The sequence below is a fragment of the Eubalaena glacialis genome, chromosome X (assembly GCF_028564815.1).
Source record: "Eubalaena glacialis isolate mEubGla1 chromosome X, mEubGla1.1.hap2.+ XY, whole genome shotgun sequence".
NCBI lineage: Eukaryota > Metazoa > Chordata > Mammalia > Artiodactyla > Balaenidae > Eubalaena > Eubalaena glacialis.
This window is the reverse complement of record NC_083736.1, coordinates 5624554-5768732: the sequence shown is the minus strand read 5'-3', so window position 1 is coordinate 5768732 and position 144179 is coordinate 5624554. Positions and strand designations below refer to the sequence as shown.

Genomic DNA, 144179 nt, shown 5'->3' with positions numbered 1-144179 from the left:
TAAGGCAACACTCTCAGGGACATTTTGTCACCTGTAGCTTGAATATAATTATTTTATGTAATTATACTTTACACAGTGTTTATGGGCATCACATGAGAACACAAAGAGGAAAACCTCTGCACAAAGCTGGCTGCTTACTTTTTTAAAAAAGTCAGATTAATAATAATGTTGTTTATGTAATACTTATCACTATGATTTTCTACAAATAGTTGCCTTTCTCTAATCTCTTCTATGCTTATTGACTGGACCCATCAATACCCAAAACAGTTATACCTTTCTCATAAAATGAATGAAGTGTTTGCCTTTAAGATATTTTTGCCCCCATTAAATTTGGTTTAAAAACCTTAATAACATCCACATTGGATTTAAGCACCTGTGTGCCTAAAAATACAGAAAATTTGATTGTGCATATTCCTCGATGGGCTATTTCAGGGCTACGCACGTCTAAAGGTATGCAGTATGAACTGTAAAAGTGCCGGTAAAAAGCCAAGAAGATCTCCACAATTAAAGAGTCGTTGGGAGGCTTCCCTGGTGGCGCAGTGGTTGAGAATCTGCCTGCCTATGCAGGGGACACGGGTTCGAGCCCTGGTCTGGGAAGATCCCACATGCCGCGGAGCAACTAGGCCCGTGAGCCACAACTACTGAGCCTGCGCGTCTGAAGCCTGTGCTCCGCAACAAGAGAGGCCGGCGCACCGCGATGAAGAGTGGCCCCCACTTGCCGCAACTAGAGAGAGCCCTCGCACAGAAACGAAGACCCAACACAGCCATAAATAAATAAATAAATAAATAATTCCCATTAAAAAAAAAAAAAGAGTCGTTGGTAGGAGAGAGATGCTGATATTTGATGAAGTTTCCTCCGGTATACACAGCTTAGCTATGTTAATTCAATGAACCAATTCATTAATGCATATTCTTTGGACATCCACTAGATTCAAGGTACCATCACAGATAAGCTATGAGGGTACACTGCAGTAGGAGACACAGAGCCGCCCTCAAATATTTTACAAGAAGCCTCTTTCCAGAGATGCCCTATGCACAGTCACTCACAATGAACACCGTGTGGGGTAGGGATCTGTGTGCTGTGCTGGGGAGGACTGGGGCAGTCAGAGCTCCCACTCCACACACACACACACACACACACACACACATATGCTCTGGCAGGCCCACAGGGAGCTTCAGCTGGCAGTTGGGACAGAGGCTGGAGCTAGAAGCAGAAAGGAAGACTAGTTGGAAGAAGCTGGATCATTCCTGGCACAGAGAACCAGAGAAGGAATGGAGAAAGAATGGCAGGAAGGTGGGACAAAGGGAGGCCTCTCGACGGAAATAAGATAACTTTGCATGCTTAGTCCATTGGACTGATGGAAAGGGGATTAACTAAATAGTATTTGCAGGAGTTTAGAGATCTCTGCAGTCTGAGAGAGAGAGAGAGAGACAAACAGACAGACAGACAGAAGAGAGAGGAGAGGTTTCGCATTAACTCCAGGATCTGAGAGCCACTGGACTCAGGAGAAAGCACTTGAGTAGTTATTGACTCTTCACCGTGAACTTGTTTGCCAAAGCTTGCTCTGCTGAGAGAGCTAACCTGTACACAAGTCCCCAGAGCTGCATTTGGTTTGATTTGAGACATGACTTGAGAATCTAGGCTCAGCATCCCTGAAGTCTCACGCCCTGAAGTCACTCTTCTGAGGCACATATGAGATTTCTATCATAGTAAGAAAAGTGACCTATGTTGCACAGAAGAGTTCCAAGTTCCAGATGTCTGCTCTAAGTTAGGTATCACTGTCAACCACTGCTTTCAAGGAGAGTCACAAGCGAAGGTCAGGGGCAGCAGGCCATCCTTTCGTGAAAATTCTCTGGGGCACCAGGACTTTGAGAGGGTGTGGTGGAGACAGTGCCTGTGTCACAGCAAATAAGAAGATGGGTTAGAGGGCTTGGGATCTTTTTGTTTTCTAATAAGCAAAAAGGTTTGAACATAATAGAAGAGGTTAAGAAGAACTCAGAAAGGAATATTTTGCCTATTAAATCTATGCCACAGCCAATTTCACATATTTAATTACCTCACTTCAGTATAATGTGAATGTATTTGTCACCTCCCCAATCGAGCATCTACATTCGCTACATTTGACAGGATGTTTGCAAAAAGTCTTTGTATGTATCCAACTCTTCACAGAGTTTCTAATCAATGGTTCATACCTTGCCGTCCCCAAAGATTCAGGCAACTGTGGTTCATCCCTTCTTGGTTACAAACAGATGGTTTTCACTAGCTCAGAGCTTTGCTATCTCTAGAATGGTTTTTGAAAAGTACAAATCTGTTTCTTACAGGGAAGACACCCAGGAATGATTTCAATATCCATAAGAAGTGTGTTGGTAAAAGGGGATGAAAAATTGAACACAAATTTCTTTTCCTTTGCTGTAAACATTGAGCAAGCCCAGAATATTTTCTATAAAAACAGACATTTTATTTAAGAGGCAGTATAATGAATCCCATTTTCTTACCCATAAAATATTGCTTCCAATCACGGTTTAGGGGAGGAAAATATTTGATAATTTGCATTCAACTTAGTCCTATGCCCTAAAGTTTAAACAAATCATCAGCATCTTGGACAAAGGCAAGATGACAGTAGTGAGATTTTTTAAATCTCCATAAATCCTTTTGCAAAAATAGAAAGAGCAACTGAAAACAGAAATGGATACTGTATTGATTTCCTACTGCTGTTGCATCAACTGGTCAACACATTTCATGGCTTAAAACAACCCAAGTTTATTATCCTATAATTCTGGGGATCCAAAGTCTGAAAAGATCTTATTGTCCTAAAATCAAAGTGCTGGCAGGGCTGTATTTCTTTCCAGAGGCTTTAGGGGAGGGTCATTTCCTTCACTCCCTTTAAAGTCTGATCATTTTGTTAGAATACATCTTTATGTTTATCACTTGGGGATTGGTTTTCCTAGCTATCGAGTGTACCTTTCCAATGTGGAGATTCAAACCATCCTTTATTTCAAGAAAATATCCTTGAATTATTCTTTTTAGTATTGTTCCATTCTATCGCCACATGTTTTATCTCTTGAAGATTATCATGAAGGGTATGCAATGCCCTCAGCAATGGTTTCATCTCTTGAAGATGAAATACATGGCAACAGAAAGGAATTAATAGTAAAAATTATTACAGTAGTAGGCTAAAAGAAAAATGAATTAATAAATAATAATAATAAGCCATGTACAAATAGCTAAATCAGGTTAAAATCCAAGCAGATGCTAATTATTGGAGATGACCTGGTGGCCCTCAGTTGTCAGGGACAAGGAAGCCCTGAGGGTCAGATGTCTTACGGTGGAGGCTCAACGAGAAGAGGCCCTTGGAACTGACCTCTATCTCACCTGTGCGGATTTCATCTGCATCTTACGCATGTGAAAGTCGTTATTCCAGGGCTACTCAACATGTTTTTCATTACTACTGACACAAGAACATAATCAAGGCAGGAGCTTCCTAACCTAAGAACACCCCAGCCAGGGCACCTTGTACATGTGGACACCCAGCTTGAGCTGAGCCAGAGAAAAGCAATGACAGAGGTCAGAGCGGTTCTGCTGCATGTCCTATTACAGATCCTTCTGTCTCCAGACGAGCCCACGGACTACGCCAGATGTTCAAGCCTCACAAGGCCTTCTACCTCACTCTCCCCAGGGCCAGGCCGGATGGCAGTGAGATGCTATCGCTCCATCTTTCTTTCTCATTCACTTGTCAAGTGTAAGCGTTTTGCATGTTGGTCCCCAAGTAACTGAGAGCAGGAAGGTGGCCAGGTGTGGCCCATCCTCTATGGCTCCCTCCCAACTAAGAAATGAGACGCTCTGTAGGTGTCCACGGCAAACACCTGGCAGGGCACTGGGGGCTACAAGTTTGGCAGAGGGAGGAAACTGCTAAGAATACTCTGTCCCTCAAATCTCTTTGTGTTCTCCCTGGATGCCGGCCCACACCACCTCCTGAAAGCTCCCCAGAGAGGCCCTGTCACACGGGAAAGCTCCGCTAAGCCAGAGTACGTTTTTGGTACACCTGGAGTTGACAGGCCTCTCTGTCTGAAAGGCCAGCGGGAGGCTCTCTCCCTCTCGGCACCAGCTTCCTCATTTCGGACGCTGCAAAGGCATCTGAGAAAAAAGAGCACTCTCCCATGCCGGCCCATGTGTCTTCACTGCAGCTCTTTCTCCTACACACGTGCCTGGGGAGTGTGGGCTCTCAGTGCAGGTCACCCTGCTCCTCTGTCTCTCATTCTCATACCTAAAGGCATGCTAGAGAGATTATTTTTCAATTTTGTTTCGTATTTATTTATTTATTTTGGCTGAGCTGGGTCTTAGTTGCGGCACATGGGATCTTTCGTTGTGGCACGCGGGCTTCTTCAGTTGCGGCATGCGTACTCTTAGTTGCGGCATGCATGCGGGATCTAGTTCCCCAACCAGGGACGGAACCCGGGCCCCCTGCATTGGGAGTGCGGAGTCTTACCCACTGGGCCACCAGGGGAGTCCCTAGAGAGATGACTGTGAGTGCAGTGTCTGCCAATCTATTGTTCTAGTGACTGACAACAGAAATCTAATTGGAATCCAAATAAAACCTACTGGCGTTCTGCTCTCCCAACGTTTCATCATGGGAGTCGCTGCACACCCTGAATAATAACCCTCAGTGTATTTGCAATCCAAGAAATACTGCACTTGTCACAGTGCTCCATGACTTCTTTGTTAAAAGTGTAGCCATGGACGTTCTCAAGAGCGTACTTTGCGATTTGAGCAAACTGCCTTTACACAATCACACTGGGGTTTATTTGCGTGAACCCCTTTGCTCTCGGTGCCTCTCCCTACCCCGCAATGGTAGGTGGGTTTCACTGCCCTCCCTTTCTCACCAAGAACCGCCCGGCGGGCCCTATTCAGGGCTGCCCTGACCCACCGAGCCTTGCCTACCCTCCTCCTCTCACTCTCTCTGCCTGGCCTCTGGCACCAGCAGCCCCTCCTATGATCCCATTTCTCCACACCCTGCCCCCTCAGAGGTTACCTCGTGAATTCTAGGGCAAGAGGACCACACTAGCTCTCGGACACCCTTCCTGCCCCTGGCGCCAGTGTCCTGGGGAATAAGCTCTGTGGCCACGATGAAACTGAGGCAGAAAGGAGTTTGTCTTCACGCTCTCAGCCAACTTATGGAGGGCTTCCTGGTTCCGAGTGGTCAAAGGATCGCTGAGGGTTGATACGAAGGAAAGATGTTACGGAAGAAAGAAGTCCTGCTGGATCCTTTACGAGCGGACAAGGAACTTAGGAAATGTCACGAACTGATGTGCCCTATCCTCTGGTTTTGGTCTCTGTAAACGGGTAAAGTTGAAATAGTGAGATTTTCTTTTGAGTAACAACATTGTTCACCCCAACTTTCAAAATGTTTCCAGAAGAGCTAAGCCTTATAGGCACGTGGGTATGGGGCCAACCAGCCTCTCTTTCTACCACTAAACAACCAGCTATCACCAGATTCCATGGGGCCAGAGCAAATGTCTATGCTGGTGATACTGGGTGAGTGAAAAGGGGCAATCTCCATGCTGCCTTGTTCCTTGGTCAATGTGCAAAACATACACTTTTACTGCATATTATAAAAATATGCATAATTATAAATGGTAGTTTGACTTCCAAATACAGAATATTTAAATCAAACAAATGCAGTTGAATTATTTACTACTTCCATGTGTATTATGGTTTACATACATTTTTACAAACTGACCAGGAACACAACTTCTATTTATAATTTGCATCCAAAAGAACCACAAAATTACAAATTAATTTCTAAGTAGACTTAGAAATTAATTAATTAATACAGCTTCTTTGTAAGCTAGTTTTTATTAACTTTCTTTCATTTGCAGTATTTCTCCTATAAAGCAGGAGGAGAGGAGGGGAAGGGGGAGGGGAAGAAGAAAAGGAAGAAGAAAAAGCAGCAGCAGAATTCTTCCAGCATTGTGCTGAATGGCTTGAGGAGATATTCAGATAACCTGAGCTGTCTGTCTCCATAACAACACCAAGAACAGCATCCCAGTAATGATAACGATGACTGACTAACGTGCTAATGTGCATGCATACCAGTCTTCTGGGCAGAAAGGTATCCTTGTGAGGGCTGTTAAAGCACTTGAGTCTACACCCCTCTGAATGCCGACAAAACCAACACACCATGTTTAGAATAATGATGTTCAAAGGCCCTTTAAAGAGGAGGCGGATGAGAGGACTGAAATCTGACTGATCATCTGATTGATCTTATGGCACGCGTGGTCAGACCTAAAGTAAATCCACCCCCTGCTGGAATCCAACTGGATCAAGTTTCTGAAACTTCAAAGCTAAGGACGAAACCCTGGACTTCTAGGACTCACCGAAGTCAGTTGTACTCCATGAGGCCTTTGGGGACCAACCAGCTGGCCATCCCCAGCTGGCCATCCACCAGCTGGCCATCCCCCTAGTGACACCTGACATCCAAACATCATCCCCATGAGCCCAATTGAGCCCTGCTGTTCTGTGTGCTTGGACTGCTACGAGCTGTGTGCCTACCTTAATAAAGGGAGGTCAAGAACTAAAAGATACCCAGCAAGAGAAAGGATGCTGTAGTAACATCTAGGTTAATTATCCAAATCTCCTGGGATCTACAAATCCCAAAATGCTTCTGTATTAGTTTGCTGCCAAAACAAAGCACCACAGACTGGAGGGCTTAAACAACAGAAATGGATTTCACAGCTCTGGAGGCTGGAAGTCTTAGATCAAGGTCTCCGCAGGTTGGCTACTCCCAAGGCCTCTCTCCTTGGCGTGTAGATGGCCGTCTTCTCCCTGTGTCCTCACACGGTCGTCCCTCTGTGTGTGCCTGTATCCTAATCTCTTCTTATAAGGACTTGGGTCAGAATGAATTAGGGCCCAACTTAATGACCTCATTTTACCTTAATTACCTCCTTAAAGCCCTATCTCCAAATGCGGTCACATTCTGAGCTCCTAAGTGTTAGGACTTCAATATATGAATTTTGGGGGTGACACAATTCAGCCTAGAACAGCTTCCCAGAAAAATATCTATATTTCAAGAAACTATAATCATTATATGTGATGGTATGGTCACTTTATTTTTCATTTGACATAGTAAAAGAAATTAATAAAGCTAGCCTCCATATTATAATCAGAGTAGAGAATATTCCTAATGTACATTCACATACTTCACTGAATGGAATACTGAAATCCTTGTCAGATTTCCTCTTGTCCTTCAGTGCAATGCAGATTTGCATTGGGGTTTAAGAAAAATAATAAGTTTCCCTTACACATTCTCCAAACTGCCAAAACTTCAACAATATGAAATTCCAAATATCATGTTTTTGGACAAATTAAATTTAGGTAAGAACTACCTTTCAGGATATTTTACTATGAAAATTCCATAAAGCTCTTCCTACAAACACTGTTCTTGACAAACCAATTTACTGCCTATGTTTTAAGTGTCAGCTCATTTCAAGAAAGAGAGAGAGAGACAGTGAAGGAGAGAGAGAGACAGAGAGGGGGGAGAGAGAGGGAGAAAGGAGAAAGTGTCAGTTTATAAACAGTACATTGACAAAGAACACTAATATTTAAAGATTTAAGATTAAAGATTCTAGAAGTTAGAAAAAAGAGGAAGATAGGTATTAATTTTTCAAGCGTATAATAAATGCAAATTTTATCAGTATGTATTACCAAATATTCTTGCTAAAGAATGTATGAGCATTAATGACAAACGAAGATTAGACAAAAAGTCATAAAATCATTCCATAGTACAGGCTCAATGAAAAACATGTGAGTTTGGGTCTTTAGTTCCTTTATAATATACCTTAGGTGCCCATAATATACTGTAACATCTTAATTCAACAAAGAATCATCAAGCACCTGTTATTTCCAAAGCAGTGGGGCTGCTTTGATTTTGAGTGATATAGGGGGTTAAGGAATGGACTATATTCTCAAATAACTGCCAGTTGTGAAAGGAGATAAACAATGAATATCCATACTGAGGTAGCTGAGGAGAAAATGCATGAAATATGAAACTCCCGTTTCTTCTACAAGTCAGCTCCTACAAGGACTACTTTCTCTCCTTCTCTTCCTCCTGCCCCATATGTCACCTACTCTCCACCCCACTGCCTCGGCTGTGAGGTCACCTTGCCCCTTGCCACACACCACCATACTGAGTCACTTTCTGTGTCCCCCGTAGAGTCCCTAGGGCCACCTGGGTCCCCAGGTGGTCCCCTCCGTGCCAGTGCGGAGCAGAGGCAGGCTCCCCAGTGGGAAGGGCAACCCATCTCCTCACCAACAACGCCTGCCTTTCTACTCAGCCAAGCATCCCCTCCCCTCCTGTTCACATGGGGCGACCTCTAAAGCTGCTGTGCTGTGTTCCAGAACCTCCAGCTGGAAGCAGGGCAAACACCCCTGTGCCTTTGGCTTCCTTTCCTATCAACCTTTGTGCTGCCCTGTCCCACTGCGGGTAACTCCAAAGGAGGGTCAAGATGTACTACTGCACCATTCAAGCAGCTGTTTCCTTTCTTGCCTCCTACGCCTACCTAAAGTTTTTATGGGGAGACAACCTTCACTGAAGTCAGGGGTCTCCAAACTAGCCCAGGGAGGACCAAATCCAGGCCCGGCCCTGCTTTTTCATGGCCCAAGAGATAAAGAATTTTTTTTTAATCTTTTTTTTAATGGTTGAAGAAAATCAAAAGCAGATTTGGTGACACGCGAAAATTATTTAAATTCAAATTTCAGTCCTAAACAACGTTTCGCTGGCACACAGACACACTCAAGGGTTTATGCATTAGTCTGTGGAAGCTTTTGCGCCAGAATACAGAGCGGAGCGGTTGCAAAGCCCAAAATATCTACTATCTGACACATTACAGAAAAGGTCTGCTGATCCCTGCCTTAAGTCTGACTCTCTACTCTCCCTCGTCTAGGACTTAAGTAAGACTCGATGTGCGGGCCGCCCAGCCTCGCTTTTGATATGTAAAGCTGGCTATAAATCCCCCTTCTCCCCAGAAAGCCTGCCTTTCAAGATCGGCTGCTTCACCTCAGGTTCTCAAAAAAAAAAAAGAAAAGCGGGCTCTGGGAGTTGGGGGTGAACAATGACCTCATTATTTCTTCTTTCCACTCCTGCTTTAGAAGTCCTTATCGGCATTTTAGATAATGGATGATTCTGGTTCCTTGGAGGGGGGACGCTGTGCCCAAGGACAAGCAAGAGCACAAGACTATTTTTCAAAAACCATCGCCTTCGGTGCAAATACAAATTACACGAGGGAGGGTAGGCAGGGACAGGCACCATAAGGGAAGAAGGAGATGGGAATAACTGAGGGACTGAATGAGACCTTGAGGGCTGAGGAGGATGGTGGGGAGTGGAGACAGGAGGGAAGGGCACAGCCCGAGAAAACAATGCAAGCAAAAGCCTCAGAACCGGGGCGCTCGGGCCATTCCTCCAGGAGCCTGGCAGTATTTGCAGACAAGGAGATACTGGAAAGGAGGGAAACACAGTGACGTCCTAAAAGGCAAACGATTACAGTCGCTCGTGTTCTGAGGCAGATGAACCAATGTTGCAACGACTCCAGATACGTATGGTCAATGTGCGAAAGGGGACGCAATACACCTCGCAACCAAGATGCTCGGATTTAACTGCCTGCAGGCAGAACGTGGGAGAAACCAAGAGACCATATTCACATGAATTATACCCTATCTCGTGAACACAAAGGAGGACACAAATGAAAAGGACAATGAATACGCAGCTCAGGGAAAGGGGAATCCGAGCATTTTTACAGTCTCTTCCTGTCTCATTTTCCCCACATGCTTCACAGCCTGCTCCTTCCAAGTTAGATGCTCTGTGACTCGTGTCTATCAGCCTTGTTTACTTTGGCAGCCCCCTCTAATTCCTGCTTAGTAATATTAGGTATTCGATAAACATCACTGAAATGAACATTCCAAGATATGCAATTCCCAACAAGAAATCTCAAAGGAATGAAAAACGAGTCCATAAATGGTCATGACGGTCATGTGACCAAATAAAATAGGAAATCCTAGTGAGTCTAGTTTATCCTAATTTATAGAGCAGATGTGTTCCTGAGCTATTGAGTGAAAATAAGTTATATAATGCCTTCACAGAATTCCTTTATAGAACTACACGCATACTCTTGTAGAATACATCTGAGCACCATGACAGAAAGATGGGATTTAAGTTCAAGAAAATATCAGGTGTTTTTCTTATTAAATGATCAAATACAAGATGCTGACTTTTCTCATTGAACATGTTTCATAGCCAGGTCCAGTCGTACGGGGGAATGGCACAGCACAGACTCAAGGGCACTGGATCGAGAGTAAAAAATGGACTTAAATCACTTGATGTGTTTGGATTTCAGCTGATGGAGTTCAGGACACACTACTCCAAAATAGGGTACCTTGGTGTAGGGAGTATTTCCAGCTGAAGGAATCTGAGGAATGGCACTCGCAGAAAACCCTCACTGGACGGTCAGTTCCCTATGGCCAGAAGAAAGGAGCATCTTTACCTGGGACGACAAAGGCACACATAGAGGAATCCGCAGGCACAGGGTTTGCAAAGGTTCCCCCAGTTCACTACACTCAGCTCACCTCTCTTCTATCATCTCTTCCACCATTTTCCAGTCTTCATCAAACTTGGCATAAAAACACTCAGGTTTAACCGTTTCTTCGGGTCTTCATTTCCTTATGAAGGCTACCACGTCAGGGAAACCTTACACTAAATAAATGTGTATGCTTTTCTCTTGTTAGTCTGTCTCTTGTTACTTGGGTCCCAGTCGATAACTTAAAAGGAAAGAGGAAAACGATTAGTTTCCTCCCCTACATGGCACTTCATCTGCCGAATTTGAAGAGGATGTTTGAAGAGGATGACAGCTAAAATATCTTCTAGTTTTAGAGCCCATGAAATTATTCCATCGGATTCTTAAATATTTAACCCAATCTGTTGAGTGGCCATTACGCAAAACATCATGCCAAGCATGTGACTGGATGCAAGAAGAAATGGTGGAAAGAAATGAAGAGTGGTCCCGCCCAGCCTCAGGAAGCTTCCATGCTCTTCGCCCTTGGGCAACAATCCATGGGACGAGGAAGTGCTGTTCAGTTCTCTAAACAATGTCCCTAGATCTGGATTTAAGTGAATTATGCCTTTTAATTGCTTTCTTCAGCTTTTGCCTAGATGATTCCATCCTTTCTAGTTGTAACACCCCTAGTAATTTGTGTTTTAATGAAGAGAGTCACACAGAGCCATGAGATTTATTTGCAACGTTTTTTGTTTTTTTGTTTGTTTGTTTGTTTGTTTGGCTGCATTGGGTTTTCGTTGCTGCGTGCGGTATTTCTCTAGTTGTGGCGAGCAGGGGCTACTCTTTGTTGCGGTGTGCGGGCTTCTCATTGCGGTGGCTTCTCTTGTTGCGGAGCATGGGCTCTAGGCGCGCAGGCTTCAGTAGTTGTGGCTCGAGGGCTCTAGAGCGCAGGCTCAGTAGTTGTGGCGCACAGGCTTAGTTGCTCCACGGCATGTGGGATCTTCCCGGACCAGGGCTTGAACTCATGTCCCCTTCAGCAGCAGGCGGATTCTTAACCACTGTACCATCAGGGAAGTCCCCTGCAACATTTTTATTTCCATAAACGTTATGTTTCCACCATCACATGGCCTGCATTGGTACGGCTCTGTAGTCATCTCCATCAAAGCCACCTCTAGCAAGTGCAGTATCTGTCTCCCGACTGGCCTCCTTCACTTCACTTGGGTCACAAAGCTTCTAACTCAGATACTATGTGAAGCTACACAGTGCTATTCTAACTGGCCTTATTGATTTGCAGGCACTATAATTTCACTCTGTGGAACACGTGTCTTCTTGGATTGGCCATGGCCTCTTTCTTGCTTGTCACTGAGCAAAATCTCAAAGTCACATGTTCTTAAGAATAGCGTGGCAAGTAATTCCAGTCCCACCTTCCTCTGACTCTAACTTGTACAGGATTTAGCAATGTTCTCTAGCTGGCAGGTTAATTGATGATGGAGTTATTAAATTTATACTTTTAACCCCTCCAGGAAATTCATTACATCCCACTGAACTTTGCCTCTGCTCCTTTCAGCTTTTATGATGCACCCAGGAAAGACAGTTCTAATTTATTATGCATTGCAATATCAAAAAATTTTGGATCTAGAAATATAGTATACTGGAAGTACAAAATCCTCGTATCTTCTTAAAGACCTCCTTGTCTCATTTATCAAATTATCAATTGATAAAAGTTCAAGTGAATACAAGTGTGACTAAAATTACATAATGCATCACATAGGCACTCTCCTCACTATGCATTATGTCGTGCCTTGTATTCCGCTTATTTATCTATTTCTTCCTCAGTACTAACAGTAAGAGCCGTTTCTACACCCCAAATTGGATCTGGGAAAATCTCCAGCGGGAGGAGATGTAAAGCGCTGGTGGAGCTGGTAGAGCTGAATTCTGAAACGTACCCACTGGTGGCGGTGGAGTTGTGGAGATGTTCAGTGCATCTTCTTAGTTTCCATATTTGCTCCTCGTGCACTTGGATGCTCCTAAGATATTTCTTAAGTTATATTTGAAACAGAGGTTAGTTATCAGCTTTCAACGCAGCGTCAGTGTAAGCAGCAAGTAACACTACGATTAGCAGCGCGTATTATGTTCTGATCATCAGAATGTTCTCATTATTCTGCATGCCTTAACCCTGGCCACCAAGAGATGTACCATCAGACATTCTGATCTTACCCTCCATCTACCTCATCCACCTTCACATGCACATATGTGCACCATTTTGGATTGATAACCTTTTCAGAAGCTTGTATTAGTTAACCACCTCTCACAAGTTATTTATCCGCTTGCAAAGTAGAAGGAGAGAAGTACAAGAGGAAGGGAAAGGCTTGTATTCTGCGTGTCTACTTCCCACCTAACCTGTTAGGTATTTTACACACGTTTTCTGTCATTAGCTCACATTTATGGCTTAACATTCAAGAGTTATGAAAAATAAAACACATAAATTCTGCATAATTAAATGTGATTCCTGAGTGAAATATGCTTTATCTTCTGAAACTGGCAGCCCAGCTTTGTTCCAGGGATGCACTCCAGTTGTGATTTGCAGGATATATGCTTTCTGGCTGATCGACAAGCTTGGAGATCAGCCGGGCGGCAAATCTGAAAACAAACCAAGAGTGGGTATTTGCCAGTGACTTCTTGGAAGGCAGACATCACAGCCCTGAGGTTAATTCGGACACCACAGGCTTAAGTAAAAGTTCTGCCAAAACTAGAGTCAAGCAGAGAATCACAGCGTTGGAAGGAAAACCCAAAGGAATCATTTCCAGGAAGAACAAATTCTAAGGTGGTCCAGGATGCCTGGCAATGCTTTTTACTGTTTTTGAGACAACGTCTTTATTTTTAATCTGATGGGTGTAAACTCCTGGCCAGGAGAATCTGTGTGATGTTAGAGCAATCCAGCCCTCTCACAGGATTTCTAATTCTCCCACCATGTCTCTGAGCACGTACCAGCAATACGACATGCTTTTCTTTCTCCCTCCCTTCCTTCCTTTCCTTTCCTTTCTTCCTTCCTTCCTTCCTCCCTCCCTCCCTCCTTCTCTCCCTCCCTCCCTCCCTCCCTCCCTTCCTTCCTCCCTCCCTCCCTCCTTCCCTTCCTTCCTTCCTTCTTCTTCTTTTTTGGCCACATGGCAGCATGCGGGACTTCCCCGACCAGGGATCGAACCCGCACCCCCTGCAGTGGAAGCATGGAGTCTTAACCACTGGACCGCCAGGGAAGTCCCACAACATGCTTTTCTTTTCCATCCTTTTTGAGAAGCCATTGAGAATACTGAATGGTTTAGGAGGAACATTCTCATCCAGATGATATTTCTACTTTATTTTCCCTTTAAGCTTTGTGGTTGAAGACACCAGGTCTACTTATTGGCTTATGGTTGGTTCCCCAGTAACCTACAGTGTTACTAGCATGGAGTGGAGTCTCTCTGCATGTGCATCATTAATTAACCAAGGTTTGTGTTAGGACAAGCTATCATCAAGGAATCAAGACTGCATCTAGAAATGGGGATCCGATACAGAATGAAGGCACAGAGGCCGACCAGAGAGGAGAAGGAAGCAGCGATGCCATCATTCCTCTCTCCCCCTCACCTCAGTCCCTCGTAAGATACAGGCAGCGGTGGAGAGAATACAGGCCAGGTATGTGCAGATTATCCCTGTCATTTCTCCCTGGGTCTTCTAATAACCCACATTTTATCCAGGAAAAAAAAGACATATCATGTGGGATGATTTCAGCTCTAAGTCAGGAAGTCTTAACTCCAAAGTGCTTTTATAATGAGGGAAATTATTATTTCATATAACAGGAAATGGAACTGTGGCAGTTCCAAGACTCCCTTCGCCCTTCGGGGCACAGGAGAAGCTACTGCAGCTCTCCAGGCCTCACGAGGACTGGCTTACATCCAGGAGAAGACGGTGTACTGCTTTCTAGTAGTCTTCTGCTTTCCCAGAAGTAGCTCTTTGATCTCTTACTGAGTTCTGCTTCCAAGCACCCTCACATGTCATCGGGACGGTGGATGAACCTGGAACATGCCTGCCCTGGCAACATTCTCACCGGGGCGCTGAAGGCTTCCTCCCTTTATTACGACCGAGCGTGACCTCAGTGGCCACGCCAGCCACTTTTGGGATCTGGCTCGTAAAGCTGTCTCAGTCCCTCCCTCCCCATCCTATCCCAACCCCACCCCTGCCTACAGTCCACCAGACAGTTATCTGTGTGTAGCAAATGTTGGCCCTGTTTTGAGGTTCCTGTCCTGTCTCTGGTGTTCCTACCGCCCCAAATAAATCAGCTCATTCAAGTGAAATCGCGGTGTGTAGAGAGGGCAGAGCTTTTACCAAGCTTCACCAGAAAGTTCCATTGTATTCTCATTTTGAGCCCCATCAAAACTCCAGTTCTATAATACTTTCTAGATATTCTGCACACTACAGACACTCATTCAGTGTTGCTTACCTTGTGTCTTTCTAAAACAGAATCCTTCCCTAAATATCATTCTGTGAGTTGCAAAAGAGCTATTCAATGATTTTTTTAGGAAATAGCTCAGAAAGTTGGGATAAGAAAAGCCAACTGAATGCTACACTGACTGCAATATCTTTTTATTATTCAAGGACAAATTTAATCATTTTTTAAAAGAGTTCTAATCTTCATTATCTATTAAACCTATGAAAGCCTTAAACACTATTGTCTTGCTATCAAATGGCATATACAGGAAGAGAAATTACACTTAGTTTTACTACTCAAGGAATTAGAATTACTATTCAAGTAATAGAATTGCTATTACTATTCATATTAATTTCTTATGAATAAAGTTCTAAAAGAAAAATGTATATATATATATTGCTATTTAAAGCAAGGACCATATACTTTTATGACATCTCTAAATTCACACTGAACTCTGCAGCTGGCTACATTCTTTTACACACACTAGCTCTCTGTGAGGCTCTTGCAGTAACACAATGGAAGCATTGCTATTAGCGGTACCTCTTTATGGATGATTTAGCTGAAAGTCCTGTGTGACAATGAACTGACTGAGGATGAAGAGTCTGAAGTTCAACCCAAAACCCAAGACTTCTAATTCAAAATCTCATGCCCTTTCACATAGTATTTTTAAATTAATTTTTAAAGAATTTCTCTTGTGCAAAATATGTGAAAGCAAATTATCTCTGTCATTGGAAATACTGTTTTGTAACTTTCAGGCTCATAAAAAGCCTATTTGGACGAACGATAAAGCATGATGGCTAGTTCACTTACATTCTAACGTTCAAAGTACAATGATGTAGCGTAATCATTTTGCATTTGATTTTATTTCCAATCTACTTTACAACCAGTTACCAGTTTTTCCATCCTTGCTATCTGGGTCTTTAAAATCTAGGCTGATATCACCATGCTTGTGTAACTGAAGATACACACGAGGCAAGAGAGAGGAAGGTGAGATAGGGAGGTTGTCAGGATAGTATTGTGTGTCCCCTGAGGATAAAACATCCAGCTGACAGAGACCGGCTATTCTGCTATTTCAGGATCCACCACGTTTTCTGTGTTGCCCCAGTGGGACCGGTGGACATAGCATGTTCTCGCATGACCCACGTGAGAAAGCAGCTTGCAGATCCTATTTTGAAGTTCTGTCTCAATAGAATGGCCAGGGCCTAAAGGCAAAGGAATGAAACGAAGGAGCTTGTTTTAAATTCCATTCTAGCATCATGCTTGAGGATCTGTCATAATGTCATGGAATCCATAACCAGAGACTTGAAAGTCCCTGCGCACCAACGCTGGAAATGACTGCGGCCCTTCCCCTGCAGCGTGCCCTCACTCACGCCATCTGTTACTCCTGAGTGCTGCTTCTAAAGCATCACGCACAGGGGATCTTCATGTTGCATTTAGGCACACTGATCTGTTCCTCTTGACGTTTCCTGGCTGGCTCTTATAGTAGCTTTCAACCAGCCCATCTTTCTTGGACTGGAGTGTATTTGCAATGCCAAGTTCCATTGGAGAGCTGGAATACCCAGTTCGGACTTTTGGACACTGCATTAAGAATTCTGACCCCAAGAAAGATGGCAAAGAATCCACAAAAAGTCATGAAAATACAGACTTTGTTCATTTATCAGAGCATTATTCTGACACGTGCCCTGATCTTCTTTGGTCATAAAAATTATGAAGAAATGAAGCAGTGGTACCTGCATGGACAGTAGGAATTCAGGCTCCAGGTTACCCTCCGTGAGGCCATTTCCAAAATGAAGCTAGCTCCTCAGCCTGGCCCAGTTTGTTCCCATCTCTCCGCCTTTGCCCTGAATGCCAGACACTAAGATCCACGACTGCCTCGCAGCTAAACCCATGAATAGTGTCACTGAAAGGGACACGGAACCTCACTTCTCTCAATGTCTGTCCTTCGTCGGCCATCAAATGCCACCTTATGTGCATTCCACATCCTGAGAGCACGCCAATCTTTCTTTTCTTTTCATTTCCACCCAGATCATCCCAGGAGCATTTTGAAAAGTGTTTTTCTCAGTGAATACAAATTTTTCTTTCTGTTTTTTTTTTTTTTGGATAACAAGAAAGTTTAGAAACTGCTGAGCCACAGAAGGCTTATAGCTAAGCCTTCCTGTTGACCTGTGCTTTAATTTCTGCTTTCCAACTCAGTCCCCTATTGGTAATAGGCTGTACACCCAAATTCCAAGCTGGATGGTTTGGACAATGACCCGCAGGGACTGTTCCTGCTAAGCATTTCCCTCCGTCTCACAGATGGACTCAGTTTCTGCTTTCTCTTGCCTGAATCTTTATGGATTCCCCTAACCTTCAATGGCAACTACTGAAGCTATCAAAAAGCCCTTGTTCCCCATGGCCCTATATCCTAGGTTTATACTCTGTCCTGTCCTAGAATCAGCTGGAAATGGGTGTGATGATGGGGACTCCTCTGGCCTTCTGCCCTTCAGCTCTTCCTCACCTCTACACAGATCCCACTGCCAGCTATATTAGTTATGTGGCAGCCTAACTATGCATTTCTATTACTCATGTATGTACGTATACACACACGTAGGTATGATGGATATGTATGTATGTGGGTGTGTACACGTGCAGACATATATAGCTATGTATATATTTGTGTATGTGTGTATGTATGTATATTTCCCACCTCCTTGCTAGGGAGCAAATAAATTTTTAAAGTTGTCTACTTTATTAAGTGCCCTTAGAGAAGGATTAGATAAGCAGATATGGTTTGAAATGAGAGAAAAAAATGTCATCAGTGAACTGGTAAACTCTAGAACCACTGCTCTTTCCAGTCAGCTATCAATATTTCAAATGCCCCTATTTTTGCAATATCACTTTATTTTCCAAACAAACATCTACAAAGATCTGTTGATTTTATTTTCAAAACAAATGTTATGAAAGACCTAAACACCAGAAACTGACTCACAAGGACACGTGTCCTATCAAATAGACACGAAAACCTTTTTAAGGAGAAAAATACAAATAGATGATGCTATACATGATTGTTTTTTATGAGTTTTCAGAAACACTTAGGAAAAAAGTGGGAACCAATGTTGAGTTGTCAACCAACGTCACCAGTGTCAGACATTCCACAGAATTCCCATGTGGCTGTGCATGCGTGACGCAAGGAGCAGATTTGGAATCAAATAACCATGAGACGCATGTGAAAATGTATTAGAGCACACTTGTTGCAGAGAAATTAAACAAAGGGGGGGAAAGCCATTTGCAGGAAAAACAAAGGTGGAAACATAGGGCAAAGCAGTGTTCTCATCAAAGAAGAGAACAGTAAATAAATTACAAAGCAGTGGCAAGGTGGAGGAACAGAAAAAAGGCCCCACAGAAAACAGCATTTCCTTGGAAAGAATTCATTATCTTGAAGGAAATTAAATAGAGGTCTTTTACTTTTAGACCGAAGAATATTTCATATGGAAATGTCAGTTGCAACACAGATAGGAAAAAGGAAAGAAGGTGAATTAGTGTGCCTGCTGTCAGCAACACTTTTCCCTCTGCAGAATTTTTTATTTATATTAAGTACTAAGCTTGTCAACAGTAACAAGATAAGGAGCCAGAATAAATTACTTGGACCCAACAGTTCAGAACAGAGCCGAGGGCGCAGCTAGGTCATGTGTTGGTATGAATCCCACATAAAGATTTGGGGAAGACGTCCACCCATGAAGACTGAGTTTGATTTTTATTTTTTCCACCAGGGCCCCCACACTACTCTCCAAATGCTGCTAAATGGTGAAATGTATCATAGGCATGCGTTAAATTCTCCTGCACAGGCTTTGGGTAGCACGCTGGCTATGTTCCTCCCTGCAAAAGGAAGCCAGCTCTGTCCACCTGAAGGGCTGAGAGGACCACGTGAAGCACTGAGCAGAAAGCAGCAGGAACACTTTCTGAGATGGGGAGGTGGCCCGTAAATGTGAGCTGCCTTCCCTTTTATCTTTCAGCTTTCTTCTGTAAAGGAAAATGTATTTGACTAAAATTCCTAAAGTCCCCTGTTGTAGGGAGCATCTTGGTGAACTACAGAGCAAAAACCTCAGGTCCAGGTGAGCACAGGTCACAAGACATCACCTGGGAAAGACAAGCAGGAGGAGGAAGAGGAGGAGGAGGAGAAGCGGGGGAGGAGACGGAAAGACGAAGTAGAAGAGAAAGAAGAAATAAGAATATAATAATAATAATAATAAGCAGCTGAAGTATATATATTGGAAAATGCAATGAAGTTTGGAGTAACTAGATATTATTAAACCCTTATGTTTTTATACCACTTCATGTTTATAAATCATCTTGTAAAATTATGAGATGAGATCAAAAATTATGATATATTTTACAAATGAGGGAACTGTACCTCGGAGGGACACGCCCAGGTCGTACACCAGATGGAAGGCAAAACTGAGATGTCCACTGCAGTCTCAGGAAAGCTAACCTAGTGTTTCCACAAAGTCATGTCCCTCAGGAATTGGTGAAAGCAGACCTCTCCACAGCCCTCTAAAATACCCGCTTTTTTAAGGAGCTATATAACCCCATTCTAATGAAACTCTACCAACACATACCTAAAGAAAATTACCAGCTCCCTCATTATGGTTTGGGTGAAAGTCACTAATTCATTGACACATAAAAATGGGAAGGTTTTCCTAAAAATAAGTAATTCAATTCTTGAGGCAAAAATTATTGATGTTGATGTTTGTACTTATTGTTCATGAAAGAAGGTCACTTCTTTTCCATCACAAGGTAGCCCAAGGCTGGATAAGTACTCAGGTCTTTAAAGTGTATCGACAGTTGGAAGGACCTTTCAGTAACTGCTTCCTGGCCAGGACGGGCTAGGCAGCTCGCATGGTATTTGGACACAAAGAGGAACAAGATACAATCCAAACTCAGTTTGTAAATAAACAGTGATATACATAAATACGGTTATGTAAATGAGCAGTGATGAGCCAGAGGGTAAATGTAATAATAGTGGATCAAGAAACCAGGAAGGAGGGAGCATCTCTGTCTGCCTCGACCAGGAAGGACACAATTTGAGATGCCAGCCCAAAGGAAGGGACTCTTAGCTGGTCCAAAGAACCGGTGGGGAGATTCCAAACAATCAAGACAGAGGAGGGAGGACCTGCTCAGTGAAGTCAACAGTTTGCGCAAAGGCAGAAGCACGACAGAACTCACGATCCTTGAAAACTGAGCACGTAAGCTGATTAGGCACTTGACACATGGGTGGCTGCCAGTGAAGAAAGACGGTGATGCAGAATCATGGAAGGGGGCAAAAAGAGGGACCCTTCTTATACGTGCCCACCAATGGCTATCCTTGTATTACCGGTAGGTATTATTTACTACTACCTTTTAATTATTTTTATTTAAATTAAAATTTTTATTTATTTTTACATTTCTATTTCTAATCTGTAATTTGAAGATCAGAGATCAACACTTAAAAAGAGGAAGGAAGAAGGAGGGATGGAAAGAGGGGGGGGAGAGATAGAGAGAGAGAGAGAATGAGAATAACGGATCTTCTATTAACTCCAGATGCTGAATACACAGTTACTGGAGCTTATCGATGGACTAACAAGAGGCATATCACCATCACTGAAAAAAAGCTATACCAAGGGGCAAAAGACAGGTGTTTCAAGGTTCTCAAGGTTCTTCTATCTTGCTGGGAATACAGGAGACCACACACAATAAGGTCTCATGGCCAAGCCAGTAAAATCATGCCACAGGGTAAAAGCATCACCAAGAAGCATTCCCAAGAACGCACAGGGCAAAGACAGGTGCCAAGGTAGACACCGATGGAAAAGTAGGACACATGGAATTTGATGAAGGGTGAGGTCGGAGGCAAGGGTCTGTACACAAGGAAGATCGTATCAACAAAAGCTTTGAAGGCAAGTCGCCTATAAGATGTGCACCATCCATACCAGAAGTGATGAGATGCTGAGTTGATCACTTTTAAGACAGTGGAGAAGATGCAGTAGAGGGACACTCTTAGATGCCATGACATTGTGATGATGTGACATTAAGAACTAGCGTCAACCAGGGCTGGGGGAGCAAAGTGGCAGGAAATGTTCACATGGAGAACTTGAGCAAGTATTTATTATACCAGTAAGTACCAAGGTCTCAGCACTGGGAGTGGTCTTGGAGATACACAGATGAAGGAAACGTGATCTGGTCTATAAGGAACTCAGAGTGTCACAGAGCCACACCAGAAAGAAACCACAACTCGACGCATGAAGCCACAGAAGAGAGCTCAGAGCGATGAAGCTAGCTTAGCAGGTGACGGCAGAGGAAGCGTTACGTGTGATGGGTGAGGTTTGTAGCAGGCGCCTAGGGTGAAGAGGGACCAAAACAGGCAGAGGAGGGGGAAGCAGGCGGTACAACCGAGGGAACCACGTGTGCGAATAAGGCCTGAACGGGAGAACACGGATGGTGGAACAGGAGCAAACAGCTCTGAAACTGAGCGCACACACACAGAAGCACGGGATGCTGCTGCAAACAGGGCCGGGGTCTGAGATGGCTTAGACCCCACTAGACCTGGCAGAAAGCCAGTGACGGAAGCAAAGTGCTCAGGTCAGAGGCATCGTGGTGACTAAAAGTGCGGGCTTTGGGATCATACAGCTCTTTGGTTCAGGCTGGTCCAATTCTCAGCCGTATAACCTTGGGAAAGTCACTGAACGCTGGTGAACTTTAGGTTCCTGATCTCAAAAGGGATACAATACCTGCCCACCTCTCGCCCAGGTTGTCGGGCAGAACACATGACACGGTGATGTCTAGTGTTGAGTGGAATATCTAGCTCGTAGTGGGTAGTTAGTAAACTGTTTCTAAAATTATTAAAACGCCACGCATTTGCACAGAAAGATGGAAATATGGGTTCTTGTGGATTCTGGAGTAGAAATTCATGTTGAGGTGCCTGGCAGGGTGTAGCATCCAGGGAGAACCCGTGCCAGGACACAGAAAGGCACGGACTCAGACGGTTTCAAAGCAACCCCAGGGAAAGGCAAGGCAGGCATGCAGCTTGGAAGGTACAGGCAGGAAGCATGTTTCTGGATCTAGGACACACAGGTAGATTCATAAAATAACCCAAACACGGGCCTAGAGCCAGAATGTCTGCAAAGAAACTATGCAGTAAACCAAGAGAGAGAACACAGGGTATTTTTAATTTTACAAGAACCAGAGGATTAAACTGCATTTAAAGATAATCGATTAAGGCTCCAACCTCTTAAAATCATCCGACATTCTACACCAAATTGTGATTACTCTACTAGTTTTGTTTTTGTTTTTGTTGACTATTTTTTTGAGAGCAGTTTTAGGTTCACAGTAAACCTGAGAGGAAGATACAGAGATTTCATATGTACATTTGGGCCCTGCAGATGTATAGTCTCCTCCATTATCAACCAGAGAGGTGACTGATTTCAATCGATGAACCTACACTGACATGGCATTATCACCCAAATCCATAGTACCTTAGGGTTCACTGTTGGTGTTGTATATTCTGTGGGTTTGGACAAGTATTCATCATTATAGTATCATTAAGAGTATTTTCACTGCCCTAAATATCCTCTGTGCTCTGTTTATTCATCTCTCCCGCTTCACCTCTCCAGCCCCAACCCTTGGCAACCAGTGATCTTTTTACTGTAGCCACCGTTTTTCCTTTTCCAGAATGTCCTCTAGGTGGAATCATACAGCATGTAGCCTTTTCAGGTGGGCTTCTTTCACTTAGTGACATGCATTTAAGGTTCTTCCATGTTTCTTCATAGTTTGATAGCTCATCTCTTTTTGGCACTGAATAACATTCCACTGCCTGGATACACCACAGTCTATGTATCCTTTCACCTACTGAAGGACATCTTGGTTGCATCCGAGTTTTGGCAATTATGAGTACAGCTGCTACAAAGACCTATGTGCAGGTTTTTGTGTGGATGTCTACCTTGGGATAGACACAAGGAGCACACTTGCTGGACTGTATGAGAGTATGTTGTTGTGTAAGAAACCACCAAACTGTCTTCTGAACTGGCTGCACCATTTTGCATTCCCACCAGCAATGGAGGAGAGTTCCTGTTGCTCCACTTCCTCATCGACATTTGGTGCTGTCAGTGTTTTGGATTCCCACCATGTTAACGTTGGGTAGTGCTATCTCATTACTGTTTGAATTTGCATTTCCCTGATGACATATGCTTGTCTGCCATCTGTACTCTACGAGTTTCAACTGACAGAGATTCCTTGAAGTGTAACAGAAATACCTGGATAGATATGAAAGAGAAGCTGTGTGTACAGTCACAACATTTTGCTCTCCTTATGACTTTTGAGTTTAACGGGATTTGAAAGCAGGTGGACCTTCTGCCCAGAGAAGGACAGCAATAAACTCAGACACCAGGCTCAGAGAGGGGCTGCAACACCTGCACGGAGTGTGGGCAGCACCCTGATTTGAAGAGGCTATGACTGCTTCTTGACAGTTTGGACAAGGACAAACCAATAGCCCTAGTGAGTCACCAAATACTGCAACAACTTTTATTCGGCTCTATCTGAAATCTTGAACTTCGCAGAACACACAGGTCTATGAAACACAAATGAATGTTCACTATTATTGTGAGGAACAAGTTGCCTAGAAATAGTAAGCCACATCTCTACTAGAATCTTATTAAAAGGCCAAAGAAACAAATTCTTGGGTCTTGCAGTCACTGTAGACTCCCTATCAAGCCACTTAAAACATGGATTCTAATGAGTTCTCCACTGTAGAAAGGTATGTGCTTTTACTATCGCCAGAGCAGCAGGCAGCTCTAAAAGTAACGCATCTTGAAATTAATTTAGTATACTTATTTCCTCATTATTTTGAAATCTGAAATTGATATCAGGGATATGAGAGTGTAAATTTTATTGAAAAAAAGTTTTATTCCTGGGAAGTGTAACGCCATTGTTTGTGCAAAAGCCAAAATGTGACTTTTTAGAAAAATCATCTCATCTCAGAAATGTCTATTTGGAAAATTAGAACTGGATGTCAGAGCCACCTACTCCTAAAATACATCTTTTTTTTTAGATTAAAAAATATGAAGAACCACCAAAATATAAAAATAATGGAACCAACAATATTCAGATGAAATGTATTAGACAATTAAATATTCTTTCACTGCAGCTTATGCATAACATATTCTTTTTTTAATATTTATTTCATTTATTATTATTATTATTATTTGGGCTGCATCGGGTCTCAGCTGCGGCACGCAGGATCTTCGCTGAGGCATGCAGGATCTTTCATGGTGGCGCCCGGGCTCTTCGTTGTGGCGCGCAGGCTTCTCTCTAGTTGTGGCGTGCAGGTTTTCCCTCTCTAGTTGTGGCGCGCAGACTCCACAGCGTGTGGGCTCAGTAGTTGTGATACGTGGGCTTAGCTGCCCTGCGGCATGCGGGATCTTAATTCCCTGGCCAGGGATCGAACCCATGTCCCCTGCACTGGAAGGCGGATTCTTTACCACTGGACCACCAGGGAAGTCCCACGCATAACATATTCTTGTTAAAAAATCACACTGCTTGTCCAAGGTTATCATATTTTAAAGTCTCTCCTGTTTTTCGAAAAACAGAAATATATAATCACCATTATGAAAGTCATATTAAAAATTCACTACTCGTGGTAAATTGTGAAGTGGGTTACTTGAAAGATTTCCTTTCAAGGAGACAGTGGAGGACAGTAGATAATCAAGCCCCGCCCCTTCAAGCAGAAAGGCAGAGAAAAGACCTCTGAAGAAAGGCTAGGTGCGGTGGTCAACCCTGCCACCAAGCCCAAGGCTAACTTCAGGGAAATTTTCCGCTACCATCTGGTTTTGTGACAGCAACATAGTTCCAAATCCCTATTAGTTTTCTTAAAATGTTGATGGCTTGGATGTCAGAGAGCTAGCTGTGTGTGGGGTGCCCAGGAGTCGGAAGTTGCCAGTTGGTTCTTACATCATATGCCGGTTTGAGATCCAAAGGAAGAGCTTCATTAATCTTGTAAACAGGTAGAAGCACAGAGCAAAATACCTCAGTGATGTATAGATGATAACAAGACTAAAGGCACTGATTTATCCTTGGAGAAAAATAACCAAAGTGGTCTGTAAACACTATGAATTGTAAAGGTGTAGAACCTGGCATGGTTATAAAACTTCCCTAGTCCCACGATAACTGCATAACTTTATCAACCTGTGCATTAACCTGGTACATCGACAACATTGCTTTTGATTAGTAAGCAAAGCTGGTGTCTTGGGGCCATCTGATGCCTGATGGATAGGCACAACTCAACTCAGCCAGGTGGTTTATGCTCCCCTGAATGCACACAGGAACATCAGTAGCTGCTTGGTATTATAAAAAGCACCTCTCTGTTCAGGAGTCCAACTCCATATACAGCTTTTTTTTTTTTTTTTTTTTGCCACGTAGGTGATGCAATGCTCAGAAATCGATACCTTTAGGTAAGAAAAACACATTGAAAGCCTAACGGACTCAGGAAGGCTCAGAGTTCTCTCATTTTGGGGGTGACAACTGAGCTGTCGCAGATGCACATTCTAAGCAGGTGACAAGGGACTTAGCAATTAACGTTCATTGTTATGTGTGCAGTGATTTTCACCCAGGTAATGAGCCAGAATTTTCTAGGACTTCTTAAAATCGTTTCATCAGGTCATCCTTGGTTGGTCCCATAATCCCACTATTCCAGAAAGTGTATCATGAAGCTCTGGACATTTCCGTGTTGTAAGACATCCCGAACTGATCGGATTAACTCAGAATGGACCCTGATGAGCACGACTGCTTCAACATCTGTAGCAGAGAGGCGTCAAAACATACTGATTAACTTGAGCAAAACCAGATTGTGATAAGCTCTCCCTACCTCCCTCGTTCTTCCAAGCAGGTAGAGTAGGGAGTCGATTCTCTCCAAATACTGAATGAGTTCAAGCTCCTTATTCAGAGGAAATGTCTGGTTTCCATGAGGTTTCATTCTGTATTTTCATTTCAGCATGAATATCGCAGCTTATTATGTGTCCTCTCCAAGTGAAACGGAGCAGGACCCTATGGTCCCTTCCCCACCATGTCCTCAGCCTGCCTTTTGTCTGTGGAAACACTTTAGCCAAAGAATAAGTTTAATCAGAGAAGTAAGAAAATGCAGAAGCAAAGGAAAACAGTCAAAGGAGACCAAATAATAATAATTTAGTCATTAAGCAAAGTCAAGGACCTTTTAGTTCCTCCTCAAGGGCTACAGATCATATTCTGAGCCACATCCTGTGAGCTGTCTTATAGATACTGAAACCCCCGCCAGGTAGAAGAAGTTAAGTCCATGATGACCAGACTGTAGCCATGACATATAAGCTGCCACAATTCTGAGAACTGGCCTCAAAGAAATGGAAACAAACCGACCCTGGAACTGGAGATTAACTGTACTTAAAACAGTCAAGAGGACGCTGGTCAGACCACCGATGACCAATTTCAAGATGACGGTCAGAGCTGCCCGTGCTGTTTCTACGTGCAGTCCCCTCCCTCTGCCTATAAAAGCTCTTGCCCCCTGATTGTCGGGGGCGGGGGAGGGGGGAGGGGCGGAGTCAGCTTTTGGACAGAAGTCCACCCTCCTCCCCAGTTGCCAGCATCCAAAATAAAGCAAACTTTCCTTTCCATCAACCTTGCCTCTTTATTGGCTTCTGAGTGGCAAGCAGCCGGACCCCACTTTCGGTTACACAAGGACACAATTCTTGATTGATACTCAAGCTCCTTTTCGTTCTGCAGTTATTAATTCACTCCAGGTTCTCTGTATGTCCAATATGTGTTCATTTCTTTGCTAAGTGCTGGCGATGCAAAGACAAGCAAGCCATGGTTTCTGCTCTCCAGTCTAGCACGAGAGAAAGACTTGCAAACAAGTAATTCCAGTACAATGTGCTATGAATCATGATAAAGGAATGTATGTGGTGCACACACATAAGAATACAGAGTAGGGACAGCCAGCATGTCTTGGGAGAATCTGGAAAGAGAACTGGAAGGCACTAAATGTCTCTTTTAATTGATCCCCTTCCTCAGACAATGTCTGGGGAAATTTGCTAACCTTTCTTTTTCAGACTAGGTAATAATAACAGTATGAACTTCTTGGACTCTAAATCCTAACAACAGGAGTTATACTTTTCTTTTTTGAGTAACAGGGCCCACTGTTTGCCAAGGAGCCATTTGCGACAGCCAAACACATTTCCAACATCAGGAGTGAGACCACTGCAATTTTGAAATCACGGAAAGTGTCAGTATATTTTGCAAAGAGTTTTTCTGAGACTTGTAAATGAAGGAATCTCTAATACATCAAAATCAGTCTCTGACTTTCACCAACAATATGCGACAAACAAAACTGAATACTCCAGTCTCCTGGACAACGCATTGGATCTTCAGGGTACCGTACAATCCCTGGATTCCTCAAGGAGGTAAAGCCATCAATGCTGGGTAATAGGAACATCTACCATCCTTGGTTTCACTCTGATGGATGTCAATGGAAACATTCCACTTTCCTAGAACTGCACTTCTGATTGAGTCATCCCAGAACAATAACTCCAATGATGAGGAGACGTGCTTACTATTATCACAGAAACATGCCCACATCCATGGATTCATATGTGTACTGAACACAGACTACCAGCAAAGCCAGACTACTGGCTGAGAAGTACCTTAGTTATTCTGGGGCATGTATATCCTAGGTTATGTGGACTTTAATGCCAAAATCAGATTTGACATTGGCTGAGAAAGTCTCAACCAAGAAGACAGCACCAAGGCCTGTCAGAGCAACTACAGGTCAGATCTCTTGGTCAATGTCAAATTTCCTTTTGGACAGAGGTCTCATAAATGTCGTCATCAGGCATGTCATATCCAGCAGGGTCCACGTTGCCCTGCATGGTGTTAAGAGAACTAGTACTGAGACAGCTGATAAAGCTGTTGATCTGTTTTATTTTTTTATAAATTTATTTATTTATTTATTTTTTAATTTTTGGCTGTGTTGGGTCTTCATTGCTGCGCGTGGGCTTTCTCTAGTTGCGGCGAGCAGGGACTACTCTTCATTGCGGTGCACAGGTTTCTCATTGCGGTGGCTTCTCTTGTTGCAGAGCACGGGCTCTAGGTGCGCGGGCTTCAGTAGTTGTGGTGTGTGGGCTCAGTAGTTGTGGCTCGCGGGCTCTAGAGCACAGGCTCAGTAGTTGTGGCACACGGGCTTAGTTGCTCCACAGCACGTGGGATCTTCCCAGACCAGGACTCAAACCCGTGTCCCCTGCATTGGCAGGCGGATTCTTAACCACTGCACCACCAGGGAAGTCTCTCTGTTTTCTAAATTTAATTTCCTAAGTAACAATTGCTAGCATTCACGAGAAGGTGCTTTCAGGAACCGAAACCGTGATGACATGTTCCCTGCATAAATGAATCAGATGAGATGATGAAACCTCAGTATTGCAAAACTTAGGTGGGTCACGTGGAAACACAGCATAGTTCTATTTTAAAGAGTTCTTATTATCATAGCAAAACTAAGAAATTCTCTCAGCTTAAGAATGTCAAGAAGCATCCTGCTTACTTACATGGTGTCCAACACGACTCCAAAGCAACCCCTGAAAGCCCAAGGTGGGCACTATACTCAATTCCTTTTAGAAGGAAAACAGCCTCCCAAAGCCTCAGTTCCTTATCAGCAGGAGATGGTATAATTTATCGTCCAAACCAGGACACATGAGAGGGAAAGGGGGTGGGCTTATCAGCTGAGTCAATGGGCAACAGGTGTCAGCTGCAACTGTCCTGGGTAAACAAAAAGCTACCCCAGTTGTCAGAAACAAGCTTGTTGGTTCCGTTCAGTCATTTTTGCCCCTGACTACACATTAGAATCATCTTCGGAGAAAACATACATACACAAGCATACACCTATGCCTACATATGCATACACCTATACCTACATATGCATACACATGTTTACATGCACAAATACATATGCATATACATATATTGAGATGTCTAAGCCCTACTCCAGACCAATTAAACAAGATTTCTAAAAATGGAGTGAATCTTGGGCATCGACAATTTTTAAAAGTTCCCCCAAGTGATACAAATAAGCAACTGGGCTGAGAACCACTGAACTGGACACTCTCCAAAGCTTTTCCAGATCTCAAATTCTGGGAGTATAATTCCTGAGAATGAAGTTCCCACCCTTGCTATGGTCAAGCTTTTAGTCTCCTTTCTAGAACACAGAATATTTCATACCAGTACGATAATAACCAACACGTATTTATGAAGAGTTCATACTTTACAAACCACTTTCTCAACATCTTTTTTTTTTCCCTCACATTAACTCCATGAGAAAGTCAGGTTGGTTATTATTATTATCGACTTTCTACAGGTGAGGAAATTGAGGTTTCAAAGATCAAATACACAGGTACCAGGCATCTTATACAAGAAGCATAGGGAATAATCATGCCCACATCTTGATTAGAAACAGTAGCAGACAGGAGCAGGTTCCTGGGATTCCTGCCACACGGGTCTGAACTCCACTTCTATCATTTATTAGCTTGATAAGCTGGGGCAAGGTATTTAACCTCTGCAAATATCATCTCTAAAATTAAAATAACACCAGTACTCTTGCTCCGTTGCGCTGTGGTAAGTACTGCATAAGATTTTACATGGCAGACCTTAGCCCCATGTGGAAGAAACAGTAACAACTGTATCACTGTTGTTGTTCTTGTTACTGTTACTCCTCTTCCTCTTCACCCTCCTTTTACTGCTATAATTATTACTATTACTACTACTACTGCTAGAACTAATAATAATCATCCCGGCTACAGGCAGAGTCAATGGCCCTGCAAAGAGACAAGCTTAATCACAGTAAAACCCTTTGAGCTAATCTTTACCCTCTTCCCACATACTCTGCCCCCAAACCAAAAGGAAACATGAATATTCTTCAAATGAGACACTCTGTGAAATCAGACACCCCCAGCCATGTAACAATGTTGAACTCTGGAAGTCTTTGGTATATACAGCAAACCATCAGACTCTAGACAGATGCTCAGCTGGATTTAGAAACCGGGGTGAGAGCAGCCTTGGAGATGTGCTCCGCGAATGTGCCTTCGAGGAAGAACCTATTGGGTTGGCCAAAAAGTTAGGGGTCTTACAGAAGACCCCTAACGAACTTTTTGGCCAACCCAATATTTATCAGCTGCAAGGAGCACACTTAGCTGGCAGCCTCCAGTGGCAGCCCCCTGGGGTCTGCTCCCGTGTTTAAATGGAAGCCCCACACTTTGGGGGGAAGCCCCCAGCTTCCCCATTGGTGGAGTATGGTCATCAGTACGAGGGTCTGGCCATTTCTGCCCAGTGCCTTGCTACTCGAGGGCCATCTTTGCACTGGAGCTGCCGCTGGACCAGGAATGCAATCTGTGGTTCTTTGTCCTCTATCCCCCGTTTCACAGTATCCGATTACACTGTGGTGTAAAGACTTTCTGGTGAAAAATAACACAAAGCACCCCCATACATGTCAAACAACCCTGTCAAGGATGGTGGGGTGGTACCCTACACAACTTAGAAACAATGAAAACAATACAAAATGTTTTGTTCCAAAATTGTATTATATCATGACTTTCTAAGAGTTTATTTGGAAAGCTCTATGGAGTTATAAAATATGTCTGACTTGTCTCTCTTTCTAATGAAGTGCCTACAACATGAGGCTTAAAAAAAAGTGATTATGGATCATGTTCTATTCATGTCATCTTTGTTTTGCAAATTAAATTTGTTATGCCACATTAGCTCAAAGAGATGAATACTTTAATAATGCTAGATCTATAAATTGCAAGAAAAATTAATTAGAATTTTAAAATGCATTCAGTTCCAAGGAATTGGATTTCTTGAGGATATATTTTTCACCTAGAGAGAAAAGGTATTCTAAATTACTGTGTTTCCATTTTAACCATTTAATTTCTCATTTTGGTAATTCATATTTTTCGACATAATGAAAACATTAAAAACAAGCAAAAGCTAAATGGTAAACTATTTTAAAATATTAGTTGGACCTGGTAATCTAAATATTCTTAATATTAATATTACTATGGTTAAGGATAATAATAATAAAATAGTTACAATGTGACAAAAGGTATTCTATACTCTTTGCATGTATTAATCCGTTTGGCTTCAGAAACATTTTACATTTTAAGTATAATCATTATCTTCTTGTACATATTGACAAACATTTTATAGGTTATTTGATCTGGTAAATTAAATATTTTTAATGTTAATATTGTTAGGGTTGAAGATAATAATTATGCAATAGTTAAACAGTTCTTACTATGTAACAACCAAAATTCTAGGCTCCTTACATATATTAACTCATTTAGCCTCATACACATTCTATAATTTAGGTGTAATCATTATCCATGATGTATAAATTAAGGAACTGAAAAACAGAGAGGTTAAGTAACCTCCCCAAGGTCACACAGCTATATGTGGTACACCCTGGATTTGAACCAGTCTACATGAACCAGGAAAACAAATGCCGACTTACCTTAAGCCACATCAATTAAACTTTCAGTCTGTGAGTGTGTCTGTATGTAAATGCACATGCAAACTGAGTAATTTTAAATCAAACTGATTTGACTTCAACAAATGCATCTGAATTTTAAAATCCAAATGAGTATGGTCTTTGTCAAAGTACTCACCCTGAATATCCGAGGCATGTTCAGTGTGCTTTGGCAGGCGCCTCTCTTGTTCAAATGAGTCTCACCTCGCGGAAGAGCTCCTGCAAGTGATGAAATGAATCAGCAAGCTCCACAAGAAAAGCCGGCTCAGCACTCAGACCTGTCTGGTTCTAGGCCAGAACTAGAATTTTCCAGTTGTGCATCAATCATTTTGTCAGACCTCTTGCAAAGTCAATTATCAGTAAATAGTCATTAAGTACCTACTGTATGCCGTTCCCTCAGCTAAATCCCAGAGCTTTTAAAAGGTAAGTATGACTCTACTGAACTAGCACTATTCACAGAAAAAGAATCCAATTTATATCAAATATTTATCATTTGCCCCTCTACGGGACAGTCAATAAAATACCCTAAACTTTTGAAGACGATTCCAAAAAAAAGAGCTCCCTGCCTTTTCTGTGACTATGATGCAGTCCTGATAATGCACTTTTTTCCAGTTTTATTGAGATAGAATTGACATACAGCACTGTGTAAGTTTTAAGATGTAGAACATAATGATCTGACTTACACACATCATGAAATGATGACCACAATATGTGTAGTGAAGCTCCATCATCTCATAGAGATACATTAAAGAAAGAGAAAAAATATGTATTTTTTCCTTGTGATGAGAACTCAGGATCTATTCTCTTAAGAATTCCATATATAATGTGCAGCAGTGTTAATTATCTTTATTATGTTGTACATTACATGCTTATTACTTATTTATCTTAGGACTGCAAGTTTGTACCTTTCCACTGCCTTCATCTCATTCCCCCTCTTGCCACCCCCCATCTCATAATCACAAATCTGATTTTTTTTTTTTTTTTGCAAGTTAAGTTTTATTTGCGGTGAAATGAGGACTGCATCCCAGGAGACAGTGTTTCAGATAGCTCTGAGAAACTGCTCCAAAGAGGCAAGGGGGAAGCCAGGTTATATAGGAGTTTTGCAACAAAGGGGCAGGTAGTCTGAATGTCATAAGATTATTGTTAATTAAAGGAAAACCAGGTATCTCAAGTTAAAGAACTTAGGGCTTTTCTATGTATGGGAAGATGCAAGAGTCTGGGCTCACTGAAATCCTTCCTTTGATATGCACCTCAGCTATCTGGGGCCAGTATCCTGTGTTTTCATATCCTGAGTTTCCTCAGGGCTCACTGCGGGGAGTGGCTGCAGTCTGATGGCTGCTAGATAGCAGGTATTCTTTTCCTTCCTGAGTTCCCTCAGGGCTCACCCTCTCACCTGGCTGCAATCACTGATGACTGTGACATCCTTTGTTTACTGATATGGCAGGAAATATCCGATTTCTCAAATCATCCTCTTGGTCAGGAATTCGACCAATACTTGGGAGACATTTCATGACCAAATTTAGTCCCATGGTGCTGGGAGGCTCATCCCAGATCAGGAGAAAACTCTTGTTGATATGCCACTCCAGGTGCTAATTTCCGGATTTGGCCCTGTTGATAATTAAAGATTCTCTGGATCCTCTGTCTATTATGATCCAGGAAATGTTCTCCCTTATTGCTTCTTCCCATACCTAGAACCACATTATTACAATTATTTTATAAGAGTCATAAATGTGATCTATTTCCTCAAGATGTTTAGCCGTCATCAATTTTGTTGGAGACCTGGTTACACACTGGGTACTGTAAGAGACAACAATCTTATAAAACAGACAGGATATAAGTAATGCAGCTAGTAACACTGACAAAGCCATAGTGTAGCAGGGAGACACAAAGCATAAACAATTTGGAAACAAAGAGCAAATTAAAACACTGATTAGTATAACTAGTTGTAATCCAGTTGCAATAAACCATCAAGTCCACAGGCGAGCCAGCTGGAGAAGCCAAATTCTGGCAGGTCTGAACTCTTTTTCTACGAGTCAGTTTGTTTGTTCTTGAAGTATAATTGACCTTCAACACTATGCTAGTTCCTGTTACACAGTGCAGTGATTTGATACTTCTATACATTTCAAAATGATCACCATGATTAGTCTGGTTACCATCTGTCACCACACGAAGATATTATATAGTTATTGACTCTGATGAATGCACTTTTGAACTCTTTACCCATACTCTGAAATTCCATTGGCAGGATACAGCTCAGGAGTCATGCTGTTTTTTAACATGTGACCTGACCCCAGGGACGGGGTTAGGCAGGATTCCACATCACTGGTGCCACCTTAATTTAACGCTTACACTCCTGTCTTGCAATGGCTGGTGTCATCTTTTCTCCCTCATTAGACTGTAGCCTACCTGCCTCATTCATTATTATATCCACGGGCCTGTGAAAATGCCAACACACAGAGCACTCACAGGTGATACTGCTGAAAAAATACATTCATAGATTAAGGAGACAGTTAACCTCTTAACAAGACTGTGTGGAATAAAACACTTACTGCAAAGTATGAGTTCTGATGGGTGTGTTAAAAAATCTATCCTATTACTTTATAGACGGCCTTGCTCTTCGTGCATTTAATACTTCTAGCACTGACACCCATGGCATGTCGTAATTTATAAATTTATTAAGACACAAGTTCAGACAGCATTGTTAAAGCTGTTGGGAAGACATCATTTAGGTGGTGAAAAAGCCTAGCAAATCATCAAACATCGATATCTAATATAATCTTTCTTCTCTTTATGTCATTCACAAGTGGACACTATTATGCATTAAAATGATGTTCACAAGTCTAGGTTATTGATAAGATGTCTGGAAGCAAGATATGAAAACAGGAGTCTTACATACATTTAATATTAGGTCACTGACTGTATGATCAATTAAGTTATTGGCAGTTACTGGGTTAGATTATCTCATATTGATGGCTTTTTATATAATGCTTCGTACTAAGTTTGAGATAGAAATCTCTAGAAAGTAAATTATACATTACATTTACCTATGTGTGTTGGGAATATACATCATACATATTAATTTTACATGGGTAGTCATTATTTTGTTTCTCTAAATTTGTATTTGTATTCTCTAAATTTTCTACGAAGAATATGTTTCTTTAGAAATAAGACAAATATTTTATTTCTTAAAAAACTAAATTCTTGGGCTTCCTTGGTGGCGCAGTGGTTAAGAATCCACCTGCCAATGCAGGGGACACGGGTTCAAGCCCTGCTCTGGGAAGATCCCACATGCCGCGGAGCAACTAAGCCCGTGCACCACAACTACTGAGCCTGCGCTCTAGAGCCCGCGTGCCACAACTACTGAGCCCATGTGCCACAACTACTGAAGCCCGCGCGCCTAGAGCCTGTGCTCTGCAACAAGAGAAGCCACCGCAATGAGAAGCCCGTGCACCGCAACGGAGAGTAGCCCCCACTCGCCGCAAACAGAGAAAGCCCGCGCCCAGCAACGAAGACCCAACACAGCCAAAAATAAATAAATTAATTAAATAAATTAAAAAAAAAACAACAACTAAACTCTTATAGGAGTAGAAATAACTCACACTTCTTTCGTGAAATAATGATTCCCCCTTGAGTGTGTGTGTGTGTGTACATCCATATACAAACATAGTTCAAAAGCCTATTTTCATGACCTAGAAGTTATATTAGCAATAGCTCTAATTATGAGAGCTCTTTAATAGGAAATTATACCAGTTAATATAGAAATTATACTTATTTTTAAAATTTAGTTTTCTTCACTAAAAAAAATGAGTTCATAAAGTGGACTCAATAAAGTAATGGCTATTTAGAACCTCAATGAACATTTTAGATACAAATAAACATAGAAACAGTCTAAACAAGTAACATACTCTATAGCCATTTGACTTTTATTCAGGACAGAACCTAATTCATCTACCTTTGAAATCAATCAGTACTCTATAAAGGTGAAGGAGGCAAGAGATGAGAGGGACAAAAATGACCATATTAATCTCAGCTTTCTTCTTTTTTTTTTTTTAACATCTTTATTGGAGTATAATTGCTCTACAATGGTGTGTTCGTTTCTGCTGTATAACAAAGTGAATCAGTTATACATATACATATGTCCCCATATCTCTTCCCTCTTGCATCTTCTTCTTTTGAATGTTTACATATTTGATTTTATATCAGGATTTCAGTCATGTCTCAAGGAAGGCACACAGAGCAGGTGTGCCCTTTGATGCATGTGTAGACTCAAGTGGACGATGATCACTGGGTCTGAAAGCTGACTGCCTTCTCTCTGCAGGTGATGTGGGGAATGATAAAGCACAGGCAGGGGAGAGCCCGCTGGTTTCTAACTGGACTAGGGCCATGTTAAAGTGAGACCTCCCTGGCTCTCCCAACCCTGGGAATTGGAGCTTCTCTCTGCCATTTACATCCTTCTGGGATCTGCGGTGTTCCACTCTCATCAGCCAGCAGGGAGCAGCCTGGAGACAGTTATAGAAAACAATAAACACGGACCATGTGAGGAAACCTATTTTCACATATGGGCCAGTTCCATCTGGCATTACGTTTGTGGGATTTTGTACGTCATCTTGCAGGATGCAGGCCCACTCTTCTGAAAGTCACTCAGTAACTAAAGGCAAACATTTCTGAGAATCTGCTGTGCTCAATTGCTACTATCCCTTTAATCGAGTTCCTTGGACAAAATGAACGATCAGAAGTTGTCTCAACACTTTGAGAGCAGCCAATGGATACCGGGGGGAAGGGAAAGTATAAGATAGCGATAACAGTCTCTCATCAGTGTGCACTAAAACAAGCCCCGTTTACTACTTTCCAGTAAAACAGTTAAGGGTACAGCTTTGCCCTCTGACGAACCTGGGTTTCTTTCCTTTGCTCCCTTCTATTTCGCCAGGTAATCTGGGAAAAGTGCCTTAGCGTGTGTGAGGCCACTTCCTCTACCTGCTTCAGAGCATTTATTGTGGAGATGGCGATGAGGAACATAACACAATTAGCAAAAGCTCTGGCACACAGTATGGGCTCAGTAACTATTAATTATGATTATTCTTCATGCACAGGACATTCAATCCAGTGCAAAGGTGCAGCAGAAAGTGTCAGGAGTATCTGTCCAGCCCACGAGCCTCCGGGCCTTGGCACCCATCCCTCGCCATTCCTCATTTCTTGGACCAGGGATGGATCCTGATACACATTTGGCCAATCATATATTCTCTCTACCGGACATGCAGCCTAGAAGGAAAGGGAGGCTATTCTTTGTGCCGTTTGGCTGAACTGAGGGGCTCCCACATTTGGTCACGTGCACCTTGAGAAGCAGAGAGAGCAGATCTCCTGAGAGGAAGGGAAATAAAAGAGATGCTGCATTAGAATCCACAAGACCCTGGCAATCCACATTTGCAGCAACATGGATGGACCTAGAGAATGTCATACTGAGTGAAGTAAGTCAGACAGAGAAAGACAAATACCCTATGATATCGCTTATATGTGGAATCTAAAGAAACGGTACAAATGAACGTATTTACAAAACAGAACTTGAGTCACAGATGTAGAAAACAAACTTATGGTTACCAGCGGGGAAGGGGGGGGGGTAGGGATAAATTGGAAGATTGGGATTGACATATACACACTACTTTATATAAAATAGGTAACTAATAAGAACCTACTGTATAGTGTAGGGAACTCTACTCAATACTCTGTAATGACCTATATGGGAAAAGAATCTAAAAAAGAGTGTATATATGTATATGTATAACTGATTCACTTTGCTGTACACCTGAAACTAACACAACATTGTAAATCAACTATACTCCAATAAAAAAATTTTTTAATTAAAATGTTAAAAAAAAAAAAAAGACCCTGGCAGTCCAAAGCAGAAGCATGGTTTCTGCAAGCTTTCCCCTTTTTAGTGCCCATCCCCTCTAGACTTCCATCGTTCCTTGGGTTCTGTATTGTAACAATAATTTTCTTTATCCACATATGACGATTCTTGTTTTTTTCTCTCAGCAACCAAGGGAGTCTTAACTAAGGCAACAAATCTCAAAAACAGAGAATTTTTTTAAAGAGCTCATTATTTTATAAGTAGAACCCAATAATCAAAACAGACTCATTTCAGGCGTAGCAAAAAATTTCTTTTCTCCCCTTTTCCTCCAAGATAATATCTGGGTATACGGGAGAGTATTTCTGAGCAGGGCTAGCTAGATGGGCCCCATGCTCAGAAGGCTCTCACACCTGGTTTACTGCTCTGCTGTCACCATCTTGAAATTCTTAATAATTTTACCTCTGAGCTTGCGTTTTACAAGTGAAGTCCAATGGGACAGTAAAGCGTACACACGAATGAGCAGAGCGGATGCATGCGATGTGCATTTCTGCTTTCCCTTGCCACCGCTCTCTTGCATAGGGCCTGCGGTGCCCATGAACAGGCGCGGAATTCCAGTGGACCCGCAACGTGTGGGAGACACCCAGTCTCACAGCCAGCACAAGGTAAGCACGCCACACCTGGAATTGAGCCAGCAGGGGTTCTGCCAGCCTCAAGAGGACACGTTATTCATCCCCACCAGAACTTCCTACAAATGCAGAAAGAAGGCACAAGGGTACTAAGAAACACAAACGACCAAGAGAGAACCCTATTACTCCCTTTCTTCCTGAGGTCACTTCCCTGTATTGGCCAATCTCTTAATCTGGAAGTGATGACATAGAAGAAAAGTGAAAGAGTAACTCTAGTAGTTTTCCTTGCAGTCCGTGCACATTGGTCAGGTGGAGACTGACCAATGTGGACTGGTCAACGGGCTGTGCAGAATCTTCTAGACCCCCTGATGACCAGGCTGAGGCTTATTTTAGCACTGGCTTTCTACGTGGCCACCTCCGTCGCCCAAACCTGCAACATGGCTCTGGTGTCATGGTGGCCAAATTGAGAACTTCTCAAGAAGAGTGGTCCTCAGCCCTGGCTACACCTTAGATTCACCTGGGAGCTGTGTCTTCCTAATGATAATATTGATGTCCGGGCTCCATCCTACACTCATCAAAAGGAGCAGAATTAAGACACTGTACTGGTGCACCACAGTTCCCAAGGCTATGTCTGCAGAAACAGGCAGGGCCATCATTGTCTACAAACCCCATCCCAACATACAAACATGAGAAGTGGGGGATTAGCACACTGATTTTCTACCTCAACACCCCTTCTTCCCTCACTCAGCTGTGCCAGGGGGTGGGATGGGTTTTCCCCCTTTGCTTAGGCAGGGACTTGCCCTAAATCGTAACCTGAGTCCCCTTCATCCATAGGTAGCCAATCCAAATCAATAGTCCTTGTGCCATCACAGCACCTGACGTGGAGGCCCTAGGCAAAGAGGCTGCACCAAAGCTTTGGGCATGAACAGTGCCGCCTCGTGTGAACAAATAGAGAAGGGAAGAGACCCCCAAGCCTAAGACGCAAGAACTTCCACGTTTAACGGTTTGCTGCAGGACAAGCCTCTGAAGATCCTGGGGTGACGGTGCAGCTGGACAGGATCACTGCTGCCTTCACTTCTCAATGTCTTTATGACAACGATCGCTGTGAACGCCCCATGAGTGGACATCTGCTTTTGAACATCTGGCACTGGGGGGACAGTAGAGCAAAGCAGTCAAGGAATGAATCCTGGTTGAGCCAACGATCAAGCGTGCGATCTCAAGAAAGTCACTTTGTCTCTTTGCGCCTCATTCAGCCATCGTCACCATGTGAGCGCCACTGTCGGTCGCCCCACAGGGTTCTTAGGGACGTTGAATGTGCGTTGGCGCGGGCAAGGCCCCTGGAGGAGACAAAAAGCAAAGACCATGCAAGTGCGCGTCCAACAAGCAGCAGCGAATGCAAATTTGGCGTTGCTACACGCCTTTGAGCACAGAAATAGAAACCAAATAAAAAGCACGCCCAGAGAGCCTTTGCGCTGCAGAAAGTATCACAGACACTTGCCACTCTAACATAGAAAGTACAGGAAAAAAAAAAAAAAGGCATAAGTCAAATGTCAAGAAAAACGTGTAACTAATAGAAATGCCTATGATTTCAACAATTACGCGTCAACATCTGATGAAAATACACCTCGGGTGGGTGGCCCATACAAGTGGGGTCACTGAAATGAAGTCTACATGGTTACGAGATCCTTCTCAATATTAAGCAAAAATGTTATTTTAGTTTCTTTGCTAACTGAAGGAAGATAACCTTTACACTCGTCTGTGTTCACAGAATGCTGAAATGAAGCTAACTTATATTTTAAATATTACCTTGTGAATGCTTCCATACCCTACAGAATCCAAATTTTTTCTATAATACAACTGGGAAAATGGCGTCATGTTGGTGACGAGCTGATTTCCTAAAATTTGGAGTATATGAAAAAAGTAAACTAAAAATAAAATTTGGAGTATACGTGCATGAAAAAACAGGAAAATTAAATTTCAGAATTACAAAGACCTTTTGGAGACCCTTGACCTTACAATTTTACTTTTACAGCTGCTTTTTAAGTGCAATGTGGCCATGCAGCTACTCTAAGGACTCTGTTAAGTTCACTTTCTGAAAACGGCCCTTCAAAAGCATGCTAAGAGTTCAGTCCTGCTCCCTCAAGGTGAGAGAGTGAATAAAATATGGGAAAGAAAGTTTGGCGCTTAAAATGACAGCTTAAATAGGGCTCTCTGGCTTCCATGTGGGAATTTAGAAATACAAAACTAATGTTAGGCTGGAGGTAGACTTCCCCAAGCAAGGAATGCTCTTGAAATGACTTTGAACTTGCCATCTCTTTTATTCACAGAGAATGAATTTTGTGTGTTCATTATTTTAAATATATCTGCCTACTGGGAAATAGCACAGTTCATCAGAACTTGGGATTTTTTTTTCCCCCAGGAAAAACTGAATCAGTCCATACGATTCAACAAATACGTCTCCATAATACTACCACATTCTAACAGGCACTACTCTGCCGCTAGTTTTCTGAGAATTCAAGCCCTAACAGAAGATTCTGAAATTACAGCTGTCTTTTCCATGTCAGCCTGGGTCCTTTCAAAATTTCACTTTGACCTCCATTTCAGACTTCTAACCCATTTTACCCATTCGTTTTGTAGCTTTGTGAATAGGGAATGTATCTGTGTATAGTTTGCTATAACACATCACTTTTGTCTTAGAAATCCTGTGAAGATGTTGTAAAGAATGATTTTGAAAGTTTATGTTAGCGGTATATTTCTTATGGTTTTAAAATCAAATATGAAATACATTAGTGGACACTCACTAAATGGTGACTCTACTCTTTTCCCAAATGCTCAGAAGTAAGGGATGATGGGAGGACCTTTGAGATCACTCCCCATTCTACAAAATGCTTTTGGTAGAAGGGCATTGTCATTATTGTCACAGCTGTTAAAAACAAACATTTATTTAGCATCTACTTCTCTGACCCTATGTGTAGGATAAGATCCTTGGTAGCACTCCAAGAACCACAGCTCCCTACATGGAAATTTATCACAGGGAAACATTTGCATCCATTTACACCGATTTGGTGAGCAACAGTCTTGTACCATCTCTAATATCCAAAATAGCTCATATAATTCAAAAAAAGCAAACAAAACTATTGATTAATTCAATGGTGAACATTCATGCCAAGCAGCATGTACTGTTCATCTAAACATACCTAAAATCGCAACCAACTTTTCAATGCCCCAAACATCACAGTCGTGTTCTTATTTGTTTGGGGAAATACTCGCCAGATGAATACGTATCATGAAGTTTTATATATCAAAAAGACTAAATTTCCCTGTCTTATATAGAGATTATAGCTGCATTTTTGCTTGTTTAACTCAACAAATATTTATCAGGTACTGCAGTGGATGTTGTTGGTTTAGGCCTGCCCAGCTGACTCCATCTGGACTTGGCAACGCTTCCCCTCATTCTGGCCATCGTCTGCGGTACTCGCTCCCCAGTTCATGGGCTCACATCACTGTATCACCATTTGCTGTCCACGTTGACTCTTCCAGGGACACGCATGCGACAAAAATAGAACCAGCAGCAGTCTTTTTCTAAGTTTGAGAGGTGGGTAGTGAAAGAACTTTTCCACTGATATGCTGAGAGTCTGTGAGGCTGCCAGCAGCCTCCTGGGGATGTCCGGACTGCAGAATGAAACTAAGATGAGAAAAACAGGAAATGGCACAAGGGTGGCCTTCCAGCACCCACTGCATGCTTGATCCAGCCATCTCTAGTTAGTCTTACCTCTAAACCTCCCCATATTTGATACTTATCCATTTTGGCTGAGCTGGGTCTTAGCTGCGGCACTCGGGATCTTCGTTGCGGCATGTTTAGTTGCGGTATGTGCAGCATGCGAACTCTTAGCTGCGGCATGCATGTGGGATCTAGTTCCCCGACCAGGGATTGAACCCAGTCCCCCTGCACTGGGAGCATGGAGTCTTACCCACTGGACCACGAGGGAAGTCCCTAAACCTCCCGATATTTGAACTAGCACATTCTTTTTGCTTAAGCCAGTTAGATATCTGAAACATATAAACTAAAGATTCCCAGCTCTTAGAAACATTTAGCTACCTTCTACATGCCGGCAAAAACCAAGAAGTAGGGACTTCCCTGGTGGCGCAGTGGTTAAGAATCCGCCTGCCAATGCAGGGCACACGGGTTCGAGCCCTGGTCCGGGAAGATCCCACATGCCGCGGAGCAGCTAAGCCCGTGCGCCACAACTACTGAGCCTGCGCTCTAGAGCCCGCGAGCCACAACTACTGAAGCCCGCGCGCCTAGAGCTCGTGCTCCGCAACAAGAGAAGCCACCGCAATGAGAAGCCCGTGCTCCGCAACAAAGAGTAGCCCCCGCTCACCGCAACTAGAGAAAGCCCGCGCGCAGCAACGAAGACCCAACGCAGCCATAAACAAACAAACAAATAAATAAATAAAATCCAAGAAGTACAAGACGGTTCCTGCTCCAAATCAACTCCGAACACAGAAGGCGGAGGCAACCGCGTTTCTAACCAAAATGAAAGGTGATAAATACTACCGCAATGCCTCAAGCATGGTAACAAAGAGAAGGGTGTGGTTAATATTGACAGAAGGTGTTTGAATTTAATCCAAAAGGACATACTGAGACAAAAGAGTTTTTTAGGCCCAGAAGAATAAGTAGAACTTAATAGAGTAGAAATATGTGAAAGTACATTCCAGTAAGAAAAAACAGTGAACTAAAAATGGACAGTTTATCCACTAAGATTTTTGTTTTTAATTTTCTAATGCCTACTCCAGTCCTTGTCATATATTAGACACTAAAGTTTATTTAAAGAGTGAACAAAGGCATGAATACAATTGATTAGATACATGATTTATCTGGAGTTAGGACCCTGGTCAATGACATGACCCCCTTTTTATAACACTGTTCCTAATGGAAATTATGTTCTCTTTACAATAACCTACTTTATGACACAGCTTCCAGGAAAAGGAGTAAACCGAGTGACTTACTGCTGTAATTGATAAATGCAGAAAGGGTAGCCTGAGTTAATTGCTTTTTTTTTCTTTTCCAGATGCAAACAAGTTTCCTAAATGCTATAAATTTATACATCACATTTATTAAACACTTTTACCACTTTTTAGTAAAATTATAAATGCCTAAATATGAAGACCAATTGCAAATTCTGACCAAAGAAAGGACTGAAGGAATAAGGGCCAAAGAGCACAAGGGCCAAAGAGCACAATCCTTGGCACATAATAAGAACTTACTAGCTCACTAATTCATTTCTGAACCACTGTAGGGGAGGAAGGTCTGTGAGCACCGTTGTAACAGTTATATGAGACAATGGGTACACAGGACTGGCATGGAATGGGCCCTCAAAAGGCATAATTAATAATAAGCTTCCAGCAAATAGGAGTAGATGCAAAAACAAAATACACCAGAATTCTTATTTTCTCCCTTTGAAATGAGGTGATTAGATAATTGGATGTTTTGGCAATTAGGCTGTTTCTTTTGACGACAGCATCAGTAATGATGAGATCCTGTACTCCAAATTAAAACAGAGTAGTATTTTGGTGAATTTGATGAAGCACAGGGCACCGAAGCTGACATTCTGTTTATCACTCAGTGCTATCACCTGTTTGACACTGATATTGTTTCCCCAATAATCCCCTCCACTGGAGAATAATTATCTGAAGGGTAACGAGAAGGACTACTCCCAACCATCTGTACAAACTGTGGACCACAAGCAGCCAGATCAAGGGCAGAGCTGTTTAGCAACAAAGAAAACAGGGCAGAGAGAATACAGATTTTCTTTTATTGGGCTTTTAAAAAATATTTAGGACCCTGTCAGGCATTTGATATCCCACACCCACCATCACTTCACAACACCAACACCTGGCTACCAAAGATCTAAACCCCTTTTGTATAAAAGATACCTCTTAAGTATGAACATTTTGAAAGCTTCTCTGCTCTATCTCACACTTATGCAGAATATCAACTGCAAGCACTGTAATTAAGTAATTCTAATACAATAACAGAAACACTCAGAAAGTCTTTCTACCATGATCTCTCAGTTCAGTGTATATTATACTTGGAACCTTTCACATAGTAAATTAAAACAAAGCTTATACATAAAGGTTACATTTTTTTAATGTTTTTTCTAATAGAAATAGCTTGATATTTAGTTTCTATGCCATGTTAAGATGATCTATAGTGTACATTTTCAGATGTCTCCAATCCCAAGTAAATTACACTTCTTAAGGATGCCTAGTTTTGAATTGTTTTCAAATGTCACCAGTCTGGCTACGTACATACATTTGCATATATATGTACATATATAACAGAAAATATATTACATATATAATTCATATACTTTTTGAAACAAATATTCTTCCATTTAGAAAAGAGTCACCCAAGGGACTTCCCTGGTGGTCCAGTGGTTAAGACTCCACGCTCCCAATGCAGGGGGCCCAGGTTTGATCCCTGGTCTGGGAACTAAGATTCCGCATGCTGCACCGTGCAGCCAAAAAATAAAATGAAAAAATAAATAAATAAACATAATCACAAAAGTACCATCACAGCTCTATCCAAGAAAAGCGTCACCCAGTTTTACTTCAAGTAGTTGGTTCTTGTAGCGTATTTCTAACAGAGAGAAAACAGGTGCAATGGAAAAGGCACTTACATTAGTGAGATCTATTTAGCTTGCAAGATTTAGAAACTCGGTTCTAACTCACTTAAGAAAACGAAGAGCAAAGGGTGGGTGCGGTGTGGGAGTGAGCCAGGGATGGTCGCAGTTGCATCCCCAGGCTCAAGAAATGCCATCACACCTACTCGGCCAGCTCCTCTCCCTTTCTCAGCCCCGACTCGCTCTAAACTGCCGTTATTCCCGGGCTGCCCCTCCACACGGTGGCCTTCGCTGACCACCGATGCCTCCTTAGAGAAAACAACAACCTGTGGGGATGGAGCCTCCTCTGTGGGTTCACGTGGGATGCCCTACTCCACGACTGCAGAACTGCCTTGCTCAGAATTCTACGGTGGTCTCAAAACAAGGGAATGCTTCAACAAGGCACAGAGGGCATGGTGACCCGAGGTATCACCTTGAGGCCCCTGTGGCAAAGGGCGCTGCTGTGTGTGCCAACGGTGTGGCCACAATCCCCTGAAATTAAAGGCTGTGCATCTAATCTTTAAAGTGCATCAAGTTCAGCGTGCAGGGCTCTGGGAGAGGGTGACAGGGGTGAGGAATTTGTACACGGAGGGAAGGTACGGGTGTCTCGGGGAACGATGGCATGTGCCCCACAGAGCTGTTCACCTGTGCTAAGATGCCAAGGTTGGAAAATAAATGCCACCGCATGGACAGTAGACTGGAACACGAGATTACACTCAGACACTTTGCGATAAGGCTCAGTCCTTGCGGCAGAGGTGTGGCAAGCATCCCTTATCCCTCCCTGATCCCGTACCTTTCTCTCTTTAGGAGAATACATGATCAAATCTTGCGGGAGGAAGCTGGGGATGTAGAAAGCCTTGGGCACTTTGTGTCTGTGCCAGCTGCTCTCGTAGGTACCTCCCAGAGCTAAGGGTCTGCTGCCCCCCAGCTCAGTGTGGACATGCACAGCACCTGTGTGTGGCTTTGTATGAGCACACGATCACGCCTCTGCAATTAACACATCGACTGTCTCCCTACCCTCTAGGCTCTAGATGAGGAAGAACTGAATTCCTGTCAACTTTGTGTGCCCTGAACCAGCACTGTCTCTGTTAAACAATGGATGCTTCAATGTTCGATAAATGGCTAGGAAATAAACCAGTTCACAACTAAATTACGGTGTTTCCCTGGTGGCGCAGTGGTTAAGAATCTGCCTGCCAATGCAGGGGACACGGGTTCGAGCCCTGGTCCGGGAAGATCCCACGTGCCGCGGGGCAACTAAGCCCGTGTGCCACAACTACTGAGCCTGCGCTCTAGACCCCGTGAGCCACAACTACCGAGCCCGTGAGCCACAACTACTGAAGCCCGCACGCCTAGAGCCCATGCTCCACAAGAGAAGCCACCGCAATGAGAAGCCCATGCATCGCAACTAAGACCCAATGCAGCCAAAAATAAATAAATAATAATAAAAAAAAAACTAAATTACTAAGGAAAATAGAGAGGCAAAACCAGGCAAAAAATTTACTGAAAAATGTTCTGAAAAGGCAATTAAATTACTATATACTCACATCACAAGAGTAATTTACTTAAATCCAACAATCACAACAAATATTTATTAATCACACACTATGTGCCAAGTGCTATGCATGGCGCTGAGATTGCAAAGACAAACGTGAATGAATCTGATATTCTTCCTTACCTTAGGAAACGGAACCTTTTAATTAGTTGCATGTGGGTATGACATGGGGTAGAAGGGAGAAAGGAGGAGAGAGTTAAAAAAAAAAAAAGTTTAAACTGTTAAGAATTACATCATGGAGCTTTATGGACACTTTGCCTGTGACCCTTAAATTTGGCGGGATCTCACTCACCGGCAGGGGTGGTAATAACCGCTGATCTCATCTTACCTTTAAGCAAAGGATCCCAAAGCCGCGGTGTGCGTCCTGGCTGCCCCAGCGACAAATTTCTCACCTGTCTTCTGAATCAACCTGCTGGCAGTGCCCCAAAGCAGGAAATAGGTGGCCCTGCCACCACTGCAAATTCTGGCTCTGTGGACCTTGTCTCTCCTTACATTTTTGATGCCACCGCATCACTTTAAACCAGACCACCCCAGGAGTTAGACCAGGGCTTTGCAAACTTTAGGGTGCAGAGCAATGCCTGGGGATTCTGTTAAAATGCAGACTCTGCTTCAGGAGATCTGAGGCCTGGGATTCTTCCTTTCTAGTAAGTTTCCTGGAGGATGCTCTCTTGGGAAGACCACACCCTACCAGAGAGTTAGAAGGCAATGGAAGGATGCAAGAACGAACAGCTTGTCCTTCTATATTTCCTGGATATACACACACTTGCCCTTCCCGTCACGAAATTCGAATGGTAGTGAAGAATTCAGAGTAATGCAGTTGTGCTATGCATAGGCATTAGGGTGTCTGCAAGATCAGCTGTCTCAGAAGTCTACTTACAAGAATAAACACGAGATCTCTTCCTTAGTCATGACATCCAGGGTTCTTGCTTACAGAAAGTGTTGTGGGCCAGAGCCCAGGTCACTAGCACCCCAAATAAGGGAGAAAGAAAAAAGTCCAAGGTAAAGGCCATCTGGGGAGCTCCCACCCACTCCCTCTCCTGCTTAAGGTAGAGACACTTGCGTTTTTCGGATTCTCTTCTGTACTTCAGTGAGAGTAAATCTGTCCTTAAACAAGGGGGCCTGGAGAACCTTCAACCGGAAACTCTGCAATTCCTTAAGGCTTGCTTGTTAGGATTAGATAGGGAAGACATTGTTGCGGGAGAGAAGGAATGGTCAGTCCTTTGAATCCGGGCGGGAATGCGGGCCGAGTGGGCCGCCTTAGAAAGCTGCTTCTCAGATCTACCCAGAGCCAGTGGTGCTACCAGATGACAGAGGCTGGTCTGCTGAAGGCCTGCTATGCAGCATGCACGTTACGATTTAGCACCAACTCGGATTTTACCATCCCATTTTGCAGAGAAGTCACCCGGGAAGCTCAGAGAGGTCACATAACCCACCCAAGGCCACACAGCTTAAGGCGGGCTAAGGATGTGAACGCTGCCCAAAGCCATAGTGCGGCCTTTCCAACAATGCTTAAGGAAATATCAGAGGTAGGCTTCCAAAAGCTGCGGGGCTTTCAATCCCAAGGTAGCCCCTAGACCCCGCCCTTACAGGGACAGCTGGACCGCCCCGAGGATGAGGGGGAGGGAAACCACTTCCGGACAACAGCCGCCAAGAAGGCCAAGCACTTCCGGTACACAGCAAACGAGGGTCGTTCAGGGTCAGCCGACTTGCAGGTGAGGGCCGGCCCGCAGGTGGCGCATAGGGACTAAAATGCATCCCGAGGTATCCGAAGACAGTAGGACTCGAGACGAGAAAGTCTTATCCCTTACCCGCGCTAGGGGACACCAAGGTCAAGCGGCCGAGCGCGCGCCGCCATGTTGAGTCCAGCGGTTTAAGTGGAGCAGGCGGAGCCTCGCGGACGCCCGCGTCGGCGCGATGACGTCACAGACCCGCGCGGGTAGTCCGGCCTCAATCCCTTGTGCGGAAGCTTCCTGGGCAGGCGTGGTCCGGCCCTGATAGGCGGGGCCGGGTTGAGTGACGGGCCTGCCCCGCCTTCCGGTTAAGGGACGGGGGGCTGCTGCGGGGGGGACGATGTTCTACACGGAAGTGCCTCAGGCCTGTGTTGGTAGGGCGGAGCGCGGGGTGGGCGGGGGGCAGGTTCCGGCCCCCCGGAGGTGGCTCCCGGGCGAGCGGGTCCGCGTAGGCATCCCTGGGGGTGTTGCAGCAGCGACCCTCGTCCCGCCACCCCCAGACCACAGGATGGGGGGGACACTGGGCCTGCGCACGCTGGGTCGGCCCCCCTGGAGACCCATCCCCTTCTCCCCTTTCCAATCTGAAGAAATTAAACCCAAACCGGGGCTCGGCTGCAGCGATTGAGCCTCCTTTCGCACAGGGCCTGGTTCCGCGCATCAGAAGGAGGGTTTTCGGTTCCTAAATTACAGGCCGGGGCCAAGTGCCCAATCTGAAGGTCCCGGGACCCCCGAGAAACCCGTGAGGGCATCCAGGAGGAGCAGTTTTGGCGGGGGTGGGGGGGGCACTGTTTTATACACGTGGTGAAATCGTTCCCCCTGAAGTTTCGTGAAATATAGTTTCATTGTTAGATTTGTTGCAAGTATCAGGTGATGCAGATGTCCTTTCTTTGAGCCTCCAGTTGCCCTCGCCAGTCATGACCTCAGTTTGTCTTGAGAAACTTGGCTATGAAATACACAGCATTGTTGAATCATTGAGTATTGCATTATTGAATAATTGAGAGCATCAGGTTAAAAAAACAAAACAACAGCAACAAAAAACGGATGCTCAGGATGGAAACGGTGGGGAGCCAAGACATCTGTTTTAAATTCACTGATGCACTCGCAAAGAGCAAATGTGTCTTTCATTTGAAGTTTGCTAACGTCTCTAAGGATTTTACCAGTAGCCCACACCCCCAAAAGTATCAAAAGGTCAAGAAAAAAGGACCAAATGCCTTGCCAATTGGAATTTAACCATTTGGTTTTTGCCAAGTAATTAAAAAGTAGGTTGCATAGTCTATGTACTGAACAAATATAGACTGTTGTAATTTTTTTTTAATTAATATGATTGTAGTGGGTCAAGGTGAGAGAGGGAAAAGTTTCCTTGAAAGATTTGGGTGTTTAATTAGACTTTAATTGAAAAGATTATGCTTAGAACAGAGAATTCTGTATATAAAAGAAAGCCTTGGAATGATGACTAGCATACGAGTACACAGCATGTGGAACAAACTATACCAACTTACGGGCATTTTTGGGTTTTGTATCACCAATTTCACAGCTAGAATGAAGCACATCAACTTGTCGTTTGCAGCGTGTGGGTTTCTGGGCATTTACCACTTGGGGGCAGCATCCGCACTTTGCAAACACGGCAAAAAGCTCCTGAAGAGTGTCAAGGCCTTTGCCGGGGCTTCTGCAGGATCCTTGGTTGCATCTGTCCTGCTAACAGCGCCACAAAAAATAGAGGTAATTAAGTAGTAACTAGGCTGTGTTTCTCATCCAGAAATTACGCCCAAACAACGAAGATGATTGTTAACTATATACTTAAGTTAACTGCAGAGAAATAATCCTTTGCCTGGGAAACAGAAAAGGTTGACTTCTTTTAAAATTTAATCATTCGGGATCTCTGCTCTCCATTTGGAAAAGATTATTTTGGGTGACAACAAGACAAGGAAATAAAATGCCTTCTTTTACTCTTGAGTGTTTATTTAGTCTTAAGATTCCAGCTTTGTTTCTTTCAAACAAAGGATATTTCTCCATTAACTGATCATGAGAAGAGCACAGAGCCTGTTCTCAAGGCCTTGAACATGTGGCTGATAAGTCTTTGCTTGCTCCTATTTACAGACAGGCATATAAACTAAAATGTTGGCCTGTAATCTTTTTTTTTTTAATTTTTATTTAATTGTTGCTGCACGCGGGTTTTCTCTAGTTGCAGCGAGCGGGGGCTACTCTTTGTTGCGGTGCACGGGCTTTTTATTGCTGTGGCTTCTCTTGTTGCGGAGCACAGGCTCTAGGCACGCCGGCTTCAGTAGTTGCAGCACGTGGGATCAGTAGTTGTGGCGCACGGACTTAGTTGCTCCGCGGCATGTGGGATCTTCCCGGACCAGGGCTCAAACCCGTGTCCCCTGCATTGGCAGGCGGATTCTCAACCACTGCGCCACCGGGGAAGTACCTGTAATCTCTTTTAAGAGGAATGATATTGGAATTTAATTTGTTTTTCATTCCCACAGTAAGAAGAAGCCCTGAATTCCAAGCAGTTTATCTAGAAGTAATAAAAATAAGCATTAAGTATTTCATTTAATGTAATCTATGTTTTTAAAGTCTGTTTTCTGCTTCTAGACAGCCATCATGCATTCTCTGCGAGAACTGGCTTCTGCAGGTGGAGAATATTCTATTTGTTAAGTACTTACATTCTCTAGCAGCTTGGAATAGTAATCAAATAATGATTAACACTTCCATGCCCAAGGATGAATTTGTCACATTTAAATGTTGAAATCCACAACATTTTAAACATCAGAAATCTTGTTTTCAAATCTCTGACGAGCTGCTTATGGAAGAGAAACTGGACTTGAGACCAGTTATTCAGAAATCCACTGCTCTTTTCTTCCAGTCTTTATATACTAGAAAAGTGATGGAAAATTTTCGAGATTGTACAGGATGAGAACCTGAAGTCAGGGAAAGTATGCATGAAGTGTGCAAACTCCCCCCAAAGTGGCAGACTCATGTGCTTTGAATTGCAAGCTCGTCCCTCTCAGCTCTTTATTTCCTTTCTGAAGCAGGGGGCTACTAAGGGGTTGTTTACTCCTGTTCAGTGCAGTCTTTCCTTTAGCTGGGAGCAAATCCCGAGCTTTGGAGTTGGGTAGATTTGGTTTCGAATCCTCAGCAGATTTTGAAATACATTAAGTGTGATTTAGAATTAGACTGATTTGGAAATACTGTGATCATATAGCCCCTTCATTGAAATTCTGTGTTCAGACATTGAATCCTTTACCTGAATTTGAGACTTTTGATATCAGTCCGATTACCTGTTCTTACTTACATTTTCGATAAATTGGAGATCCAGTCGAATTGTCTCATTGTGTTGGTCAGACCTTAGGGGTAACTCTTTATCGGGCGCTCACGTTGGCAGGTGGAAAATGATTCTCTGGATTCGCCTAGGGCATCCTCGTTTCTCCTTTCTCAAAATCAGTTTTCAGCCGTTTGCCTTGAGGTCACTTTCTTTTCTCTTGAGCATTTGAAATCTACCCCTTGAAGGATGGCTTTGAGCTTTCTTAGGAAACTATCTTCTACTTACTCAAGTCCCTGTTAGCTCAGTTCTCCCTGTTGGTATCTAAGTTCTTCGAGCTTCGTGGTGTTGTGACAGAGACGTGAGTAATGAATCTGGTTCCGAGCTGGTGCATGTATAATTAAGAGCACCACCTGACGCTGGTGTACTTTAGGTGGCAGGCAGGTTTAGACTTTGATATGTTACAAGCTCAGCGCAGCCAGCCTTTCCTCAGCCCTCAGGATTTGCCAGGCATGGCGTTAGACACAGCGGGGAGCTAACTCAAAGAGAAGTGCATTCCTTAATAGGTTTCCAGTCTGGTCAGGGGCCGTGTGTGTGTGTGTGTGTGTGTGTGTGTGTGTAACCAAAAATAATACAAGAAAATAAGCTGGGTGTGCAGCGTGGCTTAGTAGAAAGAGCACACATTGGGGGGCCACCCCCACTTCTCACCTAGAAGTCTACAGCAGCTTCTTGACAGGCAGGCCTGCGTCTGCTCCAGCTGCCTGCAAGCCACCTACCTAAGCATTCAGAGCGATCTCACCCAAACACACATCTGAACCTCTCATCCTGTGACCTCCCCCCTCCCACCCCCAGGATCCCTGTTGACTCAGGATGGGGTGCAGATTTCTTTTTTTTTTTTTTACTTTTTATTTTATATTGGAGTATAGTTAATTAACAATGTTGTGATAGTTTCAGGTGTACAGCAAAGTGACTCAGTTATACATATACATGTATCTATTCTTTTTAAAATGCTTTTCCCATTTCGGTTGTTACATAATATTGAACCGAGCTGCCTGTGCTATACAGTAGGTCCTTGTTGGTTATGCACTTTAAATATAGTAGTGTGTACATGTCAATCCCAAACTCCCAATTTATCGCTCCCCCCATCCTTCCCCCCGGTAACCATAATTTCATTCTCTAAGTCTGTGAGTCTGTTTCTGTTTTGTAAATAAGTTCATATGTATCATTTCTTTTTAGATTCCTCATATAAGTGATATTATATGATATTTGTCTTTCTCTGTCTGACTTACTTCACTCAGTATGACAATCTCTAGGTCTATCCATGTTGCTGCAGATGGCATTATTTCATTCTTTTTAATGGCTGAGTAATATTCCATTGTATATATGTGCCACATCTTCTTTATCTATTCATCTGTCGATGGACATTAGGCTGTTCCCATGTCCTGGCTGTTGTAAATAGTGCTGCTATGAACATAGGGGTGCATGTATCTTTTCAAAGTATGGTTTTGTCTGGTATATTCCCAGGAATGGGATTGCAGGATCATATGATAGCTCTATTTTTAGTTTTTTAAGGAAATTCCATACTGTTCTCCATAGTGGCTGAGATTTACATTCCCACCAACCGTGTAGGAGGGTTCCCTTCTCTCCTGGGGTGCAGATTTCTTAGTAGGACTCCCAGGGCCACGTGGACCTCAGCCCTCTCGTGGCTCACTGAGGTTGCCTTTCTGGTCTCTGCCCCGTCTGGGCCGCTCGCACTCTTCTCACTGCTATCTCTGCCTGTTGCCCTCTGCCACCTCCATCTCCTGCCCAACTCCTGTCTGTATCTTAGGTCTCAGCCTAGCAAAGTGAAGTTGGAGGTTGATGCCCACTGTATGAGCTCCCAGTTGCTGCTGCAACAGATGACAGTAAACATAGCAGCTCTGAACAACGCACGTTTATTTTCTAACAGTTCTGGAGGTCAGACGTCTGACAAGGTCTCACTGTCTAAAATCAAAGTGTCCGCAGGGCCACGCTCCCTCTGGAGGCTCCAGAGGACAGTGTGTGCCCTGGCCTTTTCCAGGTGCTAGAGGCGTCCTGCGTTCCCTGACCCTGGCTCCTTCCTCGATCTGTAAAGTCATAAGCATAGCATCTTCACATCTCGCCAACTCTGACCCTCCTGCCTGCCCCTCTCCCTTACAAGGACCCTTGTGATTATACTGGGCTCACTGAGATAATCCAGGAGCATCTCCTGATCTCGCACCCCTTAGCTTAATTGCATCTGGAAAGTCCCTTTTACTGTGTAAGGTACCAATTCTCAGGTTCCGGGGACTACCCTAACCTTTGGGGGGAAGGAGGGGACATGAATCTGCCCCATACACGGATGCTCTCCTGGCACCCTGCCATCTCCTCACCGAGGGACTCCTGAGTCTCAGGAAGGCAGGGGCTCTGTGTATCTCATGCTCAGCCGTTGAATCCCAGTTCCTAGCCCAACGCCTGGTGCCCAGTAGGTTGTTGAATGGAGGAACTAATAAATGAAAGACAGACCTGGGTTTAAATCCTGGCGCTGACACTCAGTTTTGATGACGCAGTGGGAAAGATACTTAACCCTCCAAACATCAGTTTTCTTACCCGTCTAGTGTGGTGATTATACCCACCTTGCACTGTTATATGAAGATGAGGCAACAGAGGCCACACCAGTGGCTCCCAGCACTGGCTGCCTGTTAGCCCCGACCGGGGGGACTCTTATGAAAGACCAGGGCCCCAGCCTAATCTCCAAGGACTCTGATCCGGTAGAGTCATCGCAAATCCTTCCTCGGTTGGTGGTGGTGGTGTGAATTGTCAGCACTGTTGTAGAGCTGCAATCTGAACGTTTCCGAGGCCACAGGATTGGGGTGGGTGAGGAGGTTAATTATGTTGGAGACGCCTGTAGAGAAATGTGCTCAGTTAACGTTAGAACGCTGCCTTCAAGGATTTTCCACAGGTGGGCAACGCCATGTGAGGTTGTTTAAAAAGAAAAAAAAAAAAAAAAAAGATTGCAATTGGCAGAACATACAGCTTGCCTGGGGACCAGGAATGGTGGGTGAGGACCAGGCCTCGTGGGGATCCGTGCCTGTGAAGCATCCGACATCGGGGATTGGCTTTATGCGGTCCAGGTGCCTTGTGTGATAGGCACAGGGTTCTGGAACCAGAGTGATAATGTTTTTGACAAAACATAGGCTCACCTATTAATTTTCTTTTTCAGGAATGTAACGAGTTTACCTACAGTTTTGCCGAAGAAATCCGAAGGCAGACTTTCGGGGCAGTGACACCCGGCTATGATTTCATGGCCCGCTTGAGGTACATATAGAGTGCATTTCCCCCTCAAAGCCTGTGAAGACAGAGGATGCTGTGGATACACTGTAGCAAGCTCAGTCAGCATTCTCTCTCCTGAAACACTTACAGGGCGGTCAGTAATTAAAGGGGACTCATGCAGTGCGTGGCCAAGCCACTCAAGATGGCTGTTCTCTTGCTCTCTGTACATCCCCTGCTCGACCAGTCCTTGCTTCGTCTGCACCCTACTCGCACAAACGTGCTTGCCTCCTGCCCCAGCTCGTGACTGTCCTAATCCTTGCGCCAGAGCGGCTCCACCTGGTAGTTTATTAAAGGGAGACATCTGCCCTCCACGATGGGTGTTAACCTGACGGGCTGTGAGCTGCTAGTTTCTGTGGTAACAGATGAGCCCACCTGACATCAATTCCCCATATAAATGGTGGCCTCCTTCGCCCCTGGGTAGCGAAGATGGCTGTTTTGTCCTGTCTGCCGCCTGCCGAACATGATGGGGTGTCTCTCCAGGACTCTTTTGCTTTGGACATGTAAGATCCCACATCCAGTAAGCCATAGGTGTCGCTGTCACTGTCTCCGGGCTCTTTCTCGGGTCTCCGGTCTGGGCAGCTGCAAGGCTTGCAGGCCAGTGGGGGCGCGGCCGGATACGCGGGTCCCTTTTTCTTCTTCAGGAGCGGAGTGGAGGCGATTCTCCCTCCCAACGCGCACGAGCTGGCTCACGACCGCCTGCACGTCTCCATCACCAACACCGAGACCAGAGAAAACTACTTAGTCTCCAGTTTTCCCTCCCGGGAGGACCTCATTAAGGTAACACGGCCGCATTCCTTGTTGGAGGAAATGAGCAAGTGCCGATATACATACTTCCACAAACAGCGAGCGCGCCCGCGTTCTTTAGATCCAGCATTGCATACCACGCCTGATAGATGGTACATGCCCCATAAATCATGCGTCTGACGGATGCATCCGCCAGTATCCCTCCGAGGCCACCTCATGGCAGGCGGCTCCCAGAGGCCTCCGGAGTAGCTCAGTGTTTTTTTTCTCGTGATGTTCTGTGTGCTCACGTTTATCCTGGGATTAAACTTGAGTAGCAAGAACCATTCCTTACATTGATGTAGATAATACTTCTGCAGTTTGTGTAAGACTTTGTCTCAGTACTACCGTATGCAGTCCTTCCACAGTCCTGTAAATCAGGCAGGACAGGTGAGATTACTGTCCTTTTGTCGCTTTTTTAACAGAAGAAATGGGTGGAAAGATTTTGCGTGACACACCCCAGGGTGTACTGATTGCCAGTGGGAATCCAGGTCTCTTACCTTTTCACGCTAATGTTCCCTTTCCTTTCTTCCATTTTGCGTTGATGCCTTTCTATCCAAACACACGTGAAAGTTGGTTGGGAAATCATTGTCTCTGGGAAATAGTTCAGCTGATTTGCAAATAACAGTGCATTGCTAAGGTAATGCATTAGATATGTTAAATTGGAAAGGGTGCACTTCTCTTAGAAAAGCCAGGCTGTTTTCTTCTTTTTCCTCTTGTGGGAATCGTAGCAAGCTTCAGGTGGTACAGAGAATGCGTGTTTGGATACAGCAGCAGGCGATGGATTGAGAGCGCTACAAGTTCCACCTGAATTAGATGATAAATGCATTGATTTTTACTATCAAAACCCACTGTTCGAATTTTATGTTTGAATGATATGATTTGAAATACCTAATGAAATGTTGAGCTGACAAGTAAAACTACTTTGTGACTTAAGAGATTAGAATATTTTCACTCCCGTCTCTCACTTATACATTAATAGTCATTCCATCTTAGAAAAATATTTTTCTATAATATTATTATACTCTTGTGTAGACTTAAAAAATAGAAAGGGAGAAGCTGATAATCCGTGCCTGAATTGTCACAAATTGTCAATGCCGATGCAGATACATCAGGCTTGCAGTGGTTAGAATACCTCTTCTTGTTGGTACGAGAACAAGGTTGGGAGCAAAAGACTATCATCCTATCATGAAACAAGAGGGGAATTCTACCCACAGTTACTACCTTCTCCTTGAGTCTGTCCGTGGCTACTGTATCTACAGTGGCCGAGCCCCTGATGTTTCCTATATCCCGCCCTGATTTACTTACCACTGTTTGCATATGTATTTTACTGCTCTGTTTACTTAGTTTTTGTCTGTCTTCCTTCACGAGAGTGTAAGCTCGGGGTGGGGGGGTAGGAGGGTCCAGGGACTGCTGTTCTGTCCACTTCTGTATTCCCAGCGCCTGGCACAGTGTCATCTCCATCAACCTGTGCTCCACGAGTGAATGGGAATGAATAAATCAATGAACTAAGATGGCATCTATTAAAAGAATGAAGAAGCTGGATCCTTCATGTTCAATGACCTGGACAAAACGTAACTCAGCTCATTAGTGGCCCAGCTGGGACCAGAGTCCGGGCCTCTGACATTCTGCTTGGTAGCCGTGCCCCCCTCCCCCAACGCTGGATAAAATCACCCTCTTAATTCCTTGCACGTGGGAGTGTCGTGAGCTGAATAACATCCCCCAAAGATGTCCACGCTGTAACCCCCAGCACCTGTGAATACGGTGTCTCACATGGCAAAAGGGATTGTATAGATGGGGTGAAGGTGAGGGTCTTGATGGGGAGGTGATCCTGGGTTATCTGGGCCGACCCAAACTAATTTAATCACACGCGTCCTTAAAAATGGAGACGTTTGCTGGTTCTGAGATGCAGGAGCCTTTGTATGAGGAGGGCACTACGGATGCTCCCCTCGACAGCCAGTGAGGCAGAGGGACCTCAGTCCTACAGCCGATGGAACTGAATGCTACCAGTATCTGAATGAGCAGGAAACCAAGTCTCACCTCGAGCCCGCAGGAAGGAATGCAGCCCTGCCAACACCTGGATTTTTTTGCCCAGGTGGATCCGGCCCGTGCTGGATCCTGACCTCCAGACCCTAGGATCATACATTTATTTGTGTTGTTTTAGCCTTTCAATTTGTGGTAACTTGTTATAGCAGCCATAGCAAACTACTGCAGTAAGCACACAGGACTTTTTTGATTTGCTTTGTTTTGGATAATAACTACTCAGAGAACTGGTGTAATTACTTGAGTTCATTGAACAGAAGAGAACTAGTTGGCACAAATGTGTAATACCTTGTAAGGAGAATAATTGAATAATTAACATGTATCCTAGGTTATACGAGAAGCATTTTAAATGTTTAGTAGAATGCTCTAACCTTTTGCAGAAACTCAAAGAAAGGAAGGATAGATGGTTCCTTGACAGCAGATGGTGGCTATAAAAATGTATGAAATGTATGCCTGGAATACTCATGAGCATGTAGTTCAGAAAGTAAGACTGGTGAAGACTGCAGGAGGGAGGGAGAAGAATATGAAGGGAAAATAAAATATCTCTCCCTCCCCCCAACACACACACACGCTGGGCAGTGACATGCTGTGTTCTGATGAAAGAGGCCAGTGGGAGACCGCTGTCTGGGGTGGTGGTTCTGACCGCCTCATTCAGTGTCGGGGGAGAGAAGAAAGGCGTCGGCCACTCCCCCACTTCCTTAGCTGGAGACCGGAGGGCGCTGAGTTCCAGAAGCCAAGAAGAGAAGCAGCCCACAGTTTGTAACTGGCGTCTCCTGGGAGCTTTGCCTGCCTGGCTCTGATCCCTCAGCCTTGGGTTTGATGTCTATGATCTGGGAAGTCTGTAGGTGACAGACGGAGATTAAGATTGAAACCAGAGGTAGAGCATGTCAAGGATCAATTGTTAGCCAGGACAGGAATGTGGGAGAGTACTAAATATTGGTGATTTTTAATCAATGCCTCGTTTATTCTCTTAATTACTAGATTTTTTTTTTCTTTTTACTGCCAAGCTCTTCATTATCCACAAGCCGACTGCTGCCTTTTATTACACATAGGCTGTCTGTGTACCTGAAAATCCAACTAGAAACCTGTACCTCAAAGTGTGTGTGTGGGTGTCCGTGTGTCTGTGTCTTGTTACACTGTCTTGGATTATCACTTGTTTTTTTTTTTTTTTTAACATCTTTATTGGAGTATAATTGCTTTACAATTGTGTGTTAGTTTCTGCTTTATAACAAAGAGAATCAGTTATACATATACATATGTTCCCATATCTCTTCCCTCTTGCGTCTCCCTCCCTCCCACCCTCCCTATCCCACCCCTCTAGGTGGTCACAAAGCACCGAGCTGATCTCCCTGTGCTATGCGGCTGCTTACCACTAGCTATCTATTTTACATTTGGTAGTGTATATATGTCCATGCCAGTCTCTCACCCTGTCATATCTTACCCCTCCCCCTCCCCATATCCTCAAGTCCATTCTCTAGTAGGTCTGTGTCTTTATTCCCGACTTGCCACTAGGTTCTTCATGACCTGTTTTTTTTTTTTCCCCCTTAGATTCCATATATATGTGTTAGCATACTGTATTTGTTTTTCTCTTTCTGACTTACTTCACTCTGTATGACAGACTCTAACTCCATCCACCTCACTACAAATACCTCCATTTCGTTTCTTTTTATGGCTGAGTAATATTCCATTGTATATATGTGCCACATCTTCTTTATCCATTCATCCGATGATGGACACTTAGGTTGCTTCCATGTCCTGGCTATTGTAAATAGAGCTGCAATGAACATTTTGGTACATGACTCTTTTTGAATTATGGTTTTCTCAGGGTATATGCCCAGTAGTGGGATTGCTGGGTCGTATGGTAGTTCTATTTTTAGTTTTTTAAGGAACCTCCATAGTGTTCTCCATACTGGCTGTATCAATTTACATTCCCACCAACAGTGCAAGAGTGTTCCCTTTTCTCCACACCCTCTCCAGCATTTATTGTTTGTAGATTTTTTGATGATGGCCATTCTGACCAGTGTGAGATGATATCTCATTGTAGTTTTGATTTGCATTTCTCTAATTATTAATGATGTTGAGCATTCTTTCATGTGTCTGTTGGCAATCTGTATATCTTCTTTGGAGAAATGTCTATTTAGGTCTTCTGCCCATTTTTGGATTGGGTTGTTTGTTTTTTTGTTATTGAGCTGCATGAGCTGCTTGTAAATCTTGGAGATGAATCCTTTGTCAGTTGCTTCATTTGCAAATATTTTCTCCCATTCTGAGGGTTGTCTTTTGGTCTTGTTTATGGTTTCCTTTGCTGTGCAAAAGCTTTTAAGTTTCATTAGGTCTCGTTTGTTTATTTGTGTTTTTATTTCCATTTCTCTAGGAGTTGGGTCAAAAAGGATCTTGCTGTGATTTATGTCATACAGTGTTCTGCCTATGTTTTCCTCTACGAGTTTGATAGTGTCTGGCCTTACATTTAGGTCTTTAATCCATTTTGAGTTTATTTTTCTGTATGGTGTCAGGGAGTGTTCTAATTTCATACTTTTACATGTAGCTGTCCAGTTTTCCCAGCACCACTTATTGGAGAGGCTGTCTTTTCTCCACTGTATATGCTTGCCTCCTTTATCAAAGATAAGGTGACCATATGTGCGTGGGTTTATCTCTGGGCTTTCTATCCTGTTCCATTGATCTGTGTTTCTGTTTTTGTGCCAGTGCCAAACTGTCTTGATTACTGTAGCTTTGTAATATAGTCTGAAGTCAGGGAGCCTGATTCCTCCAGCTCCATTTTTCGTTCTGAAGATTGCTTTGGCTATTTGGGGTCTTTTGTGTTTCCATACAAATTGTGAAATTTTTTGTTCTAGTTCTGTGAAAAATGCCAGTGGTAGTTTGATAGGGATTGCATTGAATCTGTAGATTGCTTTGGGTAGTAGAGCCATTTTCACAATGTTGATTCTTCCAATCGAAGAACATGGTATATCTCTCCATCTATTTGTATCATCTTTAATTTCTTTCATCAGTGTCTTATAATTTTCTGCATACAGGTCTTTTGTCTCCTTAGGTAGGTTTATTCCTAGATATTTTATTCTTTTTGTTGCAATGGTAAACGGGAGTGTTTTCTTAATTTCACTTTCAGATTTTTCATCATTAGTATATAGGAATGCAAGAGATTTCTGTGCATTAATTTTGTATCCTGCTACTTTACCAAATTCATTGATTAGCTCTAGTAGTTTTCTGGTAGCATCTTTAGGATTCTCTATGTATAGTATCATGTCATCTGCAAACAGTGACAGCTTTACTTCTTTTCCGATTTGGATTCCTTTTATTTCTTTTTCTTCTCTGATTGCTGTGGCTAACACTTCCAAAACTATGTTGAATAATAGTGGTGAGAGTGGGCAACCTTGTCTTGTTCCTGATCTTAGTGGAAATGGTTTTAATTTTTCACCATTGAGGACAATGTTGGCTGTGGGTTTGTCATATATGGCCTTTATTATGTTGAGGAAAGTTCCCTCTATGCCTACTTTTTGCAGGGCTTTTATCATAAATGAGTGTTGAATTTTGTCAAAAGCTTTCTCTGCATCTATTGAGATGATCATATGGTTTTTCTCCTTCAATTTGTTAATATGATGTATCACGTTGATTGATTTGCGTACATTGAAGAATCCTTGCATTCCTGGAATAAACCCCACTTGATCATGGTGTATGATCCTTTTAATGTGCTGTTGGATTCTGTTTGCTAGTATTTTGTTGAGGATTTTTGCATCTATGTTCATCAGTGATATTGGCCTGTAGTTTTCTTTCTTTGTGACATCTTTGTCTGGTTTTGGTATCAGGGTGATGGTGGCCTCATAGAATGAGTTGGGGAGTGTTCCTCCCTCTGCAATATTTTGGAAGAGTTTGAGAAGGATAGGTGTTAGCTCTTCTCTAAATGTTTGATAGAATTCACCTGTGAAGCCATCTGGTCCTGGGCTTTTGTTTGTTGGAAGATTTTTAATCACAGTTTCAATTTCAGTGCTTGTGATTGGTCTGTTCATATTTTCTATTTCTTCCTGGTTCAGTCTCGGCAGGTTGTGCATTTCTAAGAATTTGTCCATTTCTTCCAGGTTGTCCATTTTATTGGCATAGAGTTGCTTGTAGTAATCTCTCATGATCGTTTGTATTTCTGCAGTGTCAGAGTGGTTACTTCTCCTTTTTCATTTCTAATTCTATTGATTTGAGTCTTCTCCCTTTTTCTCTTGATGAGTCTGGCTAATGGTTTATCAATTTTGTTTATCTTCTCAAAGAACCAGCTTTTAGTTTTATTGATCTTTGCTATTGTCTCCTTCATTTCTTTTTCATTTATTTCTGATCTGATCTTTATGATTTCTTTCCTTCTGCTACCTTTGGGGTTTTTTTGTTCTTCTTTCTCTAATTGCTTTAGGTGCAAGGTTAGGTTGTTTATTCGAGATGTTTCCTGTTTCTTGATGTACGCTTGTATTGCTATAAACTTCCCTCTTAGAACTGCTTTTGCTGCATCCCATAGGTTTTGGGTCGTCGTGTCTCCATTGTCATTTGTTTCTAGATATTTTTTGATTTCCCCTTTGATTTCTTCAGTGATCACTTCGTTATTAAGTAGTGTATTGTGTAGCCTCCATGTGTTTGTATTTTTTTACAGATCTTTTCCTGTAATTGATATCTAGTCTCATAGCATTGTGGTCGGAAAAGATACTTGATACGATTTCAATTTTCTTAAATTTACCAAGGCTTGATTTGTGACCCAAGATATGATCTATCCTGGAGAATGTTCCATGAGCACTTGAGAAAAATGTGTATTCTGTTGTTTTTGGGTGGAATGTCCTATAAATATCAATTAAGTCCATCTTGTTTAATGTACCATTTAAAGCTTGTGTTTCCTTATTTATTTTCATTTTGGATGATCTGTCCATTGGTGAAAGTGGGGTGTTAAAGTCCCCTACTATGATTGTGTTACTGTCGATTTCCCCTTTTATGGCTGTTAGTATTTGCCTTATGTATTGAGGTGCTCCTATGTTGGGTGCATAAATATTTACAATTGTTATACCTTCCTCTTGGATCGATCCCTTGATCATTATATAGTGTCCTTCTTTGTCTCTTGTAATAGTCTTTATTTTAAAGTCTATTTTGTCTGATATGAGAATTGCTACTCCATCTTTCTTTTGATTTCCATTTGCATGGAATATCTTTTTCCATCCCCTCACTTTCAGTCTGTATGTGTCCCTAGGTCTGAAGTGGGTCTCTTGTAGACAGCATATATATGGGTCTTGTTTTTGTATCCCTTCAGCCAGTCTGTGTCTTTTGGTGGGAGCATTTAATCCGTTAACATTTAAGGTAATTATCGATATGTATGTTCCTATTCCCATTTTCTTAAATGTTTTGGGTTTGTTACTGTAGGTGTTTTCCTTGTGTTTCTTGCCTAGAGAAGTTCCTTTAGCATTTGTTGTAAAGCTGGTTTGGTGGTGCTGAACTCTCTCAGCTTTTGCTTGTCTGTAAAGGTTTTAATTTCTCCATCAAATCTGAATGAGATCCTTGCTGGGTAGAGTAACCTTGGTTGTAGGTTTTTCTCCTTCATCACTTTAGGTATATCCTGCCACTCCCTTCTGGCTTGCAGTTTCTGCTGAAAGATCAGCTGTTAACCTTACGGGGATTCCCTTGTGTGTTATTTGTTGTTTTTCCCTTGCTGCTTTTAATATGTTTTCTTTATATTTAATTTTTGATAGTTTGATTAATATGTGTCTTGGCGTGTTTCTCCTTGGATTTATCCTGTATGGGACTCTCTGTGCTTCCAGGACTTGATTAACTATTTCCTTTCCCATATTAGGGAAGTTTTCAACTATAATCTCTTCAAATATTTTCTCAGTCCCTTTCTTTTTCTCTTCTTCTTCTGGGACCCCTATAATTCGAATGTTGGTGCGTTTAATGTTGTCCCAGAGGTCTCTGAGACTGTCCTCAGTTCCTTTCATTCTTTTTTCTTTATTCTGCTTTGCAGTAGTTATTTCCACTATTTTATCTTCCAGGTCACTTACCCATTCTTCTGCCTCAGTTATTCTGCTATTGATCCCGTCTAGAGTATTTTTAATTTCATTTATTGTGTTTTTCATCGTTGCTTGGTTCCTCTTTAGTTCTTCTACGTCCTTGTTAAATGTTTCTTGCATTTTGTCTATTCTATTTCCAAGATTTTGGATCATCTTTACTATCATTATTCTGAATTCTTTTTCAGGTAGACTGCCTATTTCCTCTTCATTTGTTAGGTCTGGTGTGTTTTGACCCTGCTCCTTCATCTGCTTTGTGTTTTTCTGTCTTCTCATTTTGCTTATCTTACTGTGTTTGGGGTCTCCTCTTCACAGGCTGCAGGTTCGTAGTTCCCATTGTTTTTGGTATCTGTCCCCCGTGGCTAAGGTTGGTTCAGTGGGTTGTGTAGGCTTCCTGGTGGAGGGGACTAGTGCCTGTGTTCCGGTGGATGAGGCTGGATCTTGTCTTTCTGGTGGGCACGTCCACGTCTGGTGGTGCGTTTTGGGTGTCTGTGGCCTAATTATGATTTTAGGCAGCCTCTCTGCTAATGGATGGGGCTGTGTTCCTGTCTTGCTAGTTGTTTGGCATAGGGTGTCCAGCACTGTAGCTTGCTGGTCGTTGAGTGAAGCTGGGTCTTGATGTTGAGATGGAGATCTCTGAGAGATTTTCACCGTTTGGTATTACTTGGAGCTGGGAGGTCTCTTGTGGACCAGTGTCCTGAAGTTGCCTCTCCCACCTCAGAGGCACAGCCCTGATGCCTGGCTGGAGCACCAAGAGCCTTTCATCCACACAGCTCGGAATAAAAGGGAGAAAAAATAGAGAGAAAGAAAGAGATAAAATAAACTATTATAATAAAAAATAAGAAAAAAAATTCTTAAGAAAAAATTTTTTTTTAATTTTTAAAATAAATTTATTAATTTTTTATAATAAAAAATAAAAAATTATTTAAAAATTTATTAAGAAAAGATTTTTTAATTTTTTAAAATAAAAAATAAGGAAAAAATTATTAAGAAAAAATTTATTAAGAAAAAAAATTTTTTAAGTAAAAAAAAAAAGAAACGGACGGACCGAGCCCTAGGACAAATGGTGAAAGCAAAGCCATGCAGAAAAAATCTCACCCAGAAGCGTACACATATGCACTCACAAAAAAAGGAAAAGGGGAATAATTAATATATCCTGCTCCCAAAGTCCACCTCCTGAATTTGGGATGATTCGTTGTCTATTCAGGTATTCAACAGATGCAGGTACATCAAGTTGTTTGTGGAGCTTTAATCCGCTGCTTCTGAGGCTGCTGGGAGAAATTTCCCTTTCTCTTTGTTCGTACAGCTCCCGGGGTTCAGCTTTGGATTTGGACCCGCCTCTGCGTGTAGGTCGCCTGAGGCCGTCTGTTCTTCGCTCACACCGGACGGGGTTAAAGGAGCAGCTGCTTCGGGGGCTCTGGCTCACTCAGGCCGGGGGGAGGGAGGGGTAGGGTTGTGGGGCGAGCCTGCGGCGGCAGAGGCCAGCGTGGCGTTGCACCAGCCTGAGGCGCGCTGTGCGTTCTCCCCGGGAAGTTGTCCCTGGATCACGGGAGCCTGGCAGTGGCGGGCTGCACAGGCTCCCGGGAGGGGCGGTGTGGATAGTGACCTGTGCTCGCACACAGGCTTCTTGGTGGCGGCAGCAGCAGTTTTAGCATCTCATGCCCATCTCTGGGGTCCGCGCTGATAGCCGCGGCTCGCGTCCGTCTCTGGAGCTCGTTTAGGCGGCGCTCTGAATCCCCTCTCCTTGCGCACTACGAAACAGAGAGGCAAGAAAAAGTCTCTTGCCTCTTCGGCAGCTGCAGACTTTTTCCTATCACTTGTTTTTTGTGCATCTCCCAGTGTTCCTATTTAGGTCTGTCATTCCCTGATGGTGTCCTCTGAGGCTAATTATGTTTGAGCCTCAGTTTTCTCAACTGTGAAATGGAAATGAAAGCTAATCGGTGTTACCATGGCGAGTAAAGTGAAAAAATCATGTAAAAGTGTGCGTGAAATAGTCAAGTCCTATAAGCTTGTTAATTACAGTCAATATTTAGTAAATAATGAACAAATAAGATAATAAGCCACACACATCCCTGGTCAGCATCCCTCTGTGAGTCTGTCGTGAAATTTTAAGGTCCCAGCTTTCTTTTTGCAGACTGCGTAGGCTTCACCCTTTCTTAAACATTTTCTTCTTTTACCCCTTATCTTTGTTCATGAGCAGCATGCTCACCTACATCTATAAAATCTCGGGAAATGGATTACGACCAAGTTTTGCTGCCTTTAGGCATCTGATTTTATACCTCTTCAACCATTGACCTGGTGTACATTCACCAATGTGCTTTTGTGTGATGATTCATACTTAAATTATATTAACTTCACTTTTGGTGGCATGAAAAAATTATTCTTTCATCTGATAGTTGCAATGATAGTTGATTATTTTCTGAGAACCTCTTTGGACCAATTATGTGGTCCAAAGACTCATTTTATTTGGGATTGGATTTCCATAGTATTTGGGATCTTATGTCCATGGTGATTTAATTCAGTGCTATGGTCTGAATGTTTGTGTCCCCCCCAAATTCCTGTGTTGAAATCCTAACCCCCAATATGATGGTACTTGGAGGCAGGGGTCTGGGGGAAGTGATTAGGTCATGAGGGTGGAGCCCTCATGAATGAGATTAGTGCCCTTGTAAAAGGGACCCCGGAGAGCTCCCTCACCTCTTCCACCATGTGAGGACATAGAAGTGGGTTCTCAGTAGACACTGAATCTGCCAGCCCCTTGATCTTGGACTTCTGAGATTCCAGAACTGTGAGAAAATAAACTTGTGTCCTTTCTAAGCCACCCAGTCTGTGGTATTTTGTTGTAGAAGCCTGAGCAGACTGAGACAGGAACTTGGCACTGACAGGTGAGGATGCTGCTGTAACAAATACCTAAAAGTGTGGAAGCGGCTTTGGAGCTGAGTTAACGGGCAGGGGCTCAATGAGTTGAGAGGTGCATGTTAGAAAAAGCCTGCGTTGCCGTGGGTGATTCTGGTGACGACACAGAAAGAAAAAAACAAACCGTAGAGAGAGCCTCCATCTTCTTAGAGAGACCTGGATAGTAAAGGCCATACTGATGAGGTCTCAGACGGAAGCGAAGAAATGTTATCAGACAATGGAGGAAAGGTCACCCATGTTATACATTGACCAAGAATAGCAGGATTATGTTCATGTCCTCATGTTCTGGGGATGGTAGAACTTGCAAGTGATGACACTGGATATTTGATGAGGTGATTTCTAAGCAAAGTGTTGAAGGAGCAGCCTGGTTTCTCTTGGCTACTTAGAGTAAAACGCAAGAAGAGAGAAATACTTAAAGATGGAATTGTTCCTCAGAAGCAAAGCAGAACTTAAAGATTTGGAACATTCTCAGCCTATGCATACTGAAGAGAATAAGAGAGCCTGTTCAGGACACAACAGGAAGGGTGTTGCCATCTGGCCAGATAACCTTGTGATAAGGAGGTTCGATGAGTTGGCCGTCTAGACAGAAGCCAGGACCTATATGTAGTCGAAGACCATGGACAAAGGCGATTCAGAGATCATCAGGGCAGCTCCCTTCCACCAGAGGCCCGCGAGTGCCAGGACCCCCTCCAGCACAGGGCACTGCAGAGGCATCCCACTAGGGCAGTGCCCTGCAGAGCCATGGGGGTGGGGCTAAGCCCCACATTGCCCCGTAACCCCATACTGTAGAGCACTGATTCCAGCCCTGGGGAGCGTCGGCCAGGAGGCCCAGGCACAGAGGCAAATACTTGTCATGGGTCCTTAGCAACTCCTTGATTTGTGGGCCCATTTACATATTGTGCCCTGAATGTCCCAATGTGTACATCTTGCACCTCAACTCACTCATTTCAAGCTCCAGATTTTATTCTGGGCTATCCTTCTTCAGAAGGAAACATGCAATCAGGAAATCCAAACATATTTCAATATTAGCCTCCCGCAACGCATACTTAGGGAAGTAAACCCTTTATTTAAAAGAAAGTCGTACGTCACCTCCACAGCTCAGCAGGAATGACTTTGAAATTAACCGTGCCACGGAGGGATAGTGTTCTGGCACTTGTCTGAATTGGTACAGATCATCGAATTTGTGTTTAAAACTGACGCCCCGTGTATGTGCTCTGAGATGGTCTTTTGACATCCATGAATGCTCTTTGACACACATACACCGAGGAAGGCGTTCCTGCAGAATGGTGTCCCTCTTGGGAAGAAGAACCCCGTCTCCATTGCCAGGATGTCCTGAACTTCCTTGCACGCAGCGAGCATGCTCTTACAGCAAGACCTTCTCACGTTCAGCCCTGTGAAGGTGAAGTGAGGACTGAATTTAAGATTGGTCGTTATCTTGAAGACTGGGTAAGATAAATTTGAATCTGTCTTTGAATTTCAACGACACCAGCAGGTTCTGAATACACAGCCAGATTCTCATTAAACTCCACAGTCAACTTTAGGCATAAGTGAAACTGGTTGAGAATTTATTCTCTAAGGAAGCCAGGCCACATAATTTTCTAAACACCCCTTTTCTATAAAATGTAAAATGAAAAGAGCTAGTCTGAACGTGTATTGAATACAAACTCGGCAATGCTTTATACAGTTGCTACAGGAAGTTGCTGACTTATTTTTATCCTTGTGTATTTGGTGAGAAGGAAACAGAAACCAAATCAATGGTTTAACATACATGTAATTCTTAAAGTGCTGGGCTAAGTGACAGGGCAGGAACACTAACTAGGTCCCTGCCTTCTGTGTTGGTGTCCTCAACCAAAACAGTCTGCAGACATGGCTAAATGTCCCCAGGGGGCTCAGACCGCCCCCCGCCCCCACCGCCACAACTTGAGAACCACTGCCCTAGATGTATCGATATTTGTTGGTGAGAAAAATTTCACTGGAACACCAGTGAGGTAAGACAGTAAAAGAGCATGTTTAGGCATAATAGTACATGTTTCATGAACTGTCTCCCACCTTAGAAAATCCTGTTTGCTTGCAGTAAAATGGCAGTAAGCTGACATCGAGTAAGACAAGCCGCTTAGTTCCTAACTATCAAAAGCTAATTTTCCCACTAACCATAGTTTGATATACAAATCACTAGCCCGTATAAACTGTGACAGAACAAATACACTGATTTTGGGGGGAATGACGGGTATTTTCCAGTTCACTGCACTTTTCATATCAGTTCAGAGGATTCTTACTGTTACTATCTGTATAAAAGTAATTGGATAGCATTTTTCATCTAAACAGCTCAAAAAGAGTTCTAAGCATTAACTTGTGAACTTCACATTATAACTTGACACACGGGAGGTAAAAAACCCACATAATTCTGTTTCTAAGGGTAGTGATTTTTTTTCTTTCTTTTTTTTTTGCAGGCCACATGTCTGCTTGTTATAGTGAAGTAAGTCATTACAGTTATAGAGTGTGTTTTGGCCATTTAAAGGCGTCTAAGTACTGTAATTTCCCAATATGTGTGCTATCCACAGATTGTTTCAGTTATCGCTATGGTGCAGTGTTGCATGTTTGCCGAATAACTTCATTAAATAGCAGCATTGTGCTTGCAGAACGTACCTAGGGTCTGTAATTATTTTTTTAAAGGAGTAGCCAACTGATGATAGGGCCAGATTAGTTAGGGTGAAAGCAATGACCGTAACTGTGAACAGCCTTGCTCTGAAAAATGCTCAGCTGCCCAGGTCGGGGCTACCAGGGGGCTGACGAGGTTGGGCCTGAAGAGGCTTGGTTTCTATCCTGTCGGCCCCGCGGATGGATGTGATCTTCCGCACATCACCGGAGGGGATGCTCACTCCTGCTTGGCGTCTTTGTGGAGAGGGTGTGGGTAACGTCATGGGGGCCCACTCTGTCACGCCCCACACCGAAAGCTGAGATTTTGAAATGAATGCCTAAGTGGGGGGCTCGTTTGCATTGACCCTTCTTAGAAGGCTGAGAAATCTTGTGCAAGGGTGTCATCATACCGTGGCTTCATGCTTTGCTCTCGACACGTTACAGTTCTGAATACCTGCATTTTCACTCCACACGCGGCCCAGATGTTGTGTAGCTGATTCTGGCACCCAGCATCAGCCTGGCACAGCAGAGATGTGCAGTAGCACCTGGCATGATCCCTTCCTGTCTCCTGCTAGAGTCCCTTTGTTGTGCTTTGACACCATTGAGTTTGCTTCTACTCCAGTCTGAAGCCCCGCCATGCTTCTCGGGCCAGCTGTCAGGGGCCCATGGCTGAGGCCGCGCTTGCACCCAGGACCGATGCCCTGGCTCTCACGTACACAGCAGCATGGGAGGATGCTGTTTCCCCACTATGGAGGGTCTTCATTCCTACTATGGAGAAGGGGGCGTACCTGCAGGTATCAGTAGCATCAGGCTGTGAAGGAGATGCAGACCCTTTCCCCGTCTGCGGGATCTTTGGTCACGAGGAGCCATCGCATAAGAAAGTCTGTGCCAAGTCCCAGCGGTGTCGCAATACAGTTGTGTCAGGTCGCCGCCCACAGAGGAGTGTCCTATAGAAATCACGTTATGCTGGTGACTGGGCCTCTCATTTACTTGCACTTCAGAATAAATCAGCTATTTTTAAAAAATTTTATTGGAGTATAGTTGCTTTACAATGTTGTGATAGTTTCAGGTGTACAGCAAAGTGAGTCAGCTATACATATATATATATATATATATATGTGTATATATATATATATCCCTCTTTTTAGGATTTTCTTCCCATTTAGGTCACCACAGAGCATTGAGTAGAGTTCCCTGAGCTATACAGTAGGTTCTCATTAGTTATCCATTTTATACATAGTATCAATAGTGTATATATGTCAATCCCAATCTCCCAATTCATCCCATCCCCCCCTTTCCCCCCTTGGTATCCATAGGTTTGTTCTCTATGTCTGTGTCTCTGTTTCTGTTTTGCAGATAAGATCACCTATACCATTTTTCTAGATACCACATATATGTGTTAATATACATTATTTGTTTTTCTCCTTCTGACTTACTTCACTCCGTATGACAGTCTCTAGGTCCATCCACGTCTCTACAAATGACCCCATTTCATTCCTGTTTTATGGCTGAGTAGTATTCCATTGTACATATGTACCACATCTTCTTTATTCATTCCTCTGTTGATGGACATTTAGGTTGCTTCTATGTCCTAGCTCTTGTAAATAGTGCTGCAATGAACACTGGGGTGCATGTGTCTTTTTGAATTATGGTTTTCTCTGGGTATATGCCCAGTAGTGGGATTGATGGGTTTTGAGAGCGGACCTCAAAAATCATACTTACATAGCATTCTTTCTTTGGGGTAAATGCCCTCTGATTTCTAAAGAATTCTAAGTGGATGATGTACAAATCATTTTGGGGACCATAATCCAGTTCTGAATAATATCTACTTGGAAAAAAAATCTCGTGGACTCTTTGACAACAAACAGCCATGGAGTCTTCAATTATCAATTGAAGGATTGGAGCTTAAGTATTCCATATCTAATACTGTATCTTTCCAAATAGAACACTAGCGATTTGAAAACTGCATTGCAGAATAAACTTGTACATGTCAGAAAAGCTCCCAGAGCTCAGCTTCTTCTGTGGGAAGAAATGGTAATATTTAAATGGCAATCTTTTTCGACTTTTTAAATGGAAGATAAAGTATAATTGGCGCCCCTCCCTGCCAGTGTCTCATTACATATCCAGGCCATGTAACTAGCCCATGAAATGTGCTACATTCTGGTGACATAAATGAAAACATCCCCTGAGCTGTAATAACCAGAGGGGTTTGTTTCTCTGGAAGATAAAGTGAAACTTTCAAATAATTCTTACAGTGTAGGATAGAACATCGTAAATAACTTACTTGCAACCTGTACACACCCAGGAATTTAGACTTACCTGGACTTTAATTTTGTAATGACTTGGCTGTCTACAATTAAAGTGCCAGTATTACTCAGGTGAAGTGGATGGAGTTGGAGAACAATGTATTGTGCATATCTCTTTAAGGTCTTTTCCGATATCAGTAAATGTTATCTTCTATTTAAGTGTGTCCCACTGTGCACTTGAAATACATGGAACTTATTTCATTTTTATAGTAAATTTTTGTACGTGTAAACAATTTTAATTTCATAGTAGGTGACACGAACTATATCGTAGGAATGTTAATGCGTCCTTTCACAAGCTGTTTCTTTATCCGTCTAGGTCCTGTTAGCCAGCAGCTTCGTGCCCGTTTACGCAGGACTAAAGCCCGTGGAATACAAAGGGCAGGTAAGATGCTTACGACTGACAAATGATCAGTAAATCCCGTGTTCATACGTTTCCTTTGAAAGATCCAATTTTATTATTATTCTGGTGGCTCCAACTCCATTTGTATGCCTTGTTTCCCCATAGTTTTGTTTCTGTTTAGCAGAAAAAACAAAAAAAAATCAAGTGCAGGTGCTGTGGTGCCCTATCGCCTGCACACCTACACACACACCGATAACCTGACACAGTATCTATTCAACACACACCAGAGTTAAAAGTTGTGTGATGAAACACAGTAGCTATGTAATACATAAACCGGAGATATGCATCTCAGAACCAAATACTGTATCTATTTAACCCACACCAGAGACACGTACTTTGTCATCAAATACACTGTCTCTTTAACACCTACTCAAGATCAGGCACATATTCATGGATGATTAATGCCATTTGTTTTATATATACATGATATGTATGTATTCATTCATAAATGTGTACAGGAAAAGTGTTTAATAACTGTCATTCATTCTTTCACTTTGAAGGCCCAGCAAAGGGCCTGTGCTCAGTGAATGCATGATCTTACAACCAAGGAATTGACTTTTGCAAATCTCTTAGCTAATGTGATTGGGGATCCGTCTGTGTTCTGACCTTGTCAGGCCTTGTGATTTTCTTTCTCTGAGTTTTCCTGGTCATTCCCGCCCTTTTCTGTGCTTCTCATAGGATTCTTGGCCCAAAGCAGTCTGCCCTGGGATGGTTGTCTCAAACGGGCAGATGAGGGGGATGAGGCTGAGTAACTGCATGAGGCCATGTAGATGGAGAGCCTAAGAGTGGGCCATCAGGTCCAACTTGGACTCTGTTTATTACCTATATGCATACAGTGTGTTATTTGCAGCGATGGGCTTACATGCCGTAGGCTAAAACCCTCTTTGTGACCAAGTAGAAACATAATATATATTGAATTTTTTAGCAGCATAAAATAAACATAAGCTCATGGAAACCCAGGTGTTTTTTTATTGTTGTTGTTTTGGGGGTTTTTTTTCCTATTTTGGATACTGCGTCTCAGAGCTAGCAGATACTCACTTGCCAAGGAGTATGATCTTTGCTGTTATTTGAAAATTTGAGAGGTATCCCCCTTTACATAATGATTTTAAAGTAAGTTAAGTAGCATTTTCTCTTAGAGCCATAAAAAAATCAACATTTATTTTTACGTATAAATTTCGAATACAGATGCTATCAAAATCAACTTTACATTATGGTTATGAACTTTAATTTTATGATATGAAATGTAATGATTTTACTTCATGCTATTGCTTGATAATATATAATCATGACAGAAATGTCTAAATGGTAGAAAAAAATATGCAAAATGCTCAGGTGTTTCTTGAGATTGTATATGATCATGAAAAGGGGATTCAGAATCCAAGAATCAACAGAATTGCTGTTGTGATGGATAAATTAAGAGGTGGTGACTGAGAACGTAGGATGTAGGTATAGTAAGGAAGTGATGGAAAGGAGATGGGGGGCGGGGGGCGGGGATGGAATCCAGGCTAGAACAGAGCTGAGTCCCAGAAGCCTAGTATATTCTAAGACTATGCTGAACATTTCCCGTGTTTAAATAGTAATAACTGTATTATGAAGGAGGTGCGGGTGGTAATGGCTCCTAGTTTCTTCCAACATATACTGTCCTCTTCTTCCTTAGTAACAGAAACCCAGTTTTTTTCTGGGCCTGTTACTGTGTAGCTAAAAGGCCATATTCTCCAGCTTCCCTTGCAGCCAGGTGTGGCCATCCCCTTATGTGCTGGCAGTGAGAGGTAGGCCGAATTACTGTGGGACTTACAGTAAGGGAGGTTGTGTACCTTGCTTTCTTTCCTGCTGCCTGGAACTTAGATGTGATGACCAGAGCTCTGGCAGCTGTTATGGATCCTGAGGTCACAGATCACACCCTAGATAGAGACAAATAATGAGATGGAAAGACCTGGGCCCTGAGTGACTTGAGGAGGGGGACCTTACCAGTCCACCTTCTGTATTTCTTTTACCAGGAAAAGTAAAACTTCCTGTTTTTATTGCTTTCTATTGGATGCATTAGAGTCCACTCCCATGTCCTGTAGGGATTATTACCCCCATATTTTACAGATGAGGAAATTGAGTTGTAGAAACATTCATTCACTTCACTGAGGTCACCAAGCTTAGTAAGGGGGCAACTTTCCCAGGATGATCTCTAATGTTTGCATCTGTGCTGTGCCTCTTGCTTTACTTTGCCATGGTCATTCCTTTAAAAAAAAAACATCTCCCTTATTTTATTTCTATCCCGCCCCATCCGCACTGCTCCAGGTGTATGACCGGAAGCCTAGGAATAGTTAAAGGGTGAGATGTTCTCAGTTGAATTTCCTGCCATGTGATTGAATACTTAGATAGGAACATGAAAGGGCAGCCTCCATTAAACAGGGAACACAGCACCTGAGGTATGAGAAAAAAGGGACCTTGGGAGGCGGGACACGGTCTTGCTGATGACTGACATCTGTGCACAGTTGGCACGTCATAATTACTTGTTGAATAGAACCTAATGTCTCCAGAGAGCGTTCGGTTTACCTTGGGTGTTTAATGAAGCCCAGGAAGGGGGGCCCCCGTGCACACAGTGATTGGCAGTGTACTCCTCGGAGACCTTGCTTCGTGTCTACAGCCACACAGTGGCGACTTGTCAGTGCCCTTGTGTGCTTGCTATGGACTCTGTCAGCCCCCTCCCCTCCCTCAGCTGAATACGCTTTCTAGACCAGGTTAGTCTGTAGAATCGCTCCATGTTCAGGGAAATGCGAACTTTGCTTTAAATGCAGTGTTTTGCTGTGGGTGTGAGCTTTTCCTAATTCCATAAAACTTTGTGTCACGCTTTCTCCTGTTCTGGGTTTTGATGCTTTTGTGGAGGTCAGGTTTTGATTTGCTGGTTGGCCTTGGTGGTTTTTCTGAAGCGATGGCGGTTGCAGCAGCAGGGGGGCAGAGAGAGCTCAGCATCACTTGGGTCTGAGGCGGAGCCACAGGTGTCCTGAGCTGCTTCTGCGTGCAGCTCCTGTTCAACCCGCTGACCACTCATCTCCACGTCCGGTGTCACTTAGCTATGGAACATACTGGGTTTTACTAATACTTATTTGTGGACCTGATATTTTTATTGAAAAAAATCTTTTATTAATCACGTAGAAGTTTCATACTTTCAAAAGACTTAAAATTGACTTAAGCCACAGTAAATAACAGCATGATTCCTTCCTAAACTGTCTACCAGTTGTTTGAAGTGGTACATCTTGGAAAATGGCTTGGTTTTCCTAATTTTTTATTTTTTGAATTTTTAAAATTAATTAATTAATTAATTTTTAAATTTTATTTATTTATTTTTGGCTGTGTTGGGTCTTCGTTGCTGTGTGCGGGCTTTCTCTAGTTGCGGTGAGCGGGGGCTACTCTTCGCTGTGGTGTGTGGGCTTCTTATTGCAGTGGCTTCTCTTGTTACAGAGCACGGGCTCTAGGCACGCGGGCTTCAGTAGTTGTGGTGCGCTGGCTCAGTAGTTGTGCCGCACGGGCTTTGTTGCTCCACGGCATGTGGGATCTTCCCGGACCAGGGCTCGAACCCGTGTCCCCTGCACTGGCAGGCAGATTCTTAACCCCTGCACCACCACGGAAGTCACTGGTTTTCCTAATTTTTTAAAAAGTTTTTGTAGCTTTCTCTGGCTTTATCTTAGGAGACTGTTTTTAGCACACTACTTATACTAGATATTCATTAACAATTGAATAAATGAATAAATGGAAATACATTGAAGTTCAGTCTTATCATTTTTACCAGTGGATGTTCCTTCAATGTACGTGGCCTCTTTCCAGTGATTGAATAAGCTGTGGGAATGTGCCTACTTTCAGACCACGTTTTCACAGGTTCTGGTCATCAGTGTGGAACAAGAATAAGGATTTTCAAGAGGAGCTCTTAACTGATCAGTTTTTGTTTTTGTTTTTTAATATTTATTTATTTATTTATTTAGGCTTTGCCGGGTCTTAGTTGCAGCACGCGGGATCTTTTTAGTTGCAGCATGCTAACTCTTAGTTGTGGCATGTGGGATCTAGTTCCCTGACCAGGGATCAAACCCGGGCACCCTGCATTGGGAGCTCGGAGTCTTACCCACTGGACCACCCGGGAGATCCCTGATCAGTTTTTTGTTTGTTTGTTTTTTTGTTTCATTTTAAGACATAGCATTAGTGTTGGCAAGTGACTATTTTGTTGTTATTTTGATATTTTAATCTCTGGAACTGATACATGCAGATCACAAGAAGAGCTATAGGTTTGTTTTTTGCTCTGAGTTAGATTTCAAGTAACATTTTAACAGTGTATTGTATAGAGAATATTTATCATTGTATTCTAGTCATTGAGCCTTTTGCATGGGTTATGAATTATTAATCTTTTCATTATTGGCATATCTGTGGGAAAGAGAACTGTAGAATACTCTGTTACTATGTATTTATATACAATTATTACTACAGTCCTTTGGCTTCTATTTCTTCATGATTTAGACATGTCACGAGGATACATAGCTCAATCACTGTCATAGCAAACGGTGGTGGCTGGCTGGGCGACCAGCTAGATTTGGCTTGATGGAACTCTGGTTATCAATTTACAGCTATGCTGAAATAGAAGCTCTTATTTTTCATCGGCTTTTTAAATTCTGCATGTCTATTTGATTTTTGAAAAAATAGGTTAGTTTTCCAGGGAACATCTTCTATTAATAAATAGCACTTGTAGAATTTCAACTGCTAGAGTTTCCTGAAAGTTGGGTATATAGAATCACCATTTTTGAGCAACCTTCAGAAATCCAAAAATTAAGGCAGAAATTTACCAAAAATCATTATTTAGTACAAGTCAGTACTGCAGGTTTTCTCAACCAGTTCTTAATTTTTAAAATTTTATTTATTTTAACCTGTCACCCTTTCATTAAAAAATCTCCTATGTCTCTTGTCCCCTCCTGTGTTTCTTCATCCCAAATGGTAGATTCTGACCTGTGTCCTGGGGGGTGGGTATCTATTTGACATAAACACGCTCCCTCTCCCTTCTACCCCTCCCCCTTTCTCCCTCTCCCCCCCACCCTCTCCCCCTCACCCCTCCCTCCTTCCTCCCTCTCACCCTCACCCCCCCACTTTCTCCCTCTCCTCCTCCCCTTCCTCCCTCCCTCCCTCTCCCTTCTCCCCCTTCCTCCCTCTCCCCTCCCCCTTCCTCCTCTCCCCCTCCCCCTTTGTCCCTCTCCCCCTCCCCCTTCCTCCCTCTCACCCCTCCGTGCTTCCACCCTCTCACCCCTCCCCCTTCCTCCCTCTCCCTACTCCCCCTTCCTCCCTCTCCCCCTTCTCCCCTCCCCCTTCCTCCCTCTCCCCTCTCCCCACTCCTCCCTTTCCCTCCTCTCCCCACTCTGTTTTGAGTCATGCCCAAGAACCTTCTGTAGGCGTGACTGTTTGTTCTCTGTATCATGACAGCAAACAAGGTATGTCTGTAACTAAAATTTTTTTTTTCAAACCTCCTTCACTTCCCCTGGTCCGCTTCCCCCCAGCCCTGCAGAAACAGTTCTGGTGTTCCCCGCCTCCACTGTATCTTACAGTGTGTGAGGAAGAACAGTGAGTGTGGAGTGAATGGACCAGCTCCACCCCTTTTGCCAGTGTGCTTTCCAGCAGGGCTGGCAAATATTTTCTTTTTTTTTTTCAATTGAAGCAAAGTTGATTTACAGTCTTGTGCCAATCTCTTCTGTACAGCAAAGTGACTCAGTTATACACAGAGACATTCTTTTTTCATATTCTTTTCCACTCTGTTTTATCCCAGGAGGTTGGATATAGTTCCCTGTGCTGTACAGTAGGACCTTGTTGTTCATCCATCCTATACATAATAGTTTGCATCTGCTAACCCCGAACTCCCAGCCCATCCCTCTCCCTCCCCCGCTCCCCCTTGGCAACCACAAGTCTGTTCTCTGTGTCTGGGGGTCTGTTTCTGTTTCGTAGATAAGTTCATTTGTGTCAGATTTTAGATTCCACATATAAACGGTATCATATGGTATTTATCTTTCTTTTTCTGACTGACTTCAAGCAAATATTTTCTGAAAGTATCAGATGCTAACTACTCTCTGCATTGTGGGACATACTGTCTGTATCAGCACAACCCCTCAACTTTGCTGTTTTGTGGGAAAGCTCTGTGAAGTGGGAAATGTCATGGCTGGGTGCCAATAAAATTTCATTTCCCGAAGCAGGTGGTTGCCCAACCCCTGACCTAGAACAAGTAACCCTGCCAGCATCAATCTCCTTTTCTGTAAAATGAGGAAACTGAACATACTACTAGCATGACCCTCCTACCCAATAGGGTCATAGTAAAGATCAAATTAAATGATACATGAGAGGCTGTTTAATAAACCATTAGGCCCTGTGCCATGGTATTTATAATAATTATAGATATAAATGTCTCATTCAGTCTTCCAAAAAAAGTACTTTAAAAATTTATTTTATTGAAGTATAGTTGATTTACAGTGTTGTGTTTAATTTCTGCTGCACAGCACAGTGACTCAGTTATACACATATATACATTCTTTTTCATATTGTTTTCCATTACTCTTTATCACAGGATGTTGACTATAGTGCCCTGTGCTCTGCAGTAGGGCCTTGTTGTTTATCCATTCTCTATATAATAGTTTGCATCTGCTAACCCCGAACTCCCAATTCCTCCCTCCCCCACCCCCCTTCCCCCTGGCAAACACAAGTCTGTTCTCTATGTCTGTGAGTCTGTTTCTGTTTTGTAGATAAGTTCATTTGTGTCACATTTTAGGTTCCACATGTAAGTGATATCATATGGTATTTGTCTTTCTGACAAAAGTATTTTTTGTTGACTTGGTTTCTGAGCAAAATACACTTAAAGCAAATTCAGCCCTGCATCGCGGTTCTATCGTGAGCACATCGCAGCGTGGAATGCACATCCAGCCACACACTGGGTGTTGTGGAAGGACTTGCTAATGAAGAAATAAGCCCTTTCGGCTGAAGTGACCACCTCGGGTTTTAAAGTTTCCTCTTTAATTATATAACAAGAGTCGCTGGAATTCGTGAGCCTCGCATGTACCCATAACATGTCATGTGTAAGGCAGAGGTTGACGCTTACTGACAGATGAATACCCTGCCGGGCTTGGGTGTGACAGGTGCCGTTACCCTTTAGAATAACTGCATTAGCTCCGGTTTCCAGTGCTGTCACCCTCAGAGGACAGTCACACTAGACCCCCTTCCCCACCACGGGGCACAAGATTTTCTTCTCTACTGAGCAGTTGTGTCTTCACAACTCTCTGGGCTTAGGCAGTGGGCTTAGGCAGTGGAGCACGTTTAGAATATGGTCAGAGATGGGAATAAAGGGTATTAGGACAAGTGACAGCAACTGTGGGGACAGAAGCAAGTTTGATCTTTGAAACACATTTTGCCCGGGAATTTTTTTTTTTCTTTTTTATTAACATATTGGGCCTTCCCTTTCCTTTGAGGATGATGGTGCTAGGCACTGAAACTAACCAACACAGGGCAAAACCACCCTGGGAAGACCCATGAGGAAAATTTTGGAATCCTAGGACTCATGGCAGTAGTTCCCAGCTTATGGAGTGCTGTCCATGAGGTGGGAATGGGGGACTGACCTGGAGGAATATATTGCAAACAGTCAGAGAATCATGGCCAGGAGTACATAAAGTGCAGAATTTTAAACCGTCTGTAGCACACGCAGTATATTTACACAGAGGAATGTTGGCTGCTGTTGGTGTCGTTTCCAGAAGTTTTGCTAGAATCTGAGTGCCCGAGTGTGTGTGTGTGTGGTTGTTGGAAGTGATACAGCTCAGGAGAGCATGAACCAGCAGTAAGATGCACTGCATTTAGGACATCTAAGCTCGTGGGGTTTTGGTGACAGAGGAGTCAGTAATGCTGAGAACTGAATCAAGTCATTTGATAAGCTATATGTTTTCCCTAGTCATTTATCCAATCAGAATAAACTAACAAGAGCGAACGAAACTTGGAAAAAAAGATTTTCAGTTCCCTGAAACCTCAGTCATTAGCCCTATGGTAGATTAGAACACTTTGCAATTTAATGAGCCAGACTGCCCTTCTTTTCCTTAAGTTGAATAAATCAGGTGAGCTCTCAGTTAAGTTATATGACCCTAGGTACATATTTTTAATTTCCCTTGATGAAACCTATATGAATTTTTACATCATTGGTGAGATAGTCTACAGAGGATAAGAAAGGTAATTTTGGAAGGTGTCTTTTTGTTTTCTCTCTAGGTATTATCCTATTCCAGAAATTGGTATCTACACCCAGAGCAATCAGGGAAGAAAAAAAAAGTTCCAGGACAGTAAGGCACAGAACCAGATATCTGGGGGCCTTCTCACTACAAACCTCCCCTTTTTAGACTGTGTTTGTATGGTCATGTGCGTGTGTATATATGTATGCATATTTCCACATACACATATTATACACAAACACATATGTGTGCTCTATAATAAACATAATTATATGTGTTTTGTTCTTTTAAAAATAATGACAATAAGCGAATTATCTAGGTCAGGTTCATTTTAATCTATTTATGTTTTCTCCTCCACCAAAATGCAGTTCCCTCAACAGAAATTTTCAACACATTTTCACCTTTTATTTACTTACTTTTATTCCTTGTGGGGGGAGTTGGTGGCTGGCTGAGGCCTTTGTAAACAATGCAGTACTGATCATTTAGTAATCAGCTCTAGAAATGAAAACAAGAAAGACATTTAAAAAAAGACATGTTAGAAAAGAGGAATGAACAGTTTTAAATGAGTTAACGATGCTTTATTTTATTTTTTTATTTTTTAAATTTTTGGCTGTGTTGGATCTTCGTTGCTGGTTGTGGGCTTTCTCTAGTTCCGGGGAGCAGGGGCTACTCTTCGTTGTGGTGCGCGGGCTTCTCATTGTGGTGGCTACTCTTCGTTGTGGTGCGTGGGCTCAGTAGTTGTGGCTCACGGGCTTCAGTAGTTGCAGCACATGGGCTTCAGTAGTTGTGGCACATGGGCTCAGTAGTTGTGGCGCACGGGCTTAGTTGCTCCACGGCATGTGGGATCTTCCTGGACTAGGGATCAAACCCATGTCCCCTGCATTGGCAGGTGGATTCTTAACCACTGCGCCACCAGGGAAGTCCCAGGATGCTTTATTCTAACTGGTTTCTTGCTCCTTGCCTCACCTTCTTGCTTTCTCCACAGAAGATTCTTCTGTGCGGCATTCTCCACAATTTCCAGCCCACCCCTTTTTTTTCTCACATCACCTGCAGGGTATTTCCAATTCAGATACAGCTGGGAGCATTTGAACTTCAGTGTTGCATGTTTGCTTATTTATTTATTGTTAGAGCTGATACTGTTAACATGTGGGCTCAAGGACAGATGGAGACTCTTTTGCCTTGAAACAGTGTAAGGAGTATTATCTTTGTGTTTCTTCAGTCCTTTCCCAGTGTACAATTCTGCACAAGCCTCTAGAAGCTTCTCTGACCTGCTCTGTCCATGCCTTTCCTTCGGGCTTGCATCTGAAAGTACAGAATCTCTTCTGAGTACTGTTGCTGTTTAACACAGCACCCCTCCTCCCCCATTCTTCAAGGCTTGAAGACCTTACATACTCAGGAACTGCTTTGGAAATGGAAGGGTTTCTGGCGGTTCTATTTATTTTTAAGTTTGCTACAGAAAATGCCGATTTCCAGTTCTTAGGATAAAAGTAGAGCCTCCTGGGACTTCCCTGGCAGTCCAGTGGTTAAGACTCTGCGCTTCCACTGCAGGGGGCCACAGGTTCCATCCCTAGTCGGGGAACTCAGATCCCACAGGCCACGCAGCACAACCTCCTGTCTCGGGGACGGTTTGCTCCGTGTCAGAGTAAACTTGGCTTTGCATTCTGACGAGACAATGAATCGCAGCCTAATTACACATGGCTTCTTATGCAAGCACCGTCGTCAGTAGAAATTTAGGTACTTCTTACGTGAAATGATCTTCTTAAAGCTTTTAAACAATTGGAGAGACTTCCTGATTCCGTTCAGGGTTCTTATTATATGGGTTAATGATATGCATACAAAGATTTGCTTTGCTTCCAAAACAAATCTAATCTGACGGGTCCTCATAAATCGTGAGTTAAGGGCGTTCCCAAGGCATGCATTGTTAGAGGGAAGGAGTCCTGATGGGGAAATGCATGCTCATTTTCTTCACATGGGAGGGATGTTGTCGACAGGTGCTGATGAGGGGTGTGCTTTCCACAGAAGTGGGTAGACGGAGGCTTTACCAACAGCCTGCCCCTCCTGCCCGTAGGCCGGACAGTGACCATCTCACCATTCAGCGGGCGAATGGACATCTCCCCGCAGGGCAAAGGGCAGCTGGATTTCTATGTGACCATCACCAAGCAGGACATACTGGTGAGTAATGATGTTCACTGATAAGTGAAGACTCCTCATCTCCGAAAACTTTCCACATGCTTCCAAAACTTTGGCAACTCAGTTTTATGTACAAATTGCATAAATATTTTAAATAATCTACATGTGTCATGCATATGGACATGACTGTTACTATCAACAGTCTATTTGTGAAACATTTTCCGTTTCTTCACTTATTTTTCAGGTCAATATACTGGGCAGGATTTCAGTGCACTTTTAAATTAGATCATTGAGTTGTTTTAAAAGATGGCAGGAATTAAGTAGGTAAAAACATCAGAGAAAAACTTAGGACCTAACAGAATAACTTAGATAAAAATGTGGATTCCCTTAATCTAGTCGAATAGTTCTCAACAGGAGGTGACATTATACGCAGGAGACACGGGCAGCGTCTGGAGACAGTTTTGGCCATCACATCTGGGATGTGTGCTAGAATCTAGTGGGTAGAGCCCAGGGGTGCCGCTTAGCATCCTACAGTGCCCAGGACAGATCCCACCACAGAGAAGCATCTGGCCCAAAACGTCGGTGGTACCCAGGCTGAAAAACCCTCATGCAGTGTATGGGTGGGGGTGAATTTTTAAATTTAATTTTCTTCCTCCTGATTTTTTTTTAATTGCTAATAGTATCTATGATAAGAAAGCTCAGGTTACAGAGATGATGTCCCTTTACCTGTACTGTAATATCCTCCAGCTCCCATTTGTCTTTCTGTCCTAGCTGTCCATGGCAAACTCCGTGAGGCTTCACCAAGCCCTTTTCCCACCAAGCAAGACGATAATGGAATCACTATATCATCGTGGCTTTGATGACACCATCAAGTTTTTACTTAAAGAAAGTTGGTTTGAATACAACGCTTAAAACTTTACAATGCAAAACACATTTCAGACCATTCTTGATGGAGGTTTCTAATTAAATCCTTTTTTAAAAGCCTATCATAACTCTCTATCTGTTTTGTTATTAGTTTTTGTAATATTTGTAATTTTTAATATTTAAATCATTACTTGGTGCAAGGAAATGAGGCATTTTGGTTGAATTTGGCAACGTCATTAAGGTGGTTACACTCAGGTGATAAGGAATCGTTTTTAGAGAACCATCACATCCTTTGAAAGCCCGTTGGAAATGTAGGGGGTTCTCTGGGGAAACCATGGAATGTTGAAAATGAGGGTCGTGCTGTACACATTCTCTGCAGGGATAATGTGGCAGCACCCTTTAGACGTGAAGCACGGGTGTTTCCAGGAGATACCAGTGTCCTGTAGTTCCAGAACGGAAGGAAGCATGTTCTCAGGCTGCACCCCACTCCCTCTCAGGTGGGCCAGGAAGGATGTGAGAAATAGTCAGCATCGTGAAAGGCCTTTAAGAAGGGGTGGAGCAACGAAGGCTTGCTTTTCCTAGGTGTGTACAGTTGTTCCTGGTGTGGAGGTAGAAAGGTGAATAGCAGAGAGTAACCAGAAGCCCAGAGTTTGCAGTTAGGTACGTCTTCCTTAGTCCTCGTCCTCCGTAAACCTGCTCGCCAGCTAATGTGATAGTCAGGCTCTTCTGACGCCTCCCTGTTGTTAATATTCTCTGTCCTTATCATCTCCCCAGCTCTTTCTCTGTCCTGGTTTCTCTGTCTTTCTCTCCCGATTCCTTCAAGGCCATACTTCACCAAGTGTTCAGCCATTACTCTGTGTACCGGACATAGGTCCGCTAAGAACTTAAATGGATAAAATACTACTAGACACGAAGAGCCAAGCCAACCAAGTAGCCTAGCAAATAACAATTCAATCCAGAATCATCATTCCTTCATTATTTTTAAATCATGCTATACTGACCCCAGGTCTTCCATTTTTAAATTTACTTATTTATTTATTTATTTATGGCTGTGTTGGGTCTTCGTTTCTGTGCAAGGGCTTTCTCTAGTTGTGGCAAGCGGGGGCCACTCTTCATCGCGGTGCACGGGCCTCTCACTGTCGCGGCCTCTCTTGTCGCGGAGCACAGGCTCCAGACGCGCAGGCTCAGTAGTTGTGGCTCACGGGCCCAGTTGCTCTGCAGCATGTGGGATCTTCCCGGACCAGGGCTTGAACCCGTGTCCCCTGCATTAGCAGGCAGATTCTCAACCACTGTGCCACCAGGGAAGCCCTTTCATTTTTTGAGTAGTTGTCCCGTCACTTGAGGACTCGTGTGTAGGTTTACACTGACTCATGTACACCCGTCTTAAATCTTAAATTGTTTTTATGGCGCTTTCCCAAGCATGAACTCTTAATTACTATGAAGCAGTGAGACACAAACCAGTTTAACTGCACGTCTTTAATTGTTTTGCATTTCTCTTTTTACCGTTTGAAACCATTCTTTAAGTCAATTTTATGGTTCTTAGAAGCCCAAAATACACAACTTTTAGCACAGAAACACCAACTACTGCTTGTTTTCTTACGAGTCATGCCAGGACTCGGAGAGTAGTGACATTTCTTGGGGGCGTGTGTTTTTCCTACTCTAGCAAACATGTAGTTAAATCTTAATATGTTGTTCTCATAAGTGACTTGAAGTGGATGGATTCTCTGTTCTTCCATCTGTTTATTCACTAGATTTTCCCCTTACCTGTTATTTTATGTGAATAATCTATTTGTATGCTATTTCAATAAATTACTTATCGATTCCTTCCCCTGAGCAAAAACAAACCTTCATATGTTAGACTTTTAAAAACTATATCGTACCTTCGACATATATCTTTGACCATGTGAGTGGATGGTACTTGCCTTGAAAAACCCTGTAAGATGGTCGAAAGATGGGTGTGCAGGGCAGCAACTTTCTCACACCTGGGAGACGTGGCACCGTGATACAGCACCTCACCTGTAGCATCAGTGTCGTCCAGGTGTGCTCGGCCAGCTCCTCACCTGAGGCCCGTCACAGCCCATGCTGCGTGGAGGTTACAGTGCGTCCTCCTGCAGCTACAGCAACAGAAACGGGCGCTAACGACAGGGTGCCCATGTCATTGGGACCAGCCCTTCAAAGCGCTGCAGCCCTGGTGTATGCAACGTCTGAAGAGACTTTCTGACCCAGATCCGGATAGGTTTGCTCGGTAATTACTGTGACTGGCAGCTTGAATAAGTGCCCATTTCCCTGTTGGGGTAATTTCCTAATGTCTTTGAATCTGTCATTTAAAATTTCACTAGTCTTTTCTTCTTTTCAGTAACACTCTTTACTTTGTAACTATGGTAACCCACTGCTTCCACTGACAATTAGAGAAAATAGATTTGGTTTTGAAGTTAAATAATGTGCGAAAGGACCAAGCAGTATATTTTAAAAAAACCCACAAAACTCTCTTACATTCTGGTTTCCCAATATGGGGCATTGTGTGTGCATACGAGAAGCTTGCAAAGAAAGAGCCGTGAGGCTCTGAGCATTGAATTATGATTCTAAACAGACATGGGCAGTTAACATGGACACATTTCATTTATGCTGCTTTTTTTCCTGATGACTAAAACACATACATATGATTACTTTTATATATATATATATATATATATATTTATATTTTATTATATATATATAATTTATATATATATATATATATATATATATATAAAAGTCATAGAAATGTTTCTGAATCTAGGGCATTACTTTTACAGTTGAGGAACCAATCATTAGGGAAATTCAGGTTTTGAGGTTTTTCTGGCCTGAGTTATGTCTACACTATAGCAAAATAAAACTGAAATTTGAAGTAATTATCCACATAACTTGAAGCAGGAGGAAAAGCAATTACTGCAGATGAGGAAAAGTGGATAAACTTCAGTAATGATAATAATTGCTATTATATAAGAGTAACAGTATTATTATTTCATTATAACTTTATATTATAGTACTGTTAAAAGTAGTTATCATCATTGTTCACAGATTGACAGTTTAGGTGGGCTGACTTCACGTAATTGCTCAGCTCTGCACTTAATTTTGCCCCTATTGACACAACTCAAAGCTTTGCTGACTAAATGCTAATACGTATAGTTATGTATCCTCACATGTGTCCCCTCGGGATAATTCTCCTGCTCTCTCTTTTTTTTTTTTTTTAATATCCCTTTCTCTTGACGGACTTCAAGAGGGGCAAGAATAGGATTCAATCTTTTCCTTGTTATATATAGAAAGCATCTCTGAATATGCAGTCTTGCACAACTCATAATAGCATATCCAACTTGATCTTGAAATAAGGTAAAGGTAGTTTGTTGGAAGCACAGACGAGGGAAGGGATGCATTTCGCTGCCACTTCTGATGGCTCCTTGCACGGGATGCACACAAGCAATGGTAGTAGACGGAGGATGTCGTCACCCCTAGCAAGGCATCTTCGTCCATTCAGGCTGCTGTAACAGAAAACCACAGACATTGCTCCCTGTTCTAAAGACTAGGAAGTCCAGGATCAAGGCACTGGCCGATTCAGTGTCTTCACATGGTGGAAGGGGCTTTCCAGGTCCTTTCTTAAGGACACTAATCCCATTCATAAGGGCTCCACCCTTATGATCTAACCATCTCCCAAAGGCCCCACTTCCTGTTACCATCATCTTAGGGGTTAGGATTTCAACCTATGGTTTTTTTGTCCGGGGACATAGACATGCCATCTGTAGCTCAAAGGGAGATAGATTTGCTGCTGTACCATGAGGGGAGGGAGGAATGTCCATGAAACCCAGGTAATTCCCTTGGGTATCCCCTCTACTACCATCACTAGTGGACTAGTTAGTGGAAAACTACGGCGACTGTCTATGGCAGAAGCGAGAGTACAGATCAGTCAGGACTGAACATTTGGGTCATTGCGCTGGAGGACGGGCTCTGATCACCAGAGGTGTGGGTGGAAGCAGAGAGAGTGCGTGATGGAGAATGAGTGAGCGGAGTGAGACTTAGCTGAGGAGCAGTGACACAGCCACAGGCGGGTATCCTGAAGCACAGGGCAGGAGCAGTGCTCTGGGACAGCCAACCTGATGCAAGACAGTCAAGCCTTGGCACTGTTCAGAACCCCGGGCCTCCACCACTGCTGACTGTGGGAGCCGCCTGGTCATGTCCTTTGAGTGCACTCTCTCTGTGACTGTACTTATTTGGCTGCAACCACCTGGCTTGTGGGAACTCAGTTCCCTGACCAGGGATCGATCCAGTGAAAGTGTAAGGGCGGAATCCTCATCACTGGACCACCAGGGAATTCCCTCTCTCTGACTTTAAGATAGCCAGAGCCACTGTCTGCTACTTGCTACCCAAGTATAGTTGATATAGTTAAAATGCATCAATTCCTCCTCAACAGCTAGGGAAAAAGTAGATGAAGCCTTGCAAATTATCTTTCTCTTAATGTCTTGTGTTTAAAAATCCCTGTGAAGGGAAGCACTGTTTTATGGTAGGATATCTGTCTTCCTAAAGCATTAAAAGGTTGGTAAACACAAAAGGATTTCAATTAGGTTGTCAGTTACAGAGACAGAGACTCACCATTTGTCTCCGAATGAGCGGTTTGGTGCTTCATTGAAATTTACGTGCAGTATGAGGAGAACCATCATTTGAATATGATAGTTTTAACACACTAAAGCTGAAGGAGATTGTATGGGCTGCTCTACTGTCATTCCTCATGTTTCACTATCAAGTGTGTTGTCAGATTAGCAGCTTTGCAAATCCCTGCCTAGCACGCTGAGAACTGAATACATGATTGAATTTGAACGGGTTTTCTGGTTTTACAATCTGAAAACTTGTTTCCAAACACAGTAAGGTTGTTTGATTGCCCGTTATAACCACCTATATATTGTGATGCTTGGTACACCATTCTCTTCAGAGATTTCCAACCTCTCTCTCTTTTTTTTTTTGTAAATGAGTTTTTTTTAAATTAATTAATTAATTTAGGCTGCATTGGGTCTTTGTCGCTGCATGGGGCTTTCTCTAGTTGCAGCGAGCGGGGGCTAGTCTTCGTTGCGGTGTGCGGGCTTCTCATTGCGGTGGCGTCTCTTGTTGCAGAGCACGGGCTCTAGGCACACGGGCTTCAGTAGTTGTGGCTCGTGGGCTCTAGAGCGCAGGCTCAGTAGTTGTGGCGCACGGGCTTAGTTGCTCCGCAGTGTGTGGGACCTTCCTGGACCAGGGCTCGAACCCATGTCGCCTGCATTGGCAGGCAGATTCTTAACCATTGCACCACCAGGGAAGTCTGTAAATTTCCAACCTTTCTTGAATGTGACCTACTTTATATGGTGATCCAATACGTATATGTATATATTTTACATACACATATGTATACATAAATTAAAAAATTAAAAATAATTTCATAAGACAATACTCTCATTATATGTAATTCTTTTTGATATTTTTATCACATTTTCTTAAAAAATACTGTCATGACATTTAAATGATTTCACAGCTGCTAACAAGTCAGGAGCTAGAGTCTGAAAACACTGTTCTAACCGAATTTTAGAACATCAGAGTCACTGAAGTTCTCAATTTGTGTTTAAAATGCCTTTATTAAAAAAAAAATCACCCTTTAAATATGGCATGGTAGAATAAATAATCAGTACTATGTTTGAAATATTCATTTCTCCTCTCAGCCTAAGTTCTTAAATATATTTTATCTAACTTTATGGCTGTAGAACATTGCACGGAAATAATTTCTACTCCAAAACCACAGCAGTTTTCTATTAATGTATTAATTTACTACCTGCTGTAAGAGGGCTATAAATAAAAATTCCTTAGTTTATTTCATCTATAAATATCTACTGAAATGGTGATAGTAATCCCATAATGGAAGTCTTTACTCAATTAATAATATAACTCAAAAAGTAATTTTTTCAGCCACATTGTGGGTTTTCAAATAGTGACTTTAGCTTTAAATATGTAAATAGTTGATATCTTATATAGGTCATGGTCACCTTTGAACAGTGATTATATAATCAGTTGGCTAGATTCTGTCTTGAACAATTTAGTATTACAAGCTCATACAATTTTTGTATGAACGAGTACAGTTGATTTCATTGTCATTTGTTATTTTATACACCAACAATATAATTTGTTATGTTTTACAATGCCTGTACTCTCCCTGTCAGTAAAATATAATCAACTTGCTATTAAAAATGAATGCATATGGAGTTAGAAGCAACTCCATATGCAATATGGTGAAATACTTTGCTTAAATATCTTTCTGTAATTCAGGTTTTACACTGATCTATCCCATTTGCTCAGAGGCAATAATTCATTCACTGACATCCGTATTATTTTTACAGTGTCATTTAAGTGTTGGTATGGCACCAATGTAGTTTTAATGTACATTTCAAAATACCAGTGATCTGCAAGATGTTTACATGCATTAGAAGGACCGGATAGAAGATGTTTCATCTGTTGCTTTCGGGTCTATGCCATCAGTATTGATTGAGAATTTAGTGGGTGCCAGCATCTGTGCTAGATGGTTGAGATGTGAAAGTGAACAAACGGAATAGGTCCCTGACTTCATGGAATATCTGTTTAAAGGGTAAGACAGTAGAAGATAGTAACAAGTAGCTGTGCAAATAAACAAGGTTTAAGAAAGGCAGATGGTATTAAATCACAAAAACAAATAGAATAGTGTGCTATAGAATAACAGGAGTGGCCTCAGATAAAGTGTCACCAGTTCTTCCACTGGCACCTTCCTAGGAGTTCAAAACTTGCCTCCATTTCCTCAAGGTGTTTTCTTGCCATCTGCTGGGAAGTTACTGTATTTTTGTCATTGTACTGCCGATCTTCCATGTTTTTGTTGTACATAACACCTGCCCAACCACACGCAGGTGCCATTGTGTAGACGTTGTTACAGATGCCGCCTTGCAGTAGTTTGGTTGTGTCTGTGGGTGGGGTGGTACTGTTGGTGATGGATCTTCTTTGGATGCTTTTCCTCTTGGGTTAGCTTGATAAGGTTTGGGCACAGATAATGCGAAATCATGAATAATAATAATGCATTTTCTTTTTCATTTTGTTGTGTGTGGGTGGTCAGACATGTTCTGAATGCTGTATCAGAGAGATAGGCATCCGTGTCCATACATCTCTCTTTTTATGGCACGACCCCACCCTTTTTTTTTTTTTTTATTGCTTTATTTTATCAGAATGAACTTTCCTTTTGAAAACAGTCTATTTACTTGCACAGTATTTTTCCATACTGGAAAAAGAAAAATACAGACAGCCTTAAAAGGGACAACCTCATATTTCATACCTTAATTTAACTGTTGGCAGTTAGCACATTTGCTCCGACATTTAAAAAACACACAAAAATATTACATTTTAAATCGAAAGCTCCTCTTCTTTTATTCCCCCTCTCTCCCGTTTCCCAAAGGTAACAATTGTACTGAAATTGGCCTGTAATAAACACATATCCATACGCATACACAAACACACATACAGATATAACAAAATAAAGTATTTCTGTGTGCCTTTTAACATTTATATAATGTCATCATTCAGTGCGTATCCTTTTTTTTTTTAACATCTTTATTGGAGTATAATTGCTTTACAATGGTGTGTTAGTTTCTGCTTTCTAACAAAGTGAATTAGTTATACATATACATATGTTCCCATATCTCTTCCCTCTTACGCCTCCCTCCCTCCCACCCTCCCTATCCCACCCCTCTAGGTGGTCACAAAGCACCGAGCTGATCTCCCTGTGCTATGCGGCTGCTTCCCACTAGCTAGCTATTTTATGTTTGGTAGTGTATATATGTCCATGCCACTCTCTCACTTTGTCACAGCTTACCCTTCCCCCTCCCCATATACTCAAGTCCATTCTCTAGTAGGTCTGTGTCTTTATTCCCGTCTTGCCACTATGTTCTTCATGACTTTTTTTTTTTTTTTTTTAAAGATTTATTGATTGATTGATTGATTGATTGCTATGTTGGGTCTTCGTTTCTGTGCGAGGGCTTTCTCTAGTTGTGGCAAGCGGGGGCCACTCTTCATCGCGGTGCGCAGGCCTCTCACTATCGCGGCCTCTCTTGTTGTGGAGCACAGGCTCCAGACACGCAGGCTCAGTAGTTGTGGCTCACGGGCCTAGTTGCTCCGCGGCATGTGGGATCTTCCCAGACCAGGGCTCGAACCCGCGTCCCCTGCATTAGCAGGCAGATTCTCATCCACTGCGCCACCAGGGAAGCCCCTTCATGACCTTTTTTTTTTTTTCTTAGATTCCATATATATGTGTTAGCATACGGTATTTGTTTTTCTCTTTCTGACTTACTTCACTCTGTATGACAGACTCTAGGTCCATCCACCTCACTACAAATAACTCAATTTCGTTCCTTTTTATGGCTGAGTAACATTCCATTGTATATATGTGCCACATCTTCTTTATCCATTCATCTGTTGGACACTTAGGTTGCTTCCATGTCCTGACTATTGTAAATAGAGCTGCAATGAACATTTTGGTACATGACTCTTTTTGAATTATGGTTTTCTCAGGGTATATGCCCAGTAGTGGGATTGCTGGGTCGTATGGTAGTTCTATTTTTAGTTTTTTAAGGAACCTCCATATTGTTCTCCATAGTGGCTGTATCAATTTACATTCCCACCAACAGTGCAAGAGGGTTCCCTTTTCTCCACACCCTCTCCAGCATTTATTGTTTCTAGATTTTTTGATGATGGCCATTCTGACAGGTGTGAGATGATATCTCATTGTAGTTTTGATTTGCATTTCTCTAATGATTAATGATGTTGAGCATTCTGTCATGTGTTTGTTGGCCATCTGTATATCTTCTTTGGAGAAATGTCTGTTTAGGTCTTCTGCCCTTTTTTGGATTGGGTTGTTTCCTTTTTAACTCATTTTTCTCACTTGACCTTTTATCGTCAAGATGGATCCCTGCTATAACTGTACGTCAGGCTCAATCCTTTCAACTACTGTATCAACATATCACCATTTCTTTATCCATGTTTCTGTCGATGGACATTTCAGTCATTTCAAGTTTCCAAGCCTCACAGATAACGTTGGTACGACCCTCCTCAGACATGTTTCCTTGTACAATGTGTGTAAAACTCAAGGGCACCTATGCGTAGGTGGGACTGCTGAGCCGCCACAGGTTACACATAGCTTGAACTTGAGTAGATACTGCCAACTCCTCTCTAAGGCAGACGCACCTCCTTCACACACGTAGGACTGAGCAAGAAGTCCTACCACTCCTTATTTTTATCGGTACTCGGTTTCCTCAGACTTACTAATTTTTTCTAATCCTATTTTTGCTTCAACTTACATTTCCCCGGTTACTGGACAGGTGGACATTTTTAAACAATAGCAACTTTAAAGAATCATAAATATTGGCTATTGAGTAGCAAGTTATCCCCAATCACCTGTGAGTCAGTTCCCCCACCTGCTGTCCCACCAACTGCCAAGCACTTTCCCTTGTACTTCCTATAAATAAGGACATTCTCCTACACATGCACAATATAATAAAATCAGGGAATTAATATTGATATGTGTCCTCAGAGTTGATTCATGTTTCACCAGTTGTCCCAAGAATGTCTTTTATGACAGAAGAACTCAGGTAAGAATCATAGGTTCCATTTGGTCTTCACATCTCTTCAGTTTCCTTCAGTCTAGACCATGTTATAGTCTTCGTTTTTTTTTTTTTTTTTTACTTCATGGACCTAGGAGTTTGGAAAATTATGAGTCTGTTATTATATTAGTTTCCTAGGGCTGCTGTAACAAGTACCACAATCTGGGTAGCTTAGAACAGCACAAAATTATTCTTTCACAGTTCAGTAGACCAGAAGTCCAAAAATCAAGGTGTTGGCGAGGTTGGTTCCTTCTGGAGGCTTTGAAGAAAAAGCTGCTCCAGGGCCTCTCCCCTAACTTCTTGTGGTTGCTGGCAATCCTGGGCATTTCTTGGCTTGTGGCAGTATCACTTTAATATCTACCTCTGTCTTCACAGGAGCTTCTTCCCTGTGTGTCTGTCCTCTTATATTCCCATAAGGACATCAGTCACTGGACTTAGGACTCTCCCTAAATTTAGGATGATCTCATGTTGATATTCTTAATGAATTATATCTGCAAAGACCTAGTTCCAAATAAGGTCACATTCTGAGATGCTGGGTGGACATGAATATCGGAGGGATATACTATTCAACCCACTACACTTATTTTATAGGATTTCCCTCCTTTGGAGTTTATCTGCTGTGTTCTCATGATTGGCAGGAAAATCACAGGTGATTTCCTTCTCATAGAGGTAGGTGATGCTACCTTCTTATTGCATCTCACCAGATGAGAAGTGGCTTAACCTTGGTTAAAAGTGGTATCTGCCAAGCTTCTTCCCAATGAACTTACTCTATTCCCTTTTACATTAACTACCTTGTGGGGAAGTATTTTAAAATCACATAAATATCATGTTCTTTACTAAGATTTCCATTTGTTTAGATGTGTATGGACTTGTGGTTTCCTCTTCTATTTAATGGATTATAATCTATGATCATCATGCATTTTTATGCTCAAATTTTCCTCAGTTTGGTCAATGGGAGCCTATTTTGGCTGATTCCTCTGTCCTTTTCTTCTTTTTCATTGAAATATAGTTTACAATGTTGGGCCAATCTCTGCTGTACAGCAAAGTGACTCAGTTATACATATACATATATATATATATATATATATAGTTTCTTATACTCCTTTCCATTATGGTTTATCACAGGATATTGAGTATAGTTCCCTGTGCTATACAGTAACACCTTGTTGTTTATCCGTTCTAAATGTAGTAGTTTGCATCTACCAGCCCCAAACTCCCAGTCCATTCCTCTCCCTTCCCCCATCCTCCTTGGCAACCACAAGTCTGTTGTCTATGGCTATGAGTCTGTTTCTATTTCATAGATAAGTTCATTTGTGCCATATTTTGGATTCCACATATGAGTGATATCATGCAGTATTTGTCTTTCTCTGTCTGACTTACTTAGTATGATCATTTCTTGGCCTATCTAAGTTGCTGCAAATGGCATTATTTCATTTTTTAATGGCTGCATAGTATTCCACTGTATTGGGTTGGCCAAAAAGTTTGTTCGGGTTTTTCCGTAAGATGTTATGGAAAAACCCAAATGAACTTTTTGGCCAACCCAATACATATGTACCACATCTTCTTTATACATTCATCTGTCGATGGACATTTAGGTTGTTTCTATGTTTCGGCTATTTGACAGATCCTCATCACTCTTTGAGCAATTCCTTGCTTTCTGGAACAATACTCTCCAGGCTCATCTTGTCCCTTCTCTGCCCCAGCTCTGGAATCAGCTATTTCTCCAAAGGTTGTGATTCCTTATAGTAGAAAATGGTATTTATATTTATGGTACGTATAAACAAAACTTATCAGCCAAATAACAGTCTTATTGGTGTGATGCAGCTCCCAGGTCCTCTCAGTGAATAGTGATAGGGAATTTGGACGTATATGTACGCATGCATGGACATACCAACATTTACATCTAAGTATATTTATTTCTATGTCTCTGTATCTGTGTATCTATCTATCTAATATATGTAAGCTCTCCTTCTTTGCCAACTTGGTTGTGATGTCTTCCCTGTCCATCATTCAACAATTGGATTTTGATAGTTCAGCAATAAAATTCTAAATTAAGTCATTATGCAAATCGCCAAAAAGAAAAAAAAATTTTTTTGGTCTGATGCATTAATTTGATAACTTGCAATATGCATGCTAGATTAATAAAATAGTGACAATTAAGAATGAAAAACAGGTTTCAATAAAAAATCATTCAAAAACATTATTCACAGGCAAATGACAAGCCTATGCCTAATAATAAAGTGTGAAAGACATTCCATTAAATCAGGAATAAGACAAGTATGCCTGGCATCTCTGCTACTGTGCCTCTGGTTTTGGAAGCTCTAGGAAATACAGAAGCAAAGATAAATAAATAAAGGCTAAGGAAATGTGGAAAAAAATAGCAAAACCAGTATCATTTGTAAGTTGTGTCCAGCATTATGCACATGAGGTAACACACCACAGATGCTCAATAGTTGAGTAATCAGTGAATGATTCTGTGCCTAGAAATCCAAGATAATCAACTGAAAAAGTATTACAAAAAGTTAAAGAATTCATTAAAAATGCTATAATAATATATAAAAATTAATAGTACTTTTATACCAGCAGAATTTAAAAAGTGGGAACAGTGAATTCACTGTAGCAAAAAAGATGCATAACCTCTTAAATACGTGCAAAACATATATGAAAACTCTACATATTTGCCTACTTATGTGATAATGACATAAAATCTTCTGAGACAGGAAGATTACACCCTGTGTGGTGTATAGTCTTATTAAGCTACACATTTTACAGACTTCGATCACATGATCAATATTTTTATTTTCAAAATGTGACAAATAGATGGTAACATTCATCTGGCAGAATAAATGCTCAATGACAGCCAAGAAAGGATAAGTGATTTTTTTTCTTTTTCTTTATATTTTATTTTTTATTAACGTATAGTTGCTTTACAATGTTGTGTTTGTTTCAGGTGTACAGCAAAGTGATTCAGTTATACATATATATGTATGCATCTTTTTTCAGATTCTTTTGTCTTATAGGTTATTACAAAATATTGAATATAGTTCCCTATGATATACAGTAGGTCCTTGTTGTTTATCTATTTTATATATAGTAGTGTGTATCTGTTAATCCCAACCTCCTGATTTATCCCTCCCTCCCTCCCTCTTCCCCTTTGGTAACCATAAGTTTGTTTTCTATGTCTGTGGGTCTATTTCTGTTTTGTATGTAAGTTCATTTGTATCATTTTTTTTTTTTTAGATTCCACATATAAGTGATAATCATGTGATACTTGTCTATGTCTGGCTTACTTCACTTAGTATAATAATCTCTAGGTCCATCCATATTGCTGCAAATGGCATTATTTTATTCTTTTTTATGGTTGTGTAAGATTCCATTGTACATATATTACCACATCTTCTTTATCCATTCATCTTTCGATGGACATTTAGGTTGTTTCCATGTCTTGGCTATTGTAAATAGTGCTGCAATGAACATTGGGGTGCATGTATCTTTTTGAATTATGGTTTTCTCTGGATATATGCCCAGGAGTAATATTGCAGGATCATATGGTAGCTCTACTTTTAGTTTTTTAAGGAAACTTCGTAACTGTTCTCCATAGTGGCTGTACCACTTTTTACATTCCCACCACCAGTGTAGGAGGGTTCCTTTTTCTCTACACCCTCTCCAGCATTTGTTATTTGTAGACTTTTTGATAATGGCCATTCTGACTGGTGTGAGGCGATACCTCATTGTAGTTTTCATTTGCATTTTTCTAATAAATAGCGATGTTGAACATCTTTTCACGTGCCTACTGGCCACCTGTATGTCTTTTTTGGAGAAACGTCTATTTAGGTCTTCTGTCAATTTTTTGATTGGGTTGTTTCTTTTTCTGATATTGAGTTATATGTGCTGTTTGTATATTTTGGAAATTAATCCCTTGTTGGTGGCATCATTTGCAAATATTTTTTCCCATTCTGTAGGTGGTTTTTGTGTTTTGTTTACGGTTTGCTGTGCAAAAGCTTTTAAGTTTAATTAGGTCCCTTTTATTTATTTTTACTCTAGGAGAAGGACCCAAAAAGATATTGCTGCAATTTATGTCAGAGTGTTCTGCCTATTTTTTCCTCTAGGAGTTTTATAGTATATGGTCTTACATTTATGTCTTTAATTCATTTTAAGTTTACTTTTTGTGTATGGTATTAGAGAATGTTCTGATTTCATTCTTTTACATGTAGCTGTCCAGCACCATGTATTGAAGAGACTGTCTTTTCTCCACTGTATATTTTTGCCTCCTCTGTTGTAGATTAATTGACCATAGGTATGTGGGTTTATTTCTGGGCTTTCTATCCTGTTCCATTGATCTATATGTCAGTTTTTGTGCCAGTACCATACTGCTTTGATGACTGTAGCTTTGTAGTATAGTCTGAAGTCAGGGAGCCTGATTCCGCCAGCTCTGTTCTTCTTTCTCAAGATGCTTTGGCTCTTTGGGGTCTTTTGTGTTTCCACACAAATTTAAAAATTTTTTGTTCTAGTTCTGTGGAAAATGCCACTGGTAATTTGATAGGCATTGCATTGAATCTGTAGATTGCCTTGGGTAGTATATTTATTTTGACAATTTGAATTTTCCAATCCAAGAACATGGTATATCTTTCCATCTGTGTCATCTTCGGTTTCTTTCATCAGCGTCACATAGTTTTCAGAGTACAGGTCTTTTGCCTCCTTAGGTAAGATTATTCCTAGGTATTTTCTTTCTGATGCAGTGGTAAATAGGAATGTTTCCTTAATTTCTCTTTCTGATTTTTCGTTATTAGTGTATAGCGATGCAATAGATTTTTGTGTATGAATTTTGCATCCTTCAACTTTACCAAATTCATTGATGAGCTCTAGTAGTTTTCTGGTAGTGTCTTTAGGATTCTCCTTGTATAGTATCGTGTCATCTGCAAACAGTGACAGTTTTACTTCTTTTCCAAATTGGATTCCTTTTATTTCTTTTTCTTCTCTGATTGCCATGGCTAGGACTTCTAAAATTATGTTGAATAAAAGTGGCAAGAGTGGACAAACTTGTCTTGTTCCTGATCTTAGAGGAAATGCTTTCAGCTTTTTACTGTTGAGTATGATGTTAGCTGTGGGTTTGTCATATATGGCTTTTATTATGTTGAGGTAGTTTCCCTCTATGCCAACTTTCTGGAGAATTTTTATCATAAATGCATGTTGAATTTTATCAAAAGCTCTTTCTGCTTCTATTGAGAGGATCATATGGCTTTTATTTTTCAATTTGTTAATGTGATGTATCACACTGATTTGCAAATATTGAAAAATCCTTGCGTCCCTGGGATAAATCTCACTTGATCATGGTGTAAAATCCTTTTAATGTACTGTTGGATTCAGTTTGCTAGTATTTTGTTGAGGATTTTTGCCTCTGTGTTCATAAGTGATGTTGGCCTGTAATTTTCTTCGTTGTGATATCTTTATCTGGTTTTGCTATCAGGGTGATGGTGGCCTCATAGAATGAGTTTGGAAGTATTCCTTCCTCTGCAGTTTTTTGGAAGAGTTTGAGAAGGATGGGTGTTAACTCTTCTATAAATGTTTGATAGAATTCTCCTGTGAAGCCATCTGGTCCTGGACTTTTGTTTGCTGGGAGTATTTAAATCACAGATTCAATTTCAGTACTTGCAATTGGTCTGTTCATATTTTTTATTTCTTCCTGGTTTTTCTTGGAAGATTGTACCTTTCTCAGAATTTGTCCATTGCTTCTAGGTTGTCCATTTTATTGGCATACAGTTGCTTGTAGTAGTTTCTTATGGTCCCTTGTATTTCTCTGATGTTGGTTGTAACTTCTCCTTTTTCACTCCTAATTTTATTGATTTGGGCCCTCTCCCTTTTTTTCCTGATGAGTCTGGCTAAAGGTTTATCAATTTTGTTTATCTTTTCAAAGAACCAGACTTTACTTTCATTGATTTTTTTCTATTGTTTTCTTAGTCTCTATTTCATTTAATTTTGCTCTGATCTTATGATTTCTTTCCTTCTACTAACTTTGGGTTTTGTTTGTTCTTCTTTCTCTAGTTGCTTTAGGTGTAGGGTTAGGTTGTTTGAGATTTTGCTTGTTTCCTGAGGTAACCTTGTATTGCTATAAACTTCCCTCTTAGAACTGCTTTTGCTCACAAGTTTTGATCAAAGAGGACAAAAGAAGAAAGGAAGAAAAAAGACCTACAAAAACAAATCTAGGAAATTTCCTGGCAGTCAAGTGGTTAGGACTTGACACTTTCACTGCCATGGGCCGTGATTTGATTTCCTGGTCAGGGAACTAAGATCCCAAAAGCTGAGTGGCGCAGCCAAAACAAAAACAAACAAACAAAAAAACAAATCCAAACAATTAGCAAAAAAGGATAAGTAATTTCTTAGTGTCTTTTGTCTGTTTTTTCTAAGGAAGCATTAGAGATGTTTCTTATTTAAGGGATGCCAAATAAAGAGATAATTTTTAGGACAATTAATTATCAAAACTTTTTGTTGCACATGAGGGAACCCTGGTTCAAATGACCTTCAGCCAAAGAGGGTTAAAAGAAAGAAGGAGGAATCACTGGAACATTTGGCACACAGACCAGGCTCTATCTGGAACACACAACTGCCCAGATGAAGTCACCAGGTATTCACTATCTTTAGTACTGGTTCTCCCCAGAAGGTGAGTAAAGTGGCTGCTCTCTGAGCAAAACTTGTATTTTACCATATTAGTGGCCACAGGGCATAAGGAGAATATTGTTTTTAATAGACTTAATAGAAAATTCCAAGAGGCAATTCTGATTGGGCGTGATTGGGTCACATGCCATCTCTGATGTCCTGTGGGCTTGGGGCTGGATATTCTGACACTTCAGGCTTTGAGGCCATGTTCACCTTTTTGGCATGAGGATCAAACACTATGGAAAGAGGTAAATACTGAAATATTTTTATTACTGGCTTTTTATAAAGAATAAAATTGATGTTTACTCAGTAATGCTATTAAAAGAATCTCTTCCTCCAGGGAAGCCAGAGTTGTACATTTTCATCATATGAGTAGTCAACTGTGTTGAATTCAACAGAGAAGGTCATTTAAAATACAGATGGGAAAGCCACCAGATGTGACATCATAGAGACAGACTAGCAGTGAGAGCCTGTTTTGTTGGAGGGATGGGCTCTGGAAAATAATAGCAATGAGTTGAAGAGTGAAAAGAGATGAAAATATGAAAACAAAGTTCTAGTCTTCCTTTTGAAATGACAGCTTGTGGAAAAAAACCCAATATGTCTTTGAGTAATGATGCTTTAGGCTCCTGCATTTCAAACTGCGGTCCTGGGCGTTGCTTAGCAACTTGTTAGAAATGTAGAATCTCAAGGTTCATCCCCAACCTCACAAACAGAGTCTGCATTTTAACTACATTCCCAAGAGATTCATTGAGTCTTGAGAAATGCTTCTTAGATGGTGCATTCCACAGTGATGGGAATAAGAAATTGTTCTGGGAGGGTCGTAAATGGCAGGTTATACAGTGTTGCTATATTTTATAGACCGATTTTTCCAAGGTGTTTGTTATTAAAGAGATGGAGAGAGGAGAGTAAACTTGAAAGTTAGATGTGTGGATAGATATTATTTTTGGTCGGGGTCAGTAGGGAAATTGGGAAAGAAGTGTCTGGCATCTTTGTCAGCACATGAGGAAGATCCTGTGGATGGAGGAAAGGAAGAGAACACCAAGAGTGTCCATTTATTGAGCAAGTTTCTGGTGAAAGTTGGAACAGGCTGAGTCGAAGGCATGGGTGCAAGACTGAGAAGGAGCTCCTTTAGAGAATCAAGATCTCAGGCAGGGAGACGTGGACTAAAACAAACAGATTGGTTGGGCAGGAAAGAGAGTGAACAGGGTGTTGTCTTTCATTTCAGAACAAATAAGTGTAGAACAGCTATGTAAAAAAAAAAAAAAAAAAAAAAAGTGAGCCTGCCAGACTAGCCGAGATCATTTATTTTGACTATTCGTGAAACCAATAAATTGCTTTGTACCACAATTAAAGAGCCAACACGTGCAAGCAGAATAGGGACTCTGATGGTGGGAAATTGGAGATAGAAGAGTGGAAAGTCATGGTGTGAAGGATCCTAGGATGCTAAGAAAGCACTCTGGTGCCAGAGCTGCCCTGGATATGGTTGGATGGAATAATGGATTGGGAGAAATGAGGTGTCGGTCTGGGAGAGAAACATGGAAATACCACAACCGCAGGATGTATTCTTTCTGATGTGAAAAGTCCATAAAACATACTGTACATAGAACTGTAGTGTTGGTGAGCCAGTTTCTAAACTCATTAGAGAAAACTGCTTTACCTTTGACAATAGAAAATGAATATCCAAATTCCATTACCATTTGAGGAAAAAGTCTATTAATAGGTGATAGGATGTTTCTGCAGTAACTTATTTTAATGATTAGTAATGACAGTATTCCTCTTTCTACCACCAATGGTAGAATCACTTTAGCAGTTTACTTACTTAATAATTTAAAGTTTAAGACTTTACAAAATAGTTTATGTGTTATATTTTTATTGTACCCAAATTTTGCAAAAATCAGTTTTCTGATTTTAAACTGAATTTAAATTTTAAACTGATTTTTCTGATTTTAAATTCTGTTAAATTAATTAATTATTTATTTATTTATTTTTGGCTGTGTTGGGTCTTTGTTGCTGTGCGTGGGCTTTCTCTAGTTGCCGTGAGCGGGGGCTACTCTTTGTTGTGGTGCACGGGCTTCTCATTGCAGTGGCTTCTCTTGTTGCGGAGCACGGGCTCTAGGTGCGCTGGCTTCAGTAGTTGTGGCACATGGGCTCAGTAGTTGTGGCTCACGGGCTTAGTTGTTACGCTGCATGTGGGATCTTCCCGGACCAGGGCTCAAACGTGTGTCTGCTGCATTGGCAGGCGGGTTCTTAACCACTGTGCCACCAGGGAAGCCCTTAAATTAGTTTTAATGTTTCAAAATGTTTCCTAGTGAATTCACTCTTCCACTACTCCACTGTGATAACAGTTCTGTTCCCTTCCTCGTCTGCTTAGATATCATGCTTCCCCCAGTCCTTCTCAGAATCAGCCTGTATCCTCACCTTCCACACCATGGAGGAAATAAAATGCATCTGATGGGAACTCCATCCCCTTCTCATAGTCAATCTATTAAATCTTCCTGTACTCACTCCTATTTTCCTTTCCTTCCCTCTTACTAAAATGGAGAGAATGTCTCTCCCTGCCTCATAAACCAAAATTTGTGCATTTAGTTTGTCGCCCCACACCTCTTACCCTTTCAGGGAGCTCTTTCTATCATTCACCTACTCTCTCCTGCATCATCAACCTCTCCCCTTCTCTTTCATACTTTCCATCACCACCAGGCTTCAGTATCTCTCACACGACAAGTGAAAAAAGGCTCTCCAGGGCCCCACTCCCCTTTGAGGCACCACCATTTCTCTCTACTCCCATTCAAAGCCAGACTCATACCACTTCCATTGCTTACTTTCCATAAACCCTCTTCCATCCTAGTCTGGCGTGTGCACCGTCCCTCCAACAAAACGGCTCCTGCCAAGCGGAAAGGTGGAAGGAGACAAACCCAGGGGCGTTTTCATTGCTGCTCTTGCTTGATGTCCTGGCAGTATTCTACGTGCTCTCCCCAAACATGCATGCTCTCCCATGGTTTTCCTCCTGTGTCCCTAGATGATGTTCTTAGCGTCCTGTATTAGCTTTTTTCCCCCTTCAACACAACCTCTTAGCGTTGGGGCGTCTCAGATCGTCTTGCGAGCCCTTAGCCTCTCCCACTCACCCTTAGTAGGTTAGTGGATCTACAGATGCGATCAGTTGACGACACCCAAGCTCTAGCTCTGGTCCAGACTTGCCATTATATAACCCCTAGCCCCATTTATCCAACTGCCTATTGAATATGCCTCAATGTGGCAGTCTCTGACACAGCTTAAACTTACCTTTATCCCCACCATGTCTCTGAAACCCTCAGTTATGTTTTTCTTTTTCAAGTCGCACCCACCTCCCATCCAGATGTAGGTTTAAGCATATATAGTCTTCAACTTTACTTATTGTCCTTTGACTTTTCGTTTTTTCAACTTATTCTTTCAAATGCTGAATTATACCACCTACTATCCTTTCGACAGTGAACATCTCTTACCAATTAATTCTATTAATAACCAACAAATACTTTCATGGAGTAATCTTGTTTTTGTCCTGTTACCTAATTTAAATATTTTTAGATCACATATTTTCAATTAGTGATGATATCCTCTGCATTTACAGGATCTTACTGACCATATTCCAGAGGACACTGTATCCTTAGTTTTATCTGTCCTTTACCAACATGTATTTCCAGAGTTTAGTTTTAATCTTATCCATTTCTACTAGCTATAAACAATGTGAGATATTGATGCATCCGTCCTTTTTAATTTTGATAGACCACTGTTTTTACTTTGATACCTAATTTACCTGTATAGCATTCTTCTAAATATTCATATTTTATTTATATAATCAATAAAGCAAAAGCTTATTAATTAAACAAATTAGATTTCTATTGGCATTTAAACATCGATTGCACACCTAATGAATTTTTCTCTATTTAATTCAAACCACAGTCTGCTGTATCTGATTTTCTTAAATGCTTTAAGCGCTGTATGAGGCAGACACAATACACACATAATATTAAACTTGTTGAAAATTGGATTGGTTCACCTAGGCTAATCAGGTCAAAAGTGCTAATAAATTTAAGGGTGTTTCTTTACTTTTATATTCTTATTCCCTCTTACTCATTTTTAGGGTTGTCTTTCTTGTTTTCATCAATTTTACCAACTGTACACGTGTCCAGTGCTTCAATAATCCTACACACCCTAAAGATGAGGAGCATTCTAGCTGCCCAGAGTTGACAGATTTATCAACCAGTTTATTCCTGGTCTAGGTCATGAGGATTGTTTGCATCTTCCAAGGTGATTTTACCTGAGTTGATTACTCAGCAGGAGAGGTCCTGCTTTTGTTTTTTTTTTTTTTAACATCTTTATTGGAGTATAATTGCTTTAAAATGGTGTGTTAGTTTCTGCTTTATAACAAAGTGAATCAGCTATACATATACATATGTTCCCATATCTCTTCCCTCTTGCGTCTCCCTCCCTCCCACCCTCCCCATCCCACCCCTCTAGGTGGTCACAAAGCACCAAGCTGATCTCCCTGTGCAATACAGCTGCTTCCCACTAGCTATCGATTTTACATTTGGTAGTATATATAAGTCCATGCCACTCTCTCACTTCATGCCAGCTTACCCTTCCCCCTCCCCATGTTCTCAAGTATATTCTCTACGTCTGTGTCTTTATTCCTGTCCTGCCCCTAAGTTCTTCATAGCCATTTTTTTTTGATTCCATATATATGTTAGCATACAGTAATTCTTTTTCTCTTTCTGACTTACTTCACTCTGTATCACAGACTGTAGGTCCATCCACCTCTACAAATAATTCAGTTTCCTTTCTTTTTTATGGCTGAGTAATATACCATTGTATATATGTGCCACATCTTCTTTATCCATTCATGTGTCGATGGACACTTATATTGCTTCCATGTCCTGGCTATTGTAAATAGAGCTGCAATGAACACTGTGGTACATGACTTTTTTTCAATTATGGTTTTCTCAGGGTATATGCCCAGTAGTGGGATTGCAGGGTCGTATGGCTGTTCTATTTTTAGTTATTTAAGGAAACTCTATACTGTTCTCCATAGGGGCTGTATCAATTTACATTCCCACCAACAGTGCAAGAGCGTTCCCTTTACTCCACACTCTCTCCAGCATTTATTGTTTGTAGATTTTTTGATGATGGCGATTCTGACTGGTGTGAGGTGATACCTCATTGTAGTTTTGATTTGCATTTCTCTAATGATTAGTGATGTTGAGCATACTTTCATGTGTTTGTTGGCAATCTGTATATCTTTTTTTTGTTTTGTTTTTTTTGTTGTTTTTTTTTTAAACATCTTTATTGAAGTATAATTGCTTTACAATGGTGTGTTAGTTTCTGCTTTATAACACAGTGAATCAGTTATACATATACATATGTTCCCATATCTCTTCCCTCTTGCATCTCCCTCCCTCCCTCCCACCCTCCCTATCCCACCCCTCTAGGTGGTCACAAATCACTGAGCCGATCTCCCTGTGCTATGTGGCTGCTTCCCACTAGCTAGCTATTTTACATTTGGTAGTGTATATATGTCCATGACACTCTCTCACCCTGTCACATCTCACCCCTCCCCCTCCCCATATCCTCAAGTCCATTCTCTAGTAGGTCTGTGTCTTTATTCCCGTCTTGCCACTAGGTTCTTCATGACCTTTATTTTTTTTTTCCTTAGATTCCATATATATGTGTTAGCATACTGTATTTGTTTTTCTCTTTCTGACTTACTTCACTCTGTATGACAGACTCTAACTCCATCCACCTCATTACAAATACCTCCATTTCATTTCTTTTTATGGCTGAGTAATATTCCATTGTATATATGTGCCACATCTTCTTTATCCATTCATCCGATGATGGACACTTAGGTTGCTTCCATGTCCTGGCTATTGTAAATAGAGCTGCAATGAACATTTTGGTACATGACTCTTTTTGAATTATGGTTTTCTCAGGGTATATGCCCAGTAGTGGGATTGCTGGGTCGTATGGTAGTTCTATTTTTAGTTTTTTAAGGAGCCTCCATACTGTTCTCCATACTGGCTGTATCAATTTACATTCCCACCAACAGTGCAAGAGTGTTCCCTTTTCTCCACACCCTCTCCAGCATTTATTGTTTCTAGATTTTTTGATGATGGCCATTCTGACCGGTGTGAGATGATACCTCATTGTAGTTTTGATTTGCATTTCTCTAATGATTAATGTTGTTGAGCATTCTTTCATGTGTCTGTTGGCAATCTGTATCTCTTCTTTGGAGAAATGTCTATTTAGGTCTTCTGCCCATTTTTGGATTGGGTTGTTTGTTTTTTTTGTTATTGAGCTGCATGAGCTGCTTGTAAATCTTGGAGATAAATCCTTTGTCAGTTGCTTCATTTGCAAATATTTTCTCCCATTCTGAGGGTTGTCTTTTGGTCTTGTTTATGGTTTCCTTTGCTGTGCAAAAGCTTTTAAGTTTCATTAGGTCCCATTTGTTTATTTGTGTTTTTATTTCCATTTCTCTAGGGGCTGGGTCAAAAAGGATCTTGCTGTGATTTATGTCATAGAGTGTTCTGCCTATGTTTTCCTCTAAGAGTTTGATAGTGTCTGGCCTTACACTTAGGTCTTTAATCCATTTTGAGTTTATTTTTGTGTATGGTGTCAGGGAGTGTTCTAATTTCATACTTTTACATGTACCTGTCCAATTTTCCCAGCACCACTTATTGAAGAGGCTGTCTTTTCTCCACTGTATATGCTTGCCTCCTTTATCGAAGATAAGGTGACCATATGTGCGTGGGTTTATCTCTGGGCTTTCTATCCTGTTCCATTGATCTATATTTCTGTTTTTGTGCCAGTACCAAACTGTCTTGATTACTGTAGCTTTGTAATAAAGTCTGAAGTCAGGGAGCCTGATTCCTCCAGCTCCATTTTTCGTTCTCAAGATTGCTTTGGCTATTCGGGGTCTTTTGTGTCTCCATACAAATTGTGAAATTTTTTGTTCTGGTTCTGTGAAAAATGCCAGTGGTAGTTTGATAGGGATTGCATTGAATCTGTAGATTGCTTTGGGTAGTAGAGTCATTTTCACAATGTTGATTCTTCCAATCGAAGAACATGGTATATCTCTCCATCTATTTGTATCATCTTTATTTTCTTTCATCAGTGTCCTATAATTTTCTGCATACAGGTCTTTTGTCTCCTTAGGTAGGTTTATTCCTAGATATTTTATTCTTTTTGTTGCAATGGTAAACGGGAGTGTTTTCTTAATTTCACTTTCAGATTTTTCATCATTAGTATATAGGAATGCAAGAGATTTCTGTGCATTAATTTTGTATCCTGCTACTTTACCAAATTCATTGATTAGCTCTAGTAGTTTTCTGGTAGCATCTTTAGGATTCTCTATGTATAGTATCATGTCATCTGCAAACAGTGACAGCTTTACTTCTTCTTTTCCGATTTGGATTCCTTTTATTTCTTTTTCTTCTCTGATTGCTGTGGCTAACACTTCCAAAACTATGTTGAATAATAGTGGTGAGAGTGGGCAACCTTGTCTTGTTCCTGATCTTAGTGGAAATGGTTTTAGTTTTTCACCATTGAGGACAATGTTGGCTGTGGGTTTGTCATATATGGCCTTTATTATGTTGAGGAAAGTTCCCTCTATGCCTACTTTCTGCAGGGCTTTTATCATAAATGGGTGTTGAATTTTGTCGAAAGCTTTCTCTGCATCTATTGAGATGATCATATGGTTTTTCTCCTTCAATTTGTTAGTATGATGTATCACGTTGATTGATTTGCGTATATTGAAGAATCCTTGCATTCCTGGAATAAACCCCACTTGATCATGGTGTATAATCCTTTTAATGTGCTGTTGGATTCTGTTTGCTAGTATTTTGTTGAGGATTTTTGCGTCTATGTTCATCAGTGATATTGGCCTGTAGTTTTCTTTCTTTGTGACATCTTTGTCTGGTTTTGGTATCAGGGTGATGGTGGCCTCATAGAATGAGTTGGGGAGTGTTCCTCCCTCTGCAATATTTTGGAGGAGTTTGAGAAGGATAGGTGTTAGCTCTTCTCTAAATGTTTGATAGAATTCGCCTGTGAAGCCATCTGGTCCTGGGCTTTTGTTTGTTGGAAGATTTTTAATCACAGTTTCAATTTCAGTGCTTGTGATTGGTCTGTTCATATTTTCTATTTCTTCCTGGTTCAGTCTCGGCAGGTTGTGCATTTCTAAGAATTTGTCCATTTCTTCCAGGTTGTCCATTTTATTGGCATAGAGTTGCTTGTAGTAATCTCTCATGATCGTTTGTATTTCTGCAGTGTCAGTTGTTACTTCTCCTTTTTCATTTCTAATTCTATTGATTTGAGTCTTCTCCCTTTTTCTCTTTATGAGTCTGGCTAATGGTTTATCAATTTTGTTTATCTTCTCAGAGAACCAGCTTTTAGTTTCATTGATTTTTGCTATTGTTTCCTTCATTTCATTTTCATTTATTTCTGATCTGATCTTTATGATTTCTTTCCTTCTGCTAGCTTTGGGGTTTTTTTGCTCTTCTTTCTCTAATTGCTTTAGGTGCAAGGTTAGGTTGTTTATTCGAGATGTTTCCTGTTTCTTGATGTAGGCTTGTATTGCTATAAACTTCCCTCTTAAACTGCTTTTGCTGCATCCCATAGGTTTTGGGTCGTCGTGTCTCCATTGTTATTTGTTTCTAGGTATTTTTTGATTTCCCCTTTGATTTCTTCAGTGATCACTTCGTTATTAAGTAGTGTATTGTGTAGCCTCCATGTGTTTGTATTGTTTACAGATCTTTTCCTGTAATTGATATCTAGTCTCATAGCGTTGTGGTCGGAAAAGATACTTGATACGATTTCAATTTTCTTCAATTTACCAAGGCTTGATTTGTGACCCAAGATATGATCTATCCTGGAGAATGTTCCATGAGCACTTGAGAAAAATGTGTATTCTGTTGTTTTTGGGTGGACTGTCCTACAAATATCAATTAAGTCCATCTTGTTTAATGTATCATTTAAAGCTTGTGTTTCCCTATTTATTTTCATTTTGGATGATCTGTCCATTGGTGAAAGTGGGGTGTTAAAGTCCCCTACTGTGATTGTGTTACTGTCGATTTCCCCTTTTATGGCTGTTAGTATTTGCCTTATGTATTGAGTTGCTCCTATGTTGGGTGCATAAATATTTACAATTGTTATACCTTCCTCTTGGATCGATCCCTTGATCATTATATAGTGTCCTTCTTTGTCTCTTGTAATAGTCTTTATTTTAAAGTCTATTTTGTCGGATATGAGAATTGCTACTCCAGCTTTCTTTTGATTTCCATTTGCATGGAATATCTTTTTCCATCCCCTCACTTTCAGTCTGTATGTGTCTCTAGGTCTGAAGTGGGTCTCTTGTAGACAGCATATATATGGGTCTTGTTTTTGTATCCATTCAGCCAGTCTGTGTCTTTTGGTGGGAGCATTTAATCCATTTACATTTAAGGTAATTATCGATATGTATGTTCCTATTCCCATTTTCTTAAATATTTTGGGTTTGTTATTGTAGGTGTTTTCCTTCTCTTGTGTTTCTTGCCTAGAGAAGTTCCTTTAGCATTTGTTGTAAAGCTGGTTTGGTGGTGCTGAACTCTCTCAGCTTTGGCTTGTCTGTAAAGGTTTTAATTTCTCCATCAAATCTGAATGAGATCCTTGCTGGGTAGAGTAACCTTGGTTGTAGGTTTTTCTCCTTCATCACTTTAAGTATATCCTGCCACTCCCTTCTGGCTTGCAGAATTTCTGCTGCAAGATCAGCTGTTAACCTTATAGGGATTCCCTTGTGTGTTATTTGTTGTTTTTCCCTTGCTGCTTTTAATATGTTATCTTTATATTTCATTTTTGAGAGTTTGATTAATATGTGCCTTGGTGTGTTTCTCCTTGGATTTATCCTGTATGGGACTCTCTGTGCTTCCAGGACTTGATTAACTATTTCCTTTCCCATATTTTCAACTATAATCTCTTCAAATATTTTCTCAGTCCCTTTCTTTTTCTCTTCTTCTTCTGGGACCCCTATAATTCGAATGTTGGTGCGTTTAATGTTGTCCCAGAGGTCTCTGAGACTGTCCTCAGTTCTTTTCATTCTTTTTTCTTTATTCTGCTCTGCAGTAGTTATTTCCACCATTTTATCTTCCAGGTCACTTATCCGTTCTTCTGCCTCAGTTATTCTGCTATTGATCCCATCTAGAGTATTTTTAATTTCATTTATTGTGCTTTTCATCGTTGCTTCGTTCCTCTTTAGTTCTTCTACGTCCTTGTTAAATGTTTCTTGCATTTTGTCTATTCTATTTCCAAGATTTTGGATCATCTTTACTATCATTATTCTGAATTCTTTTTCAGGTAGACTGCCTATTTCCTCTTCATTTGTTAGGTCTGGTGTGTTTTGACCCTGCTCCTTCACCTGCTGTGTGTTTTTTTGTCTTCTCATTTTGCTTATCTTACTGTGTTTGGGGTCTTCTTTTCACAGGCTGCAGGTTCGTAGTTCCTGTTGTTTTTGGTATCTGTCCCCAGTGGCTAAGGTTGGTTCAGTGGGTTGTGTAGGCTTCCTGGTGGAGGGGACTAGTGCCTGTGTTCTGGTGGATGAGGTTGGAGCTTGTCTTTCTGGTGGGCACGTCCACGTCTGGTGGTGTGTTTTGGGGTGTCTGTGGCCTTATTATGATTTTAGGCAGCCTCTCTGCTAATGGATGGGGCTGTGTTCCTGTCTTGCTAGTTGTTTGGCATAGGGTGTCCAGCACTGTAGCTTGCTGGTCGTTGAGTGAAGCTGGGTCTTGATGTTGAGATGGAGATCTCTGGGAGATTTTTGCTGTTTGGTATTACGTGGAGCTGGGAGGTCTCTTGTGGACCAGTGTCCTGAAGTTGCCTCTCCCACCTCAGAGGCACAGCCCTGATGCCTGGCTGGAGCACCAATAGCCTTTCATCCACACGGCTCAGAATAAAAGGGAGAAAAAAATAGAAAGAAAGAAAGAAAGAGATAAAATAAAATAAAATAAAGCTATTATAATAAAAAATAAGAAAGAAAATTATTAAGAATAAATTAAAAAAATTTTTTTTAATTTTTAAAAATAGCTTTATTTTTTATAATAAGAAAAAAACTTATTAAGAAAAAAATTTTTTAATTTTTTAAAATAAAAAATATGAAAAAACTTATTAAAGTGAAAATAAGGAAAAAATTATTAAGAAAACATTTATTAGGGAAAAAAAATTTTTAATTAAAAAAAAAACAAAGAAAAAAACGGACGGACCTAACCCTAGGACTAATGGTGAAAGCAAAGCTATACAGACAAAAATCTCACCCAGAAGCATATACATATACACTCACAAAAAAAGGAAAAGGGGAAAAATTAATATATCCTGCTCCCAAAGTCCACCTCCTGAATTTGGGATGATTCGTTGTCTATTCAGGTATTCAACAGATGCAGGCACATCAAGTTGTTTGTGGAGCTTTAATCCGCTGCTTCTGAGGCTGCTGGGAGAGATTTCCCTTTCTCTTCTTTGTTCGTACAGCTCCCAGGGTTCAGCTTTGGATTTGGACCCGCCTCTGCATGTAGGTCGCCTGAGGGCGTCTGTTCCCTGCCCAGACAGAACGGGGTTAAAGGAGCAGCTGCTTCGGGGGCTCTGGGTCAGTCAGGCCCGGGGGAGGGAGCGGTACGAAGGAGGCGGGGAGAGCCTGCGGCGGCAGAGGCCAGCGTGACGTTGCACCCGCCTGAGGCGCGCCGTGTGTTCTCCCGGGGAAGTTGTCCCCGGATCACAGGACCCTGGCCGTGGCGGGCTGCACCAGCTCCCGGGAGGGGCGGTGTGGAGAGTGACCTGTGCTTGCACACAGGCTTCTTGGTGGCGGCAGCAGCAGCCTTAGTGTCTCATGCCCGTCTCTGGGGTCCGCGCTGATCGCCGCGGCTCGCGCCCGTCTCTGGAGCTCGTTTTGGCGGCGCTCTGAATCCCCTCTCCTTGCGCGCCACGAAACAAAGAGGCAAGAAAAATTCTCTTGCCTCTTCGGCAGCTGCAGAGTTTTTCCCGGACTCCCTCCCGGCTAGCTGTGGTGCGCTAACCCCTTCAGGCTGTGTTCACGCCGCCAACCCCAGTCCTTTCCCTGCGATCCGACGGAAGCCCGAGCCTCAGCTCCCAGCCCCCGCCCGCCCCGGGCGGGTGAGCAGACAAGTCTCTCGGGCTGGTGAGTGCTGCTCGGCACTGATCCTTCGTGCGGGAATCTCTCCGCTTTGCCCTCCGCACCCCTGTGGCTGCGCTCTCCTCCGTGGCTCCGAAGCTTCCCCCCTCTGCCACCCGCAGTCTCCGCCCACGAAGGGGCTTCCTAGTGTGTGGACACCTTTCCTCCTTCACAGCTCCCTCCCACTGGTGCAGGTCCCGTCCCTATTCTTTTGTCTCTGTTATTTCTTTTTTCTTTTGCCCTACCCAAGTACGTGGGGAGTTTCTTGCCTTTTGGGAGGTCTGACGTCTTCTGCCAGCGTTCAGTGGGTGTTCTGTAGGAGCAGTTCCCCGTGTAGATGTATTCTGATGTATCCGTGGGGAGGAAGGTGACCTCCGCGTCGTGCTCCTCCGCCGTCTTGCCCGGACCAGGTCCTGCTCTTGTAGGTCACTACTGTCCTTTGTATGAGGAACTGTCCAAATCACTGCTCCCAGTAGTTGGTTCGTTTTATTTTCTGGTGACCCCAGCTTTTATCCCAAGCTGTCACTTGATCTGGACAGCTCAGCTTTTTAGTACAATTCAGTAAAACCTTAATTTAGTACCACTTCACCTTCATTATACAGACTGGCGTGAGCCTTCTTTGCCATTGCTTGTTCTGAGGGGGACCTAGTCAAGCCCAGTTACATCAGAAAGTTTAGGTCACTGCTGCTCTTCGAAATTACTGTTCTTGCCCATCTACAGTTTAGTCCTGGGTATTGACTTCTGTGATTATTGACCATTATTATGATGAGATTATCATGCTCAGTGTTTGGTCCCTTAGACTAGTACATGCTTATGGTTATCCCTGATGCATACATACGGAACACGTCCTGCACTGTTTAAGCTGAAGTACTGCCAGTTCTGTCCCCAGGAGTCTGTCCAAATTCTTGGATGGTGGTAAAAAATAAATTATGAAATTGCTTTTGATTGCCATCTGCCTAGCTCGAGAAATAGTATCTGAACACCCTCACAGACTATCACCAGCTGCGACTTTAGAACCAGATTGGTCCCTTGGAAATAAAAACAGGTGTTTTACATACCATAAATATAGTTAGACAGATGGAATGTTTAGGATAGAGAAGAATACTCCTTACCTACTTATTTTAGTTCCCATTATCTTTCTTGTTCTTCCTGAATAATCTACGACCATCAGTAGAAGGTTGTTTTTGGGAGAACAGTCATGAAAAAGGGAAACAAATTTTTATTTATGGCTTATGAAAATGTAGAAAATCGATGAATACAGAATGATACAAAGCAGAATCCATGGCTATAGAATAATGCAAGGTACTGAATTACTATACATAGGTATTGACACCTGTAGTACCCTTAGTTTTGTACTGGCTAATGTCTTTTGACCGTGGTGGTGTTTTTATAAATGATGTATCTTCATACTCTTGATGAATACTATTTAAAGTTCTGTTCATGTTCTGTACATTTGCCATATCTTTTTACCTCTTATAACACCAGATAATCTGCAACAATACTCACAAAAGTATTGTAGTCCTAAAATTTTGCAGAGGAAAATGTCACTTATTTTTACATCCCCCTTCTACATGCAAAGCATTTCCAAACTGTTATCATGTGGGCTGAAGTATTTCCCCCTCAGGGTTATTTTGAAGATAGATAGAGAAGTTTCCGAGCCTGACAACATGCGACATGTTAGTTTCAGGTGAGTTTACTTCCTTCACACAAGTCAGAAGACTTAGTAAAAGAAAAAAATATATACAGTAAAAACTTTGAGGCTCTCAAGCTACAAGTTTTGCAGTGGATAGCTGCCTTCTACAAAATAGATTCTGAGGGTTTTTAGAATCTTCACATCTGACAGAAAACCTTACTTGAAAATATGCCTGGTGTTTTCATTCAGAATGGTATAGGCACATTGGAAAAAAAGTGTATGTACATTAAAAAACAAACAAAAAGTCTTCAAATCATCCCCAATATCCATATATTAGGAATATTCATTATTATCTGTTAGGCATATGATTGTTTCTTTGAGTGTAGAAATATGGACACAAAAGTACATCTTTATTTTTTTAGCACAAAAATAGATTTGGTTCACACTTTCTATAGAATGTATATTCTTCTGCAACTTTGTTTTCCCCATTCAGTACCATTTCAAAGAAATCTTTTTTTAAGTTTTTTTTTACTGAAGTATACTTAATTTACAACATGTTAATTTTTGCTGTACAGCCTAGTGATTCAGTTATATACATATATTCTTTTTCATATTCTTTTCCATTATGGTTTATTACAGGATACTGAATATAGTTCCCTGTTCTATACAGTAGGATCTTGTTGTTGTTTGTCCATTCTATATATACTGGCTTGCATCTGCTAATCCCAAACTCTCAGTCCTTCCCTCCCCCCCCCCCAACAACCACAAGTCTGTTCTCTATGTGAGTCTGTTTCTGTGTTGTAGATAAGTTCATTTGTGTCATATTTTGGATTCCACATGTAAGTGACATCATATGGTATTTGTTTCTTTCTGACTTACTTCGCTTACTATGATAATCCATAGGTCCATCCATGTTGATGCAAATGGCATTAATTCATTCTTTTTTATGGCTGAGTAATATTCCATTGCATATATGTACCACATCTTCTTTATCCATTGATCCATTGATGGACATTTAGGTTGCTTCCATGTCCTGGCTATTGTAAATAGTGCTGCAATGAACATAGGGGTGCACTGATTTTTTGAATTAGAGTTTTGTCTGCATATATGCCCAGGAGGAGATTGCTGGATTATATGGTAGCTCTATTTTAAGTTTTTTTGAGGAACCTCCATACTGTTCTCCATAGTGGGTGCACCAACTTACATTCCCACCAACAGTGCAGGAGGGTTCCCTTTCCTCCACACCCTCTCCAGCATTTGTTACTTGTAGACATTTTGATGATGACCAGTGTGAGGTGATAACCTTGTCGTAGTTTGTTCTGATTTGCATTTCTCTGATAATTAGCGATGCTCAGCATCTTTTCATGTGCCTCTTGGCCATCTGTATGTCTTCTCTGGAGAAATGTCTATTTAGGTCTTCCGCCCATTTTTTGATTGGTTTGTTTTTGTTGTTGTTAAAGAAATAATTCTTTTGAATTAACTTGTTAGTTTTAAGTTGCCGTTGTCTGAGTACCCGAACACTGACACGATCATCTCCTACTCGTGGTCCCTTAGAGTCTCTTCGGTCTTTATGCATCTATCACTGCATGCTGCCAATACGTCCATAGGAGAAACCACTACGGGAAGAAGTGCTGGCCCGAAGGGAATACACAATTGAAACTCTGAAAAGTTCTAGGCAAATTCCCCTTAAAAGAAGGTGGTAGGAAGACACACTCTCTAAACAGCTTCTGAGAACATTTTTCTCCCTGCCTTTACTAACAACGGATAGTATCAATCTTTTCAAATTTTGGTGATCATGTAGACCAAAGTAAATGGGACGTGCACCTTGTTTTAAGGAGAGAACATATTAATCTTCTGTTGGGTTTGTTTAATCATCTTAAGGATCCATTTTGTCCATATTCAGAAACTCACGCGGTAAGCCATGTGTTCTTTTGGAATTCCTTAGTAATGTGTTTCTTTGCTTCTTGATCCTGGTGGGGGAGGTGGGGCATTACTCCTTTATTCCATTATTCCTATTATTCCTTTTCCTATTTCCATCGAGAACAAAACCTCTGCTCCATGGTTTAAAAGGGATGTCTGCCAGGGACAGACTCGCACTACCTCTTCCTTACTCCTTTCACATCTGTCTCAGAGAACTTTTCTCCAAGGTGATCCCCACGTAGAGGGCGTTTGGTGTGGCCCTGGGTTCAGACTCGCATTCATTCCTTTTCTCTCTCAGAAGCTTACCCTGCCTTCAGAGAGAGGCTAACTCACTCCCTCCCAGCTCCTCCTGCCAAATCCACACACAGGAGGCCCACCTCCTTCTGGTTCTCTTCTTTGCGTGAAAGATGTCACAAAGACCATGATTTTTCATGTGTCCAGCTTTGGCAGCTATGTTTGGAACTTGCTCTGCTGGCTCCGGTTTTTCCAAAGGCGGATTCTAAAGTTGGAATGGGGTCGGGGTGCTTGGGAGGTGAGAAGATTCTTCAAGGCTTTCGTCCTCGAATACATAAGACATCCTACAATTTGGAGACACAGACTTTATGCCGATCGTCACATGAGTTCTTTTGTGTGAGCTTTAGCATATGTCTCCTGTTCTCTTAGTTACTAACACCGCCTGGTCCTCAAAATATTTGAGCCAAATATTGTGTTCGTACATGATTAATCTGAGTTGTGAAATTCTACCGTATTGGATTTCTTTGTACCCAAAGGGTATCCAACTGGAGGACAGTTTCTACATTGATTCAGACTGTGTGTATATAACCAAAAATCATAAGCATGATGTGATATTTGAATTAATATTTCTAATTTTAGATATATTTCTAAAATGAGATCATAAAGAATACTTTTTTACATGACAAAGGGAACTTGCCAGTTTCCCAAAAGGTGCCTAAAATCTGAAGACAACCTTTTGATAAGAATGTTAAATTTCTGTGTAAACAGATATTTCTCCTGGATCTGGCTCATCTCACAGCAAGTGTGCTATGCATTCTACATAACACTAAAACATCTCTCTCCTTCAGAAGGAAGGAGAGGTATGTATGTCATATTTTTACAAATAGGCTCTGTCAATATGGGTTTAAGTACTAATCAATCAACATTATACACATAATCAGCCTAACAATTTGATATTTGTTTAGGGTTCCTGTAAAATTAACTACTCACAGAAAATTATGAACAGAATTGGAAAGCAGTGCCATGCCCAAGAAGATAATAAATCCAGGTTCTCTGCTAATTTAAATCTTATTCCAAGTGTAGGTAGGATCTGAAGAGGAAGAAATGCAAACGAGATGTTCATAGAACATTCCAGTATTCATTCATTCACTATACATTGATTGCATGCCGAGGTCACAGTGCATCCCCAAGTACAGCAAGTGTGGAACTTTTTGGATGCAAAATTTAAGACTGTATGGAAAAACAGTTCGAGGAACCGAGGTAACAAGTAAATCACTGACATCTCAGATGGTTACAATCTTTCATTAAAATAAAACAAGCCAGCTTACTGCCTGCAGGGCATGTTAACGGTATTAACAAAGAAATAAGGGGAATTCTGTCACTGATTACGATTTTCCATCTCTTGCTCATGAGATCTGTTCTTCCTTAGGCTTCAAGTTAATGCTCAGAAGTTGCATCCTTTATGGTAAAGGAGGGACATAATTTTCCTGTCTTTTCCTTGAGCCAGGTGTTCTTGGTCTTTCTGAGTTTAAGACTTGCAGTTATTACGCTTTGTCTGCTGCTTCCTACTACTGTCCCAGAAGAAATCTGTGAATGCTTAAAATGGACAAACAACCAAGTGCAAACTGTTTTTAACCAACTCAGCCTGCGATTCCAATTTGTCTATAGCCTTAGCTCTGCCCATGCTAATTTTGTGCTGACACACACATGCTCGGTTCCCCTTATTTGTGGTTTTTTTTTTTTTGGCCACTTGGCTTGTGGGATTTTAGTTCCCCGACCAGGGATTGAACCTGCACCCTCGGCAATGAAAGCGCAGAGTCCTAAGCACTGGACTGCCAGGGAAGTCCCTCGGTCCCCCTTATTTGGATCTGAGCGTTCTCCCTCCTAGCAGACACAGGAAGACAGTTATAAGACCTGGATTTGCTTTCTCTCAGCATCTCCTTTCCCAAGGTCTATTCTAAAAGTCCACTTCTATTTAGGCTTCTTTTTTTTTTCCCCTTATACCCCTCCTCAGGATTTTTAAGCACCTGGTTTGCTTGGCTGTTAATGGGGTTAATGCCTAATTAACCCTGGTAAGAGTGACACTCACCTGCATTGACATTTTCCTCATTGTTAAAAAGGCATACATAGATAAATTCATATGTGCTATAATAGTTTTCAAAAAAAGGGTACCTGGGCTTCCCTGGTGGCGCAGTGGTTAAGAATCCACCTGCCAATGCAGGGGACACGGGTTCGAGCCCTGGTCCGGGTAGATCCCACATGCCGCGGAGCAACTAAGCCTGTGCGCCACAACTACTGAGCCTGTGCTCTAGAGCCCGCGAGCCACACCTACTGAAGCCTGCGCCCTAGAGCCCGTGCTCTGCAACAAGAGAAGCCACCGCAATGAGAAGCCTGCGGGCACCGCAACGAAGAGTAGCCCCTGCTCGCGAAACTAGAGAATGCCCACGTGCAGCAACGAAGACCCAATGCAGCCAAAAATAAATAAATTAAATAAATAAATTTAAAAAAAAAAGGGGACCTTCAAATTAAGGATGGGTCACTCCATGTGTAATATGCACTGTGCCACGTGTAGTAGGGTGAGAAGGGGTACCCAAATGGTGGTACACAGCTCCAGTATTCAAGGAGGTGATAGCTATATTACAGAGAACCCTGGGATACCAGTTGGCATGTAGAAGATAACAAGTCTTGAGAAAAGAAAGCAGCGAGAACTTTCCTGCATGGGTGTGTGTGTGTGTGTGTGTGTGTGTGTGTGTGTGAATGTTTTGTGGGCTAGCCTGGCTGGTGAAGAAGTAGGGAAGAAGAAGACGCAAGAGGACCTCTCTGGGCATAAGGAACAGGTTGTACAAAGATATCTGGAAGCAGAGCCCAGGCTAATGTGTAATTCGTTTATCTGAAGCGTCGTCTAAATGCTGGATGGTGAACCGTGGGAGGATAAGACTAGGGCATGTCCTGGAAATAAGCTTGTGCTGGCCTGGCTGGCTGGAGGAGCGTGTGAGGACTCCCTGAACAGTGGAAAGACACTGATGATTCCTGAGTGTGGAAGGAGGAAGGCATCACAGTTACATTTTGGGAAGTTAAGTCTGAAATCACCGAGTGGGAACGAAACAAGACTTAAGGAACCAGTTGTAGAGATGATTATAATTCCGTGAGAGGATTTGAGGGTCTGAATTAAAGTAATGGTGGAGAACAGATATCGCTGAATGTCCTTTTAAAGGCTTCTTAGGAGCATCCAAGAGCTGCAATGACCCTATGGATCCATCCACAGGGGGATGGATAAAGAAGATGTGGTATATATGCACAATGGAATACTACCCAGCCATGAAAAAGAATGAAATAACGCCATTTGCAGGAACATGGATGGACCTTGAGATTATCATACTAAGTGAAGTAAGCGAGGCAGAGAAAGACAAGTATCTCATGATATCACTTACATGTGGAATCTAAGAAAAATGACACAAATGAACTTATTTACAAAACAGAAACAGACTCACAGACATAGAAAACAAACATGGTTACCAAAGGGGAAGAGGTGGGGAGGGGTAAATTAGCAGTTTGGGATGAACAAATACACACTATTATATATAAAATAGTCAACAAGGACCTACTGTATAGCACAGGGAACTCCACTCAATACTATGTAATAATCTATATATGGGAAAAAATTCTGAAAAAGAATTGATACATGTATATGTATAACTAAATCACTTTGCTGTACACCTGAAATTAACAAAACATTGTAAATCAAGTATACTCCATTATAAAATAAAACTTTTTTCTGAAAACTAAAAAAAAAAAAAAAAAAAAAAAAGACCCTATGGCATTGCCAGACTAGTCATTTTGGGGAAGAGCCAAAACCCAGAGAAATCAGGTGAGTGTCGGAGCTTTCAAGCTGCTTTGGCTCAAGAGACGATGGGCTATGACCACTCATTTGGGTTTGGGTTTCAGTGGCGCCTTCACCCTACCCTTGGGGCCTGGAGTCTCTAAGTTCAAGTCTAAGGTAGATGCAAATCAGAACTGAAGCAGCCAAATCCCAATCCAACCTCAGCACCGCACAAAAGGCTGCTCTGGGCCAGAGCAGAGGAAAAGAGGAAGGACAGGATAAACAACAACGACCATGCGTCCTTGGGAAACTGGGTTCTGGGTGGGGTAGATTTGCTTTTGTACAAATGCAAAGCGGGTACTGTTGGCATCCGGCTGAAAATAACCCAGTTGGGAGCTAGGGGAGAAAGGTTAGATTTGAGGACTCTATTTAGGCTGTGTTGCCATGGATAGAACTGTGGGAGGGGTGAGAGTTCTGAAGGAGTGGGGGGGACACACTCACCAGGAGAGGACCAGACCCAAAGATGCGACAGGAGGGGCAGAGATGAAGGATAAGGAGACAGGGCGTGTCACTTTCTCCCAGAACCAGGTTCACGTGCAAGGGGTGTATTCAAGTGAAGTGCCCTCGGGAGGAACCAAGAGTGGACAGAGGGCGACCGGGAGGGCAAGGAGTCCTGTAGCTCTGTTAACTGCCGGTGGAGCTGTAGGGAGAAGCCCGCCGCTGCTGGGGCACAGGCAGAGAGCCAGGGTTCAAGGATCCGGGGAGTTCAACGATGTCAGCTTTACCATAAGAGAGGCAGCAGGGAAGTCGCTCAGGCTCATGTGGTCCCAACGAGGAGGGAACAGAGAGGCAGCTGAATGCTCGGAGGCCAGGCGGAGATCAAGAAGTCCAGGAGGAGTGGAGATTCACAAGTGACCCCAGAGAGCCGTTTCAGGAGAGCCGTGGGAGAAGGAAGAGGGTTTTAGAGGAGGAGAAATGAAAGGGTAAGAATTGAATAGATACAGCAGGAGGAAACTCCCACTTGGGTTGTTCAGCCATGAAATACGGTGGCAGGAAGTTCTGTCTTGAGGGGCTATTTTGGGAAGCGTTGTTCTCCCCGAAGTGCAGGTGAATACATGTATAGTCAAAGAAGACATAATAACTTACATTTGTAGAACACTACCGTCACATTGCGACTGGAAATAATTCTTATTACATGGCATTCCGTAAGAGCTCATCACGTCTTGTCCGCTCCAGGAGCTGGAGTTCTGGCACCATGCAGATGAAGCGTGCTCCTGTTCTGGGGAATTCTGTCTGAAAAATTCCGGGGAGGGCTGTTTACACTCAGAACGTTGTGGAATCCACAAAACAATGACAGGAAGTGACTTCGCACATACGTTGGATTTGCAACTGGGTAACCTGTACTTTTAACTTCAGCATAACATCCATGAACGATCTAAGATTTTTATGTTTACAAAGTATATTCTGTTCTCCCATTATATTCTTTTCTCCCTCCATCCCTTTCTCTTTCCATTCTCCCTCGTTCCAGAACAACGGGACCAAGTTACCCTTGGGCCCCCAAAGGCAACGGACAGTGCGTGTGTCTCTGAGCCCACAATGAGCTGGAAGGGAGACGGCCCAGCCTGCAGGGGCTGCAACGTGCCTACTGGCCACTGCAGCCCAAGACGTTCCTCACTTCATGGCTCTACTACAACTGGATGAAATCTTCAGAGAAAATAAGCACGCACCCCCCAAACTAGACACCCGAGAGTCTTAGAACACACTTAGGTGAGAGCCCCTCACGGCCCTCTGAGACAGCCGGACTCTGAGCCCCCGTGTCTGCATGCAGGTTGGAGCGCTGGCACCCAGGAAGGCTGAGTTCCTGCCCCACCCCTGCTCTCCAGCAATGGGGAGCTTGTCTGCTGCTGGGAGCCCCCAGCAATAGCTGCCTGCTGTTTCCAAACCTGCCAGCCCTTATTCCACAGTCTCACGGATAAACACGTTACATTTCAGATACTGTTGGGAATTCTGCTCCTGGCCTTTGAGCTTTGCAACGACTAGCTTCCGACTGAGGTTAGCACTCCCGTCCCTACACCCTCGGTGACTGGATTTAATAACCGTCGCGCCCTCATTTTGCTCCCACCCTCGACCCTCTTGCTTTCCTGGGTAGCGTGTCCCGCAGCTGCCCTCATTCCTCCATTTCCTTTTGAAGCCTGTGAGCTCCTTCACCACGGATGTCTTCCCGTGTGTTAGAACACGTCATTTCAATCCCCAGAACATCCCACTGAAAAGTAAGCAGAGCCAAACAACAGTTTAAATGTGGGCATTGCTTTTTCCCTTTCAATCGACAATATGCCTCGATTCTGTAGTTTTCCCCAGATTATAAATTGCAAAGCAATCACAATATCTGTTATGTTTCTTACTTATGTCTCTTGCATACAATGGTCATTAGATGAGTTTCTAACCCAATTAGGAGACAGGACACTGGGTAAAAGTGAAAGATTTCTATTATTTGAAAAATTAATCCATAAAATTCCATCTGATACAAAGCTGAATAACTTGCATAGATTTAAACATATTGTTAATGAAATCACATGTTTTATCCACCCAGATAAAGCACGAGCAGATTCATTTTGATTTTGTTTCTATCCATTTATTCAAAAAGTATTTACTAAAGCTGATAAGCTCTGAGTATGCTAAGCAAGTTGGACAAGCTTCCTGTTCTCAGAGAATTAACATTTTCTGGGAAGTGAGAGTAGGAAGCTTTCGGATGATAAGAAATGTGAGAAAAGGAAAACAAGTCTCCCTAAGAGCAGAATCAAAAGAAACAATGTCATCTCTCCAAAGCAGTGGTTCGTTCTCACCTGGGGCAGTGTTGCCCACGATGGGCCAGTCAACAACGTCTGGGCGTTTTGGGTGTATCATCTGGAGGGGGGCTGCTACTGCATCTAGCGGGTGGAGGTCGGGGTGCTGCTTACCATCCTGCAATACACAGGGAGGCCCTCCACAGAGAAGTGTCCAGACACAAATGTCGGCAGTGCTGAGGTTAAGAAACCCTGCTCTCATGCTAGAGTTATAATGCACGTATAATTTCCTTTTATGCTTATTTGCTCTCACTGATAGACACATAAAAGACCTTGTCACTGCTTCGGAATTCCAGCAGTGTTTTTAAGATTAAAAGTTGCAATTTTTTTTTTCTCGAAAGAAAAGGAGTATACCTTTAAGATTTTTTTTTTCCCCTTACCGTATATAATAGTCCAGTATCCTTTCATGAAGTGCGTTCTGGAGCAAGAGATGTGACTTTCAAAATCTCACAGTAATGACCACCACCATCATTTACCTGAAGCTAGACAAATGCCAAGACTCTAGTTTTTAGAAATGCTCTTGTCAATCTGAATTTGTGACTTCTGAAAGCGGGAGAAAACTCTGGGAAGGTTCCAGGCTCTCTACTATGTTGAAATCTTTAATCCAGCATAACTGGACCCTCCTATCAGTTGCAGGCGCATTTGTGTAGTCAGATGAGCAAATTATCAGAGCAGGTGCATCAAGAGAAACGTTGCTTTCTTGAAGGTACTGCCAAACATACATTCTGGACTCATGACTCCCTGCAAAACAGAATTAAATACACTAAATCTCCAGGATATAGACTGCCATTGACTTGTATTCATTTGTATCATATTGCCAATAAAGTCGTGAAATTTACCTAGCACCCCAGAGAGTGTTTCTATCATTCAGGGGGTCTCCTTTAAGGCTCCCTCCACTATATTTACTTCCCTCACTCCTTCCCTTTCCCCACCAACACCGCCTGCACCCAGCTCCACGTTTACGTTGTCTTTGTCCTCCTAAGCTAACCTTTTCTCTTTTGAGTCTTCTTTTTTTCTTTTTTTTTTTTAACAGACAAGAGGCTGCAGCTAGTGCTATGTCTCAAAAAATCAACTCATACAGTGCTGTACATTCATAATGGTTGTACGTTTCCCTCTATCCTTTTTATATCTTTAATTACATTTAAGCGTTTCAGGAATCCATTATGTATCATAATCAAACATCATCTTCCCTTGTGCATCTATTCCTGTTTCAAATCTAGATTTCTAAAATGACTGTGCTATTTTTATCTGTTTAACTCCATCCTCTCTAGTTTTCCTAGAGGAAGAGGGAGCTTTAAGTGGCTGGTCTGTGAATCCCTGCAAACCGTACAATGAAGTGAGTTGCCCAGTTAATCATATTTATTCTCTGACAGAAAATAAGAGAGAAGACAGACACAAAAGCCCGGAGTTTACAGAAAGACAAACCCAAATTCTAATCCTCTCTTAGCTTGTAAATCACTTAATCTCCTGAACCAAAATGTATTCATCTGTCAAATGAATATAGGACTTATTTTGAAGTTGTTATGAGGATGACAAACATGGGGAAGGATGGTGGCCCAACAAACTTATTTCCTTTCTTGTAAAAATAATAAATGCAGGGCTTCCCTGGTGGCACAGTGGTTAAGAATCTGCCTGCCAATGCAGGGGACACGGGTTCGAGCCCTGGTCCGGGAAGATCCCACATGCTGTGGAGCAACTAAGCCCGTGCACCACAACTACTGAGCCTGCGCTCTACAGCCCGCGAGCCACAACTACTGAGCCCTGCGTGCCTAGAGCCCGTGCTGCACAACAAGAGAAGCCACCGCAATGAGAAGCCCGTGTACCGCAACTAAGAGCAGCCCCCGCTCGTCGCCAACTAGAGAAACCTGCGCGCAGCAACAAAGACCCAATGCAGCCAAAAATTAAAAAAAAAAAAAAAAAATAATAATAATAAATGCAGGCTCCCCTTCAAAGGGAGCACCAACCAGGGCAGACATGGCTTCCTTTTCCTTTCATCCTAAAATACCTATCAGTGCCTTTGTCAATTTTTCAATCAAAAATGCCATCTGGACATTTGGGGACCAAAATGCCAATCAACTTTTTCTCTATTGCAGAAATTAATTACCTACACAGACCTCACTCTTGAAGTCACCTTGACATTAGGAGGATGGGAGAAGAATTGAACCCAAAAATAGGTTTAAAATTCCTTTAAGTTTAAGATTTGTAACGGAAGAGATTTTTGTGAGCTTGCAAAACTCTGAAACCTTTGTTTTTAAAAGATATATGCAAAGACAAAAGGTAGGAGGACTTGTCACAGGGAGAAAGCATCCTTACATACATACAAAAGAAGGAGCCATGTTCAAACTTTACTTCAGGAGGAAGATGGATCTGCCCGTAAAATAGTTCCACTCACTCGGTGTAAGTTTCATCTTTTTCTTACGTGCAAAGTTTCTTACCAAAGTCAGAGAAACTAAAAGTACATTCCCCCCCTAAAAAAATTCTTAAATTTCACAAGAGGAGATTCCATGTTAGCTGTGAATCTCCTTCCGTGACATCTAGGTGGGTATGAGCAATACGTACAGAGGAAAATGTCCCTGCATAACCTCCTTGACGTTTGCTTTCCTTCTGGAGCCCTGGGTCGTTGTACCAAACTGCATTGTAACCAACACCAGATGCTAAAACAGAGGCAAAGCCAGGACTCGTATTTGCTCAAGAGAGCACTGTTTCAAAGCTCGGCATCACTGCAACCAATAATATCTTTTCCTATAATGTGAAGGGACAAATCAGTAGAGTTGTGGTCCGTTGTCAACATTTCAGATCTAAATAATGATATTTCATAATATAGCCACGATAGCATGCTAACAGGAAGCAAACGTGGGGCTTTATAATATTTTAAAATTATATAAATAGTTTTGACAGGAACTAACATTTTAAAACAAGAAGACTGGAGATACACGGACAAACGCACAGAGAAGGGGGTGCTTTACTAAACCCCACATGAAATGAAATCATTGATAAATGAGAAAATGCAATGATGCCTAAAGGAAGTCATTATCTAGGAGACTTTCTGCTCACTTCAGAAGTGTGCTTCATTTCATTACTACTACGAACTAAAAGAAAATCATAACATAGAAAGCAAAATAATGAAGCTCTTACCCTTGTATTTCAATCTAACTGTAGCACGGATGTGAGCAAGCGGTGACAACAATTAGCAGAACACAGAACGTTTCCAGTGAAACTCTCAAACCTTGAGCTTGCAAAACCAGAATCATGTCACCTTTTAAAAAATGGACCGTCTGAACTCAGCATGGAGGGTGTAAAAGAAGTTCCAATAGAGCTGTTTTGTACAAATGGTGACCCCTCCCCCCAGGAGCCATTTCTTGACTTAACCATTACCCTGTGGCTGTGAGGACAGAAGTTGACCAACTCATGACATCCAGAAGGTCTGCTGGCTTTTAGGCAGATATTTAAATTGTAAGCAAGTGAACCTACTAAGTGCAAATGGATAAACAAGAGAAACGATAGACACTTACAGAGGCTCTCACAGTTCTGGAGTTCAGTGTCTGTCTTGGGCTTCTCAGGGCTGACAATTCATAGGCCAGCAAAGCTGAGGTCCTTTCTGGAGGCCGTATACGAGGACACATTTCTTGCCTTTTCCAGCTTATACAGGTGGATCACATGTTTTGGTTTGGGGCTTCTTCCGCCTTCAGCATGCCAGCAAAGACCCCATGAATCGCTGGTGTCGCCTCTAACACTGACTCCGCCGCCCACGTCCACATGGAGGGACTTTTACGATGCCATTGGCCCACCTGCATAATCCACTCTTCCCCCTATTTAAGGTCTTCTCATTAACAGCCTTCCTGCCATCTGCAACTTTAATTCCCCTCTGCTGTCCAAGGGAACATATTCACAGGTTCTGGGAATTAGGACGTGGACTTCTTTGTTGGAAAGGCCATTATTTTTGCCTACAGAAGCAACCATCTAATTCCTTAGATTTCACATATTTGAAACTGAAATGTATAGAGTTTATGTGGTTGATGTTTAAGGAATAAAGTGTTTATTTTACTCCTAAAACCACATGATATTGACGGTTTTAAAACTATGCTCTTGTCACCTGCACATGTATATATAATTTTGATCTATATTTCCAATATGATAATGGTTGTTAAATGAATTCTGTGTGCCTTTTGCACATTGTACACTTGAAAACATTGCATGCATTTATTTTTAAACCTCTAAGAGTGCAAACACTAACATTTACCAATTTGCCAAGTGAGATAATACATAAATGCAACAAAACGAACCGTGTCATGCTATGACAATCTCTAAGGTGGAATTATATCAGATAGTAAAATGGAAACCACGATCTCATCAGACACTTGGAAGCAGTGTGAATAAAAAGTATCAATATCTTAACCAAAAAATGTGTACCTCAGTGTTTTTACTTATTCGTTCTCTTTTTTTAAAAAAATGTGAGCTCAGGTTATTCATGAGTATTTTTCTCTCTTTTTCATTTTTCTCTATTTTAATAATCTGAGATTGATTTTAAGTAATTCTATCTATTTTTATCTGTTTTGAAATATTTTTTGAAATTCATAAAAAGTGAATGTTCCAAGTCTTTACCCAATTCATCTGCACAAAAAGAAGGTTTAAAAAACCAGGACTCTTAGATGGATGAAAGCTTGATTTGCTCAAACATTTGATACTAAAATATCTCAAGGACAAAATTCGAAATCACTCATCAATTAAGATAAAATGTCAATGGAGGTATTATAGTCATGAATATTTATGAGCTGAATGACAAAGCATCCAAATATATTTGAAATGTACTTAACAAAAATGTATTTTGAAATGCACAGATACAGTTTGCATTTCCCAGTGTTTAACAGAACAAGTCAACAGAAATAAACGAAAATGTAGAGAATATGTATACTGTGATCAATAATGTCTGTTAATAGTTACAAATTAAATTGTGAGTCCTAGAAGCAGAGAATGCTATTTCTGGTTTTGCAAGTGTATGCACATTGACTCACCAAAAGGATCTTTATGTTAGGTGATAAGGAATATTATACTAATTTTTTAAAAAAAGGAATAATTCTGAAAATATTCTTTGACCTGAACACACACTCACACACAATTTGATAACAATATGGTCATAACAATACTACCGTCACCACCACAGCAGCAGCAGACCCTGCGATATTAGACAGCCTCTTTTCACCCAAAATAGAGGAATTTAAATACCCTTAGAGGTATAAGCGATCAAAATTTGTCCCCTCTACCTACGTCCTATCATATTAGCTTCAGGCATTTTCTTCAAAACACTTACCTGAAATACCTTTTTAAAATAGACTCCATAGTTTTAAAAAATATCTCCATAGTTTTGCCTTTTTCAGAACGTCACAGAGTTGGAATCATACAGCATGTAACCTATTCAGATTGGTTTCTTTCACTTAGTGATATGCATTTAAGGTTCCTCCATGTCTTTTCTTGGCTTGACAGTTCCCTTCTTTTTATTGCTGAATAATATTACATTGTCTGAATGGACCACAGTTTATTTCCCCCGTTCAACTACTGAAGGACATCTTAGTTGCTTCCAAGTTTTGGCAGTTGTGAATAAAGCTGCTGCAAGCATCCACTTGCAGTTTTTTTGTACGGACATAAGTTTTCAGCTCCTTTGGGTAAATACTGAGGAGCACAGTTGCTGGTTCATATGGTAAGAGTAGTTCTATAAGAAACGATCCAGATGTCTTCCAAAGTGTCTGTACTGCTTTTCATTCCCACTAGCAATGAATGACAGTTCCTGTTGCTCTATATCCTCACCAGCATTTGGTGTTATCGTGGTTTTGGATTTTCCCCATTCTAAGAGTTGTGCCATGGCATCCCATTGTTTTAATTTGCAATTCCCTAATGACATATGATGATCTGCCATGTGCATATATTCTTTGGTGAGATGTCTGTTCAGATATTTTGCTCATTTATCAATCAGGCTGTTTGTTTTCTTATTGTTGAGTTTTAAAAGTTCTTTGTATATTTTTGACAACTGTCCTTTACCAAATATCTTTTGCAAATATTTTCTTCCAGCTTGTGGCTTATCTTCTCATTCTCTTGACAGAGTCTTTTGAAGAGCAGAAGTTTTTAATTTTAATGAAGTCAGGCTTATCAATTATTTCTTCCATGGACTGGTGTTGTCTTTAAAATGCTATCACCAAATTCCAAGTCATTTAGATTTTCCCCTGGTTTTGCATTTGCATTTAGGTTTATGACACATTTGAGCTGATTTTTTAAAGGGTGTAAGGTCTGTGTCTAGATTCATTTTTTTACATGTGGATGTCCAATTAGTTGTCCCAGCACCATCTTTTTGCTGAAAGACTATCTTTGCCCCATTGTGGTTGGTTCCTTTACTCCTTTTTCAAAGATCAGTTGACTATATTTGTGAAGGTCTATTTCTCAGCTCTCTGTTCTGTTTCATACGTTTGTCTATTCTTTTGCCAATACCACACTGTCTTGATCATGAAGTACCTTTTAATTCAGTTGCTTACGTATATATTGGCTATTTCCCCAGTCTTTGTTTTCTTCAAGACTGCATCAAGGGACTTCCCTGGTGGTCCAGTGGTTAAGACTCCATGCTCCCAATGCAGGGGGCCCGGGTTCGATCTCCAGTCAGAGAACTAGATCCCGCATGCCGCAACTAAAAGATCCCACGTGCGGCAACTAAGACCTGGCACAGCCAAATACATAAATAAAAAAATATTTTTAAAAAAAGCATCAATAAATAAATATTTTTAAATGAATAATTTGGAGGTTGGGTTAAAGAGGAAAGCAAAATATCAATTGCATTCATTCACTCATCTCCTTTAGAAGCATGATGTGACTGGAACACGATGGGCAAGCAGGACAGTGGGAATTGGTGATGTCTTTGATCAGAAACAGCTACATATTGATGCACATGGGATTTGGTCAAAGGTGTAGTTAGGGGCAAGTTCATACTCATAAGCAAACATACAGAAAATCAAAAATATATTCACTATTCTTTCAGCTTAATTAGTTACAAAAAGGAAAACTGAACAAAACAGAAAAAGCACAGTGAACTAAATATACATAAACGTGGGAACTAATGAGTTCGGGGAAATGTAAATCTAAAAAAGAAAAAATAATTTGCAAATTAACAGAAACATGACAGTGGAAGATAACATTTTCTGCTCGTGACAGATTAAAAGGCAAAAATAAACAAGGAAAATGTGAATAATTAATAAGATTTAATAAATTACTGTATATGAAACTGTGTGGCTCCAAATCTATTTATTAAATAACCAATTTTTCACAATTTAATTCATCTAATGCCAAATTATTGAAAACCAGTTAGTTCTTCCAAGGCAATTTACCGCCTCTGAATATATTCAATTCACCAAATTTTCCAAAATCATTTTTAAAGAAAATTCATCTTAATTATATTAAATGAATTTGAATCAAATTTTCCTATTTTTTTCTCAACCAGGTAGTTTATGTGCACCAGAAAATAGTAAAAACATGATTTTAGTGACTATTTTCTTAAAACTAGTAGTAATGTAGATGCATAGAAGAAAAATTATTACTTTAGGGCCTAATTCTTTCAAAGAATCTGGGTTGGAGAGACCTACATGGACTCACTTTTCATGGGTATATTCTTACTCAATATTCCTGAAGAATAGATGTTTAAACCCCCGGCATTCAAATGAGCTCATATTGAAACGACAGGATTTGTTTCACCTATGAAAATGTGGTATTATAATGTCAAGTATTGTTTATCATATCAACTATTGAATTTTCAGAAGGATTATCAATTAAAAACCCTTTCAGGCCTTTTATTGACCAATTGGACTTCTAGAAAATGCAAAGATTGTCAGATAAATACTCAAAGTGCCTATTGAGGGATTTAGAAATAATTTGTTTATAATAATAAGGATCGAAGCAAGCTAAGGTATAACAGGCGATGCTTGTAAAACAACCATTGACACCGATGCCTATTTCCTAAGGTAGAAACTGCTCAACACCACGATCTCATCATCCCTGTGGGGTAGGTGTGACTATCTCTGTCTTCCACAGAAAATACTAGGGGAGGGGGGAGCCTTTCAGAGTGGATAAGATATGTGCTTCTTGTTACAAAGCACAGGGACAGGCTGAGAATTTGAATTCCAGGCTCCCTAACCCCATCACTTTCTCAACTATTGAACTGAGAAGAAGCAAACAGAGCAGGTGATTAAGACAGTACATATATACTCTGAGGCTAATTTAAATACATGTAGGTGGATGGTGTCTGCACATAAACGCACAGGAGAACATCTTTGCAGAGAGCTATCAAATGTCACACAGGTACTCTCTAATAACTGCTTGTCCCTCCTTGTTCCTACATGTACAGTCTAATTTTACTAAATAAAAAAGGAATAAGGTATCCATACAAATAATATTAGCAAGTATGCTACACCTCTATTTAAGTAAAATAAAACTGTAAGCTTCTTGAAACCACAGCCCTGCTTTGACATTTCACAGAGAATGGCTCTGGTATATTAACCAGACCACACTGTTGACTAAGTAGATAACAACATAGTTAAATTTGCTCCAAATCTAAATCACAAATGAATGTGTCTAAAAGTTTAAAACACAGAAATGAATACTTAAGACTTAAGTAAGTGGTCAGTTTTGTGTTAGGAAAAAAATATATCTATAAATAAATGATTTGAACTGAAAAAAAAATTTGTCTAATTTGTCTACTGGACAGATGTTATATATAATTTTTTAAATTTCATAAAATAGAAGAAGAAAACTGAATGATTATCAATAAGCCCAGGAAATTATTCTTTGAATCAATCAGTAAAATAGACAAAACTCGGGACTTCCCTGGTGGTCCAGTGGTAAAGAATCCGCCTTCCAATGCAGGGGACGTGGGTTCGATCCCTGTTCGGGGAACTAAGATTCCCACATACCGCGGGGCAACTAAGCCCGTGCACCACAACTACTGAGCTCACGCGCCTCAATGAGAGAGCCTGCGTGCTGCAAACTACAGAACTCACATGCCCTGGCGCCCACGCGCCACAACTAGAGAGCCCATGCGCCCTAAACCCGCGCGCCACAACTAGAGAGAGAAAACCCGCATGCCACAACTAAAGAGATGCGCGCGTGCTGCAAGGAACAGCCCACGCTCCGCAATGAAAGATCCCACGTGCTTCAATGAAGATCCCCGCGTGCCACAACTAACACATGGCGCAGCCAAAAATAAATTCAATCAATAAATAAATGTTTAAAAAAAGAAAAAAATACTTTTTAAAAAAATAGACAACTTTGTAAAATTTAATGAAAAGGCATGGAAAAAAGCAGAAAAAGAAATCAGTACAATTAGGCATGAGTAACTGAATATGGCAGACACGGAGAAGAGACGAAAGATTTATAAGGCACTACCATGTACAAATCCCTACAGATAAATTGGAAAATTTTAGAGAAGGGACAAAATATCCTTGAAAAATATAAATGGCCAAAATTAAATCAAGAATTTTAGAAGAAGCTGGAAATCTGTATAAAGCAATAACAGTAAAAAAAAAAAAAAAAAAAAAAAAGGAAATAAAGCCACAAACAAAAAATGAAAAGAAATGATAGTCAAGGCTCTGGGGTCACATAGATTTACTGATGAGTTTTTGAGTTTATTCAGCTCAAACAATAAAATCAATCCCATGCATACACGTGCATACACGTACACACACATACACACACACACAGGATGGGGAATCCATTATATTATCAGATGTTTGCTTAACTCTGATGGGAAAATCTGATGACTATAGTGAAAAGAAGCATAGTTCAAAGCAGTACATTCAACTCTTAAAAACTTCCTTTTACATCTTTTTCAGAAAACTAAAATGTAGAACAGCTACAAATGGAGTGCAAATCTGAGAACTTAGAAATCACCTAGACATCTTGATAAAGTGTAGATTCTGGTTTGTTCAGTGCAGGAGAGGCTGGTGATAAATACATAACCCCCGGGTCATACTGATGCTGCTGGTGTGCAGACCACACTCTGAATGGCAGGGATCTAGAGGATCCCACCTTCTCCTCTCTCCTCCAGGGTCCAGTAGTCCAATCCCTTATCCCCATCCTTGGTCTCAGTTCATGACCTTCCTACGTCGGGGGGAAAATCCGCGCCATCAGTAGAGAGATTCCTCAAGCTCTGCCTTCCAGGCTACCCACTTACCAGCCTTCAAGCCCACAGCACCCACCGTTCCCTCTCATGACCTCAGACCACCCATGCCCCCATGACTGAAAACACACCAGAATGGACTTCTATATCACCCCCACGATTCTCCCTCTCTTTCTGTGGTTATCCATATGCATGTTGAACTACAGCCCTCCATTCAGAAGTGGGCTATGACTCTCCCTAGCATAACCCTGCACCCTGCTAAAAGGGAAAACACAAATCTCTTTCTATGCCCACCTTCTCTTTCAGGAACTGCCCCAAAGCTCTCTCCTTGACATTAAGGCACCTCGGGGAAAAATGATTTATTTTGTCACCTTCCGATTAATTCTCTTTTCCATGTTTCTCTTAAACCAGGATTGCTTCACACCTCTCCAGCGACAATGGAGTTTTTGAGGTCACCAGTGACCTCCATGCTGCTGTAGGCAATGCCAAACTCAGTCCTCCGTGGAATGGACCTACCAGCATCATTTGATACAAGCATCACTTTCCCTACCTTGGAAAGCTTTCCTCAAGTGCACACCTTGGCCGCTTGCTCTCTGCTCTTTTCCTCCCTCCCTCACTGGGTGTTTCTCCCCAGGCTCCTTCATCTCTTTTCCTTACCTTCACAACCTTGAAACGTTGCTGTGGTCCAGTCTTAGTCTATGAATATTTATTATTTCCTATCTACATGTACTCCCTCCAGGATCTCAGCTAGCCTGATGGCTTGAAACCTTACCTCTCTGCCGATAATACTTCTATCTTCAGGTTGTATCTCTCCCCTGAATGCTAGATTCATGCATTCAGCTCTCTATTAGTAGTTTTACATGGATGCCTAATACTCATCTCCATCTTTTTTTCCAGCTTTATCGAGACATAATTGACATATATCATAATGTAAGTTTAAGTTGTATAGGGTGATGATTTGATACACATACATATAGTGAAATGATGACCACAATAGGGTTAGTTAATACCTCCATCACCTCACATAATTACCATTTCCTTTTTATGGTGAGAACATTTAAGATGTGCCCTCTTAACAGCTTCCAAGTACAGAATACAGAATTGGTAACTACAGTCAGCATACTTGTACGTTAGACCTCAGAACTTCTACTCATCTTAGTAACTAGGAAGTTTGTACCCTTTGACCGTCATGTCTCCATTCCCCCAATGCCCCAAAGCCCTAGCAACCACCATTCTATTCTCTGTTTCTGTGAGTTCTGCCTTTTAAGATTCCACATAACAGCACTTCTTTCTCTGTCTGACTTCTTTCACTTAGCAGAATGCCCTCAAGTTTCATCCATGTTGTCACAAATGGCTTATTCAGCCATGAGGAAGAAGAAACTACTCATCCTAATCTCAACATGTCAAAAGCTAATGTCGGGACTTCCCTGGTGGCACAGTGGTTAAGAATCCACCTGCCAATGCAGGGGACACGGGTTCTAGCCTTGGTCCGGGAAGATCCCACATGCCGCGGAGCAACTAAGCCCGTGCGCCACAACTACTGAGCCTGCGCTCTACAGCCTGCGCGCCACAGCTGCTGAAGCCCACGTGCCACAACTACGGAAGCCCACGCGCCTAGAGCCTGTGCTCCCCAACAAGAGAAGCCACCGCGATGAGACGCCCGTGCACCTCAACGAAGAGTAGCCCCACTCGCCGCAACTAGAGAAAAGCCCGTACGCAGCAGTGAAGACCCAACGCAGCCGAAAATAAATAATTAATTTAAAAAAAAAAGCTAATGTCCTCATCACTTCACCCACGCCATAATCCCGCCCCCCCCCCACCAACACACACATACACGGAAAAAGGAAAAAGAAGAGGTCTTTGCTTCCCTTGCACTCTTCTCCACCTTTGTTTGTGTCAACTCTACTCAGACCAAGACTCAGGAACTATCTGTGAGCTCTTTCTTTTCTTCATAGCCACCCATGCATTGTTTTCTGAAGCCCTACAGCATCCATCTTCCAAGGACACAAAGCATCTGCTTCCTTCCCCACCCTCTCTAGAGCATCATCATTGCCCTCCTGGGGGACAGCAGTCACAGGCTAATTGGATTCCTCCTTCCAAACTGTCCCTCCTACAGAGGACCACCAACACAGCAGGCAGAGACCCACAGAACAGATGATGCCAGCCTCTGGCCCAAACTTCCAGTGGTTCACTATGTTCCTGACAGTAAACGTCAGTGTCCTTACAAAGTGCTGCAAGGCCCTACGTGACCCCCTTCCATGACTTCTCGTCACTCTTCTCCTCTTGCTCATTCCACCCACGGCAAGGGGCCACATAAGCCCTGAGCTGACCCTTGGACACTCCAGTCACCCTTCCAAGGCATGGACGATGCCTGCTTCTCAGAATGCTCTTCCCCAGAAAGCCACATGTCTGCTTCTTCACCACCTTCTAGGTTGTCTGAAATGTGACCTTCTCCATGGTCCAGTAAAATAGGCAGTGACACTTTCCACCAAGTATTTCTCAGTATTTTGAATTTACAGTAAGAAAACTGAAAGTGGTGTTAGCAGTATCAAGTACATCTTTTCTTAATGGAGACACATTTTGTTAGATATTAAGACAAAATGTGTTGGAATAGTGCTTCTCAAACTTAAATGTGCATATGAAACACATGGGGATCTTGTTAAACTGGAAATTCAGATTCAGCAGCTCTGGAGAGAGGACCAAGGATTTGCCTTTCTAACAGGCTCCCAGGTGATATCCAGAACACAACTGGGCTACGATTTGAGCCGAGGGTCCTGAGAGGGTTTTTTTTTTAACCTTTAGAAATGTGAAGACATACTGAAATGTGAAAAGGAAAAAAAGAAATTATTTTGTTTTTAATTTATCACTATCAACATGTTGGTATATTTGAGTTTTCTTCATCTATAGAGCCTGCATTTCTCTTCACTACATTAATTCATTTTAAAAAATTAACGCGCACATACTATGCAACACACAATCAGTGTATTGGACGCTGAGTATGTAAAAATAACTGGAGACTCAGCCCCCCTGGTCAGTGCATTTACAATGATGTGCGTGAAAGACAGGATGGGCAGGGGGAGAACAATTCAGTTTCCATTGCTAAGATGGGACAAGCACAGAACTCCACGTAAACATGCACAGTTTTATCACCACTCAACATGCCCTTCCACACATTAAAAAACCAGACAAGTTTAACAGCAGCTCACAATCAACTCAAAGAACTTTGCACATAATTTCCCTGTAACATTCAGAAACGATTTCTGTAACTGATATTCCATCTGTATAATGCATAATTACATGGCGAGGACAGAGAAAGTGTAAAACACCAATGATATCTCAAGAAAAGTATTTCAGGAAGTTCAGGCTGAGTGAACACGTACATCTTGTGGTATTTTGTTTGATTTCCATTATAGAAACAATTTTATTCTGTGGATAGACACAATTACCTCAAGTATGACAACTATCTCATTAAAATGGCATCATATTTTAGCATAAAATGGCATGTTTTGAGAATTGATAAAGGAGCTAATTCATTTCTGTCTCTGTAAAAACAGTCTCTGAACAATGGTTTGTGTCACTGTGGAGTTTTTTTTTTTTAATGTTTTGTTTCCGGACACTGCAGACAGTAGGGCCCAGGCAGATATTACATGTACAAGAAGAATCACGACCCCTCTCTCCTTACACTATATGGAGGCTGGGCATTTGTCCACTATCCTCCTTGCCATATATTCACTCACTCTTTATTCATTGACTGCACTTCTGCTAAGAGTCTGGTACTGTGCTGCGCTGACCTTGGGAACAGAAAGACGATGAAGGCTCCTTCTCTACCTTTGAGGTTCTCAGTTCAGAAAGGAAAACATGTAAACGGTTAAGTATTAATTCCTCAGGGGAAGGGAGAGAGAATGGAACTACATAGTATTGTGGGCAGAGAAGGCAGGAAGGGATTGACTGGTCTTGAAGGGTTAAAAACTTACCAAATGCATTGTAAATTTTTCATTCTCTTGGGGTGAGTCAAGGAACTTAATGAAGGTGCACGGTGTGACAAAGCTTAGGGACAGTTTCAACACGGCCAAGGTGGAGACAAGGGGGAGGATGGAACAAAGGTAATCTGAAAAAGAGTGAGGCCAATAGAAATAAAAACAAAAATAAACACATGGGACCTAATCAAACTTACAAGGTTTTGCACAGCAAAGAAAACCATAAAACAAACAAACAAACAAACAAAAAACCCAAAAAGACAACCTATGGAATGGGAGAAAATATTTGCAAATGATGCGACCAATAAGAGCTTAATCTCCAAAATATACAAACAGCACATGCAACTCAACAAAAAAAACCCCCAAATAACCCAATCAAAAAACGTGCAGAAGACCTTAATAGATATTTCTCCAAAGAAGACATGTAGATGGTCAACAGGCACATGAAAAGATGCTCAACGTTGCTAATTATTAGAGAAATGCAAATCAAAACTACAATGAGGTATCACCTCACACCAGTCACAATGGCCATCATCAAAAAGCCCTACAAATAACAAATGCTGGAGAGGGTGTGGAGAAAAGGGAACCCTCCTACACTGTTGGTGGGAATGTAAGTTGGTGCAGCCACTATGGTACATATATACGATGGAACATTACTCAACCATAAAAAAGAATGAAATAATGCCATCTGCAGCAACATGGATGGACCTAGAGATGATCATACTAAGTGAAGTAAGTCAGAAAGAGAAAGACAAATATCATATGATATCACTTATATGTGGAATCTAAAATATGACACAAATGACCTTATCTACAAAACAGAAACAGACTCACACACATAGAGAACAGATTGTTGGTTGCCAAGGGGGAGGGTGGGGAGGGGAGGGATGGAGTGGGAGTTTGGGGTTGGTAGATGCAGACTATTACAGTTAGAATGGATAAACAACAAGGTCCCACTGTAGAGCACAGGGAACTGTATCCAATCTCCTGGGATAAACCATAATGGGAAAGAATTTTTAAAAAAAGAATGTCTCTATGTGTATAACTGAGTCACTTTGCTGTACAGCAGAGGCTGGCACAGCATTGTAAATCAACTGTACTTCAATTAAAAAAAAAAAGTGAGGCCAGATTTTGACAGACTTTGTTCCCCAGCAGAGAACTTTAGAACAAGAGGACACAGCTTTGCTGAATGGCACCAAAATTTAGAAGGGACGAAATTTTAAAAGGTTATGCAAATTAGACTATTTCATTTACATAGGACAATGCATGTACTCCTTTGGCAGTATGGGAAAAAAGCTGAGATTGGTTCGTACTTCACAGAAAGAGTTAGTAAGATAAAAACACCATTACATGATGCCCCAAAGTGATTATACCCTCCTGTGAGTCATTTCATAAATTGAGGATGGTTTGGGTGCTTGTGGTAGAAAAGCCAGTCAGGAGTTGGAAATTGAGGGTGTTTCTGGAAAGTGGGAATGTCTCAATCTTTTTATTTTATAAAAATGTTTAGTGTAAACGTGCACTAAAGTTATGCATATATTTAATAAAACTGTCCTGCTTTCACTATGATGGAAACGATTCTGTTTTAAAGTCCACCATGAGAAAACAAAAGCTGTCAGGTGACATTTTAGTGTGTCACTGTCCAGATACACTGGCTAGCTCAGGACGACCAAATAGCCTAAGTTTTAACAAGATGAATACACGAAAAACAAACAGAAAGGAGATAAAAACGGAACTCAGAGGAAAGGGAAGTTTACTCTTAAAGAAACCTATCTCTACTATGTCTTCTTTTATCTTCTAAAGTTGGATGCTTTGTGCTTTAATGTTGAGTCTTTCTTCTTAAAAAAAAAGTATGACAGAGCTAAGTGAACGTTATGGTACGAAACACTAAAATGACATATTTGTGTTTATGGACAAAGGTGAGGAATATCTACTAAAATAAAATCAGCATGAAGATAAGATGCACTGGATTATCAAATGAGATTCACTCTGAAATCTTACCTAGTATCAAACTTCACTAATAATGCCACACGGGCAAAGCAGGTTTCAGATCATTAACACTTATAGAATCCTTTTTTGTTTCATTTGACACTCTCTGATCCAGGTTTAACATACAAGGTCTCTAAGCGATGCTTGTGAAATTGTGGAAGCATATCCTCTATACAGAAGGGAGCAACTACTTTCATGAACCACCTCTTTTATACTCAGGTATTTCCATCACTTATGTAACATCATCTGGGGAGCCATGTCCCTAAACTCATAAACAATACCAGGTAGACCAGTTACATTCTGCTAAAAGTGGAAGGATATAGACTCTACCATAAGGAACTACCGTTTCAGTGTTTGCCAAGAGGTCTGACATTGACAAGCTCACAGGGAGTACTGCCCTGGTCACCTTTCATTCTTTTTATCAGTGTCCCCAGTAAAAAAAGACAATGGATTCCCAGACTGCCACTAACCCTTTCTTTTCCATGTGTGTTAAGATTATGGCATTTTTTTCCTGCACTATTTAAAAATTTTTTTTTTTTAATTTGCAAACATTAAAAAATGCAGAATGAGGGACTTCGCTGGTGGTCCAGTGGTGAAGACTCCATGCTCCCAATGCAGGGGGCCTGGGTTTGATCCCTGGTCAGGGAACTGGATCCCGCGAGCCACAACTAAAGATCCTGCATGCTGCAACTAAGACCTGGCACAGCCAAATAAATAAACAAATGAATAAATATTTTAAAAAAAAATACAGAATGAGCCAAGATATGTGTTCAGATAACTTTAGGAAGTTAAATGAGCTAATATCCGTATTTTAAGACAAGACAAGAAAGCAACAGGAGAAGTTTCCTGTGGACTTCTTAGTAGGGAATGGGCACTTGTCTAATACAAAAAGTGGCAGGTAGTTCTGTACATATCCTATTTGTTCATCTCTACTGCCGGAAGGTCTAGAAATGTCTATATGGCCTTCAAATTTCTTCATGTCAGCATTGGTGATGAAATAATTTCTGATTCTGGGTAAGGCTTTTCACTTTAATAGTTGTTGCAATTTCTTTTCAGTTGTTACTTAGAGAATTTATTCGCCAAACAGTCCACACATGTTTCAGGTTATTATTCCTACAGAGCATTCTTGTTTGGCTACACCAGAAGAAACCCACTACAACAGTTTCATGCATTGGGAAATAGTATTCTCGCAAACGGTTCCTCTTCCTGCAATCAAACTGGATATGGGGCCAATGAATCACCAGACTTCTGACCTAGGAAAAGCTGTATAAATCAATGGTACTCTGTAAATAATATATGAGACTGCATACTCAATAAGTTTTACATTGAGGTCTGGGAGGAGGGGGCCCTGGGTCAGGCAGGGTAGAGATTAATAAGGTTGTTTATATTTCCTGCTCTGTGGGTAAATAACTCAATATTTGCCAAGGAAGTCACTGATGGAAACAGTAGACCTTGCATTTATGTGTTAGGTATTTTGAGACCATAGTCAATAGAAATTAATTAAGTGCTACAATATCTATGATTAAATATGTCTTTAGGGAAAACTAGAAAAGTCACTAAAAAGGAAACGGAAGAAAAAGGAAGCAAATTCTAAGCAGCAGTAGCATAAATAATGATGAACTAAGTTGTAAATAGTAGCTGAAACAACAATACACTAAGTTGTACACACAGCTCATTCAAGGCATGTCAAGAACAGCTCTGTGTTCCATATATTTTTCACATTCTTGTGTCATTCAATCAGTATTTGTTGGGGCGTGTTCCCATAAGGAACGATACTCAAGTCCTCAAGTAGGAGAGTGAGTTTGTCAAAGGAAGGCCCAAGGCTGGTGGGACAGAGGTCTTGGAAGGGGAAGGGGGCAGTTAACCAGAGAGAGTGGTGGAGGAGTGGGGAAAGGATGGTAGTGTGGTGAAGCCAGTCCTGTCTGGGATGCCAAATGCATGGGAGAAACAGACACATTTTTAAAAAGCTATTGCAGGATTGTGTGATGAATGTCTGAATCTAAGTCCATGTGCATTCACCCAGAGGCCCCAAAGTCAATTACAGGTACAAGCCAAGTTTTCTGAAGAGCACCACATCTGTGATGAAGCAGGGATTTGAAAAGGACTAGATGAAGTGCATCACAGAAAAATAAAAGAGGTTCCATCTTGGGGAAGCTGATGTTGAATTAAGATTTGAAATAGGAGTTGGCATTAGACATGTAAAGATGCAGAGAGAATAGGGAGGAGTGAGTGAAGATGAGACAAAAGAAGTCCAGACAGAGGGAAGAACATGCTCAAAGGTCTCGCCCTGTAGGGTAAAGACTGGCTTTAACTGAATACGACCTTAGGCTCTCCATGAACTAGACCCTGCTGGGCCGTCAGCATCATTGAGCATCATCTCTCATCACCCACCCACCTGCGCAGTCTAAGCTTCAGCCATACTGCCCTTCCTCACTCTACTCTAGATCCAAGAGTAGGAACTTAGCAGCTGCTTGGTTATGGGCCACGAGGGAGAGTATTCAGTGGAATCCCCACATGGCCCTGGAAGGCTGTCAATCGCTACAGCTATGTTGAAGGGCAATTTGCCTTCCACTCTGCTAAGTGCTTTACAGATATTTTTTGAAGTCTTATTGTCTCTGTCCCACAGAGGATGGAATGGTAGCCTAGAGAGGTAAAGGGATGGACTTAAAGCCCCTGCCAGAGCTTGCTCCTGAACCCACATCTGCCTGGCTCCAAGCTCTTCTTACCATTGCAGCTCCCTCCCACCAAAGCCGAGATACAAGTACGAGTCACACAGTGTTAGGGTGCTTGAGTTTTGCTTATATAAAAGTGGGACTTTATTATAATGCAAGAACTAGGCACCAGAATGCACATCTATTTTAGAAATAGCTACTGTATACCAAAATTGTATAAAATATCATTGTTGGTATTCCTCTAAGAAATGACAACGTTATGGGGAAATGAATATTGCCATGGCATTCTGATTCCTTCATAATAATGCTTTGTGTTATTAAAATGTGTTCTGTAGACTGAATGTGTGTCCCCACCCCCTGCCAGCTCCAGATGTTGACATCCTAACCCGCCATGTGTTGGGATTAGGAGGTGGGACCTTTGGGAGGTGAAGAGATCATGAGGGTGGAGCCCTCAAGAGTGGGATCAATGCCCTTAAAAAAGAGACCCCAGAGAGAAGACACAGTGAGTGAGAAGATTATGAACTGGGAAGCGGGTTCTCACCAGACACCGGATCTGCTGACACTGCAATCTTGGACCTCCAGGCTTCCGATATCTGAGAAATAAATGTCTGTTGCTTATAAGCCACCCAGGCAAATGGTATTCTTTCATAACAGCCCAAAGGAACTAAGACAAGGGGTTTGGGTTTTTCATGGATTAGGATACAAACCACCTGCGAAGAAGTTTAGACCAACACTGGGCTATGTTCCAAATGGATTTAGTTTCTATCCACTTCTAAATCCACAATGGAAAAGAAAGGCACAAATTCCAGACAATGAAGCTAAACTGGTTAGTTCCCCCAATAGTAAGCCTGTGAAAAATGTATTTTTACTTTTGTAAGACTTGTTTCTTCATCTTTATAAATTAATGTACCCCAATTTAAAGATGCACAAGAAACAGTACAAACAAAAGAGGAAACTGATAAAAAAAAAAAGGCAGTTGGAAAACACAGGAAGAGAATGAATTTAGCTAAAAGTGGGCTGTTGATGTAGTTAGAATCTGGTTAAACAGCGAAAGTGAAATGTCAAACTAAAAATAATTAGCAAACCTACACATCAACTGAGACAGTGAGTTAACCACACAACACATTGCATACAACTTGTACTGGTAGGCTGGGAAGAAGTACCAAAATATAACAAAGTAATAAATTTATAATACTAGCTCCAAATCATAGAAGGTTACCTCTAAGGATTTTAATTTTGGAGGAAAAGTGAAGGAGAAAGGCACATTATTAGAGTCAATGATTATTTCATACCACAATCTTTGAAATTCTGTCTCAAACACAGGATATTACTATTCAAAATTGTTTTCAAAAGATTCATTTCTCTTACTGAGTAAATGTATGTGTCTACTTTAAGAAATTGGAAAATTATTTATTTACCTAGGGAGTCAAATGAAGGCAATATTGGATTCACATACAATAAAAACACAATAAAACAATTACAGAATATCATCTTCATGTTTAGTTATCTTTAAACCTTCCAGATGGTGCAATCACTATGAGTGCTGCAGTAATATCATAACTGCACGTGATAAAAATAGAAATGCACATGAGCTATCATCCTAACATTCTAACCTTCTGGTAAATCTACCTGAAAGATGTTCACCTTCAGCCTAATGATGTATTTATGTGGGTTTGAAATTCCTATGAGCATTAATGGAAGCTTTGATCATTTAATGAATCCAAGAACAGGATGTTAGGATGAGCTATTCGATGATATATTTAATTTATTCCTAAAATATATAATAATACTTACTGTGTCTATTCCGAATGGAGTAATTGGTTGCAATTAAAATAATGAGATATTCTAAATGATTCATGCAATACAAATGCAGAGTGATAGGTAACTTGTAATTTCTTTATCATTTTTATGCTGATACATTTCCTCTTAATTCTAATAAGCTTCTAATAGGAATATATTTTGTCATATGGATTATATTCTGGAGGACTTATTTCTCAACATTGCTAATGTGAAAACCATTTGACTGAACCTAAAATATAATGTAAACATGTAATTGGGAAAATAAACTTTGGAAAACTGTTGGGAACTATGTACAACTGAAGACATGCTTGTTCTGTGACCCAGCATTCCCACTCCTGGGTAAATATGCAATGCATTTTTATGTGAGTTCACCAAAAGACACATGCAGGAATGGTTAGAGGGCCATTCTGTAGTTTTGTTTTTGTTTTCTTAATTAATTTATTTATTTTTGACTGTGTTGGGTCTTCGTTTCTGTGCGAGAGCTTTCTCTAGCTGTGGCAAGCGGGGGCCACTCTTCATCGCAGTGTGCAGGCCTCTCACTATCGCAGCCTCTCTTGTTGCGGAGCACAGGCTCCAGATGCGCAGGCTCAGTAGTTGTGGCTCACGGGCCCAGTTGCTCCGCGGCATGTGGGATCCTCCCAGACCAGGGCTCGAACCCGTGTCCCCTGCATTGGCAGGCGGATTCTCAACCACTGCACCACCAGGGAAGCCCCATTCTGTAGTATTTTTAAGCTACAGACTTTTGAGAATAAAGTTAAGGCCTTGGTTGGGCACTTCATTGCCTAATTATTACTTGTGATTTAAAACAAGTTAGTTCAAACTACTAGGTAGAAAAAAAAAATACAAGGATGTAGTGTACAACACAGGGAATGTAAACAATATTTTATAATAACTTTAAATGGCGTATAATCTATAAAAATACTGAATCACTATACATCTGAAACTTATATAACATTGTAAATCAACTATGCTCCAATAAAAAAGTTAGTTCATATCCTTGATAATATGACACTTAATACTAGCCAGATAATATTTATTGAATTCTGTGTATACAAATAAATGTATTGATTGCCAATGTGAATACTTCTCTAATTAACTGCTGTGTATGAACTCCTTTAATCCTGAGAGCAGCTTTATGAAATATCATTGTGCCTTTTTTAAAGACCAAGAAAATGAGGTATAAAAAGATCCTTTGTTCAACGTCAAATAAATAGAAAGTGGTAAGTGCTATGAAGAAAATAAATCAGGAAAACGTTCTGGAGACTGACTGGTAGATTTCCTTCATATTGTACGGTTAGGGCTGGCTTTTTTAGAGTGGATATATAAACTGAAACCTGAAAGTTAAGGACTCAGGCATGTGGACACACTGGGAAAGATGATTCCAGGCAGAGGGAGCCCTCAGGGACGGGGTCCATAGGCAGGAATTAGCACAGCATGTTTGAGGAACCTGTGGAGCTGAAACCTCGTGCTGGAGGGATGACCTTGAAGAGGTGAGGAAAGGCAGGTCATGGAAGGCCTTTTATGGTAGTCTAGGAGTTTCGCTTCCATCAAAGTGTGATTGAAGTCCTGCAGGGTTTGGAGCAAGAGTGATAATTTATCACGCAAACTGTGGAATTTTTGGCAAACTGATACTGGATTGTGTAAGAGTGGTGACTGGGAGACCCCTAGGAAGCTCTGGTAACAACAAAGATGAAATGATGGCGGCCTGGAGAAAGCTGTCACTAGTAGAAATGAAGAAAACTGGACAGATTTGGAATACAGTTTAAAAGTAGTGTTGACAAGGCTTA

The 144179-nt window shown here is 41.8% G+C and overlaps 1 protein-coding gene and 1 long non-coding RNA gene across 7 annotated transcripts; one reads left to right on the top strand and one right to left on the bottom strand.

The window, feature by feature from the left end:
• Nucleotides 1-24119: 24119 nt before the first annotated feature.
• On the bottom strand, nucleotides 24120-48136 carry LOC133082241 (uncharacterized). Of its 2 annotated transcripts, none has more exons than XR_009698927.1 (3): nucleotides 48035-48134; nucleotides 31678-31757; nucleotides 24120-24579 (listed from the first exon to the last, which is right to left on the bottom strand). It is a non-coding gene; the product is annotated as an uncharacterized LOC133082241 (long non-coding RNA). The 2 variants fall into 2 exon arrangements; XR_009698926.1 differs by lacking the exon at nucleotides 24120-24579 and adding an exon at nucleotides 26114-28405 and having other exon boundaries at nucleotides 48035-48136.
• On the top strand, nucleotides 47874-120826 carry LOC133082239 (patatin-like phospholipase domain-containing protein 4). Of its 5 annotated transcripts, none has more exons than XM_061178753.1 (7): nucleotides 47892-47938; nucleotides 49491-49675; nucleotides 54436-54530; nucleotides 55187-55322; nucleotides 71573-71638; nucleotides 81889-82041; nucleotides 82771-82950. In XM_061178753.1, the coding sequence occupies exons 2-7, from the start codon at nucleotides 49496-49498 to the stop codon at nucleotides 82909-82911; spliced, it is 771 nt and encodes a 256-aa protein (XP_061034736.1). In that variant the 5' UTR covers nucleotides 47892-47938; nucleotides 49491-49495; the 3' UTR covers nucleotides 82912-82950. The 5 variants fall into 5 exon arrangements, with proteins under 5 accessions (XP_061034738.1, XP_061034736.1, XP_061034737.1 ...); XM_061178754.1 differs by lacking the exons at nucleotides 47892-47938; nucleotides 82771-82950 and adding exons at nucleotides 48268-48330; nucleotides 120496-120826; XM_061178751.1 differs by lacking the exon at nucleotides 47892-47938 and adding an exon at nucleotides 48268-48330.
• Nucleotides 120827-144179: the final 23353 nt, after the last annotated feature.

Excerpts from the sequence above, each read along its gene's own strand:
- LOC133082239 (XM_061178751.1), top strand. The coding sequence starts at position 48,297 with ATGTTCTACACGGAAGTGCCTCAGGCCTGTGTTG. Across the intron at positions 48,331-49,490 it reads AGTGCCTCAGGCCTGTGTTG|CTAGAATGAAGCACATCAAC; the intron begins GTAGGGCGGAGC and ends CCAATTTCACAG. Across the intron at positions 82,042-82,770 it reads TCACCAAGCAGGACATACTG|CTGTCCATGGCAAACTCCGT; the intron begins GTGAGTAATGAT and ends TTTCTGTCCTAG.